This window comes from Gobio gobio, assembly GCF_949357685.1.
Source record: "Gobio gobio genome assembly, chromosome: 24".
Taxonomy (NCBI): domain Eukaryota; kingdom Metazoa; phylum Chordata; class Actinopteri; order Cypriniformes; family Gobionidae; genus Gobio; species Gobio gobio.
This window is the reverse complement of record NC_137120.1, coordinates 17,522,665-17,666,843: the sequence shown is the minus strand read 5'-3', so window position 1 is coordinate 17,666,843 and position 144,179 is coordinate 17,522,665. Positions and strand designations below refer to the sequence as shown.

At 39.2% G+C, this 144,179-nt stretch overlaps 1 protein-coding gene and 1 long non-coding RNA gene across 2 annotated transcripts; both read right to left on the bottom strand.

Annotated features, from left to right (window-relative positions):
* Positions 1–33,662: 33,662 nt before the first annotated feature.
* On the bottom strand, positions 33,663–93,189 carry LOC307120984. Its single transcript, XR_013815904.1, has 4 exons — positions 92,926–93,189; positions 66,810–67,030; positions 38,926–39,016; positions 33,663–34,878 (listed from the first exon to the last, which is right to left on the bottom strand). It is a non-coding gene; the product is annotated as an uncharacterized lncRNA (long non-coding RNA).
* Positions 61,880–63,928, bottom strand: sox2 (SRY-box transcription factor 2). Its single transcript, XM_079807468.1, has one exon. The coding sequence runs from the start codon at positions 63,667–63,669 to the stop codon at positions 62,722–62,724; it is 948 nt and encodes a 315-aa protein (XP_079663594.1). The 5' UTR covers positions 63,670–63,928; the 3' UTR covers positions 61,880–62,721.
* Positions 93,190–144,179: the final 50,990 nt, after the last annotated feature.

Sequence of the window (144,179 nt, the reverse complement as noted above, 5' to 3'; positions counted from 1 at the left end):
CTCTTTATATTACACATGCATAATTACATGCAACTAACCCTAAACCAAACCCTATTCTTATAGTAAATGCACAAAGAATATTACTCATTACTTAAATGTAATTACACTCAAGTCTTGAATACACACCAAGGAGGATAACTATAACAAATATAGCTGCAAGCAGCAATTATCAGGGCCAAGCACAAAGAACACGATAAGGCATGCCAACATGGCTGGGACCATCAGACCAACTGCAACATGAGCAATTAAATAAATTTTAGATGATTTTAGGCAAAATGGCAGAAAAATCATAAATACAGTCATTAGAAATTATTTAATGGTTTATCACTTTTGACCAATAAGTAGTGAGGTGACCAAACTGATGTGGTGTGGTCAGAGTGAGGTGACAATGACAAAAGTCTGATGTCAAAATACCAAAGCATTGCAGAGATACAGCCTCAGAGTCAGTTTGACATTCTGCCTCAACTTTGTTGATGTGGTATAAGAAAACGGTTTCATCTATCAGCACGAAACCCATAACTTTTTGTTGGCACAGTCTGAAGATGATACGATTCCATTTTGGTGAAAATCGGACAAAGACCAGTTTTATTAAAATAGGCTGATTTAATCAAAAGTTATTAGCATTTTTTTGAAATTTCATTATAACTTTTCCCAAAAACTTTTTGAGTACCTTCAAGGCATGGTGCCAAAGACACATACTGTATCAAGTTTTGTAACGATACATCAATGCGTTCATAAAATATAGTTGCCTGGATGCCAGCCGAACTTAGCCTCGCCCACAACATTTTTCCTCGGGCAGTTCGGTCTGGACTTGATCGGTAGAGAAGTAATTATGCCCGAACAGAGACTGTTTGGACCAATGAAATTGTCAGGGCGGGCTTTAGACGATGATGGACAGATGATAAACAGTGACGTAATCATCCACGTCATCAAAGGCGATTGGGTTGAATTTGTTCTAATCCTAAACGGAGAACTTGTTCGTATATGCATTCACCTTTACTATTTCTCTCAGAAATGAGGATGGTGTTGGTAAGTACTCTGTGTATCCTTAAATTCTTTATTTACAACACCGGCAAAGATCTACTTATTCCAGCGTGCGTGCAGACATGGTTGCCAAGTTTTACAACAAAACCCGCCCAATTGCTAACGTTCCTCAAAACTAGCCAAAAACAAGCCCAATAGCTTTCCAGGGGGGTTCTCCGGGAAAAAAAAGGCATTTGGGGGGTAAAATATGTGTTATTTTGGCAGGGCTGCCTGCTAAAATTCGCATTCCTGGGTCTGTATATCACATAAATGGGGTCGCTTCAACCCGTGGACTTGGCAACACTGTGTGCAGTTGAGTTCTGTTGACATTTGACAATTTGACATTTGACATTTGACATTTGACAACGACAACATTTGGGGGAACATAACTCAAACAAGAAACAAGGACAAGGAGTGGAGCTGCGGCCATCTCCTGAAGAGCAGTTTCCTCCATCTCTGGGCGGCCTTCCCACGGCCGGCTCCATGCCGACGCCTCCATGCCGACGCCTGGGTTGAGGCTGCTGCTGGGCTTTGGCGGGAGCGGAGGTGGCGCCGCCGGGCGGACGTCCTCGGCGATGAGCAGCCGGAGGTGCTGCGACCAGCGGCGGGGTGGAGGCAGCAGCAGGCCGCTGGGGCAGGATGTGTTTGATCGCCTCCATCTGCTTCTGGGCGGCCGAAAACTGCTGGGCAAAACTCTCGACCGCGTCGCTGAACAACCCGGCCGTGGAGATGGGGGAGTCCAGGAACCGATATTTATCAGTCTCCCTCATGACGGCCAGGTTGAGCCAGAGATGACGCTCCTGGACCACCAGAGTGGACATTGCCTGACCGAGGGAACGGCGGTGACTTTGTCCATGAATGCTTGGGCTTTGTGCACCTGAAGCAGTGACATGGCATGCAAGGCAGCCGCGGCCTGTCCACAGGACCAGTAAGCCTTCACTGTCAGACCGGAAGAGAACTTACAGGCCTTGGACGGGAGACGCGGGTCACCACGCCAGTTGGAAGCGGTGGCCGGACACAGCTGCATCGCGACAGCCCGCTCAACTGGTAGAATTCCCATGTAACCCTTGGCCTGCCCGCCGTCGAGGGTAGAGAGGAGGGAGGAGCCACCAGGTCAGTTCCGAGCACTGAACGGCGTCGACCACGACCTGGTAAGCTCCTCATGCACCTCCAGGAAGAAAGGCACCGCGGCGGGACGCTGAGAACCAGCGCGACCAATCATCCAACCTAGAAGGTTCGGAACGTGGTGGAGGGTTCCACTCAAGCCCGACCTTTTCGGCAGCCCGGGAAAGCATAGCCGTCAACTCCGGGTCCGATTCGACCGTTGCCACTCTCCCAGAGGGAGGCAGTACAGCCGAACCTTCATCCCCAGAGGACTGGAACTCCCCCTCCGATGCAGCGATCGACATCTGGTCGTCCGCTGGAGCCCCGAAAGTCACCGCTGGATGCCCATGGGAGGGGCCAGCGGTTTCCTCTGGAAGCTCTACCGGTTGCGGCGATTGTGAGGGATCAGGCTCAGCGGGTTTGCCCTGAACGTAATCCTCAGATCACCCCGGTCATCCGTCGAATTAGGTCTATTCTGTGGGGCAGGAATAGCACTAGATCGAGGTATGGGGAGGGGGACTCCGCCTTCCCGAAGGTAGGTGAGTCTAGATCTAAGCGCCGAGATAGTCATGTGGGAACACAAACTATCTACAAACGCTGCCTCAGCGTGCAGGATGCCCAGACACGTGATGCAGCGATTGTGACCGTCAGCAGGCGACAGGGAACGACCGCATCCAGAAACGCACGGGTGGAATGACATCTTGAAAAAGACGCAGTGTCACAACCGTGTTGCTCTTTTGTGAGGAAACGCTCTTTTTGTGCTGAAGCACACAGGGTATGACAGCGACAGAATACAGGGGGAAGTGCAGCCTGTATCTATACTCAGTGTTTTGTAAACGGAACGCTCTCACCGAACCAACAGAAAATAATAAAACAGAAATTCTGTGCTGTGAGAACAGCAGTTTTTGCTGCATGCAGCGGTGAGCATGCGGTCGCGCTGTAATGTGCCGTCACGCCAACACACAAGCGTCCTCGTGAGTCTCTCTCTCTCTTTGCTGAAAAGGTGAAGATATATTTGCATATATATATTAGTCGTCTTGCTCTCCGTACAAATGCCTATTCGGCTCCGAAGTGAATGACAACAGTGCGCTGCTCTCGCTTCCGGTTTATACCCGCGGGGCGGATGCAAATCTCGCACGCCAATGGCCCATTGGCCTGTTCTCTATATCTCGAAGCTGATAGGGGCTCTCTGAAGTGATCCCAATTTGTCGGTGGCGTCCGACGTACATCGAACGTGACCGACTGAAAGGGAACTATATTTAGTTTTAAAAATCGTTCTTAATATGAAACAGTAGCAGCGTTCACACCACCACTATAACAATAATGGCACAGAGGAACAATATTGTTGGAATCCATTTCAGAAAAAAAAAATTCCAGCTGATGACCGATAAAAACATTTACAGCCAATCAGAATCCATCCTGCTGTAATGAGCTCGAGCATTTAAAGTGGCAGACACGCACATAGAATAAACAGTACTATATCATGCAATGGTGTGGACTCTAATAGAGTTTTCATTATCGTTATAGTTATTGTTCTTAGTGTGAACGGACCTTTACTCTTACGTCAATGCTTGTTTCAAAAGTCAACATTTTCAACATTATGCCAAAAATGCTGTTGATAGAATTAAAGTGTGTCCCTCCCTGTATGGTGATTTGGAAGCATGCAATTTTCAGAAGTGTGTCACACTTCTGAAAATGGCATGCTTCCGAATCACCATTTTGACTCCCTTTAGTAATCAATAATTTTGGATTCATTATTTAATTTTTAATACGGTTCTGTCCAAGTATTGCATGCAACCTAACCAACTAGAGAATTAGTAGTCCCTTGCTTCACTTCATCTCCGAGACTGTCATCTTTTGCTCTCTGAAGTCTTAAAATACTCCACATGAAGTTCATAGATGTTGTCACAAAGTTAATGTGCCACAGCTGTGTAATTATAGCACACGTCATTTAAGAGGCTTGTATTATAATGCTTATTATTTAAGATGATAGCCGTTGATAAATAAACCCCTCGCTAAATATAAAGTTTGTGAATCATGAAACATGTAAATATTCCACTGAAATCCGTTTAAAGTAATCCACACCATGGCAAATGAAAAGATCCATTATAAAATCATCAGCTTTAGGATTTTTTTGCTTACGCTGTAATTTAAGTGTGTGTCAGCGTGCGCGAGTTGTGTGTTATTTATGCTAATTTGCATGCCTTTTTATATTTTAGTAGAACTGACATCATTAATAAAGCAGTAATCCAGAGGGGGAAAAAATAAACAGATCGCAACTCCATTAAGAGTCTAAATTTGTGTAATATGCCGGATGATCTATCTGATGACGGATGAAACGGATCCAAAATATGGTGGAGAATGCGGGAAAAGTGAAGGGGAATGCTGGATAATTCCGTTAAGAAAGATATAATTACTTTTAGTAAGTGAAGTTGGAGGAGATGGCTTGCATTTCAGTCTTGCAGTGTGTGTGTGTGTGTGTGTGTGTGTGTGTGTGTGTGTGTGTGTGTGTGTGTGTGTGTGTGTGTGTGTGTGTGTGTGTGTGTGTGTGTGTGTGTGTGTGTGTATGCTGAGAGGCCTCGGCCCAGGCCTTGTTTGAGGAAAGATTATCTTGACAAATTGGATAAACATCTTCTGCATGACAGGACGCTGACGGAAGATCGGCTCTATGCGTGCACACCTGGTGATAGTTTGCTTAGTGAGCGAGCGTGGTGTGCAGCGGCGAACTCCTGCTCAGCCTGCCATGGGGTTTGTTTATCCGAAACAGGTAACAACAGGCATGAGAGGCCTAGAGCTTTCCAAAACACCCCACGCAAGTTCTCAGGTGGTTTGGTCAGTACTTCCATGATGTTTGTGTGACAGTCAGGGTTCAATGAGCATCCAAAAGAGAAAAGGTCTGAACAAGGTTGGAAAATGGAATGTACTGTAAAAAAAGGAACTACATACAGTATTTTCCAGCTAACAGGATACTAAGAAATGTAAACTACTTAAAAACGACATCAAATCCCCAGTTAGACCACTGTTGTCTGAACAAGGAATTTTAAATTGAACAACATTGCTGAAATGTTAAGGGTGTGTGAGTTCCCATCATGAAAAAAGTATGTGGCTACTGTTATAGAATTATTATCTTACTGTTATCTTGAGATTTGTGTCAATTGTTATGTACAACCTTCTAAAACTACATCCTAGATATGCCTGCTTTTGTAAGGTGAATGCTCCTTTAGAAACATAGAAAATAGCATAGTTCACTTCACATATTAAAGGATTAATATTAATTCAAGGAATAATATTAGTTCACCCAAAAATGAAAATTATCCCATGATTTACTCACCCTCAAGCTTTCCTATGTGTATATGACATTCTACTTTCAGATGAACACAATCAGAGGTATATTAAAAAAAATCCTGGCTCTTTATAATAGGAGTGAATGGGGGACGAGATTTTGAAGCCCAAAAAAGTGCATCTATCCATCAAAAAAGTAGGCTTCTCCATAGGTTAATAAAGGCCTTCTGAAGCGAAGTAAGAATAATTTCCATATTTATAACTTTATAAACACTAATCACAAGTTTCCGGGAACGGCCATACGCAAGTCCAGTTCCGGTGGAAGAGTGACCTCTGACCCGATGCATAACGAGTGACCTCTGACCTGACGCATTACGTATTGACGAGGATAGAGCAAAACAAAACACCGGTCACAACTTAGAGTCTAAAACTAGGAACACACCAAACCGACGCAGACCAACTAGTGGCAACTAAAGCAGACTGCTGAGTTGGCTCACGTTGGCTCACGTCGGCAGCGTCTGGGTCCAAAGTTGCCCTGACACACCAAGCAGACGCTCGACATCCAACGGCCAAGTAGCAAGTTCGTTCTGCGCCTGCGTAAGAGTAAATAGCTTTCCGTACTATCTGGTGGCAGTAGTCTGTTTTTGTTATTCAAAGCTGGAAACCGGAAGAGCTACCCTGTACACCCTATAAAAACAAAGCGCACCTCATAATCTCGCTCACCACAGACGATCACTTCTGTTTGTTTTTTTCTCGGCACTGGTTCGCTACAGAACAGCCAATCAGAACTATCAGATGGCCCGACTGACCAACAAGCGCCGACTCCGATTCAACATGTGGAATCGGCTGAAAAATAGCCGACGAGGACCAACGTCAGCCGGCGGTGTGGAACACGCCGAGAAAACTTAGTTGACCGATGCACGAAAACTGCCCGACGGCCGACCGTCCAACCTTAAAACGAGAGTTTTTAACTCTTTCCCAGCCAAACACGGAATTTTCTGTGTTTCCATGTTTTCACTGTTAGATGCTAGGGGTCGCTATTATGTATCTTCTGAATGAGTACAGAATCTCAAGATGAAAATACAGGTGAAGAAGACGCAATAAAACAAGTGATCGTATGTAGGCAGATGCATATGTAAAATAACGTGATCATCAACATTAAACATCATATAAATCAAAACTGCCTAATGTTACTGAATTAAATGTCGACCCAGGACGAGGTATAGGACTGTGCAAGCATTAGGTGTGTTGATGGACTCGATCTACTACTCCATCTGTGTTTGATCATCGTTCTGAATTTGATCTGGATAAAGTCTTTGACAAAAACGTGATTTTCTCGGCTTTTTGTTCAAAATGTCTCTTTTTTTAAATGTAACGTACCCATATTAAAGTGTTGATAAAAAAGGAATGCATGAAGCTAGAATAAAAGTGTTTTTTTTTTTTGTTTTTTTTTAAAGCAGAGGGTCTATTCTTTCTTTTGATAAATTGCAACAAAATATTTACAAATTTAAAAAAAAAATGATCAAAAACCCTGGCGGTGGCTGGCAACTTTTTTTAAAAGAAGCTGGCGGGGTAAGAGTTAAAGAGAAATGTGGGAGGAGCTTGAGTTTGAGGTGTAGACTCTCACCTGAGCTTACGCTACTCCCACATCCTACGTCATGTGTCAGGTCAGAGGTCACTCTCTCACCGGAATTGGACTCACGTACGGCCGTTACCGGAAGCCAGTGATTATAGTTAATAAAGTTATAAATATGGATATTTTTCTTTGTTTCAGAAGGCCTTTATTAACCCTGGGAGCCATATGGAGTACTTTTATAATGGATGGATGCACTATTTCGGCCTTCAAAACCTCGTCCCCCATTCACTCCCATTTTAAAGTTTGAATATGATTAATGTAACTCTGATTGTGTTTGGCTGAATGAAGAATGTCATACACTTGACTTGAGGGTGAGTAAAATATGGGGCAATTTAAATTTTCGGGTGAACTAAACCTTTAAATGTCCTATAAAACTGCATACAGTGTATATAGTTTTATAATTTGATTATAATTTTGGTATTGATATTTGGTACAGAATTTTGTTCAACTAAATTTTCAGTTAGTAACACAAATGAATTTATAACTAAGGCAGCATTGTATTGATATTTAGTATATTAATCATTTTGGAAGCATTTTTGTGTCTGTGTGTATATATACATGTATTCATATATTGACAAAACATTTTCTCAACAATTCCTTTTTACATTACACTTGCTTACTATTCTGTGCAGTGTGTACTATATATGCTGTCAAGTAAAAATATCATGTGAATCTTTTTTTTAATGCAATTTTATATAAAAGTGTCATAAACATTAACAAGTCAAAGAAGAGATTCTACCTCTGGGTGGCTTGTCACACTTGAAAATGCACTGCATTGTGGGTTATAGTGTGCTCTGGCTGTATACTGCACATTTTGGCAAATGTATTTTGGGATTTCCATACAGAAAATGTGCATAGTATGAATAATATGCACTGAAGAAAAAGTCTGGGTAGTTAGCGTGCTATTCCATACAGGCCGAGAGTGGGCGGCATATGAAGTCAAACATGATAGGTGAGAGGTGAACGTTTCCCTCCTCTCCCTCCATATGTCCTCTCTCTCTCTCTCTCTCTCTCTCTCTCTCTCTCTCTCGCTTTACCTGGCCAGTTTCCACGCTTATCCATCAGCACAGGTGAACCGGGTGAGCATGAAACACTATCATGGGACTGATTGTGTTGAAAATCCAGCCACTTACTCAGACTCAGACAGGGACTCACGTCCAGAACTGAACAGAACACCTTTTCACCTCCAGCTCATTGGGAAAAAACAACAACAAAAGAAGATGATCTCGTGGGAAGAGTACATAATGGCTATATAATAAGCTAGAGAAAAGTAAACTCCACTCTCCGTCCAATGTAGTAAACACTCATTTCATCACTCGGAAAGTTGCGTAAAAACAATCGATCAATCATATTATAAATCTAGATAAAGAAAATGATCAAGCTTTTTTTTGTTGTTCAGTCAGTGACTGAATTATAGGCGTGCCGTCTGAGGCTTAAACTAGCCTAACCGCAATCATAATAACATCATAACAAACATACCACATAAAAAATATGCTTCTTGTGAGATCTGCCCGGATATGTTGAACTGATTGCTTCTGTTCACATACTATTATTGTCTATTCTCTATTCTGTCAGGAAAGCAATGCCTTTATTTAACGATAAATGTATCAAACATTAAATGTGTCAAAAGTATCTGTAAAGACATTTATAAAAGAACAGCAATTGTACAAAATAAATGCTGTTCTTCTGAATTTTCTATTCATCAAAGAATCATGAACAAAATGTATCGCATTTCAAAATATGAAGCAGCACAACTGTTTTCAACATTGATAATAATCATTAATGTTTCTTGAGCATCAAATCATCATAATTATTTCTGAAGGATCATGTGACACTGAAGACTGGAGTAATGATGCTGAAAATTCAGCTTTGAAATAATATTTTAACATTCACATAAAAAAACATTTATTTTAAATTGTAATAATATTTCACAATATTACTGTTTTTACTGTATTTTTAACATAACACATACAGCCATGGTGACCATAAGAGACTACGAGTCTTACGACCTTGCTATGCTTTATATTGCTTTTGCCATATTGTATTGAATTTCCATGCTCTCTGTTATATATGCCATTAAAACATATTCTAACTGATCTCAAATTATGATATTAGTGCATTTATGGAAGAAGCATGTATACTTGAGTGTCATTAATGACCATTAGTATAAGTTAACTATAGTATAAACATTTACAGCTTAAATAACACATCATAACTAAATAATTTATACAAGAGCATTAATAATATGTTTTAATTGTTTCTGGTATGATGGACCTTTGTAAGTGTATCAATGTAAACATGTTTTTTGTTTGTTTTTACAAACTGAGCAATGACTTTTGTATTGTATTTCATTCTATAATGATGAAGAACAGCAAAAGGTTGTAATAAACTGTCCTAAAGCTCACACCGAATGTGTTACCATATCTTGATGCCTGAGACAGGTGGATGGACCTTTCTATTCTGTCCTGGGGGAACTGTCTGTGTGTGATTGATCATGTCCAGTGTCACACCTAAGATCACCTCTCCTTCTTTGTAGTTGAGAAATCACTGGAAGGAGATTCCATTACCAGCATTCACTCATCCACCCACTCTCAAACAATGAGCCCTGTACAGTGAGCTTCACATGGACATCTTCATTACTTGAGCAATGTGCATCATGGCCTTCATGAGAAGGTTCATTTATTTAATACCACTCGAGAGGTTTCATTTTGACAGCTCTGCAATTTTTTGTCACTTTTACACTGGATTTAGAGATTTATTATCTCATAGTTTTATTTCTAGAGTCTCTAAAGGGAGTAATTTGATCATACTTAACGGATTTAGAGTTGATGATTCTTAATTAACTATGTAATGTGTACAGCCAATCCATTGGCATAGCTTTAAGGCTTAAGCACTTTCTTCAGCAGTATGAGGTTAAAGGGACTGTTCACCCAAAAATGAAAATTCTGTCATCATTTCACCCTCATGTCATTCCAAACCTGGATGACTTTCTTAATTCTGAAACATGAAAGAAGGTATTTTGAAGAATGTTATAGCTATTTTTGTCCATACAATGAAAGTCAATGGGACCGAAAACAAACATTGGTCCCCGATGACTTTCATTAGAACAACATGAAGGCGAGTACATTTTTGGGTGAACTGTCTATTACTACAGTTACCCTAAACTAAGGTTTTGTTTGATGATTCGTCTTGCCATCCATGCCAGTTGGCACTGGTTCGTATCCTGCCCGGAGTGGTGCGAGTAGTACAGGTTAGATTGGTGCCATGACCTGGATTATAGTGAGGTTTAGGCGAGTAAAAGAGCAACAAAGCCAGCTCGTAAGAGTTGTGCAGGTAAACCTCATTCTCCTGCCCTAAAGAGGAAAACCAGCAACTGACGCTAGAGGCTGTGATCTTTAACGTCCTCATTAGTGTATCCTTCTCCCATGCCGGTTGACACTGGTTCAAATTGGCTCTGGGCAGTATGAGTAGGACCAGTTATATTGGTGCCGTGACCCATATGGTAGTGAGTTTAAGAAGGGGTGAGCGTAACAGAAACCAGTTAGAAAGAGCTGTGCAGGTAAACCTCACTCTCCTGCCCCCATTATCTAATGATGATAAAAGCTATGTCCTTGTTAGCACACTCACAGTGATTCAAATTCCTCTTGGATCAGTGTGAGTAGGACCAGTTGCATTGGTGCTTTGACCCAGATGGTAGTGAGGTTTTAAATGTAACGAAGGCCAGCTAATAAGATCTGTACAGGTAAACCTCACACTCCTGCCCTCAAGAGGCACAGTAGTGACAGATTTTAGAGGCGAATTCCTTGTTGTGGCACCCACCTGCCATACTGTTTGACGCTGGTTTGAATCCTGTTGTGAGTGGTGTGAGTGGGACCAGTTACATAGGGGGGGTGAGTGTAGTGAAGGCCAGCTAGTAAATCTCAGGTAGTTGTCAGGTAAATCTCACTCCCCTGACCTCAAGAGGTGCACTGACACTAGAGGCTGTGGTATTTAGCATCTTTTCTCAGCGCACCCGCCTGCCATGCCAGTTGACAGTGGTTTGAAACCTACTTGGAGTCGTGTGAGTATGACGAGTTACATTGGTGCCGTGACCCGGTTGGTAGTGAGGTTCAGGGTGGTGAGTATAATAGGGGCCAGCTAGTAAAAGTTGTGAGGTAAACCTCACTCCCCTGTCCTCAAGATGTGCACTTGTTAGCGTACCCACCAGCCATGCCAGTTGACAGTGGTTTGAGTGCCGCTTGGAGTCTTGTGAGTAGGACCAGTTGCATTGGTGCCGTGACCCGGTTGGTAGTGAGGTTCAGGGTGGTGAGTATAATAGTGGCCAGCTAGTAAAAGTTGTGAGGTAAACCTCACTCCCCTGTCCTCAAGATGTGCACTTGTTAGCGCACCCACCAGCCATGCCAGTTGACAGTGGTTCGAGTGTCGCTTGGAGTCTTGTGAGTAGGACCAGTTACATTGGTGCCATGACCCGGTTGGTAGGGAGGTTTAGGAGGGGGGAGGGTAAGTATAATAGAGACCAACAAGTAAGATAATCCTAACTCCCCTGTCCTCAAGAGGTGGACTGATGCTAGAGGCTGTGGTCTTTAGCAGCCTTGTTAGTGCACCTGCCTGCCATAGTAGGCAACTTCTGGTAGGCAAGGTAGTGGGAACTTCACTCACTTGGCCTCAGAGGCGCATTAACAATTAATGTTGGAGGATACAGGCTTTCTCGTCCTTTGTCATGATGCTTCCTATGCCGGTTGACCGTGTTTCGAATCTTGCTTAGAGGGGTTCAGGTAGGACCAGTTACACTGGAATTTGTGGATGCTAAAAAATAAAAAACAATTACGTGGTACTTGTACCGTTTGGAAATGTAACATGACTATATAATATTTTTTCATACCTTGTTATTCTATGAAGAATGTTGGAGTAGCATGACAATACCATAGTACATGCAGTATACACTGTCAGGTTTTACAAACAGGTTTTGGCACATGCTTGTCTGTTTTCCTAAATAGTTTGACACTATTCCAATACCCAACCCAGTCCGTCTCATTTCAGGGTAACACACCACTCCACCACACAACAAACAATGCAGGCCGACTGGGCTTTACTAAAAATAATCCCCAAGCAAATTGTGCTCTTTTTCACATGTGAGAATGTGTGAGAGAACCCACTAATCAAGTCACAAAGCAGCTAGAATACAAGTGTGGAGGAAACACAAGGCAGGCCGCATAAAAGCCCTTTGTACGATGCCCTGTTTCTCTTCTTCTCTCCGAGTGTATCATAGCTGACATTTCTACTCTCATTAGAGAGATGCCATGAATGGGAGCTCAAGGATGGCATGGGTGAATGGCAGGTAAGGGTGGCTGGTTTATCTCACAAGAACTCATAGCCACATTCTTCTCTAATGGACCTAAAAGTTCTGCTTTGGGGTGAGCCGACCCAGTTTGACTGTTATGGTGCTCAAGTCAATGCACGGCTTAAAACTTGTTAAACTGGGTTGGCTTGACCCGAAGCAGAACAGGTCCAGATAAACCATGCTGGGAACATAGTATGTGTCGCTTTAGAAGACTTAAGTATACCAGTCAAATGTGTGGATTCATTTCAAACTATCTTTATGACCTTTTTGAAGCGTGAAAGTTTTGGACCTCATTAATATTTTTATGAAAATTTTAAACATTATTAAAAATATCTTACTTTGTGTTCCACAGAAGAGAATATGCCATGTGAGTTTGACATTAGGGAAAAAAATGAATAATTGATGACATTTTTGCCTGAATAAGCAATAACCTATTCACATCAAATGGATGCTAAAGTTATCTGTTATCCTTCAAATTCATTTCAATGGCAGTTGCTTGGCTGGCACATGATTCATGATTTATATGTTGCTTGGAAAAAAGTATATTTTGTCAGATGACATGACAAATGTAATCTGCTAAATAGCCAAAAAGAGTCAATGTGAACCGACACTTTAGGTAGTCATTTGTAGAATAAAGTGCATTCATGTTTTATTTTTATTTTTTTTACAGCGTCTTTAATTTGAAGACATTTGCCATCTTCCTAAGGCCTAGTGCACTTTCAAACTTACAGAACCCACTATTATGGGTGATACATTTTATGACTTACCCTAACATTACACCTGCTGTCCTTCTTGGCACCAAGTCAATCAAATTATCAAATTAAAGGGGGTGCCCATTACAGGACCAAAAAGAATCAACTTTTTCCAGTATATTTATTGTTGTTCCAAGAATATAATCCCAAGAGATTTTTGTATTGACTGGGATGAGATTTGCAGATGCTGGTTGTGTGGCCATATGCTCACCGAATCACTCCCATGACTCTCTTTGAGATCTTGGCTTGATCACACTAAAGTCAGTCCTTATGTTTCCAAAATGTGTGGCTTTTTTCCCCCTTCTGCATTTCCAAAAATAGCTTTGACTCCAACTGGGAAATTAAACAGAAATATGGAACAAACCCAGTCCTAGCAGACATTTAAGTTATGACCAGTGCAGTGTGACCTTGTTCAAGGTGTATAAATTATATTTTTTATAGTTTTGGTATAGCTTACTTGCATACATTGTTTGGACTGTACAATCTGAAACATGAAAACTCTAAAGAAAAGACCATTTGTGAATTCCTAATGCTGGTTTATGATGGCTGGTCAGAAAGAAAGAAAAAAAAATTAAAAAATACGGTTTAAACGGTTAAAGGGGTTCTGAACTGCATTGTTTTATTGCTTTAATGTTAGTATGATTTTTACGTAAAAAATGTAGATAATAATTTAGAAATAAAGGAATTTTTCCTATGCCTGATTTTAGCCTCTGACTGTAACGCTCTGTTTGAAGGGCTGTTGTGAGTCTTCAGTGTAATCGCCCTCTGCTTTGATTAGCTGCTGTGAGACTTTAGTGTTTAGTGGCATTATATTCAGATCTATGGCATTGTATTTAGATCTATAGCATTATATTCAGATCGTGCCATGAAAGGTTGCAGTGATGAGCATTGTGAATGCTGTACTCGTCATTGCAACTCGATTTCTGCACACTAACGGATGCTTTCATCAAAACTAACAGTGCACACACAATATAAATAAGAGATTTGTTGATTATAACAGGAGTTTTGGCGTGAGTCCAGTATTTCAGTCATTGATAAACTCATGCTGTTTGATTGAAAGCTCCAGTGATTGTAAGGGAATGTTCTTTGATCGCTTTCAATACAGGGTTCATGGAATTTGTAGAATATCATGGCATTTTAAAAGGTCCATTCCAGACATTGAAAGTCAGGGAATTTTATATAGAATATCAGGGATTTTTTGTTTGTCGCTTTAAATTCTAGTGTCCATTTATCAAAATGCTATACCATATTTAATTATCGCATTATTTCACACGTTTTGCATATTGGTATGGGTTATTTTTCAGCGCCATTTTTTTCCCTTCCCGCTGGTCAATTGGCAATCACTTAAGTCAATGCTGTCACCTGTATCTGTTAACTAAGGCAAACATGCCAGGAAAATGTACATTTCAAGAGCTTTGGCTACAAAATGACCAATTCAAAGACTGGGGGCCCTATCTTGCACCCAGCGCAATTGACTTTGTACACCGACGCATGTGTCATTCCTATTTTGCACCCGCGCAAAGCGCGCTTTTCCCTCCACAGAAGCACGTCGCTAAACTAGTGAATGAACTTGCGCTACCTGGGCGGTTCAGCGCAAAAAAGGAGGCGTGTTCCGGCGCAAACAATCCCTTGTGCTATTTTGCTGTTCCATTAAACAATTGCGCCACTGACCAGAAAAAACCTAGTCTAAAGTCAGTGGCGCGTTGCGCGTTGTTCATTATGCTATTTTAAGGGCGCATGCTTGACCATAATGTATAGCGTGGCCAACGCGCATACACTTTGCTCATGTAATCTACACAGATGCAACAGTTATTTTTGCAAATCATAAATTGTTACACTAAAAAATATTAACACATGAGATGACGGAAATCATTGTGGTGTGCCACGAAGATGTGAAAAAATAGGCATAAATCTAGCTTACAAATTATTCAGGCTAATTGTAGTCTAATAATTAAGGAGACCTGTTTGCCCAATAGTGGCAACTTCTGGCAAGACATATATGTATATAAGGACATCTAACAAATTGGTTTGTCCGTCAAGAACCAGGAAAAAAAATCAGTGAGGGTGGACGCAGCGATGTCCTCTGCTGGCGTCAGGTCCTGAGTAGAGGCAGATCCACCTCCCGTTACACGGCGTGCCCGATTGATGCTGGCAAGCTTGGACTTTCCCCGTCTTCTGATGTCATTGTAGCGCTTGCGGCACTGGTGCGACGTCCTGGGGATGCCAGCTGATGAAACAATTGTGGCTATTTCCTCCCACGCCTGTTTAACCGACGCTATTTTGGGTGGGTTTCTTCCATCCCCATACAACACAACTTCTCTGTCTTTCACTGCTCTTACAAGAACATCAGTCTCCTCGGCTGTGAACCGCTCCTGGCGTGCGCCTGGTAAATACACCATAATAATAGCAATCCATAATGGAACTTGCGCACCTGCTTTTACAGGGAATGTTGGATGACGCTCTGATTGGTTTATTCACGTTACGCCCAAACCACACCTATGAATAATGAAGCTACTTCAGACCAACCCATTTTAGATTTGCGCCGGGCGCAAGAGCCATTTATCCCGCCGGGAAAATAGCAACAGCGCCGAGACCCGCCCACAAAGTTACTTGCGCTTCACGCTTTGACACTTGCGTTTCAGATCGTTAAAATAGGGCCCTGGGTGTTAAAAGTAGACGACAGAGAAGTTAAATGTAAAGTTTGTAAAACTACTACCGAGCTATCAATGGAGAGAGAACACTTGCGCAGCCACGCAAACAGTAAGAAGCATGCTACCCGTATGAAGCCGACAGGAGCATCATCTTCGGCCCAAGTGCCCATCACTACTCTACTGCAGCCTCCCCATATAGCTTCAAGAGAACAGCAGTCAGCTAAGGAAGCCGCTCCTACCTCCAGCAGTGACACAGTGTAGCATGTCTCGGCAGTTCAACCAAAAATGAAAATTATCTCATAATTTACTCACCCTCAAGCCATTCTGTGTGTATATGACATTCTTCTTTCAGACGAATACAATCAGAGTTATATAAAAAAAATGTCATGTGAATGGCAGTGAATGGCAGCCCAAAGTTTGAAGTGCAAAAAAGTGTATCCATCCATTCTAAAAATACTCCACACGGCTCCAGGGGGTTAATAAAGGCCTTCTGAAGCGAACCGATGGGTTTTTGTAAGAAAAAGATCTATATTTAACACGTTATAAAGTAATATATCTAGCTTCCGGCGGACCGCCTTCTGTATTCAACTTAGACAAAAAAGGGTAACGCCTCTCAAGATTCAAACGCATGCGCTTCGTCTAACGCCATCGGCGTGCCAGTTACGCTTTTTCGTAAGTTGAATACGGAGCCATGTGGAATGTGTGTTTAACTTAGTTTTGTACTAAAAACGTCTGTGAACAAGTAAATAAGCTGTCTGTGGTTGGCTCAGTGTTCAGCACAACAGTGGCCTGTTTTTCCGTTCATTATAGGTCATGGAAATTCAGGTAAAGTCAGTAAAAGTCAGGGAATTTGACATTTGGCTTAGAGTGGGAACCCTGTCTGTAGGCTATATCATTTAATCACAGTTTAAATAACAGATTATTTTCTTCCTACTAAGAGAAACAATGTGAAGTTGAGTGTTTAGTCACTGGTTTGATTTACTGACACATAGACAAAGAACCTCTGAATGTACATGAATCATTACATATAAGAAATCACTGATCACAGATCAGGCATTAGAATTAACATGGTTACTTGCATGTTGTGGCATTACTGTCAAGTTTATATCGTAAAAGTCTGTTTGCAAAGCCTGCGCCAAAATTGTGTCTGATTTACCAAAGAATCCACAGTGAAATGTACCGAATACAAATAAATAATGCTCAACTGAGACATTCACATTGTTGAAAATAAATAAGCACATTCCTAGCATTAGGATCCTTTGGAAGGTAATGTTATTTTAGGTGCAGTGATCCTGTATTGCTCTTCTCTCCTCGTCATCTCACTAACAAGCCAGTGGGCGGGGCCAAAGTTGTGAAAGGACTAACAAGGAAGTTTTTATTTCTGAAACTTACAGGATATTCTTCTAGTATGATGACCTCTTATGTGCCAAAAGATCAAGGAAAACTTGATTTCTCAGTTCATGACCCATTTAATGCATTAATATAAATGAATACTCACAGTGTTATGTGAGAAAAGGATGTGATTTAATATGTTCTTTATCCCATTACTGTATGTAGCTATTTGTTCAAGTAACTTCAACTAAAGTAGCTGGAAAAGGGACATTTATTATTTTGAAAACTAGCGAGATACGGAAAATGTACTTGAAGATGCAGTGCTCACTCCGAGTCACCCAAACATACAAAATCATCTAAAAAAGCACAAGAAAAAAAAAAAAGATATGTTGCAATAAAGAAAATGACAATTGCACATTTTACCCCTTAGATAGTCTCCACCACTGTTTTCAGGGCCACAAGCGGAGTTTCTGGATGACTTGTTGCTGTTGTCCATTCGGAGTTCAAATTACTGGATCAGAGTCCAGACATCCTCCATTCATAGAGTTTGTATGGCCACGCCAGAAGGCAAGTAGTTCTCTGCAGTCCAGATATCATCTAGCGACTACAAAGATTCCAGTGACATGCTACTCTCTGAGCGACCGATCCAACCGCCTCCAGGGAGGACGACACAATGCTAATATTGAGAGAATGATACCTTGACCTACCAACACCGCTTTCACCACACATCATTTCTCTCTTTTTTTATTTGAAAAATTATTTCATGGGTTATACATTTATAATGACAAACAAACAATCAAAACTGTCCGTGTCCCGCACCAGAACCTAAAAGAGACATTCATTTGTGTCAAACGCAAAAGCATCACTGTTTCCAAACAACAAATCAAATCTCCGCTGGCAGTGATATGCCTCCGTCTTTACAGTTTACTGCTGTGAGAGTTTTCATAGCACGAACAATTCCTCAGTCAAGAGCAGACAGTCATCTTGTGTGGGCTCTTATGAAGTCTGCACTGTTCACATCGTCCTACCCCATGGTGTCCATAAGAATATGCCCAGTCATCACGCCAATGAAAGGACGCATGAATCGGTTCATAGCAGCCCCTTCGAGCCGGTCAAATGGCACTGTCACCCATTTTAAGGAGCCACTGCTGCGAGATGATGTGTTTGTTTGTCCTGCAATCAACAAAATGATCATATGATCAGTTTTCTTCAGTCAATCAATCAGTTTCACTCATGCTTTTGTCTTTGCCTTCGGTTTTTCTAGCAAACCTTAACCTGCACAATTGCTTCTGTATATGACCAGCTGCTTTAGAAATGAATTGTATTATAACATGAAATTATATATCATATATACTGAGAGTTCTACCAGTTCGAACTAACTAAATAAGTAAAATTTACTTAATTTTGTATTTAGCAAGTTTTTGCACACAGATTTTTGGAATTAAGTACAAATAACAAAGAAAATAAGTAATTTTAACGTTTTTTGAGTAATTTCTACTTAGTTGAAGTTTACTTTGCAATACTTTTTACTCAAACACTGAATTAAACCTGTGTGTGCTTTACTTAGAAACATCTAAGTGAATAATACAGTAGATATTGTGTAGACACCAGAAGTAACGCAGTCCCCATCCGAACAGAGAGACCTACACAATACACAATAACGGTAACATTCAATGGATCATTTTTGAGTATGAATGTCATTTTGAGTAGAAAATGAACTCTAGATGTCACAAAACAGCAAGTTACTAAACCTAAACAAAAAAAGCAATGATAAATACAGCTGGAAAACAGCAACAAATCAACCTTATTAATTATTCATGCCCCAGTGCATGATGGGAACACCAGTATCAAAAAAGTTTAGTAGTTTTACGTAATTTTATAATGATGATATTTACAGTACTGGTCAAAAGTTTGGAAACATTACTATTTTTTAATGCTTTTAAAAGAAGTCTCTTCTGCTCATCAAGCCTGCATTTATTTGATCAAAAATACAGAAAAAACAGTAATACTGTGAAATATTAAAACAATTTAAAATAATAGTTTTCAAATGCACTTTATAATTTATTGCTGTGATGCAAAGCTGGATTTTGTCACATGATCCTTCAGAAATAATTTTAATATGAAGATTTATTATCAATGTTGGAAACAGTTGCGCTGCTTAATATTTTTTTTATAACTTGCAATGTATTTTTCAGGATTATTTGATGAATAAAAAGTTAAAAAGAAGAGTTTAAAAAGAAAACCACTTTTTTTATCAATTTAACACATCCTTGCTAAATAAAAGTATATGATTCTTTCAAGAAAGAAAAAAAATTAACTGACCCCAAAATTTTGAACGGTATAGTGTATTACAAAATATTTCTATTATGAATAAATGCTGTAACTCTTTATTCATCAAAGAATCCAGAAAAAAGTATGCTATAAAAAACAAATTAAGCAACTCTACTGTGATAATAAATCATCAAATTAGAATGATTTCTGAGGGATCATGTGACACTTGAATAATAAAATATATTAAAATAGAAAACCTAAATTTCAAAAAAAAAAAAAAATTGAATACATATACAGTATATTATAAAAATATATATTTTTGTAAATATTTGCTTTAATACAGTTTACAATAATTTAATAGAGCTATTTTTACAATATAAAACTACAATATTTTTCTCACTCAATATAAAATGATACATGAAAATATATATTTAATTAACATGCATGGGTCTGTTCCCAAAACTCTAGCATTAGAGTTAAAAGTGATCCGAACTTGTGGAACGAACCACTATTAATGATATATAATACAATGCATTTCTCATTGCTGTTAGTCAGGTTGAAGTTCCTTTCAGCAAACACCTCATTCTTCTGAGATTCAAGTGCTTCACAAATCCAGAGAAACAAAACATGAACAAATCATTACTTGGTGATAGTAGTAAACAGTTGCTGCAAATATTCACATGCTTTGGGAACCTAATAATACGCTATGGATCACACTTCAAGTGTGAAAATATCCCAATCTTAAGATATAAAGTCTCCTGAGTTTGAAAGTGAAGTTTATATTGATACAAGGTGCTTTCTATCAAACCATCTGTGGGAGAGATAATTGAACTCTTGTTGATGCTTTACAGAATGAAAGTGTTTCAGGGGATCCTTCAAGCTCTCTCGTCTGGTTCACATTGAAAGAGACAAGATGAACAGCCGGGTCCATCCCCTTCCCCCATTGCAGGCCAAGAGCTCTGGGACTCCATCTACAGAGGAGGCGCCTATCAGTTCCCTTCTAATTTGTATAATGTCGGGTCACGGATAAAATTGAGTCTTACATGGGGGATTGAAGTTTTAATTCAGGCTCTGCGCTTTGGGGCTTCGGCGCAGCCTTTTCCACCCACTCAACACCCAATCAATTAATGGAGGAAGAGACTTCCCGTCTCCTGAAGTCTGCCCGTCACAACGGAGAATGTGTAACATCAACTTGCAGCTGTTGTTTGCTTGTGTTTAAATATGAATGATATACCCGTGAAACGCTCTCAAACAAATACTGGCAGTCACATCACAGATGTATGCTAAGTAGGATTACCAGCACGAATATCATTTTGCATAACTGTCCGTCATCCACACAACACGTTTCTGTGGTATCTGTGGCCCGAGGCTACGGGATCAGATGTTTTTCGACATGCCGCAGTTGCATTGCGCATCTGTCAGGTGTACTAGCGCGCTAACCACCTCTGACTATCCCCCACATGCGCCTCGGGTGACTGACGTTAAATGAAGTCAGCAACTTTGAGCTGTGCCTGAGGGAGAAGGAGAAATAACAGCAACATACGGACAACATAAAGCCGTCCTGATGGGTGGCCCGTGGCAGATATGTCAGAGCAAACGCGCTAAAACGCTCTTCTCTGAGCGCGAGGTGGCTTTGACTTGAGTAAATGCACCCTCAGAAATGATGATTCACTCCCAGACGTATTGCTATCTTCCACTGCACAGGAGATGACAGCATAGACTCAATGCCTCTACCTACATTTTTGCAAAAACGTACCTATACACACAATTCTACTGCAGTTCCCAACTAAAATGAACACCAAATTTTATTCCTTGTTACAAATGATAAATTCAGTGATAGATTCTTGATTAATAAACACGTTTACCATAGTTCATGATTTGTAAACCAATGCATTTTGACGTTTGCATCACATAACCAGCTCTTTCTGTCGGGGTAAACTTGCTCTGAAGCTCACCTGGTACAGCAGTGCACTTACGATGCAAAACGCTCGAGTCCCGTAGCACAGCGCTCTAAGATTTGTAAAAAAAAAACAAACAAGCTAAAATGACACGGTTGCTTCGGCAAATGTGTTTTTATCGCACGTTTTCTTTTGTTAACACTGTCTGTAAAGTATAGGGTGGAGTTTCAGAATTAAATATATATATATATATATATATATATATATATATATATATATATATATATATATATATATATATATATATATATATATATAATTGTTTTTTTTGTTTTTTTTTTGCTGAATTAAATATTGATGAATCATTATTAAAGCTACAGTTTTCTCTTTTACCTTTGTTCTGAACCTCACTCAATGGAAGTGATCGCGCACTGAAGGCGGTTGGACATAGTGGTGTGTTAGAGGTAAAAAAATATATAAATATTGTTCGGTTTCTCTCACAAACCGATCGTTTCGTGTCTTAAGACATCAATGTGTCGTCACCAGCCGCAGGGTTTAATATGGATTTGTACGTGCATGTATTTTTTACTCTCATAGTTCTCATACTCTCATGTATTTCCATTCACATGCATTATACGACTGACAGACTGCAACGGTTGGAGTTAAAAATCTTGATTTGTGTTCTACTGAAGAAACAAAGTCACCTATAACTTGGATGCCCTGGGGGTAAGCAGATAAATATCAAATTTAAATTTTTGTGTGAACTATCCCTTTAATGACAGACATCATTAGTGGCTGCTGTCACTTTCAGATCTGCCGCTGCCGAACATGACGCAGATCTGACGTGCTGTCACGCACATCTCATTTCCTCACAACTCTTTAAGTTCATTTGCAAAGTTTTTTAACTAATTTAAAGGGATAGTTCACCCAAAAATGAAAATTCTTTTATCATTTACTCACCCTCAAGTTGCTCCAAACCTGTATGAGTTTCTTTGTTCTGCGGAACACAAAAGAAGATATTTTGAAGAACGTTTGTAACCAAGCAGATAGAGCAACCATTGACTACCATGGTAGGGGAAAAAATATTATGGTAGTCAATGGCTGCTCTATCTGCTTGGTTACAAACGTTATACATCACAAAACTAGCATTTGGGCAAAGATCTGTGTGGTATTGTTCTTTCCAGCGTGAAAGAGATTCTGGCGCGGTGTCTGTACGAGCGATACTGGTGCGTATCTTTCTGTGCGTTGTGTGTGTGTCATAGTCAGGACATTCACAGACAGCACGTTCTCTTCTGTCTTGTGTGTGTGTGTGTGTGTGTCACATAGTCCAGACATTCACAGACAGCACGTTCTCTTTTGTCGTGTCGCACTTGAATGGTTTAAAAGTATTTGCATGAATAAGAGCGTGATCATATAATGTAAGGTTAGCCAAAGGAGGACAAAAAAAAATAGATGCTGCGTTAATTACGTTAATTAATTTTAACGTGTTAAACTGAAAATAAATCACATAAATTTCAACAGCACTAATATTTTAATCATTTCAATTGTAATATTTTAAAAAGGAATCTGAAATAATAAACTAAGTGCACTATAGTGTTGTCAAAAATATATTTTTTCCCGATGCATATTGATACTGAAATATCTGAAACGCTTCCAGTTCTCATTTCCCACAGAATACCAGCTGCTCTTTCTCTCTCTCTCTCATCTCTCCGACAGCAAGTTACACACAAACCCGCCTCCCCTCACTTGCTTAATTTGCTCTGGATGAATATTGTTGGTTTTTAGGGCTTGAATTTCGGCAAAGGATTGCATGTATTGCGCATAATTGTAATCATGCATGCAGATTTTGTGCTCACACCCACATAAAGCCTCCTCTCAGTACTAAATTTAGTTATTTTTCTCTGCTTATTGCACTTAAACAGTCAAGTACACAAAATAATGTCAAAATGCCAGTCTTGGCGAGTATTCACAGTCAGTTCTGTTTTAAGTGAACGTAAACAGTTGAGAAAGAAAATGCATGTGTAACAGTATAACGGATCCGCGCATCAGCTCTTAAAGTGACAGCAGCCTAATAAACCTGCTGACCAATTATGAAATAATATTAAATATGGCAGTTTTTCCCCATGGTATCAATGTCAAAAATGTGGCCAGTGAAAATGCTTAGTGGCTAGTAACTTTGGAAAACCACTAGCCATAGTTGTTGATGAGCAGTTTCGGATGAATCTCAATGTGCTTTTAGCGGCACTCATTGGGCAATTCCTTGTTGAATTGTCAAGATACAACAAACAATGTAATTAACGCTGCCAGATGTACATTCATCTGCTTCAGATAAAACCAAGTGTGCTTTTAGCGCCACTCACTGGACATTTAATTTTGAAAGTGCGGCAAAAAAAGACCAAACGCAATGTAATTTCATTTTGTAGAAATATCTCCAGTGGCACGTTTTTCAAAAAGCTTGAGTTGGGAAATGAGAGCAGCCACACATCTCTTTCTGGTAATGCCGTGTCTTTGTTTGGCAAGACCTGCAGCGGTCAGAAGTGACCAGGAACTGGAAGGCAGTGTGTGTTTTGTGTGCGTGTGTGTTGGGAGGGGTGTTTGGCTGGCTTGTAACTGTGTTTGACCCCTCGCCGGGCCATGGCTAATGCAAGTGTGGGCTAGTGAATGGACCGAGGTCAGCGCCCAGTGACACATGACCTGCCACGGTTAATTCCAGTCGAACAATGGATCCGGCCCTGCCGGGAGATCATCCCATTACACCTCCATGCCAAATTAATTGTTTGTTTTCATGGGCCGCTCTCGGGCTGACCCCACGGTCAACTCACTTTAATAACATTCTGTTTTAACCTGGGAAAACATAGAGTGCAATCTAGTCCCAACACGGATGGAACTCAGGTTTGTCAGGGCCTTCTCCACTCTGGCGCAAATGGACGCTCGGCGCTTGCTCAAAAACCAGTCGATTACGTGAGGTAATATCCTTTTTCACTAATAGTACTTGAGAAGTGACCGCAAACGCCGGAATGTGCCCAAATATAAATGCAGGTAGTGGTAAAAGGAAGCGGTGGAAGCTGATGGAGAGCAGCGTGTCACAGCACTTTGTGTTTAAATAAAGAGAACACTGAATGCAGAGAGCAGAGCGCTGGCCTGGGAGCTTCGAGAGTGAGAGAGACAGTAATGTGACAGAGTTTCAGCACCGCAGGCCTGATACACTGATACTGCACTAGAGTTCTACTGTTACACCTTCCCTAACTCTGCTTTATTCCAATGGGACGCCCTTCACTAAGATTAATTATGGATCATATACTAATATACAAGGCAGAGCTGTAACACATTTAGGCATATACACTTCCCTTCCATTATTTAGAATAGTTCTCGATCAGTCTGGGTTTTAATGACTTATGTTTTGGATCAGGCCTATTAGGGAGTGCGGGATTGGGGAGTAACGAAATACATATAACCAGTGTTGGGGAAAGTTACTTTGAAAAGTAATGCATTACAATATTGCGTTACTCCATTAAAAAGTAACTAATTGCGTTACTTAGCTACTTTTAAGAAAAGTAATGTGTTGTGTTACTTTTTCTCTCCTGAGCACACAGTAGAGGGTGCAGCTCAAACAAAACAAAGGTCAGCAACAAGTTAATTGGGCAATAAAGTGAGATAAAATGCATATTAAAAAGATATGTTTTATTTAATATATTTAATTATTAAATTAAATACCTTACTTCCAATTTTTCTCAGCATGGGGACTGAGAGCCGTCAGTCAATAAATGTGAAAACAAAGTAACGTGCGGTACTTATTTGAAAAATTAACTCTGATATCTTGTAAATTTAAAAGTAATGAGTTACTTTAGTTACTTGAAAAAAGTAATCTGATTACGTAACTTGAGTTACTTGTAATGCGTTACAATACAACTGTATTTTATTACATTTTAAATGGGTGGTAATCAATTTACAGTTACATTTATTTCATTTAAACATTAAAGGGATAATTCACCCAAAAATAAAAATTATGTCATCATTTACTCACCCTCAAGTTGTTCCTAACCTGTATGAGTTTATTTGTTCTGCTGAACACTAAAGAAGATATTTAGAAGAATGTTTGTAACAAAGCAGATAGAGCAACCATTGACTACCATAATATCCCCCCCCCCCCCCCCCCTACTATGGTAGTCAATGGTTGCTCTATTTGCTAAAAGGCATCTGGGATCATAAAAATTGCATGTTTCTTTTATTTAGTTCTGTCCTGGATAAGCTATTTCAAATAATATATGTTTACATACTCCACAAGACAAAATGGCAGATAAAATAAAAAATTTAAATACCCTTGAATCTGAACTGTCTGTCATTACCTGATGATCCACGACTGTTTTTATGTTTCATGTTAAGCTATTTGTTTAGGTAATTGTGACTTTTTTTTCTCGCAATTGCGAGATTCTATCTCACAATTCTGACTTCTTTCTGATTTCCAGAAAAAAAAGCAGGGGAGTGAAAACTTGTGAACAGGATGCTGTGTACATTTTGCTTATTTTGTTTAAAGATCATATTTATTCATTTAGCACTTCTCTTCAGAAGCTAATAACTACATGTTTCACAGAAGCCAAAATAAATACACTTTGCCCTGTACATCCAATTAAAAAGGTTTACACACTCCAGATCTTAATGCATTGTGTTGCCTTCTTGAGCATCAATGTTGATGCATCTTGAGCAAGACAAATGAGCATCAATTGTCTGCAGTTCCCTTTCAGTGGGTCACGTTCGACGTACGTCGGAACTGATGACGAATTGTGATCTGTTTTCAGAGACCGACCTACTTCGAGTAATTAAAAACGAGCCAATAAACATTGGCATGCGATCACGCATTCCACGCACCGCCCCGCGTTGCGGGTATAAATAAGGAAGTGGAAGTGCCGCATACTGCTTTCAACTTCGGAGCCGAGCATTTCAGCATTTCCTGGTGTTCCTACGAAGAGTTTTCTGAACGAGCGAGAAGAAAAGGTCTTACCTGTTCCGGTTCCAGTGTCGGTGTGACGGTGCCTTGCAGCGGTGGTCGCGAGCTCCGGAGAAGACAAACGCGAAGTCGGCAGGCAAGCGCAAGGGCAAGCGGCCCTGACACGGGGAGCCCAGCGAGAAGAGGAGCTGCTCCAGGGGAGGTGGTGTCCGCACCCCTCCTCCCCCCGGAGGAGGACCGGGGGGAGAATGTCAAGACTGGTACCGTAAACATCCTGCCGCTGGCCCCCGGGCCTTGCCACTCCTTTCCTTCCCTCTCACCCCTCGCCAGGGGGCAGCAGAGTGGGCACCGAGGACGCCCCCGGGTCTTCTCACCCACTCTCTGCCCCACCTGGAGTATTCAGACAACACTCCGGGCCGCCTCCGGGCCTCCCGAGTCGGGTCTGAATACTCCACCTCGCTGCCTCACCCCGGGTACGTCTGTGGTGCCGTTGGTCCCGCTAGTTCGGTCTCTGGGGGCCTGGCTAGGTCTCCCCAGGCCGTCTCGCTGGCTCATCCGTACCATCAGACTCGGCTATGCGATTCAATTCACACGCCGGCCTCCCAAGTACAGGGGCATCCTCTTCACCTCCGTGCGGAGCAGCGATGCCCATGTCTTGCGGTCCGAGATCGATGTCCTGCTGGCAAAGGGCGCAGTCGAGCCGGTTCCTCCTGCTGATATGAGGTCGGGGTTCTACAGCCCCTACTTCATTGTACCCAAGAAAGGGGGTGGGTTAAGACCAATCTTGGACCTGCGCATTCTGAATCGGGCCCTGCACAAGCTTCCGTTCAAAATGTTAACGCAGAAACGCATTTTCCAATGCATCCGTCCCCAAGATTGGTTCGCAGCGATAGACCTGAAGGACGCGTACTTTCATGTCTCTATCCTTCCTCGACACAGACCGTTCCTGCGCTTTGCGTTCGAGGGGAGGGCATATCAGTACAAAGTCTTGCCCTTCGGGCTGTCCCTGTCGCCTCGTGTCTTCACGAAGGTCGTCGAGGCAGCCATTGTTCCGCTCAGAGAACGCGGCGTTCGCTTACTCAACTATCTCGACGACTGGCTCATACTCGCCCAGTCTCGGGAGCAGTTGTGCGAACACAGGGACATGGTGCTCAGTCACCTCAGCCTGTTGGGACTTTGGGTCAACCGAGAGAAGAGCAAACTCTGCCCCGCGCAGAGGATCTCTTATCTCGGTATGGAGCTGGATTCGGTCAGCCGGACAGCGCGCCTCACTCCAGAGCGCGTCCGGTCAGTGTTGAACTGCTTGAATACGTTCAAAGGCAGGACAGCGGTCCCACTGAAATTCTTTCAGAGGCTCCTGGGGCATATGGCATCTGCAGCCGCGGTAACGCCGCTCGGATTACTTCATATGAGACCGCTTCAACGCTGGTTGCACGACCGAGTCCCGAGATGGGCGTGGCAGAGCGGTCAGTACCGGGTCTTAGTTACTCCTTACTGTCGCCAAACTTTCAGTCCGTGGTCAGACCCCTTGTTTCTCCGGGCCGGAGTGTCCCTAGAACAGGTGTCGAGGCATGCTGTGGTCTTCACGGATGCCTCATCCACGGGCTGGGGGGCCACGTACAACGGGCAAGCAGTTTCGGGTCTGTGGACGGGGCCCCAACTGCGTTGGCATATCAATTGCCTAGAGTTACTGGCGGTACGTCTTGCCCTGGCCCGGTTCAAGAAACCGCTTCGGGGCAAGCACGTACTGGTCCGTTCGGACAGCACTGCGGCCGTTGCGTACATCAACCGTCAGGGTGGTCTACGCTCCCGTTGCATGCTCCGGCTCGCCCGCCATCTCCTCCTGTGGAGTCAGAAGTTTGTGAGGTGACTTCGTGCCATTCACATCCCAGGTGCGCTGAACCAGACAGCTGACGAGCTCTCTCGCCAGTCGACACCTCCGGGCGAATGGCGACTCCACCCCCGGAGCGTCCAGCTGATATGGGACCACTTCGGAGTTGCACAGGTAGACCTGTTCGCTTCTCCGGACTCGACCCATTGCCAGTGGTACTACTCCCTGACCGGAGGTACCTTAGGCATAGATGCACTGGCGCACAGCTGGCCCCGGGACCTGCGCAAGTATGCGTTCCCCCCAGTGAGCCTTCTCGCACAGACACTGTGCAAGGTCAGGGAGGACGAGGAGCAGGTCTTGTTAGTTGCGCCCTACTGGCCCAACCGGACCTGGTTCCCAGAACTCACACTCCTCGCGACAGCCCCTCCCTGGCCGATCCCCCTGAGGAAGGACCTGCTTTCTCAGGGGCGGGGCACTCTATGGCACCCGCGTCCAGACCTCTGGAATCTCCATGTCTGGTCCCTGGACGGGACGCGGAGGTTCTAGGTGGCCTACCACAAGCAGTGGTAGACACCATCGCTTCAGCTAGAGCCCCCTCTACGAGGCGCCTCTACTCTCTGAAGTGGAACCTGTTCGTCGAGTGGTGCTCTTCCCGCCGGGAAGACCCCCGAAAGTGTTCGATTAACGTTGTGCTTTCCTTCCTGCAGGATTGGTTGGATCGAAGGCTGTCTCCCTCCACCCTCAAAGTGTACGTCGCAGCAATAGCGGCGTATCATGATGCAGTAGATGGTAAATCCTTAGGTAAGCACGACTTAATCGTCAGGTTCCTCAGAGGTGCGAGGAGACTAAATCCTCCTCGTTCTACCTCGATACCCTCTTGGGACTTAGCCCTGGTGCTCAGAGCACTTCAGGGTCCCCCATTTGAGCCTTTGCAGTCTGTTGAGATAAAAATCCTGTCCATGAAGACAGTTCTCCTGATTGCATTGGCTTCAATCAAGAGGGTAGGGGACCTGCATGCACTTTCGGTCGACGAATCGTGCCTAGAATTCGGGCCGGCCAACTCTCACGTTGTCCTGAGACCCCGGCCTGGATACGTGCCCAAGGTTCCTACCACTCCCTTTCGGGACCAGGTGGTGAACCTGCAAGCGCTGCCTTCGGAGGAGGCAGACCCAGCCCTAGCTTTGTTATGTCCCGTCCGCGCTCTTCGCGCTTACGTTGACCGGACTCAGAGCTTCAGATCCTCACAGCAGCTCTTCATCTGTTACGGAGGCCATCAGAAGGGAAAGGCTGTCTCCAAGCAGAGGTTGGCCCACTGGATAGTGGATGCCATTGTCTTGGCCTACCAGTCCCAAGACGTACCTTGCCCGTTCGGGTTGTGAGCACACTCAACAAGGAGTGTTGCTTCTTCCTGGGCGTTGGCTCAAGGCGCCTCGCTGACAGATATATGTAGAGCTGCGGGCTGGGCGACACCTAACACGTTCGCTAGATTTTATAGCCTCCGTGTAGAGCCGGTATCTTCCCGCATTCTCGCTCCCAGTGGCCAGCAGCGCTAAGTGCCCGTTCTAAGTGTCGGCTTGCATACGGCACTCCCGCCCTCTGGGCCGGATACGTGCGTCTATTTGCTCCAGTCGTGTTCCCCAAAATTCGTCTAACCCTGTGAGTTCCTCCGTCACCCCTTCGGTGTCAGACGTGGCGGCCGTCTGATGCCAGGCCTGCACCCGTATGCTTGTGGAACGTGTGTGTAGGCTGGGTTCCATATGTTGCGGTCCCCTCTAGGCTACCCCATATGTGTATTTTCCACGGTACCAGCTACCCTACTCGGCTAGCCCCGTGTCTTTCCCTCGACAGAGCTTCCTCTGTCGTCTCTAGTTGTGTTCTTCCCCCCCTGGAACCAGGTTGGGTCCACTCTAGAGACTGCCATTTGTTGCACTACCCTGTTAGGTTAGTCCTTATGTGTATTCCACCTCTCCTTCCATTGAAGGACGTGGTCCGCAGCGTATCATCTTCCGAGACGGGCACGCTTTCCCAGCGTTATCCAATAGTCACGCTGAGTGGGTCTTGCAGGAACAGCAGTGACTGTCCTTCCCTGCCCGGAGCCCTGACTCCCACTCTAACATAGGAGTGGTCCAGCGAGCTCAGGCAGGACGCTGGAAGGGCCAGCCTCCTGGCGTGTTGGTAGGGATCCCAATTCGTCGGTCAGTTCCGACGTACGTCGAACGTGACCGACTGAAAGGGAACGTCTCGGTTACGTATGTAACCCTCGTTCCCTGAAGGAGGGAACGGAGACGTACGTCCCGTCGCCAGGTGCTGAGCTTCAGCTGAAGGCCCGAGCCACTTATCTCGGCTCCTCAGTTGAAAACGGTATGCGGCACTTCCACTTCCTTATTTATACCCGCAACGCGGGGCGGTGCGTGGAATGCGTGATCGCATGCCAATGTTTATTGGCTCGTTTTTAATTACTCGAAGTAGGTCGGTCTCTGAAAACAGATCCCAATTCGTCGGTCAGTTCAGACGTACGTCTCCGTTCCCTCCTTCAGGGAACGAGGGTTACATACGTAACCGAGACGTTTTTTTTCTTCAAGAAATATTGTGGGAAAACTGATGTTGTTTAAAATAATATGCAGAGGAAAACCAAGTCCTGTGTTTGGTGGCCCCTTTGTGTTACACACCTTATTATTATTCCAAAGTATTCTAAAGTATTTAGATTAAGTTACAAAACTTGTGCAATCTAACTAAATGCATTACAAATTACTTTTCAAAGCATGTATTTTGTAATCTGTAGTCAAATACATTTTAAAAGTAACCTTCCCAACCCTGACATGCTGGGTGTGATTGCTCTGTTAATGCGGTTCATTTGAAGAAGTGTGAACGCTGCCACCCGAACCCTGTTGCGCACCAAACAACTCACTTCCAAACGAACTCTAGTGTGGTTCCAATGATAACATAACGCAGACCAAAGTCGCGATGTTGCCCATCACGGTTCAGTACAGGCGTCAGAACCGCATCTCCTTATAGCAGATCTTCGTTTGTGTTTGTGTGTGTGACGGAGGGATTCCTGCCGCTGTTTTGACTCCTTTACACATTTTATAAGCTCTTCGCGGGTTCTCAGATGGTCAAAATATCATGTAATCTCAATGTTTTAGTAGTGGAAACTTGACTAGCTTTATCTAGGTAATTCAATAAATGCCACCATGCTAAGTGGTTACACAATGTTTTGGTAGCTTTAGCATTGCATAAAACATTTAACATATATCTGTACTCAAACTAAGCTCATGCTCCACTCGTCACACGATGGAAACCCTAAAAAAACAACGACAACAACATAACAGAAACTCTTCTGATCTAGCATAACAAAAAATTAAAAACTACTAAATCTCCCAATTAACGTTAATCTTGCACAAAAAAACATAATATAACATAATTTTAGCATTTAATCTCCCTTTTGAGTGTCATGGTAAAGCATGCTGGGAAAGTAGAAATCCCAGCCCAGTAAATTTAAGTTAGTCTAAATTGAAAGAACAAGTTCATAACTCAAAACAATGAAACAATTCAGATTACTTAAAATGTGTCAGTTTTGTGAACTGAAAAGAAAAATAAAGTTTTAAATACTCATAAAAGTCAATTTGATTGAACTCATTTGTTTAATTTGAGTTGGCTCTACTCAAACCAGTGCATTATTTCGAGCGTTAGGGTTTACAGCGAGCACATTTAGCCCAGCACACAGCATTTGTTTGGATATTCGGTTGTGAAATATACGCCATAAAAGCTGACCAATCAGGTTGTGAATGTATCCCAATGCATTTAGATTCGTTATGTTTAGGTTTGGTGGTAAAATGCCAATAGAGACAGAGTGACGCGCGTCATAATCTGAAGACCACGCCCACCGGGGGGACAATCGAACGCTCTACATTGACTTTGCATTGCGTGAAGCGGCATCCTTGTCATTACGAACTTATAACAAAAAACAGAACAATGTCTAAAAGCGGATATGTGACAAAGTGTACAGCAAACAAGCTAAACAAAACCCACAACCAAAAACCCAGAAGTGTTTATCAGCTGTTGACCCAAAAAACGAGCGTTTAAGGACAAAAAAGTGGATACAGGCCATTGAGAAAGAGCGTGACATGTTATATTACACTGAGAAGTACACACACTGGAGGGGAACGTAATCAGCGACAGGAAATATAATCTATAAACCTGACATTTGGATATTTTACTTAACAGTGACAAAATGTTTACTGCACACATACGCATACTGAGTGTCAGGATCCCAAAATGTACCCATTCTTCCTGCTGAAGCGTCACGTTTTACTGACTTTATCCACTTTTGTTTCCTTAAACTCTCGTTTTTTTGGGTCGACAGCTTAACACACTTATTTCTGTGTTTTTTAGCTTGTCTGCTGTACACTTTGTCACATATCAGCTTTTAGACATTGTTCTGTTTTTTGTTGTAAGTCCGAAATGACAAGGATGCAGCCTCACGCAATGCAAAGTCAATGGAGAGCGTTGGAAAAAACGACAACATTTTCTCATTAATATTTGAAAACTTTTGTCCATCAAGTAAAAGTCACATGCAACCAACATATAGAAACCAAATTATATTGACAATAATAACGGATGACAGGTTAGTTTAGTTCAGATTGTAAATTCCCCGCAAAACAGAATGACATTTAGCAATTATGATATTTACACAAAAAACAAAACACAAAAACAACAAAAAAATAAAAAAAATAAATGTATACATACATGTATTCAAAATATAACACTTTTTACTTAATGGCGTTTTAGAGTAATTACATTTAAACTTTTCTTTAAAATTGTATAAACATTTTCCAAAACTATGTAAAAACCAACTTATATATTGTACAATACATTTTTTTAATATTGTTTCTTTTTCTTTATCATGCTCACTCTTATAAGTGTTTGACCCTTTTACCGTTTATACACTCTTGAATATTTGAATTACAACTGTCAAGTGATAAATTGATCTGTTGAAGTTTAATGATGTAGTCGTGTAGTTAACAATCAATCTACTCTCAAAAAAAAAAATGCTGGGTTATTTTAACCCATGTTTGGGTCAAATATGGACAAACCCTGAAACCCTGATTAAATTTTAAACCCAACGGTTGGGTTTGTCCATATTTGACCCAAACATGAGTTGAAACAACCCAGCATTTTTTAGAGTGTAGAAAATAAATATGTAAGGATGGTTTTATTTTTTTGTTAATAAAATAAAAACATATAAAAAATAAATATTTTTTGTTTTTGAATAAGTATGAAGTGCATTACATTTCTCTCTATAAAAAAATAAAAAATAAAATAAAGATATAATTGAAGTATCAGACAAAGAACAAGACTTTGTGGCATCAAAGACACTTCCCACAGATTCCCATTGGCTGCTCCTGTCACATCCTAAAACATGTACTAAATGCCTTTTGAGTATTTTACGATTGTAAGAGACTAAGAGACTAAATTGCCATTGAATAAAAACTACTGCAGCCTATATGAACTGTTCTTGTCATATATTGTATATATATCATTTGTGGGGTAGACTAGTGTGGGTGCTGGTGGATATTGAGCAGACATAAGTCGTCCGGTCAGAGACGAAGTACACTTTATTGGCTTGATGAATTGTCGTACAAGTAGCAGATGGATGGCAGAATGATACAGAGTAGTTTGGACTGTATTATGAGTAGTATGAGTGGTTCTAAACAACAGAAATAACAATGCTCAATTAGTAATGCAAATAATAACAAGAAGGAAATCACTTTGTCACTTAAATATCATTTAAAATGAAAAACCTTCAATAGGTTGGACAAACCCAGCACTGTGTCAAAAGTAACCCAGCAATGGGTCACTGTATAAAACCCAACAAGCTGGATAAAAATAACCCAGCATGTATTCCATCCAATATTTACCCAGTGCCGTAATCTGCAAAAACCCAGTGTTTGGGTAGTTTCTGCGTTACCCAGATCCTGGGTCAGATGTAACAACCCAGTGTTTGGGTAGTTTTTGTGCTACCCAGATCCTGGGTCAGATGTAACAACCCAGTTTGGGATGTTTTGTGTAACCTTGATCCTAGGTTAGACGTAACAACCCAGTTTTTGGGTATTGTTTGTGTTACCCAGCTCCTGGTCAGACGTAACAACCCAGTGTTTGGGTAGTTTTTGTGTTACTCAGCTCCTGGGTCAGACGTAACAACCCAGTGTTTGGGTAGTTTTTGTGTTGAGCAAATCCCGGATTTTTTATATATTTAACAAGCTTATATGTAGGCGATATGTATTAAAAACTATATGAAATATGCTATACTGTAAAATATGATAAAGGAATTCTCACGCAAACCAGGTTGTGTGGAGTATTAAAAGTATATACATTTAGAGGATTTAAGTTAATCCGTAAACATTAGTTCTTGTATGAAGTAAAAAAATAAGCTAGTATTAAACAAATCAACCTATTATACTGGGTTAAATAAACAACTCAATTTCCTGAGTAAAATAAACCCTAACATGTGTTCTGACCTATTTTCAACCCATTGTTTTTTATAGTGTAGGTGCAAAGTTACTTACAGTCATCAAAATAAAGTGTAACTACATATTTTTTATTATAAACATGGATTTGAGTTTCTTTTGGTAGAATGAGTCAGATAGAACAAAATGACACAAGTGAATTCTATACATATCCAGCCTGGATCCGACGTATGCATTTACTGAGAGGTCAAAGTTGATGTGGCAGGTTTGCTGACACTGCCGTCCCAAAGCGTGCAGATCTGGCCCTCAGATCAGGAGAATTCAGCCCACAGGTTTGGTCAGAACCTGCAAAACCCCAAACAAATAGTCTGATTAGGAATTTGAGCAGCTCTGAGAGTGATGGAGCTGCTATCTCCACCTATCACTCCAGTTATTTGGCTTTAAAAGACTATAGTTTAGACTGCAAACACTAGATTCAATCTTCCTGATGGAAGGGGGAAGGTCAGTTGACCATAGTGACGGATGTTGTGAGTGTAAATATTCAGAGTAAATAAGCACAAACGATCACAAACAATTATCAATTATTTAGAAATATAATGTAAAGCCACTCTGCATTTACTAAAGGAAAACAATTCAACAAGGAGTCTATCTTTGCTCTCAAAAGAGTCTCTCCGGAGTATGTTTAGTAAATTATGGACCCTGGAATTTTCTCATAATTGGCCATTTTATCATTTTGTTACAGGGAGCTTATTCTGAAGGGGGTTCCCAATATGATTTATGAAATACAATTAAGCGTGAATTCTTTCAGCGGCTCATTGCTGGGCTGCGCCACTGTGAGTATCTGCCGCACTACACCGAAATAATATGTAAATACCGTTAAGTACTTGGAAAAACAGTGAAACCGAAGAGGGAAAATTGTCAGTGTGCTGTGGATTTATTCCCCCTCCCAATAAATATTCCAGGGGCTTCCCTCCCATCATCTCTATTTTTAAAGCGGTCTCCAACTGATACAGAAACTCATTTCATAGAGCGTGTTCAAAGAGATATGCCTACTGCGGAGATTGAGCGCTCCGCACGAGCCACTTCCTCTTTGTCAAACAAAAGACACTAATGACGTTGATCTCTTTCCAGGCCAAATTGCTTAGTTAAGATTATCACATTTTTGGTTGGTCAGAAAAGGACTGTTAATTTAAATGTAGTCTATAAACAGCATGTTAATATTGCACACAAATAATCAGTACAAAAAGAATTTAATAATTTCACTGGAATTAAATGACACTTTTTATTCAAGTATGAGTGGATTTTGCTAAATCCCTGCTCACACTTTTTGAACGTGTACATGTGCTACAGACATGAATGAAACCTCAAATCCTGTGTGACTTGTGTTCGTTTTCATCTGGCCCTGATAAAATAGAATTCCATATCTAGAGATTTTGTGGTGAATTCTTTTGACCACTCACATTTTCTTCAAATAGTGTTTTTTTTAATGATGATGTCATTTTTTTTCTTATCCATTTTCATTTTAAATTCGGTTAAAGTTTTAGTAATTTTGTTGTGATTTTGTAATTTTTATTAGTCATTGTTTTTTTTATATATATCTTTGTAGTTTATTTTTTATAAATTTGTGTTTTAGTTTTAGTTCATTTAAATGAAAATGAGGAATTTTGCCTTGACACTATTCTTACTATTAACTAACTAACTGACTTTTGCCTCAATAAACCCCTATTACTGCTTAATAATAGTTAGTAAGGTAGTGATTAAGTTTAGGTATTGGGTAGGATTAAGGGATGTAGAATATGGTCATGTAGAATAAAGTATTAATATGTGCTTTATAAGTACTAATAAACAGACAATATCCTAGTCACTGTAAAAAGTGATCAGTTGACTTAACTTAAAAAAAGTGAGGAAACCCGTTGCATTAAAATTATTGGGTAAAAAAACCAAACGTAATTGACAAAATTAAGTTATGTGAACTTGACAATTCCACATAACTTATTTTGTTCAAGTTAATTTACTTAATCATTTTAAGGCAATGTGTTTCCTCACTTTTTTTAAGTAGTAACTATAGTAATATGCATGCTAATAAGCAACTGCAATAAAAAAAGATATGATCAATAAGTTACAACAACATATGTCTTTGCATTGCAACTCATCAAAATAAGTTAAGCACTTTTCAACTTTTTTATGAGCTATAAGATTCAAATCATTGTTTAAAGTCAGTTTAATGTCATTTAAGTTGAATTGACTTAAACATCCAAGTTGATTGCAACTTTTTTATAGTGGGAATTGGACCCTAAACGAAAGTGTTGCCTAGTTATTTTGAGTTAAAGTTTATTTACTTCAAGTAACAATTTTTTATGGTTTTAATTTTAGTTAACTATAATAATAGTGATCCGAATCTTTCTCATTGTTAGATGATTAAAAAAATGGCTCCATTTTGCAGGTCCCACTGAATTTCTATTAATTAAAATATATTGACAAACATTGTTTCACATTATTATTTAGCCTTTGAGCGCAACATACACACTCTCGGAAGTCTATAGTGACGAAGTATCGTACATGTTCAACAGCCGCAGTTTTGTTCACTTTTCTCTCTCTCTTCTTCCTCTAGAAATATGGAGGCAACGCCTTGAGGCTTTCCAGTCCCCATTGTGAGGACTGCCAGTTCTGTTTGGGCTCATTGTTCTCGTCTAATCAGCCGTGGCAAATGTGGAGCCCTCCAGCTCATTACGTATTCGCACTCTGAAGTGACCATGGGAAGTTTTTCGGAGGCCCAGCCCCGGCATGGGCTGATGAATTACCTGCCTAGACGACACCTAGTGAATCCGCGCAGTTGCCGTGGCAGTGCTTTCTGATGGGACCGTCGACTCATCGCTCATCCCGGTGGTCAAACAACACCCCCCCTCCCCAACACCCCCTTCCCCTACTCCAACAAGCTTGAGTTTCACTATTGCGTCTCGTCTTTCAGCACCTCTGCCCCCTTCCACACACTCTACGCTCTGTTTATAAACGCCTGCTAACGATGGCCGCCCTGACGAGCTCATTCAAGGGCTGTTGGCAGTAGCGTCCGACATTTATGCTTCCTGAACCAAGACAAAATGTGATATTGAAACTAAAGGATACAATATTCCTTAGACTTTCCTACCAAATAAAAGTTATTCTTGTGTGAAAGCTCATCTACTACTGTTGGTTGGGAGCTCAAAATGGCTCACAAGTAAAGGGGAAGTGCTATATGCAAATAATAAATTGCAACTAACCACATAATTGGTTAGGGTTAGGATAAATAAATGAAAACACTTCCCATATATTTTTTTGTTTGTTGATGCACATCTGTCAGGTTATTAGGTCAGTTAAGTTAATAGATCAATGACGTACAGTTTTAAAGCTCAATAAAATGTGTTATATATAATTTTGGTTCCATCTGACCAAATTTATGGTAACACTTTAGTTTAGGGTTTAATTCTCGCCATTAACTAGTTTCTTATTAGCATGCATCTTACTATGATATTGACTGTTTATTAGTACTTATAAAGCACATATTTATGCCTTATGCTGCATGACCTTATTCTACATCCCTTAATCTTACACAATATCTAAACTTAACAACTACCTTACTAACTATTGATAAGCATTAGGAGTTTATTTGAGCCAAAAGTCATGGTTAAAGTGTTACCAAATGTGTAATATTTTCAAGAAAATTTATAATTTTATAACTCTAAAATGTCATGTGGTGTAACCATCTAGTAAAAGATAATAACATATTTTCCTTACACCTTGTGTACGTATTTTTTTCAAGGTATTTTTTTTTAACAGATAACTTTTTCATATGAAGAATGTAGGGTAACAATTTAGTATAGGGAACACATTTTCACTACTAACTACGACTTTTGCCTCAATAAACCCCTAATTACTGCTTATTATTAGTTAGTAAGGTCGATTAAGGGATGTAAAAGATGGTCATCAAAGTAAGACATTGATATGTGCTTTATAAATACTAATAAACAGCATTTTGACAAAAAAAACTAAAAAAATTGCTTAGGCAGAACCCTTAAAATTACAACTTTGTACCTTTTTTAATCCCTAAAGGTTCATATTATTATCTTAGAGTACTATCCTTAAGGTGGTACTATGGACCTTTTAGGAGCAGATAAGATACAAAGATGCCCCCTTAAGAATCTAGAAATAAGTTAATGTTTGTATGATAAACAATGTTGGAACTGTGTGGATCTTGAAGCAAAACCATTTAAGTTATTCTCTAGTTTTGAAAAAAAAAAAAAAAACTGTATATGTATGGCAGGTTCTGGGACCACTGTGACCTTATTTTAGTGAGTAGTAGGGTGCTATTGCTGCCAGTTGTATGGGTTAACATGACAATAATTTGAGCTGACTCACCCATCCCGTTCTCTAATCCCCTGGATATACTGCACTCATACAGGTGTCCACACAATCCAATTATCACCGCCATGCTTGAGTAGAAAAAATACTAGAAAAAAAAGAAGAGAGAAAAAGAGAAAAATCACGTCAAACATCTACTGTCATTCTTAACTTTGCCAAGTATGCATGTACAGTGGTATTACTGACTGTAGAGGTGTGTCTATTATTGTGCATTTAAATGCTTGTCGAAATTTATGAATGGGTAGTCTGATAATCAAGTAGTTTTTCTGTCCTATGCTTTGAGTCAACCAACTTCCTTTCGAACACCACGCTTGTGGCACACTTTTGTGTGCAGGTGAAACTGATATCAACTTCCCTTTCGTTTTATTGCCTCATTTCCATTACTGATATGTGACACTCAACAAAACACCAAAACAATGCAGGGAGCCACAATAGCAGGTGCATTCATGAAATCTGTGATTTGAGCCAAGGAAAATCTCATCTCCCCATCTCCCAACTTGTAGAGCACGTCTGAAAGCGACAGTGTCCCCCCACTGGTTTGGTAACTAAAATAATGGCAGTGGGCTGATTTTCAAGCATGTAATGTGCTTTCTTTCTCCTCCTGCTGTTGTTGAAGGAGGGGGCGTGTGTTTCCTTTCCTGTAGGATCCCACTGTTTGCCCCCCTATAGGGACAAAGACCCTTAGATAGAGGCTATGCCTTTTGGTACACTCCCCCTTCAAGGACCATGTTGGGGACTGCGGGAGGAAGTGTGAAAGAGCTTCCTGAGCCAGCATCCAGCATGTGGGCCAAAGTCGACTGGAAGACCCTCTCGACAGATGGAGCCAATCCCACTTCCCCCTTGGATTCCATAATCCAACTTTCTCTTACAACATTTCCCTCCAACTCCTTGTATTCCTCGATGGATCTTTGGTTAGATTCCGGAGTGAAGCCACTCTCTCTTGTTGACTTTTATTCTGACCTTCTGAAGTTAGTCATTTGTCATTAGAGCCTTGTGTGTTTGAATTGTGCTTAACTCAATATCTCTCCCATTCTTTGAGGCTTCTTATACTCATATCCCTGTTTAGTCCAAAGTAAACCAAAGTATCATTAATTATTGGAAAACAATGGGATGTATGGCTCCAATCACAATGGTCCTTGGAGAAACATAACAACTGTATAAGCAAATATGAGTCTTAATTGGTCTTTGCTAAACCGCCATGAGCTCAGTTAATGACAGCAAATATCCTTTTGGGAGTTCTGTTTGAGTCCCCACAAAATTGGTATAACTCTGTAAATAAAACCCACGTCTCTCCGGCTGAGGTTTAGCTGCTTAGTTACAGCAAGTAAAGTAGCTAAAAATTTTATATTTTAAGTTGCAATGACTTGTTTGTAGGGGTGTAACGATACCCTCATTTCACGATTCGATACATATCACGATACTGAAATCACGATACGATATTATTGGATACTCCAAGACAGGTTGCAGATTTTACAGGAGGACATTGTTCCCACACAGCAAAATAGCGTCGGCCCAGATCCGGCCCACATCTGGTACGAGTGGAGTCCACGCGTGGACCGGATCTGGGCCGACACTATGTTGCTGTCTGGGTTCCTCAGCTATATTTACCATTGCACAGGGTCAGTTTAAAAGGTTAGAAAAATGAACGTTATAAAACAGCAAACAGTGGTAGGGAAAGAAAGGAAATAGTTCACAAGGACTTGCCACATTCCAAGAAGTTAGTACATGCCCCCCTTAGACAGTTACTGACAGGAAGTTGAGAAGGACACACAATAGCCCAACATGATCCAGCAAAGACACCCCAAACCGACAGGGTTCCTTCTGCTGTCACCCTAAAAATGCATTCAAATGTCAGCATACTTGAGGACGTGTTTCTCTTGAAGCACCTCTGGAATTCACTTCACTTTACAGGAAAAAAAAAATGGGTTAGAGGACCTGTCGGCTTCTGTTCATGGATTCCACAGTACATCTGGTTCCATACATTCTCTCTAGAAGAGAATGTAAGAATTCAGTGATGAGGAAGCCATTGTAATGGTAGGACTCTAAGTACTTTAGTACAAACTATTTTGATATGTTATGAGTAAACTAAGCAACTCTGACAAACACAGACTTTGTATAAAATATACATTTTCCATGTTTAAATCTGTCTGGTAAAATTTCTTTTTTTTTTGTCATTTTGTTGCTGTATTGGGTAAACATTACAAAAATATATAAATTCACAGTAAGCACACTCTAAAAAGTAATTATGTTACAACAACTTAAATAAATGCATGGTGGCATGTTAAAAATTCTAATGTATTGTTTTAATTAAACCATTTAAGTTGCAAGCATTATTTTGTAGAGTGCTGTTGATATAATAATGTTGATCATTACATCAACTCAATATCGTCTGTAATTTAAACTCAAATTTCTGCATTAATTGGCTTTTTTTTAAATGGTTGTAGTAACAATGAAATTGTCTTGATAACTTCGGAAATTAGGCAGTGGATTTCTAGTTCCCAGCATGCTTTGCATAGGACTGAATAAATGTTGAAAGTAAGTGTTAATGTATTTGTTTTTAGTGAAGGGATAAACCTGTTATTGTTTAATGCTGTTATGTTTGACATTTAAAAGAGCTTTTGAGGTTACCATTGTGCTACATGAATGTAAACACTACATTGACTCTATAAGCAATGATTGTGCTAATGCCAATGACAAGTAATATCTTACTAGTTCTTTAAGTCAAGTCAAGTCAAGTCAACTTTATTTATATAGCGCTTTTAACAATTTAGATTGTTTCAAAGCAGCTTTACAGTGTTAAACAGGAAAATAATGCAGCATAATTTTATTCAGCTGTATAGCCATTCTGGAAAAAACGCTGATGTCATCAGTTCATTTAAATTATTATACAGTGACAGTGTGGGCTTTAGATCAAAAATTCGATCAGTAATTTAGTTTAAATGGTTAATTTAGTTTATTATTTAGATTTATTTCGATGTTTAGTTGAAAAATTAAGTGTCCCCAACTGAGTACGCCAAGCCAGAGGCAACAGTGGCAAGGAAACCAAAACCCCATTAGGTGACCTAATGGAGAAAAATAAACCTTCAACTAAATATACATGTTACATAAGTTATGTTAGTATATGCTATGATAGCTGTTGATTTGAACTTAAATAGAATAATTGGTTCAAGGGCTACAACTCTGGTAGTTGGTAATTGGTAATTTGGTAATTTTTTTTAGTAATCAACTTAAAAAATTGTGTTTATGATACAAATGATTAAGTTCCTCTAACTCAGTGTAGCTTGATGGTTGATCATAAATTCACTCAAAGTTATCATAACTCCAAAAATTGATGCAAACTGTTGCGTTATTTATTTTTATTTTTGAGGCAGCACATTATTTTTTATGCAGTAAAAACTGTCAATTTAAAGTGTAATTTATTCCTGTGATCAAAGCTAAATTTCCACCATCATTACTCCAGTCTTCAGTGTCACATGATCTTTCAGAAATCATTAAAATTTCTTTATTTTTATGGAATGTTTCTATTATTGACATTATTTAACAATTACATGATCATTTAGGCAATTTAAAAATAATCAGCATACATTGAAGGCAAAAAAAAAAAAAAAAATTTCATGGTGTATACATTTTTACAATAAAGCCATTACTGATAATGAATTAATAATAAATAAATAATATTTAACATATTGATATAAAAATTTTATTATTTTAGCATTTCAGTAATGAGTTTTGGGTGGAAATGTGCTTAATTGTCATGAAAGTGCAACTACATAAATAAATACTTTGAGGGAAAACTAATTTTGTGGACATGTTCCTTGACAGGTTTGTTAATTTTACCCTATATGTTTTATGATCAACTATTGCTGCAAGTAATGATATTAGGACAACAGTTAAGTATCACAACAACCCTTGAATTGTTTGTTTTCCAGTTTACATAACTGGAACTAGTCTAAAAAAGAAGCTATATCAGTTTTTGCTGTCCCTCTTGAACACCCTATTTTGTCAAAAGGAAACCCTTGTTCCCCCAAGACAAACCTCTATTGGAATCTCTGTTGAATCACAGAGCGCCTCATAGACAGTTTCGCCTTTTGACAAAGTTTGGGGCCGCAGAGAAAGAGCCGCCTTGTGTGAGGCTTCACAGTACAGCTGGCCTCCTTTCCTCCAGTAGTTTATTAGACACGGGCCCTTAATGAATGGGAGTCGCTGTTACAGTAAGTGACAATTACTCGACTTATCTTGCTCGCCACCAGCGATCTCACATATCCACGGCCGTCATAATTCCTGCCATCATAAAGAGGGCTTGTTGGTCACTGGCAGCATCCACAATAGCCGTCCTTCAGAGTCAGTTCATGCCATCCCTGACTGTGTTTTCTGGTTTTATTGGGGTACAGTAGCATGAGGCTTCCTTGTGAATGGGCGAAACTTACTGAGGGATGCAAATAAACAGGTCCGAGTAGGGTTAAGCCCTTTACAACTGACATGAGCGGAAACTGCAAAGCCCTGGCGTGTCTAGAGCGGACATCTCTTGTTTCTAATTGCTTAGAAAAAACAAAAGGAATGAAACGCAACCGGTAAACATTGCGACAGCATGAGTCAATCAGGTCTGGGTAGGTCTCTAGGTCTACAAGGTTATCAAAGCCTGCCGTTTTGATATTGTGATACTTCTATGTAGGGCTTGACATTAACACCCAGGTTGAATTGTATATATACATTTTTCAATTCTAGTCCTTTGAAAAGGTCTGAATGAATATTGTTAGTGTTACAGGGCTTGAAGTTCGCTTTGGGATTGAGTGTATTGCGCATCATTTTACTCATTCCTGCAGATTTTGTGCTCAAAAACCCAAAGTGCGCACATATAAAGCCGCCACTCAGTTCTTTTTTGCTGCTTATTGTGCTTAAACAGTCAAATATTCACAAAATAATGTCAAAATGCCGGTCTTTGGCGAATATTCACGTGAACAGTTGAGAAAGAAAACAGTGACAGCAGCCGAACATACCTGATGCCAAATTTTGAGATCATATTAAAAATACCTATATGGCAGTTTTCCCCCACTGGTTAGGGTTAGGATTAACCTAACCTATCGATGTCAAAATTGTGGCCAGTGAAAATGCTGAGTGGCTAGTAACTTTGGAAAACCACTAGCCACAGTGGCTGATGAGCAAAAAAGTTAATGTTAAGCCCTGATACTATGAGTCGTAATATAATTGTCCCTCTGCATTAACTCTTTACCCGCCATTGGCGGAATTTTCTGGCTTTCTGTATTTTCACGGTTACATGGTAGAAGGCTCTATCTTCTGAGTACAGAATCTCCAGATCAAAACACAGGGGGAAAAAAAGCAGAAACAAGTGATAAGAGCATAGCCTATGCACTTTGTAGTCTTTGGGAAAAAACACATGATTTTCTCAGCTTTTTGTTCAAAATGTTGCTTTTTTTATGAAACATCCACATTCAAGTGTTGATTAAAAAAAGATTGCATGAAGCTAGAATAAAACGTTTTGTTTGTTTGTTTGTTTGTTTGTTTGTTTGTTTGTTTAGAACAGGGTTCCTCAAACTCTGTCCTGGAGGGCCACTGTCCTGCAGAGTTTAGCTCCAACTCTGATCAAACACACCTTCCTGTGATTTTCTAGTGATCCTAAATATCTTGATTAGCTTACTCAGGTGTGTTTGATCATGGTTGGAGCTAAACTCTGCAGGACAGTGGCCCTCCAGGACCGAGTTTGAGGAACCCTGGTTTAGAAGCAGAGGTTCTACCGAAAGACTCAGGAGGTGAGAAAAACATTTGGATAAGATTTATTTACAGATTGCATACAATGAGTATCGAATATATGAAATTATAAAGTTCTTTGGCGTAGGCCCCGTCCATATATAGTCTGAATCCAGAGGGTTGCAGATGCTTGCAGTTCCTGCCTGAAGATGAAGGCAGGTGCAGAGCCTACACCCTGATGTATGGACAGGGACCGACCTGATGGTGGTTGGGAGGATGAGGGTGAATGCCGGCGTCAGTATGTGCGAACGTAGTAATGGGTGGGAACATAACTTATATACTACAGAAGACAAATAACGATTGGCTAGATAGATAATTAGTGAATGACGTGAAGTTCCAAGTAGAACTACGCTAGAGCTCCCATTTCTGTTCTTTCATTGATTTATACCAAAGACTTTATATATAGGAAGACGTGCACTCCGAATACTTATAAAGAATCAGAGCATTTTCAAACAATATCAAGGCTAGGACATGTTTTAGTCCAGATTAAAATAAAAAAATGTTTGAGTTTGAAAATAAACAGCCTATTAAGTCTTTAATTATTTGGTGCTGTGATGAACCAAAGCGAATCAAAGACTTTATATATAGGAAGACGGTTCACTCCGATAACTTATGAATGTGAGAAAGTGTAACGGCCAATATGGTGAATAAGCCCCGCCTTCTATATTAAAGAGCCAATCGTTGGTTAGTAAAGTCTTTGCGTCACTTCAGCTGCTGTTAGAAGCTCGGTTGCTATAGAAACAGGCAGTGTTCTGAGACAGGTGCATGCGCATTAGCTTTGTCCAGGCTGAAAAATGCAGTTTTTTGTCATTATTCGAGTATTTGGAAACTAAATTTATGAGACAGTTATTGTCAGATTTCATTGGTGATTTCAAATATGAAATTTAATCGTAAGCTAGGCAAATAGAATTTGATGTTTTCCCATTCAAAGAGATGGAGTTGTATTTGCATGCCTGAGAAGCATTTCAAAGATGGCCGCAGAGGGAAATGACTTGTCCTAAAGAGACTTTGTTTATACTATGGGGCTGTTGAATGCTTGAATCGGATTGGTTGGCGAGCATTCTACGGTGTGCAATTATTTTCAGGGAAAAGCACGGTAGTTCCAGCAGGTCTTGACCCCATTACAGTTGCATATCACTTCGCCAAATGATTTCAGTTATTTCACAGGTCTTAACAGCCAACAACAGCAAAAGAACCAAAACCTGACGACTCAGCAAATACATATAGTAAACAATAGGATAAAGACTACAAATCATTTCCATGTTTTTGCCACCAAATTATGTTTCATTATGTTTGCAAAGCACTTACTCTCTTTCCCCCACTCAAACGAACACACACAGTATGGACACACACTCGCTACACTGACGACTACACCAGCAAACTACATGACATTTCTCACTAGAGAGGTAATAACGGCGCTGTTCTTGAAGTAGATAAACTTACAGTTTCACTATTAGTCGAGGAACTGGAGCCGACACACAGAATCAGATAATTCATTCACGCTTAATCTCTCTCTCTCTCTCTCAAATAACTGCATTAATAACTGCATTAGTCTACTATAAGTGGCTCAAGCCTCCATTACTAGCTCTAAAATTTGTTTTACAAGAGCTTTTTAAGGACAAAAACCTGACAAATGTCTTGAAATACATCATCTGAACAATGTGTTGAGGTGTGGTAACTGTAGTATAAGTGGAGTAATTGACTCCGGGCCATTGAATTATTAGAAAATAATGCACACTCCGTTTCACATCGTGGCCGCATTACCACCTCAGGTGTTTAGATATTCATTCAACAAAGTTTTCTGGGGGTCATGAAAGTTTTGTGAAAATTATCAAAAATGCAGACTTAAAAAAAAAAAAAACACTGCTGGGGAAAGAATTTAAATGCTTGATACATTGTAAAGGTGATCCCCTTTGTTATTCAAATCTGCATTTAAATAAAAAAACGTATTCTGACGTTATTTATAAACCCAATCTCGTATTCTGTTATTATGCAAGTATGCAAGTTCATGACTATGTCAAGCTTCAGTAATGACATAAACATCATAAAAGCAGTTTATTATCCAAACATACACTGTGTATAAATTGTATATACAACAATTTGTCTAGATAGAAACTGAGATTTCAGAGCTTTTGGCAAATTAGTTTATTCAGTTCCTCAAACAAAGGTATCGTTTGACTTGCACAGAGTGCAATTTTCATTTAGAAATTGCTAGTAAATTGCACAAATGATAACAAAGAAATGGCAAGAATTAAACATGCAAAATGTGATGTAGAACTTAAATAAAAAAAACTTTTTTTTGGAAAAGCTGCGTCTTCGAATATTCTCTTTCTGTGTTTCATTGAAATAATAAAAGCATTGCACAGGTTTGGGTGAGCAAATTTCTTTTTTGGCTTAATTTTTCCTGAAAAAGCAAACCCTTAATGGATTTGAGGAACCGTTCCTCTAAATCTGTCTCTGGTCTGCTGGCATATTAACCGTAATTTCGCTTTCTCACCATTAGAAATCTTCATTCAGTGTGTAATCCTGATTTGCAAGTAAAAACACGAGAGGCTTTGGTGTGTCAGAACGGTAGTATTAGACAAACAAAGGTGTGTGTCACGTTTGAATGCGCAAATTCTGTTAACGTTTCAACCTGCGGATGAGAAATTAATAAAAGGCACGCATACCCGTCTGCGATGACATAACATCTGTTTGTTGTTTTTGTTTTGTTTTTACATTATATTTTGAGAGGAATAAAATAGTGTATACCCAAAACTATTTTCTGACACCTTTTTACATGTCGTGAATTTGCTACATCTTTCTCCCAAATTTCATATCTTTACTTTCGGATATATGACAAAAAAGCTTTGTAGTTAAATAAATAAAAAAATACCTAAATGTACTGGTTTTATTTGTCTAAAACTATTACTTAATATTCCTGAATCAACTAAACTACATTAGGTTACAGTAACAAAAGTTATTTTAAGTCTCACATATGAAATAATAGTCCAACAATCACATATAGTATTATATATAGAGAATATATCAGTTTTATTCAGAGGCCTTTATAACAAATGCATATAAATATAAATATCTGCCAATAATATGCCTTATAATATGACATTTAAATGCTTAGTTTTATGATCAAAGCACTGTAGTTTTAAAACATATAATTCAATGATGCACAAATCAATCAAAAGCCCGAAACTCACATTTGAACATGATTTTTTAGAAAATGATTTATGGATAATCAAGTAAACCTAAGATGATTCAGTCCAGTAAATGATCTTGACATATTACTAACCACATATAACTTACATTTACTTGAAAAAAAAGAAGAATGTTCTTAATTTAGGCTTTAGAAAATCAAAATATAATACAGTAGGTTTAATAGGGTTTAATATTTGCACTTTTCATATATTACAGTCTACCATTAAAAAAATTGTCGATTTCTTATAATTTTGCTATTATATTACATTTTGTATATATATATAAATAGTGAGTGAGTGTGTGTGTGGTGGTGTGTGAGAAAGTGAGTGTGAGCGTGTGTGTATGAGTGAGTGAACGTGCATGTGTGTGTGAGTTTATTATATTATATTATATTATGTTATAAATATATATAATATTAGTTGTGTTTGATTGTATTTGAGAGTGAGTGAGTTTGTGTGTGTGCGTGAGCATATGTGTTTGAGTGAGTAAGTGAGTGTGCCTGTGTGTGTTTGCATGTGTGTGAGTGTGTGTTTGTTAGTGAGTTTGTGAGTGTGTGTGTATTTGTGCTAGTGTGTGTGTGTGTGTGTGTGTGTGTGTGTGTGTGTGTGTGCATGTGCTCTGGTATGTTTGTCCCTGTGAAAAGAGGGCCTGTGTTCAGCCTAGCCTGGGCCCCTGTAATGCTGCAAACACCACGGATTTGGACTTCTCTTTTGTTGTCCTGTGTGCTGACATCACACACTGCTGATGGGCTAAAATCCCTCTTTCTCCAGCACCAGCACTTTCGAAACAAAACTGCCATGGCACTGATGAGTAATGCCAACTTGCCAAAAATACCTCATTAATCATCACACACACACACACACACACACGCACACACGCACGCACGCACACAAACATCTATCTATCTATCTATCTATCTATCTATCTATCTATCTATCTATCTATCTATCTATCTATCTATCTATCTATCTATCTATCTATCTATCTATCTATCTATCTATCTATCTATCTATCATTGTCTCACACAACAGTTTTCATGTCGACTTGACTTACTTTTAGAGTTTCAGAAAATTCCTCCTCCATTCATCGGAACTCAGATCAGTCATTATGGCTGTAAAGATGGTATTAATGTTTGTAACATCAATAACCATTGAGATGTGAAAACGGAAGGGCACATTTCAATTTACTCACAACCTTGGAGAAAAGTTTACATAGAAACACGTTCACCCTGGAAATGTGCCGTCGAAGGCTGTGTAGCGAAACGTGGGTTTCACTCTATAGGCACGGCTAATGAATCTAAAAATGTGGCAAAGGTGACATTATTGTGAGATAAACAAGCCCACATACTCTCACACCCAGCAAACATTCTGTCACTCATTCAGCCGCGAGTGAGTCTGACGCTGTAATAACAGCTTGAACTCCTAACAGGAGTAAAGACAGCGCGCGAGACGTTCTGCACCCGAGCTATGAGTATATCACGGTTCACTTCTATCATAACCACACCAACAATCACACACTCTTGGCTTTCTCTCAGTATTATCTCCTCCAAATGCAGAAAGGCCTTCCCAAGACTTCCAAACGTTTCTGAGCAGTGTTTCCCATTTTTGTCCTCCGTGATGTGACAAGAGTGGGATGATACCAGCTCTTAGACCCATCGTCGGAGCTGCACTCAAATGCAATCAAATACAATCAGCAACAATCTGGCATGAGCTCGCCACACTAACTCTCTCGCTGAGTGCCCGGCAGACAGCCTCAGTCTGTTAAACGTGACAGATGGAATCGGCCCCCGAGAGAAGAGCCCCGGCTCTGATCTGGCTGGTGAGGCGGTCCTTTGATCACACCATCTCCCCTGTGACCGGCCCAAATCATTTCAAATCACACAACAGGTTGACTCAGATTTTCAGGGCCACATGTAGTTTGGCCTTGTTGAAAGTGAGTAGACATGAATCCTCCATCACGACATGAGGACGAACGGAGATCATATATGTTATGTTATGGCATGTCGTGTCATGTGATGTCATGTTATATTATGTTATTTCGTTATGTTATGTTATACTGTTTTATATGGTAACATAACATAGCATAACATTTACTTAGTTATGTTATGTTATGTTATATGTTATAATAACATATAACATAACATAACGTAACAAAACATCATATAACATAACATATAACAACATAACATAACACATAACATAGCATATTACTTAGTTGTTATATGTTATGTTATGTTATATGTTTCGTTATGTGTTATGTTATATGTTAACACATCATATAACATAACATAACATAACGTATAACAACACAACATTTAACACAACATGACATAAGATAGAATCACATAGCATAACGTATAACAAGTTGTTATACGTTATGCTATGTGATTCTATCTTATGTCATGTTGTGTTAAATGTTGTGTTGTTATTAACAACACAACATTTAACACAACATGACATAAGATAGAATCACATAGCATAACATAACATATAACAAAACATAATAAAACATAACAACATAACATACATAATAAAAACATAACGTATAACAACACAACATATAACATAGCATGACATAACATATAACACAACAACATAACTTAGCATAGCATAACATGACATATAACAACATAATAAAACATATATCATATAACATAACATAACAACATAACATACATAACATAACATAAAATATAACAACATAACATATAACATATACCATATAACGTATAACAGAATAACATATAACATAACATAACACATAGCATAACATATAACATAACCTATAACAACATAGCATAACGTATAACATAATAATATATAACATTACACATAACATAACCTATAACAACATAACATAACGTATAACATAATAACATAACACATAACATAACACATAACATAACGTATAACATAATAACATATAACATAACATAAGATAACATCATAACATAACATTACAACATATATTAACATAACATATAACATAACATAAAAACATAGCATAACATAACATAACATAACATAACATAACATAACATAACATAACATAACATAACATAACATAACATAACATAACAACATATACCAACATAACATTTAATATATAACATAACATATAACATAACATAATATAAAATAACATAACAGCATAGCATAGCATAACATATAATAACAGCATAACATAACATTAACATATAACATATAAAAAATTATTAATCATTAAATCATTTAAGTTCTTTACGTTACATTTTCTGTCATTACACACATTTTAAGGAATATTTTGGAACATAATTTAAGCTTAATCTACATAATGTTGATTACCACTAATGTAGACTGATCCTTTGCTTTCTTAAAAAAAGGCAAAAGGTAAAAAATGTGAGTTACAGGGAAGCACTTACAGTGGAAGTCCAAAATTTTGGAAGATTTACAGAAATGTGAAGCTTATAATTTTCTAAACTTTCTGTTAAAACTTGTGCATGAGTTGGGTTGTAAAGTCACATTTTGTGCTCATTTTTATGGTTTTAGGCCTTATGTTTTCATTCAAAGTTGTAAAACTGGATATAAAGCTTCACATAAAAGATTAGTAGTGTTTTTTTGCACAAAAATCATGTAATACATCTTATTATTCAAGTCCAAATAAATGTTGTGTCATTTGTTGTTCACAAACTCTTTTTATCCACATTTCACAACAACTCACATCAGGAAAGACATGATGATCAGCTTGTTGTGCTTTTCAGACTTGAACACTGAAGTTTACCGACATCTGTCCCTGAGTCAATGAAGTTTGTAAGGCTGTACACATGTTCACCAGCTCTTCTCCCAACCATTCCAACTTTTAATAAGGTTTTAATGGCCACTCCTAAAACGCTGAAGTGATGCTCGGGGTCTTTCTCCACCCGCCCCCTCTCGCTCGCTCTTTACTCTCAGAGCTGCAAATCTGTCAGGCCCAGCTAAATTCTCACCCAGGTTGTCAACCGTGCTTCTCCAAGACAGGGTCACAGGGTTAAAATCGATTTCACAGGCCACCTGGAGAGCCTAGTCCGCAAACTGACTCAAAAAATTTATATCAGTCTTAGAATTGCCTACCACCCAGGGTTAGGTTGAGCTAGCGCTCCCCCAAAAAGTCCCAGGCTCAACAGAAGTTGGCACAGGCAGAGGCTGGGGTTGTTGACCCTGCAAGCTGACCTCTTCAAACTTCAACTGAATTGTTCTGGCAGTTTCCACGGTGACAGGCCACTCCAAGCTTATCCTGCTTAGGCTGAAAAGGGGCGCAAACTTTACTATAATCTGCCGAGCGATGATACAAAAGTTGAGAAAAGAGACTCAAAACATCAAAGGTGATGTAAAACATCGTATTAACAAGAAACAAAGTATGAAATACAATATTTGTCAAACCTCGATAATTTGGTACATTTGGTGAATCGGTCACCAAAAATTGGACCATTCAGATCATATTTCAGCACTTTATTCTTTTCCCACTCAAACCCCATCTTGAGAATGTTTACTTTTGCCAAGATTTAATCAGGAATTATTGAGAACCGACATGAGATTTAGAAAAGTGTTCATTTCCTGTTGGATGAAAGTCGAATCTTAACCCATGCATAAGCGTTCGTTAATGTCTCGCCTCTACACAATTATTGATCACGCATCCTAGAGTTCACGTGTCATTTCAAATATTTAGGTGACCAAATATTGATGTGATATGATATAGTAAAACCGTACAGCACAAGCTGTCGTTACGCATTAATCTTTTGCGTTATGAACTTCAGGTGCAATTTCAAAAGCTGATAATCTGCTTCATGTCATATTCAGAAAGCAATAAAACATAAATGACACATAATCAATACAAAAAGCTCTGCTATCTAGATTTACATGCATATAGTTACATACGAATTCCTTTCAAATATTGCTTAATTGTATTTCTTTAGACAGAATTGTAATAATACAATGGGAAAAAAAAGTGTTAACATGGTGTAATTATACATGTAAGCATTAAATTATACTAATAAGCAAGCTATGTCATTATGTCTTGAAAACCTTGCAATTACACATTGTTATTGTTATTGATAAAGTATTTAATTATATATACATGAACTGTGTGTAACATGCAAGTTCTACCAATAAATCAATAGGAAATAAAGTGGTGATTCAGGCTTTGTTAGGGACACAATTGCCCAGAGGGAACCCAGCACTTGGGTTGTTGGCAGATAATGCCATAACTGCCCACCAACTGTTGCGTGTTTTAATGGGACTCGCTGTGTTTCTTATGTTAATTGGGCGGGTTGAGCGCAAAGACAGTGAAATCTCATCCTGCGACTAGATTGGCTTTTCAGAGGGAGATGTCATTTGGCTGAGCTCTGATCTCCTCGATAGGGAGATAGGCACCTGATTCAAATGGTTTGCCTGTTCCCTGTAGTCACTCGATCGGCGTGTGAACTCTCTTATTTACAATCAAATGCCCTGACCGGGCAGCGCACACTTCAGCGGCTCCCGTATCGCTCCGTATAAGCAACAACACCCTCTTTTAACTCGCATTACGCGTTCGATCACACCACCTCATTGGTCAGATTTTTTATTAGGATTCGCATTGCCATTTTAAACGTGCATTAACGAGTCTACAATCGCGTTAATTCTGGTAGTGGTCCGATGCTTTATTAAACATATGTAGGCGTGCATTAGCTTATGACTTGATTTTCATTCCATTAAAAAAAAAAATCTAAAGATGAATAGGTGGTGTAACTCTCCCGAGACTGCACAAAAGAGAGAGAAAAAAGTCTTATTAAGAGAATAGAAAAAAAGGGTTACACTTTATTTTAAGGTGTCGTTGTTACAGTGTAGGCTAATAACACATTTCAGTACTGAGTAATAGGCTATTACTTAACTACATGTACTTACTATAGGGTTAAGATTAGGGTTTGGTTTATGGTTAGTTGCATGTAATTATGCATAATTTACTGTTATTATGTTAGTAAGCACATGTAATATGTGACAATGACACTAAAATAAAGTGTTACCCAAAAAAATATGTGAATAAATGTATAAAGGGGGAAGCTAAATTGATAACACTTTATTTTACAGTGTCTTTGTTACATATGTTACATTTATTTACTATATTAATAACAGTAAATTATGCATAACCAAACCCAATCCTGCCCTAACCCTATAGTAAGTACATGTAGTTATTTAATATTACTCAGTACTTAAATATGTAATTACACTGTAACAATGATAGTGTAACCCTTTACTTTAAGGTGATGTAGTTACATGTACTTACTATAGTAATAAGAGTAAATTGTGCATAATTACAAGTAACTAACCCTTACCATAACTCTATAGTAAGTAGGCTACATGTAATTAATTAATATTACTCAATACTTATTTGTGTAATGTTACTACGTCCCCTTAAAATAACGGGTTACACTTTATTTGAAGATATCATTGTCACACTGTTATATGTTTAAGTAGCCTACTGAGTAATATTAATTAACTGCATGTACTTTGCAAGGGTTTGGTTGAGATTTAGTTGCATGTAATCATGCCTAATTTACTGTTATAGCTATAGTAACTACATGTAACATATGTAACAATGACACTGTAAAATAAAGTGTTACCAAATAAAGTGTAACCGGGACATTTTGTTTGGTTATTTAAGTGCTGGTTACACCACTTGACACTCTTCGCGTGTATTCGTTTTATGACGTTTGACATGAACGAAGTCTGCTGCCCTAAAAATAATAAATATGCATAATTTCGAACTGTCCTTTGTTTGCTCCAAACGTGTGTCCTATTTAAAGCATTGCATTCCGTCACTTACAGGGAACGCTCGAGTAGCTCTTTGAGACTGAATGAAAGATAGAGAGAAAAAAAACCTTTACATTCCAGCGGGGTTTCTGACGAGAGCACAGGGGCCATTCAAAGATTTTAGACCCACTAACCATACTTGAGAATTAATTAGACTCATGCAAGATAGGCATGGGGTGACCTAAAATGGGAAGCGTCGATTTTTTTTTTTTTTTAAGCAATGTAGGCCTACTCTAGCATTGTAGTAGGCCATGTCATATTAATACAAAAACTAACAAAGGTAAAATTAGGAATGCACTTATGCACTTTTCGATTCGACAAGTAATTGTAGCTCATTGTTTCTGCCTTAAACTAATGGTTTTTTGTTAGCTAATTGTGTGATTTGTATATGTGCATTTCTGAAATTCATAACTTCGACAGTCATCTCTGATAACAGTTGTAAAGTAGACGCATGCATTTTCTGAAAAGCTGCTTTGAAACGTTATGCATTGTGAAAAGCGCTATACAAATAGGCCTAAATGTGAATAGGAATTGAAGTAAACGGCTGGATCGAAATCAAACAGCTAATTTTATCAGTCCTGAAATAGTCCATGTTTCAACCAATGAAATCCTTAAATAAGGTGTTCTTGATAGAGGCTTAATTATGAATTCGAATCGAATATCCATTCGATTCGATTTAACGGTTCAGATTAAAAGTGAAAGTCTTGAGGATTCCGCGGCATGCAGATACCTTTAGGGCAGGAAGAGCCGAACATTTTGAGAAAATTAGTTGTCAACAAGCCCACGCGTTCCATTCAGATGACACGGGGGTGACCAGAGAAACATAATGGGCCGGCTGAGGGGCCCATTCAATGTCCAGACAAACCCTTTCTTCTGAAAGCACACATACGTCTAGTTGATCCAAAACTGAGAGTCTGAGAATATTCCCAAAACCATTTCCTTTCCTTGTCCAATCGCTTATTTCATCAATCCACATTAGATCTTCAGCTTGTGACTAACTTTGCCAACAAATAACAGATTTAAATAGAGTAATTGCCGATTAATATTTTTTTTTTAAGTAGGACGACCCAAATGCTTTTTGTGTCATTAATCAACATATATGCTATACAAGTGAAGCTTGAAATTGGCGGAATGAGGAGAACAATGCTCTGCTGTTTCTGAGGGTCAGCTAATGACAACCTCCCAACAGCCCCCAAACCTAATGCTGGGAAACCAGGAAAAAAAACTAATTTCACATGCTGAAGATCATCCATGCAAAAACTGCGTCATAGATACATGCATTCACCTGATGACGTTTCCTAGGAAATGAGAACGAGTGGATTTTGCATAATGCTGTCTTTAACGAAAAACTTTACGAAAGGCAGCGCTTTAATTCGCAGCTCGATAGTTTACATTACAATGTTTTGTTTCCGCTAAATAATTATTCCGGACATTATTTTTCTGAGCTTTGAAAATCTTTCTAAAAACCTTCCAACCAAAAGTAATTTGATTGTGTAAATTAGGCTACACCTGTTGCATAATTATCGAATTTGCCGCTACGAACAATAATAATAATAAAAAACCGTTCTAAATCGAACGATCGAAAATCGCTAGTTTTACAGCCACAAGCCACGCGCAAATGAGTCAAAATTGGTAGACGATTAATATTTTATTCCAATATATTTTTAACAAACAGCTTAAGGCAATGCAAGTATATTTATATAACACATTTCATACACAGTGGCAATTCAAAGTGCTTTACACATAAATGTAGTAATTAAAATATTCCATATTGCTTTTATTAGCTTAATATTAGTGCAGTGCCCCATCCCCCGTCTCTGAGACTCAGTGGTGCATTAAAAGGATCCGCATTGCTGTGACTGATCTGCTGTATAAAAGCAGAGATTGTTCCTTGCGTGGGATGAAATACTCGCACCTCAGCTTTGCATATGGTCAAACTTGTTGCCTCGCATAATGATACAGGACAGAAACAGATGGACTGATGTTATTTGTTGCACACTGACACATGTGATCTGCTTGAATATATTGATATACACTGTTCGATCCGTTATCAGCATAAAAAAAACGCGCGTAAGAATTGTTGAATTTGAATGTTTGAAACTACATTCGAAGATCAGCAAAATAACAAACCAGAACAACTGTCCAAATGCATGATTTCATCGATACACTGACCATATTAAAACGTAATGATAATAAAACCCACACTGTGTGGCTGGGATTATTCTGCATAGCCTAGATCTCCACTGACAGACCCAATCCAGCGTTATTAATAAAGAGATGATGATTAACATTGCAATTACAATTATCCACTGCCATTAATCTCAAATTTGTAACAATCGTTTTTGTTTAATGTTTAAGACGGCACCCGAATCATTTTTCATGTTTGACAAATGCACCAAAGCAAAGCTGCTGATGTATAAACACGCACCAGACACTACAAACTATTAAATGAACATATAATTGCATGCAAACAATAAAAAAGGTGTGCAGTTTACTAGTATCCTTGTACAGTATGTTATGGGATAAACATGGTTCTCGGGGAAAAGCAGGTTAAAGTCTTATTACATTCGGATCTTACTGAAAAAGTAACGTTGCACAACAAAGACTCAGACAGTTGGAAAAACAAAAGGACTGGCATGCGTGAATATGATGACAAGCAGTTGTCGGAAGTTGAAGTTGAGTGCCAAAGTCTTCAGCAGGATCGTGGGTAAAATTATGACAGACTGCATGGTGATATTAAACAACAGGTTTGTTTGCAATGCCTATTCCTAAACAGGCATTTACACGCGCACGCAAACAAATGATCGCTACTTCGATTGAACATAGCAACACAAACAAGCAATGTGGAAAAAAAGCAAAAGTCTGCTTTCATACTGGTCATACACGCACTTGGATTCCCGAGAACAAATGAAATGCATAAAATTAGACAAAAAATGTTTCGCCAGGCTCGGTTCGGCTCGGGCCGCGGCGCGGCGCGAGACTGATGTGGTGCTGGCTGACAGTGTGTGGTCTCATTGAGAGAGTCCCATCCCCCTGTTTCCCTGCACCTGCACTGGATCATTCACCCAATGAGAGACATCTCTGACAGTTCTCAATTCAGCTCAGTCCCCCCTCCATCACTGCCCCCCCTCCCGCAAAAACGGCCACAAGAAACAACTTATTACTTTCTCTAAATAGTTTGCGCCTTTCTCCACCCATTTACTCTCAGCGCCCACAGACACCAAATTACAAAGACACATACGCTATAGATGTTTACAAGTTAAGACATTTAGCCTATGCATATGATGCATTCCATTATATTCTTTGAATAATAACCTACAATAACCTGTTCAAAAGTATTTGCTACTGCAACATAATAATAACAGGCCTAATAATACCAAATAACAACAATGTTTTTTATGAGTAGCCGACATTTTAATACAATCAACAAAAAAATTATACAATTGTAGCCTATTTACTAGTAGGCTATTATTATAATACTATTATTACACTCTAAAAAAAATACTGGGTTGTTTTAACCCAAATTTAGGTAAAATATGGACAAACCCAAATGTTGGGTTAAAAATGTAATTGAAAAATGTAACCCAACGGCTGGGTTTGTCCACATTTGATCTGCTGTAATTCACTTTTTTAGAGTGTCTAATAATATCAACAACAAATAGCTCATATTAATATTATAGCCACAATATATTTTATATGAATTAGTATAAGTAGGTTTATTCTTTGGCTGTTCCCATTGGTCAATCGGTCACATTATATAGGCTATGTAATCCGCCATTCAACTATTTGCATATATAATAATGAAATTGGCATTGTCAAGACTTGTTTTGCAGAGAAAAACATCATTAAATTTGAAGGGATGAGTTAGTTTGGTGCTCTTTTAGGCCTAAATCCTTAAGTATTTTAAAATAAATAGTCCGTGTTACTGTCATTTTAGCTCAAATCCAGACTTCAACCATAAGCACAGACTGAACCGATGGGTTAAACACGAGAGTTTTGAGTTTTGCGCTTACCACCTGTTGCTCTAAAGATATCCAACCCATTCTCACTCCCAAGGCGTCAAAATCCGAAGCATGGTCAAGTGCTTTCAGCGTCACGATAAAGACGCCAAAGTCACCCCTAGGCGTCACTATATTGACGCGCTGAGTGCTCCATTGATTTCAGTTGTTTACCCAATGCGTCAGATCAAGACGCATTTTATTCTTTGCATTTGTAAAAGTATACATGATTTTATTAATAGTTTATTCATATTTAAAGGTTACTTTTATATTTTGGAGCAGCTAACCCAACTCCTACCCTAAACCTACCCACTCCTAAACAATATAGAAACAAATAACAGGCAAATAGAAGTACAGTCACATCTATTTATTGCAAAAACTGACTAAAAACAGTATAAAAGTATTAACTCATGTTGCATTCCAAGTCTTCTGAAGTCACACGATGTCTTCATGTAAAGAACAGAGTTGATCTTAATGTTTTAATCGCTGAGATGATGATCCCGCAGCTCCGTTAACGCACTCATTCATATCTCATTCAAATAATACACACGCCTCTTTAGTATGACGCATTCGGTCACAAGACACACGAGAACCAATGACATTTTACAATCAAAGCTGACGTAATGACGCAATTGGTCACGAGACATACTAGAGCCAATGCAATTTCACTATGAAAACTGACGTAACGGGCGGCAATATTTGAAATTTTATGTGTTCGTGATCTTCTGCGGATGGAGACGCTGATCGCTTTTGGGGATTTCCTTCACACAAATCAATCGCTTGGCCTCGGAATATTTGTATTTTTTGAATAAATTGTGCATGCAGTCGACTCTGCCTGTTATATCTGCGTTTTATACCACACAAACGGGTAGGTTTAGGGATGGAATGGGGTTGTGTTACATGTTAAAACGTGTCTAGATAGCGTAAATAAAATGATGCTGGCTGATTAAATTGAGAATCACAGTCCAACATGTCATAATGGCAAAATCATAACCCAATGTATGATCATCATGACGATAACTTTCCCATGCCCAACGCGTCTGTTTCTGACGCCAAAGGTTTCTCATTGAAATGAATGGAGCACTCGGCGCGTCATTATAGTGACGCCTAGGGGTGCCTTTAGCGTCTTTATTGTGACGCGGAAAGCACTTGACCATGCGTCGGAATTTGACGCCTTGGGAGTGAGAACGGGTTGAGATATCAGCTTCTCCACAACATCCCATAAACGAGCAATTTCAACGAAAATTACCTTCCACGACTTTCTAAGGAATTCTGGTATAGGCTAATATAACCAGGCAATAAAATCACATGCATGACAGCTAAAGCAACTCTTTTCATGCTGTTTCTCTTTAACAGAATTCATTAGAAGTCATCATTTATTCGTGTCATTGTCTCTTATATTATATAGCCGTTAAGGTACCACAGCAATATAATCCCCTCAAAAAACGCGCCTAAGTTCCCTAAACGCGCCAACATTCTCACAAAAAAAAAGAAGTGTTTTTCCATAAGTGTATGTGTCTAGCGTCAAACGTCAGTCATAAAAGTTATTTTATTCAGATTGTCACTCTTGGGGAAATGGTTGCTATTTTAGCGCCAGACTACGGTTCTTCAACAGTACATCACTTCCGGCGATCAATAGCTTTTTTTGTTTGTTTGTTTGTTTGTTTGTTTGTCTGTTAGGCAAGGCTACATAAGAGCCCTGTTTTTGAAGGTACATGTGTAAAGAACTTTAAATCTCAACGTTTCAGCAAAAACAGTTTCTTCTTTTTAGCAGTTCACTCACATCCAGACTTAAACTCCCAGTTTATCAAACCGATTCAGCCATTACAACCAATTCCTCAGCTTGTATAAATAATGGATTGAAGCAGTGCTCCCTGACCCTTTGAGAGTCCGGCAGGGACACGTTTGTCGGAATGAGCCCTCGTCAAATATTCATTTAGCGCTTAATGTGAGCCCTTCTCCCCCGGGACCCGCGGTAAGAGATGCCTCGGTGCCTTGGCAAGAAACAGTACTAATCTACCACAGACAGCAGCGAAATATCCGCACAACATGCACACACTTCATTCATCTCCATCATCTGATCTCGAGCATGATTCCAGACTGACACACAGCATACAGCTCTAAACTGTGTCGAACACTGTGTTTTAATACATGAACATTAATGTGAACGCGAAGGACAGACGCCTGATATTTCACTGGCATTTTCTTTTCATTATGGAAAACACCAAATCGAATTTCCAGTGTCCGACTATCAACGTGTTTTATGTATTGTTTAAAACTATCAATGTGCATCTAATGTAGGCCTACACGATAATATATTTTAAAAAGGCTTTGCAAAATTATATAACAGACTCTTAAAAATAAAGGTTCCAAAATATTCTTGAACATTCTTAAAAAGAACATTAAAAAATGTGCATTTGAAAGGTTTGGAGGTTCTTAATGGAACCATCAATGCCACAATAAAGAGCCTTTGTTTTTAGGAGTGTATTATAGAATTAACACATTCTAATGATGTAAAGGTTATTTATTTGTATTGTTTTATAATAAACAACATTATTGCTATTGAATAACAGAGAAGGAAAAAAAATTAATGGACTAAAAAAACTGCGCGCACAAAAAAATTATATATATATATATATATATATATATATATATATATATATATATATATATATATATATATATATATATATATATATATATATATATATATATATATATATATATGTGCAAACTTTATAAATTCTTGCACTCTTATAAAAATGTGAAATAAAGTTAAAGTGAGAGACTACCTTGACGTGCGTCTTCGTTTGATTTGGGCCGTTTTATCTCCCCGAGCAGAGCAGAGATTTACAGGCGACAAACTTAAACGCTGCGCTGTCGCTCACAGTCCTCGTTTCCACTAAAAACACAGAGACGGTGTTAACTTAATGCTCACTAAATTTAAATAGCATCTAACATTTCATTTGTTGAACACGCTGTCATATTTCTGCACATACTTACTTTCAAAGAGCTGCACCCATGTGTCAGTGTGTCATCTTATTAAGACCAATAATGCATGCGTTTGTACTGTGAATGCAAATTAAACCGCACAAGTGACAGTTAGTCTAGAATGTATAAATAGGATAATTCGATAAGAAAAGGAAGATTCGGCTTGTTAAATAAAATCAAAACCAGAAACAATTTCAAATATCCAAATTTCAAAAATTTATTCATTTCAAACTGCATATTGAAAAAAAAAACTCAGATTGTAACTGTTATAATGATGTTATTAGTTAAAGTATATACATGGAGCGTTGGCAACTGCGTACAGGCCACATTTTACAACTACGAAAAATGAAAGTTTTAAAATAAAAACTTAAAATATCACAGAAAATGTACAGAAATTTTACAAACCATGAGAAAAATAAAGAACACAAACTTCATATACCTAACAGATGAAGAGTGGGAGACCGAAAAGAATCAAATCAAATCAAACCAAAAGGTCTAACCTGCGAGAGTGCCTCTGTTTGTAACTTAATAATTATAATAATTCTTATAATGGTTTATTACTATGTACCTTCAATGAGATCCCGTTCTTTCATTTTTGGAGCATATACTGAAGCAGTAAACATCAGTTATTGTGCCATCATTTTCTTTTGTTTTCTTTTTCATTTTTTTGTTGCACAATTGCCTTTTTATAAAAACGTAACTTCCTGCTGTTTACAAACATTACATCTGGTTGTTGTTATTATGTTTCTTTGATAAATACTGTACAAAAAAGTCGATTGCAATAATAAAACATTTGCTTCACTCTCCCCTCCCCGTTTCTACTTTCCAAATCGCATACACCTTCTGGAATTGAAAAAGCAAAGAAAAGCAAAGGGAAAAAAAGGAAAAAGAACAACAGAACGACAAACTGTGTGGAGTTCCTACCGTTCCTTTTTAAATAGAAAGCAAAAGTTTTGTGTTCTTTCCTTGAGCTCTATACAACTTTTCCCTCCCCAAAAAAAGTGTTCTGTACAAAAATAGTCCAGCAGTGTAGAAAAGTTCGTTTACATGTGCGATAGGGGGATCGTGCCGTTAATCGTTGTGCCGGGCACAGGTGCGCTCTGGTAGTGTTGGGACATGTGCAGTCTGCTCTGCGCGCTCTGCTCCTGGACTTCCGCCCCGGGCAGGTACATACTGATCATGTCCCGCAGATCCCCCGTTTGACACTGTCCGGCCCGGGAGTGAGAGGACGACGTGACCACCGGCGGACTCGAACTGGACTCGGACTTGACCACCGAGCCCATGGAGCCCAGCGTCATCCCCGGCGTGCTTTGCTGCGAGTAGGACATGCTGTAGGTGGGCGATCCGTTCATGTAGGTCTGCGAGTTGGTCATGGAGTTGTACTGGAGCGCGCTCATGTCGTAGCGGTGCATGGGCTGCATCTGCGCCGTGTTGTGCGCGTTCAGCCCCGGGTGCTGCGGGTAACCCAGCTGCTCCTGCATCATGCCGTAGCCTCCGTTGGTCCAGCCGTTCATGTGGGCATAACTGTCCATCCTCTGGTTGACCCCGGCGCCCAAGCCGGCCCCTACACCCACACCGGCGCCCATGGCGTTGCCGCCCGGGGCCAGGAGCCCGCCCGGCAGCGTGTACTTGTCCTTCTTCATGAGGGTTTTGGTTTTCCTCCGGGGTCTGTATTTGTAATCCGGGTGTTCCTTCATGTGGAGAGCCCGAAGGCGCTTGGCTTCATCGATGAACGGCCGCTTCTCGCTCTCGGACAGAAGCTTCCACTCGGCCCCGAGTCGCTTGCTTATTTCCGAATTGTGCATTTTGGGGTTCTCCTGTGCCATTTTCCTCCTCTGGCCCCGCGACCACACCATGAAGGCGTTCATGGGTCTCTTGACCCGGTCCGGACTGTTTTTCTGGTTGTTTCCTGAGGAGTTGGTGTTCCCCGTGCCCCCCGTGTTGGGCTGAGGCGCCGGGGGCTTCAACTCGGTCTCCATCATGTTGTACATTTAAAACGCTTTTCTGAAAGTCTTCCCCACCAGCAGTGAAAAACAAAACAAAAACACACACACACACCAAAAGTCCAAAGTGGAGGCTGCTGGAGTTACCTGAGCAGTTCTGGTAACTTTGCTGAGGAAGTAAGCGCTATTAGGTCCTGTTGGTTCCACAAACTTCTTTTCTCAGTCTTGAAGAATCGACACAAACTCGGTTTCCCTCCTCGCCAGAGCCCTTGTCAACTCCTGATACTTTTTGAACAAGTTAATAGACAACCATTCATAGAGCGACTGTCAGCGAATATAAATGGGTTTGTCGCTGACCAATCAGAGCGCGTCTGCTCCCTCAGCCACGACTGTGTGTCTCTCGGATTTGCATAAAGGGGCGGGGTTACGCGCGGTCAGCAGTGCAGCGCTGAGCCACAGGCAGCACTTCTCCACCAATGAACACTGCGCGCGTGTGTGTGTGTGTGTGTGTGAGCAGGAACTAAAGTGAGAATATTTCACACAAATGACTTTCTAATCAAAGTATATTACAAGGACGCATGATCTTAAGATCCTAAAACTAAACATTGCAATGCAATTCTGCTTTTTCTGTAAAAAGTGTTTGGGTTCGTCGCTTTGTTTGGAATATATAGCCTACCTACACAAATTCACGTCTAATTTAACAGTTTAGCTGGACTGTTTAAATAATTAAACATTTTAAAAAGATTGTTTTAGCCCAGTGGAAGTTTAAACATTATATGAAGTCTTATAAGATTACAAACTTTTGCTTGACTATTGCTTAAAACACTCAAATGCTAAGAAGTAAATATGTTATATGCTATTATAGTTATTATTAATTTGCGCGGTTGTATTTGTATTATTAGCATGCGTTAACACATTTCATAAACAACATCACTGGCTTTTTTAAGTGGATTTTTACAATTATTTCTACTCGTTTCTTGAAGCAATACACCTAAAATGTATCAACAATTCTGTATTTACAAAGTAGGCTTCAACTGGCTCCAGTTGAATGTGAATTAGAAAATGGAGAGCCGTCAATCATCTCAAAAAGGCAGTTTTGTCTGGGCTGTTGTCATTACATCACCCCGAACAAAAGCACTACAAAAGCTGACAACACTGGCCATCTGAGTTCTGAGGATTTGTGTTATTATAGGGGAGAGGGTTTATTCAGCAGAACTTCCTTGAAAATAACATCAAATAACAGGATAATCGTGCTCTCTGATTAAACCCAAGTGTTAAACGAATAATATCTCAAACACAAGCACTAGTTCTGATAAACAGATCTGTTCTTCAAGAGTTAAAGTCGATCATTCTTCTGCAGGAGTTGACTATAGGCGACGCGACAACACGAAAGAAGTGGAACTAATATACAAACAGGCTTAATGTCGGGAAAAACACGCCGGATGATTTTTTTTTCTACAATGCACGAAAGCAGATCTTATTATGCTTCAACAGCGTCCTCTTGTGGTTATATTAATATGAGAACTTAGACACCTTATTTCCCACAACCACATTTACGCAGATTGTTTCATAAATGTGTTTTATAAAAAAAAAATACACACTGCGCGCAATAATTTGCAGCAAATAGGCTACAAAAGCGCCGTAATTAGAAAGAGCAAGTAGCCTACAAAAGAAAATATAAAGCTATACCTTATTTGAAGGATTACTTTTGAGGGGTAGATGCATGCATAAATAAACAAATAGTCATTTTGAACTTGTGTTGAGAAGGTGAGAATCTGAACACGATGCATTGCAGCATGCGCTATTCTAATGCAACTCTATGCGCGCGCGCGCTCTCGCTCTCTCTCGCGATCTGCATTTGAGTGCCTTAATCTGCTTATGGAAATGTGTAGAACAGCGGGGAATCTCTAACATCCCAGAGTGGCTCCTGCTTTGGCTAAATTGTTAATTGTCACAGTTCTTCACAATAGTTGTGAAAAGGCAAGTCTCTTAATGTTAACTAAAATATATTATAATTGACTGGATTTAACATGTTTTTTTAAAAGTTTTTTTACAAATACAAATGAATAAATATTAAAAAGCAAAGTAATTAGAAAACAGGCTATGCAAAATACCAATATTTTTAGAAAATCGAATTTCTTTCATGTTTTTTTTATCTTCATTTTTGGGGTCTAAAATGAATATATATATATATATATATATATATATATATATATATATATATATATATATATATATATATATATATATATATATATATATATATATATATATATATATATATATATATATATAAACGACCAATGTTTCAGTTCTTTATGTTTGCGTTCAATATCTCACAACAATTTCATTCCGTCTTAATAAATATAGGTATGTGTACACATAAACAAACACAACAATTACACAAAACATTCTTTGAAAGGGAGAGTTAGAATTATTCGAGCATTAAGTCTTAAATTAGGAGTAAGAGAGAGAGAGAGAGAGAGAGAGAGAGAGAGAGAGAGAGAGAGAGAGAGAGAGAGAGAGAGAGAGAGAGAGAGAGAGAGAGAGAGAGAGAGAGAGAGAGAGAGATTGTGTGTGTGTGTGTGTGTGTGTGTGTGTGTGTGTGTGTTTCTCCACTAGGGGCCGCGCTGACTGCAGATCAAAATATGACAAAAAACACACTACTTTATATAGGCTACTTCCATTAATATGATGACGGCTATATAGGTGCTTTTAATATTTCAGAAATAACGGGACCGAAATCAGAAACTTAAAACATTAATTATCTCCACATAAATAAAAGAGCTTATTTGAAATGTAGGCTATCCGTTTGGCCGATGATAACAAATAGTTACATTCATCTTTAGAATCTATATATTTTTTTGGAAAATCTCAAGACACATTTTTTTTTTTGCAGATACAAACAATTGTGTGTGTTAATTGTGCTTTATTATAACAGATATTTTAAATATTGAAAAGCCATGGAAGACGTGGAAAATAAAACGTTTCAGCCGTCAAAGCCGCGAACAGTCAACAAGTAGACAGCTGTGTGTATATAACAAATATAGCTTGAATAAATAATGCAGCGTATATTAAAAGTCAACATTTTAAAATAATAAACACATGTAACAGCCGTTAAAATCGCTAATTAATATCCTGTCCCAGCAGACAGATACGCACAGAAGCATAACACCAGAGTTACTTACAGAGTTACTCAGTTTGACTGACACATCCAAAGTCCCGCATGCCTCCCGGGCGGATCCTCAGACAAGCGCCCGGCGAGCAGACGCTTTACCCCGGGCGCGCTCTCCTCCAGTGCCCGCTCTCATGATCCACCAGCGTCCACTCGCTACGCGTGCCCGCTCAGAGTAATCTCTGCGCGGCTGCACTCGCCCGCGTCAGTCGCTCTACTACAGCTCCACACCATCTGAAAAGGGGCCGATTGAAAAAGAAGAAGAATGCATCAAGAACAACAAAAGTCACTTATAGCAAGTCTACAAAACCCCCCTCCAAAACATAATGAGAAGGAGAAAGCTTTAATTTTTTTTTTCACTGGGTATTCAGAGATAATTTCAAGCCATTGTTTCTGGCACAGATGGCTCTTTTTAATACAATAACACTGCGAGCTCCACCAACAATAAAAATCTAAAGCCTTCTCCTGAATAACAGTTTTTGTTCGCTCTTGTAAAGGGCCAACAAAAGCAGTCGTGAGGTAATGGGCTGGCTTTTTTCAAACGCAAAGAATGGCTATTTGATAAAGATTTTACTTCAGAAAAATACACTGCCATGTCATGTATAGCCCGGGAACTGCTTCCATAAATGTATCACAACAACAGCAACAAGAAACGACCATAAAATACATTTAAATAACAAATGTATAACAATAACAATATATTTCCTCTTCATAATAAATCAAGGTATTTCATGTAAACGTTCTAATTGTAAAAACAATGACAATTTTATGGATTTACATAATCCTAATTCCTGTTTATCTAGAAAATCAATTGTGCACTGTGACAAATTCCACAACAGGGGTCATGCATTCTCAGTTTTCAGTTTGCATGTATTTGCAATTAAATGCACTGATGGATTTCTGAAATATCCAACAACAGAAGCTCAGATTGAAGAAAGATGCTTTGAAGCAATGATCCCGGCCACTTTCGGTGTCGGTGTCACACTTTGGCTCAGGTCGGGTCAGCGCTCTTTATCGGTTTTGACAGGGCGCTGGGGTAGAAAGGAACAAGGGCAAGACAAAAGGCCTCCACGGGAAAAGTTGTTAGTTGGTGGCTGTGTGTTTGTCTACCTTTCTATAGGAATTATGGGCCGCCTCGTCCTCCCTATACCTCCGTACTGACAGTAATCCACTGCACTGACTGTGGAGGCTTTGTCTGCTCATACAACACGGTTCAGTGTTAATCTCTACGGTGCTCCTACAAAAGAAAAGCAATAATGACTTCAATCAAAATACTACCCTGACTAATGAGCTTGCAAAGGTGTAGGGAAAGAGAACACATCATGTGTAGGCCGGAATAATAACAATCAAAACAAAAATAACAGTAATAGTCGATCTATCTTTTTGTCAAAAGGTAAATAATTGTGCAAATAAAATCCCCCTCTTCTTTTTAATTGGATTAACTGCCTTATTAAACCGATCTTGTGGCTAGGATCAAAGTCAGATGACAGGCTGAGGTCTTCAACAACCATTAAACAAATGGCGGAAATGAGTCAAAACTTACGAATCTCAGTCTGTCTGTTCACTTCTGCATTGCAGTCGTAGAATACTAATGCGTTTCAGATGGAGTCGGTCTGATATATGAATGAATGGCCGTTCATTTCCATATGCATGAGTGTGTTCTCACTGCTATTTTGTCCGCATTATGGTTACACAAGCTGAGCTTAATGGGAGGATGACACTTTAGACCCCTGTGCTCTTCCTTTTGGGCCCCGCTGAATCTGTAATCAAGGGGAAGCGTTTCAGGGTTCGAGACCTGTCAGTCACAGCCCGGGTGAACCTCCGTGTGAACTTCTTCAAGGGCTGAATGAACAGAGCTCCAGTGGGACTAGACCACCAGACACTCCCCATGTGTTATTAATGGACCATCATAACATTTATGTTATTAAATTAGCTCCGTGTTGTGGCCGTGTTACACAAATTGCTTAATCGGAAAAGAAAACTGGAGTAGATTGCGTTATTCACATATGGAACATTTGCTGAGGCGTAAAACGAATCAAATAAATTCATTTCCCAGCAAGCAATTTTGCATTTAAAAGACGTCTAATAGGCGTCCAAACAAAGACGTAAAACGAGGCAAAATGTGGGCTGTCTAACCAAAGAAAATGAAACCAAAAAATGATTTTCATGATTTGTTATCACAACCTTTTATCATTTGTCAAATCAACTTAGATAATTAATGTGGTTCAGACAACATAATATTTTGAGTTTCTGTTTATTAAACCAAGACAACCACTTACTTACTTTTTAAGTTAAACCACTTTTTTTTTTTTACAGTGTTGTAATCACTGTTGATAGAATATCATACACATTGTTTTGGCAAAAACAACATGTAACCAAACTCAAGGTTATTTTGGCTAGAAGTGGGTTACTCATAGCCGGACTATATCGGAGCTATCGGAACCATGACGGAGAAATGACGGATATTGCTTGCCTGGGTTGTGTGTGGTCTATGAATACAAACAGATATTTAAACAAAAGGTTGCATTTAACCCCAAAATCACAAGAAATGGTAGATGAATTTATACCTGTAAAACACTGTACAACCTACACTGTAAAAACCCCCCCAAAAAACAAGATTATTGGATTCAATTCAATGTTACTTGCCATTTTTTTGTAATTGTTTGTGAAATTTAGCAATTTCTGAGTGAAAAGTTTTTTTCAGTGTATAATATGTAGCAATTTTGTTAATTTATTTTAAAACTACAGCAATATACTTAAAAAATACAGCAACCACGTATACATATTAAATTATATATCATTTGAATTATATATCATTGTTTTATTTTCAGTACAAAAAAAATGGAAATGAAAATGCAAAGATTTGTTTTAACTCATGCAAATCACATTTGAAAAGGGTCCTACAATGATTTGTAAGCAAAATATAACTATAATAAGTAAATATATATAATTTGAATGCACTTTAAGTTGCTATGGCCTGCAAAATGCACAAATTTTGAAATATATCCTGGACCCAAATTGGTATGGTGTTTAATATTTCATTTTTAAATTGATCATAATTCACTCGAGGCAATACTGAATATAATGCCAAGACATGCTTGTTAGTCCTATGACATGATGGACACTCTTCCAGATTAGTAATGTGGAACTCATCATGCTTAACTAAAGGCCTGTGATGTTTTGCGTGGGATGTTTTTACATTCATATGGCAGAAAATATATGCCATTCGCTGAGATTATCACTCCTCCGTGTGTGATCTAGCCGCTTCATAGACTAAACATCCTAAAAACAGTTTAACAGCGGGAGAACACAGGATCAAAAGCATCACAAGCACTTCCTTAAGTTAAAGGCACGAGCCAGACAAGTGATGAAAGCCTTGAGATTCATATATATACGGTCAGGAGGAAATGCAGGCGCCGTTATCTGTAGAATAACATCATGTGGATATGTCCAGGCTACCAGTGTAGAGAGATGCTTTTGAGCTGTAACTTTATTTGATTATATATGTATGTGCTCTAAATGGAGGAAAAAAACACCTTTATTAAGGAAGATCTCAAAGGTCAGCTGCGCAACACGACTGAATAGCAGGTCTGTGTGCATATTAATTTGTCCAGGTATTCTGAGCTGTCTCAGGACCTCAAGGTCTTCCTGCTTTTGAAATGTTTAATTAAATGACTTTGCCTCATCATCAGGAACATGAATCGAAAGAGAGAAAACAGTTTGCCTAACCTCCAGAACAACACAAAAGTCATTATTTCAAATCACCACCTACAGCAAATAAGGTGCAAAGAACATATGGCTTATATTTACCCATCTTGTCTCGCTCCAGTTGAATTCAATTAAAAGGTGTCTGACTTGGAAATACAGAGTGCCCTGACACTAAGCTGACACACTCTGGTGCCTTATAATACACTGGATTCGCCAACCAGTCTGATTTCTGAATAGCCGTTCATTGTCTTAACACAACAAATGCAGCACTATCATCAAGGTGTGAACAACTAACCCAGTGGAAACCAATGGAACTTGCCGCAATGATGCTACAATACTCTGGATGGCTGCCAGGGCATCGCTATGTGATTGCTAGGGCACTCTCAGGATGTTTTGGATGGTTGCTAGTTGGTCTAAGTCAAAAAAGCCACATCAAGGTGTGAACAACTAACCCAATTGAAACCAATGGAACTTGCTGCAATGATGCTATATGATTGACAAGGCATTGCTTTTTCATTGCTTGGGTGTTCTCGATGGATGCTAGGGCATTTCCCAGGGCATTGCTATCTGGTTGTCAATGCTTGCTACACTGATGGGTCAGACGTAACAATCCAGTGTTTGGTTAGTTTTTGTGTTACCCAGATCCTGGGTCAGATGTAACAATCCAGTGTATGGGTAGTTTTTGTGTTAACCAAATCCTGGGTCAGACGTAACAATCCAGTGTTTGCGTAGTTTTTGTGTTACCCAGATCCTGGGTTAGACGTAACAATCCAGTTTTTTGGGTAGTTTTTGTGTTATCCAGCTCCTAGGTCAGACGTAACAACCCAGTGTTTGGGTAGTTTTTGTGTTACCCAGCTCCTGGGTCAGACGTAACAACCCAGTGTTTGGGTAGTTTTTGTGTTACCCAGATCCTGGGTCAGACATAAAAACCCAGTGTTTGGGTAGTGTTTGTGTTACCCAGCTCCTGGGTCAGACATAACAACCCAGTGTTTGGGTAGTTTTTGTGTTACCCAGCTCCTTGGTCAGACGTAACAACCCAGTTTGTTGGGTAGTTTTTGTGTTATCCAGCTCCTAGGTCAGACGTAACAACCCAGTGTTTGGGTAGTTTTTGTGTTACCCAGCTCCTTGGTCAGACGTAACAACCCAGTGTTTGGGTAGTTTTTGTGTTATCCAGCTCCTGGGTCAGACGTAACAATCCAATGTTTGGGTAGTTTTTGTGTTACCCAGATCCTGGGTCAGACATAACCACCCAGTGTTTAGGTTGTTTTTGTGTTACCCAGCTCCTGGGTCAGACGTAACAACCCAGTGTTTGGGTAGTTTTTGTGTTACCCAGATACTGGGTCAGACGTAACAATCCAGTGTTTGGGTAGTTTTTATGTTCCCCAGATCCTGGGTCAGACATTACAACCCAGTGTTTGGGTAGTTTTTGTGTTACCCAGCTCCTTGGTCAGATGTAACAACCCAGTGTTTGGGTAGTTTTTGTGTTACCCAGCTCCTTGGTCAGATGTAACAACCCAGTGTTTGGGTAGTTTTTGTGTTATCCAGCTCCTGGGTCAGACGTAACAACCCAGTGTTTAGGTAGTTTTTGTGTTACCCAGCTCCTGGGTCAGATGTAACAACCTAATTTGCCAGGTAAAATTTACCCAACATGTGTTCTGTCCTATATTTAGCAAGTCCTTTGGGTTCTTTTTAACCCAGTGTTTTTTAGAGTGTAGACTGTAGAGTGTAGGGACTTTTCGGGGTGTTCTGGGTGTTGATTATATACTAGCCTACATCAAAAAGCCTACCCTTAAATACAGATCCCTCCTTTTCTAAAGCCACATAAAAAAGGTATCATTTATGTCCGTAGCACAAATTGCGGGACAAGTTACTTGTCAAAGTTTTATACTTAGAGGGTAGGGGATATTCAAAAAGTTAGGGGGTTGTTCATAATCCCTAATCCTAAATATGAGCAATAGTAGTAGCATCCTTGCTAGCCTAAAGCACCAACCCAGAAAGCAATATAGTGTTGGCCTAGATCCGGCCCACATCTGGAATGCGTTGAATCCACATGTACCAGCTGTGGCCCGGATCTGGGCCGACACTATGTTGCTGTCTGGGAATAATTACTTACTAAGCAGAAGTAAGAAATACATTTCAAAACAAAACATATTGGCGGACGCTTCTGAAAGAGTCTCTAGGAGTCCATAGACACCAACACAAGAGAAAGGTGCTATCAAAAAGCCAGATACGGGCTCCGTAGCACAGAGAAATGTTACAGAAACAGAGCTCCAGCAACCCTCATAATGAACGGATAGATAACAGAACACTTGCTCACTGTAACGGCAATAATAGATCCGTATAAATTGCACGGGGTTGCTGATGCATTGACACAGTGCTTACTAGACAGATACTCCAACAGCAGACATACCGATGGGTTTTGTTTACCGGCCAATTTGAATTCAAATAAAGCTTTGCTTTCGCTGACTGCACATCATTATCCATGAGACTATAATCCCACCAGCAAATCCTACAGCTTCCAGAGCCAGACCTTTTGTTTGGGATTACTGGAAGCTTAGCCTATAACAAAGAGAAATGAGGCATTTCCCTCATCCTCCGTAATTAAGTGTGAAGAGTTGTTTCAAATCCAGACGAGAAACTGGACACACCACAGGATGATACCTCTTAGACTCCAGTGACATGGGCAGCGGCAGGTGTCCCTCGCATTTACATTTATGAGCATCATAAGATATAGGCTTACAAAAAAAATCATAAACGCCGAGGACACCTTGGCTTCTCTTAGTCCTTGATCATGTCTTTTGTTTGCCCCATTTCTTTGAACAGAAATATTTTCATTTAATAAAAAGATTTCAATCTTAATAATTCAACCAATGGTCTATTGATACCTAAGCAGTTTGGCTACATAAGTTTCTTGATTATTCTTTTGAAGATTAAAAAGTTTGTGTTGCACATAATGGTTTCTTCAGATTTAGAGAATTGCCATTTTGCTTTATAATTGCACCATATAACTAAAGACTCAAACGTTCTTTATGGAACTTTAGTTTGGAACCTTCATGGTCTTTTTTTTCAGCTTTTAAATTTAAACCAACGTTCCACTGAAACCATAACCTTACTAAAACTGCCTTCTCCAACAAACTTCCCCTCAGACCAAAACTGAACTGGAGAGTTTCCACACATCATAATGGACTTGAGGACGTGTGATTCACTCAATCTCTGGCCTCGTTGAAGTGTTTGAATGGGCCGCTCGTTCCCAGAAGAGGAAACACACAGTGTTCCAGCGCTGGCAGGTTGTGTGGAGATATCTGTATGGCCACTGGCTCTGGACCACCATCTGAGATGAGCAGAGACTGGGTTTGATGGCTGTCCAGTGCACTGGATCAATACAGCTATCTTGTCGACTTTTCCAGTGAAGGGAAATCCAGCAAAAATAAAGGCCGGCCTTTTGTGAATAGAAGGAGATCAATGTGGTGTCTCACCCCCACCAGATCTCAGACAAAAAGACACAATGGACGGTTTTTGGAGATGCTATTAGGCTGTTCTAAATTACATTGAAAACACATTTTTGGTGGTGTGGTTGGATGAGACAACATCATCATCTGAACCATTTCAGGCTTTCAGTCAACATATATATATTCGCCTTTCAGTGATTAGTTCTTAAAAGAACCATAAAGAACCTTTGTGGAATGGAAAGATTCCTTGGTCGTTAAAGGAACCATCAACCTTTATCTTAAAGTGCGCATATGAAAAGTATTTTACATATATATTTGTACACTATAAAAAGTGATCAGTTGACTTAAATAAATGAGGAAACCCATTGTCTTAAAAATTTTAAGTAAATAAACTTCATGTATAAATGTAAAGTTCACATAACTTAATTTTTACGCATGAAGTGTATTACTAATTTTAAGGCAACAGGTTTCCTCACTTTTTTAAGTTAATTCAACTGATCACTTTTTACAGTGCATAGAACATGGAAAAAGATGAAAGAAAAATGACAAATGAGATTTTAGATGTTCAGAAACCATCTCAACAATATTGAAACTGTACTCTGACATGTTGTCTGAGATATGGTTTTCACATAAATATTTCTAATTTCTGAGACAAAGTTAAAACCTCATGAGCCATAAATAGCACCATATTAGAAATAAAAAGTTCTGTGGCAAATATTTGGCAAACTTGAGTATGTTTGAGGAATTATAAAGATATATTCCTGAACTAAAGGAGACATGTGCGATTACTGGGGCTTTTTTCTCCGGTACAAAAAAAGCAGGAGGCTTAAGAGTCTAGGAGAAACAATTGAAATGTTCTATATATATTTTATATATAACTTTAAAAAGTGAGTAAACCCATTGCCGTAGTGTTTAAATAAACGTAATTGAAAAAAAAAATAGTTGGAATTACCATGTTCACATAACTTAATTTTTTCAATTATGTGTGACGTTTATTCATTAATCATGTTAAGTCGATGGGTTTTCTCACTTTTTTAAAGTCAACTGATCACTGGAAAGATGAAAGATATTTAAAGATCTCAATAATATCGCAAACTGTACTCAGATATGTCAAAATTCCAAACTCTGATATAAAATGCCAGATTTTTCAATTAACTCTTAAACATTTCTCATCAAATCTTAAAACCTCATGAGCCACAAATAGCACCCTAATAGAAATAAAAAAGTACCTTGGCAAATCTTTGGAAAACATATTATAAAGATATACAGTATTCCTATAAACTAAAGGACATATGTGAGATAACTGGGGTCTTTTTTGTCAGGTGAAAAATACCAGGAGGCTTAAGAGTAGGAGAAACAATTGAGATGTTTAATAGAAACTGTAGTTTTTCTTTCCTACATGTTTGTTAACAGTTTTCTCTTTTGTTGCTTTATTCCTAAGGAATGTTAGGAAAAAACATCTAAGAACGACACTAAGAACTAAGAACCCCATTAAGTCTTAAAGGCAAAGAAAGAGCAACGTCCGAGCAATAAATGTCCCTCTGGGGAGGTGTGTATTTAGAGACAGACACTAAGCTCACATGAAGGCTATAATTATTATCATAAAATAAAATGGCTTCAAAGCTTAACCAGTTTTTAGGACACATTCAAGATATAATTTTCAAAACTCCAAATAGTCTTCCTTGATGAACTCAAGTTCCTAATTAGATTTTTGAAAGTTTCATACAGTGGAAAAAAAACACAATTAACTCCAAGCATCGAGTGCCTCCCACGAGTAATATTCGCCCATGTACACACACTTAATGACAGAACTGCAGGGAGGTCTCGTGCTCAGATGGACCGGCCGTGACTCCACGTGCATTTCTCCATCCTGGGCTTTTCTTTCCCACTTGTTTATACTGTAGTTGTAGAATTTCACAACTAGCCCATAAATGCCGGCGGCTCACGGGAAGATAAATCACAAGCGTTTGTCTGTGTGTGAAAAGCAAAGAAAATGTGAGTTATGGTGGTGTAGGAACGTCCATTCACACACAGCGAGACGTTGGGGCCACTGTGGGAAAAGGCCTACGTTACGACGCTCTCCTTTAAATGGCATCATAAAGCACACACGCACGTTTACACTCGCTGACAAGTGCACGCAACAGTTTGCAGCATCTGTGTGTGTGTGTGTGTAAGCTGTTCCATCACCTCCCACTGTTAACATCTGCTCCGTTTAACGCTGCCATGTAACTCTGCCACACTGATACATGTTAATAGAATCAAATGAATCACGCTGCCAGTTCTTATCACGTTACATGCTCTGCTCATGCGCTGATAGATGGCATTAATACAGCTCTAGCAGAGAGAGAGAGAGAGAGAGCGCTGACATCAGAAGAACTAGTTTTATTAGAAACAAGATTAACGTTTTTCTCTTTAAGACACAATCAAAGCTTTCGTCAAAAGGGAATTGTTTGGCAAATTCCCATTTTTATTGATGTGATTTGAACATAATCTGCTTCTATCATGTAATAGACTCGGGGGAAATTGTTTTAGATGCATCAACAAATGTTTCTCCTGGACAAAATAGACACAATTGAGACAATATAAAGTTTTAACAAATGTTTTTCAGTAAGAAAAATCACAAATGAGATCTTAAAATGAGTCTTTTCCAGAGTTTCAGAGATCTCAATGATGTCTCAAACTGTGCTGCGATCAAAACTCAAAGATCTCAATAAGAGCCTAAACATTTATCCTTTAATTCTACCAAATCCACAAGCTATTTTCTAAAAATAAGGGTTCCAAAAAGTAATTCTGCCAATGATGCTAAGGTTCCACAAAGAACCTTCCATTGAACTGACCTTAAAAAAGAAAAAAACATTTTTATGTAAAGCATCAAAGTTAAAGGTTCTAATGGAGACAATAAAGAATCTTTATTTTTAAGAACGCATGTCTTTTGTTATCGCTCAGTCTGAGACAAAGATGCAACTTAAATGACAAACAACTGAGAACTTAGTCAATCCTCCTGAGAGCAATAAAATGTGACCCTGGACCACAAAACCAGACATAGAGGTCAATTTTGAAATTGAGATTTATACATGACCTGAAAGCTAAATAAAAAGCTTTCCATTGATGTATGGTTTGTTAGGATAGGACAATATTTGGCCGAGATACAACTATTTGAAAATCTGGAATCTGAGGGTGCAAAAAAATTAAAATATTGAGAAAATCGCCCAAAAAAGTTGTCCAAGAAAAGTTGTCCAAATGAAATCCTTGGCAATGCATATTACTACTTATGATAAATTTTTTATATATTTACAGTAGGAAATTTACAAAATATCTTCATGGAACATCTTTACTTAATATCCTAATGATTTTTTGGCATAAAAGAAATATTCCCCATGCTCCAAATCAAATTTTACCCCATGCAATGTATTTTTGGCTATTGCCACTAATATACCCGTGCGATTATGACTGGTTTTGTGGTCCAGGGTCACAAATGTCCTGGTTGGTATGTTTGGCAAGAGAGTGCCGTTTGAGACATTGTTGGGTCTATTTCTCAGGAGAAAAAGACTCCATTTGATCTCTAATGAATCGCATTGCCGTCTCGAAGTTAAAGAGACTTGCGAGACAAATATCATGAATAAACACGGCTTTGATGTAAAAAATGCTATTTTGCCAAGCCACAGCTTCTTCAAAAACAGAACTATTTGTCTCGCCAAAACTCAGTCACCGAAGAGTTGTTGTTGTCCTCGAGATGAGGAGATCTCAAGAACGAGATCGTCCATCGGCAGGAACAATGACAGCGTCTGACCCAGTATTGATGCAGCGGCATTTGGATCCCGTCCTGTCATAAGGAGCACACGACCACCCCAATCCCTCATTGATGTTTGTGCAAAATCAATAAAAATGATCTCGGGAGTCCATACGCCATTTGGCAGCTCCATTTTGTGATGTCTTCTTAAAGAATATAGGAGACATACTGTACAATAGGCCAGTCGAGCGCATGTAATTTGTCAAGCTAATCTGCTGCAGTCTTACATTGATTTTTTTTCCCCCTTTCTTTTCGGACTCCTTAGCCTCTGGTCATTACAGCACAAAAACTTACTTAATCATACAGTGTGTTAATGTACGGGTCACAATAACGTCCATTTTCTTGCCCTCTGGTAATTTCTTTGCTTTCTCCGCCTTTGCTGGAGAATCTTTTTATGGGTCAGCGTCCCTAATGTTGGGAAGATGGTCAGGAACGGACGAGTTTGGAGTTTGTCTGCTAACATATATGTCATCTATTTTAATAAAAATAAAAATAAATGGATTTAAAATGCACATATTTTGGCTGTATTATGAGGTACCACATAAAGATGTTTTATGAATTACACCACAGCAAAGGGACAGTTTATTGTTTGTGTGTAAATCATTGTAAATCCATTCTTACATTTGCGAAATTTGCGAGTCCCAATGATGGACAAAATGGTTGGTTCCCTAAATTCAAAAATGGATGAGCCTATTCAACATAATACCAAAATAGCAATAAAGTGACCATAACTGTAATAATTGGCCGAATTTAAAGGAATATTCTGGTATACCTTTTCTCTACACAGGCAAACATTTAGGTTACAGTGAGACGCTTACAATGGGAGAAAGTCTTGGTGTAATGCTTTATTATAAAACATGACCAGCAGTGCATTAAATGCATGGCGATAATGCGAGAGGACCTAAACCTGTGTGCAAAACACGGCATTACACTTCTCTCTGCATGCGTACTCTAGCGTGCCGTTTCCATAATGGCACAAACAGATGGGGAATTGTTACTATCTGGCATCTTTTTAAATAATCTAGGTATATCCATTGCACTTGGATGTTGCAGGCTTTTGAATCTGTGTTTGTCCTGTTTGCCAAACCTATCATTTACACCAGGGCTCTTAAAGGAAGAAAAGCCCCCCTCTTATGGCATATGTGTCACCCTCTCTCTTTAAGGCTTTACCCCTTGTGCGCTTATCTGCTCCAGTCAAATGTATTTCTTATCGGGAGGGGAAAAAAAGTCAGTGAAGCTGCCTGACAATACGGCGTTATCAAATTTCCTCAGCCCAGTCGGTGTGTCATTCAGTCAGTCAGATGGTCTCGGGTTTGATTGATGGATGGGCTTCGTGACAAATAAAACCTGGATCAACAGCTTTGCACCTCTCTCCTCATCGGAGACCCACGCGAAACATTCCGGAGTAACAAAGGCGGGATTACGGATGCATTAGCTCGCCATCGACCACAGGCCTTCTAGTGCTGTCAATACTTTGCACATAATAACCTGAAGCGACGATAAGGAAACAAAAGGAGGGGAGATAGGAGCGGCGAAAAGGAAAAATAAATCAATGGGCGAGTGGGGGAAAGTTTTTCAAAGACACACATGCACCGTCAGAGCGGAGGGAAGAATTTTCCGCCGCCGCCGCCGGATAATGGCCTCTGACACGAGGACAATGAGCCCTGAGGGTCCATCGGCGGTCAGTCGAGCGGCCGCGATGGGCTCCGATAAGGGCTCGGGACGAGCGTCCACTCGTGCCTCATTCAATTACGCCATTAATCTCTGCATTAACTTGAGTGACTTTTGTGCCCGGGCTTCGATGCGTCTCGGACGCCTTCCAGATATATCCTTTCATATGGATTAAATTATATCCCTTTATGCTCTACACCAACAGCACGGTGTACAGCTCACTCCAAATCTTATTCGGAAAGACGTTTACACAGCGTCGCCCGCACTGCCGCAGTCTCGCCCCGCGTGGCGTATCTGTAATGGCACTTCAAAGTACTTCTCAAATCGGCGAAGGCTTCAGCAAATGACTGACTGAGAGGGGCCCAAGGTAATTGTTTCACCAATCCTAATTAATTAATTTCCTCCACCCTGTTTGCGTCGGCGTTCACACGGTTAGGGGCTGCCTCGGCAGGTAATAATAAATAAATAACTGGAGGCAGGCTCTGGAAAATTAATGAGAAAAGAGAAAAGAGGCCCTACATGTTCTGTCTGCTGAGGACCGGCACACAAAGACACAATAAACCGCCGAACAAACAGTTCCTTGAAAAAAATCGCCCAGAAACAGTGAGCAAATTCAATTACAGAAGTAATTAGAAGATATAGGGCGAGACTGCCTTTTGGGACTGTGCCAGGAAACATGAATTAATAAGACAGAATAGGAGGAGGCCGTTGTAGTAATTAAGAGGCAATCACCTATGTCAATGAATACCTAAAAACAGGATGGAAAACTATTAATTCAGTGATCAAAAATATTTTCGAGATGATTAATACAGCAAATTCATTTAAAAAGACTAATTTCTGGAAAGATAGCAAGACAATTGCACATGATGTGCTCTTTCTGGCATTTATATTGCTAATTAAATTTTGATCATTTGCCGAGGTATTTTAGCACAGCATAGTCTCAGGCACTTGCAGATACATAGAAATGCATGAGGCGAAGAATTCGCTCTCATTTCATAAAAACAATAGTGTTTACATTTTGGGTCTGAGCAAAAATATACATTATATACAGTCAAACCAAAATGTATTCAGACACCTTGAACATTTTCTCACAACATCACAGTTTATTCACTTTAGTTTAGAAAATGGTAATAAAATATGACAAGAACTGTGTCGGAACCAATTCATCTTGATAATGTCAGATAACTTTGATGGAAAGGTATGTAATGGATTACAATCAACCAATCAGCTGTTAAATTTAAGTACACAATTAGATAATACCAATTTAGGTCAACCAATGACCAAGCAGTGCTTCATTTTGTTCAGTCTGTGGTGTAAAAGTCACATTATCAATTAGAGAAAAAACACTTAAGCAAAACATGGTCAGGTCAAAGTGTCTGAATAATTTTGGTCCCAAATTTTTATTTGGGAGACCAATTTTACTGGTTGTCACTGTATGAAGAATTGTTGGGTATAATATGTCACAGTTTACTTTATTTTGCTATCCTCACGTACATAAATGAACTATAGTGTCCTGCAGTAAAACATTATATCTGGTGTCTGAATATTTTTTTTGGTTTGACTGTATATATATTTGTCCTTAATATAGGGGTAAACTGACAAAAATGTTTGCAAAACACCAGCATTAAAAATAAAAATGTTACTTGAAAATTAAGCTAGTTGCCATACACAATATTTATCATTTTCATTTAGTTTAACTTGATGCACTAAAATGACTAAAACTTTAAGTAAAATTCAAATGGAAAAAGAAAATAAAAACTAGAAGTTCCATAGGTTCTTCAAAAAGGTTCTATTTAGAACCTAGGGTTCACCCCAAAAAAGGTTCTATATAAGTTGTTGTATAATACTTTCATGTTTAACGGGTTTGACAGAAACCTCTAAAGTTCTATTATAGAACCTTTTCTTCCAAAGGTGTGGAACCCTCAATGCCAATAAAGAACCTTTCTTTTCAAGAGTGTACAGCATGAAACAAATCACAGAAAAGAGGCCACAAAGAATTATATATTAGCTTAAGCCATGCATTAAAAACGAATGCATTTCAAAACATCATCAGAAACGAATACGACTCCAAGCCAGATGGTCTAATTTCCAGAGGAGATATTAAAGAAAATGTAATTTAGTCATATTCAAATTCCTCCATCTAAAGGACAAAATAGATGCTAAATATGAGGGCTGCTTTAATTTTACCTAAAAAGATCTTTGGGACGGATCAGTCATTCTTTCTGTAAAATGGCAGATTTCCCCGCGCGACATTAACATATTCATATGTGTTAGCGGTTAAAGCCATTTTTGCAGATACGCGAGGCAAATTCCACTTAATATTATCAGAAGCGAGAATCTGACGGCATAAAAGACCAATTGCCTGAGGGGAAGGGATAACACTAATATGCTTTCAAATTTCAGCGCAATACCAGCCGCATATTTACACCACGAGGTATATCATTTACTCCAGCGAGTCGGATGGACACGAAGGGCTATGCGGTTTATCGTCCGCTCCCCAACTTCAATTATCGCTTAAATAGACTTAATATTGAAGATCAAAACGATGAGCGTCGACTTGACTGAAGTCCAGAAGAGGCCTAATGCTCGGCCAGTCACCAAAACAAATGGACTTAGCTGAGTGATTAGTGTTTAAGTATCAAACCCTCGCTTCATTTCCGCCCGGCGATACTAGACAAAGTTTATGAGCGTGATGTCAAACCCTTAAATGATTTATCCCGATTCAAGCCTTCGCTGCAATGCCTAATTTTCTATTCAAAGCTATTGGAGGCCCATTTGGATAAATGAGAGTGATTAAAACCAAGATTGCAACAACATAAGTTGTCGCTCAAGAACATTCGAGGGACATCTGGTGTCACAGAGACCTGAGACAGTTAACAGGGAGATGAGAAGTTTCCCTCTTCACAGCCTGGCATCCAATTGGCACACTGCGCTTTGGTTGAATGCCAGCGAGTCTGCCATCTGTGTCCTTTAACCCTAAAGATGACAGATGTGGAGGCAGAGTGATTTGAAATTCAGCTTCGTAAACAAGAAGTGGTGCGACTCACAAGCATTTCCTGTCATTCACAACCAGCCTAAATGAGCTCCATCAATTAGAAAAGTGCTCGAATTAAATCCCCTTTCTTTTCAATACAGAAGAAATTGTGGTAGAATTGAAACTTGAGGGTAACAAATGATGGGCGACCTTTGATTGGAATTTCACAGGAAATTACAAAACGGTAAGATTCACTCAGTTTAAAACACTATTATTTATTTTTTAACATAAACCATATTATTATTTTATAGAATGATATTTAATAAAAGCCACTATATGGGGGAACAAAATGGGGGAATCCTTGAGCTCTTGACTTGAGCTAGTGAGCACCAACCCAGATCCCCCTAGCAAACATATTTTGGGAACATTTTATAATAACTCACACTATGAATCATTAGTTAAGCATTAGTAAATAGTCAATTCATCATTTATAAAGCATTAATTGACATTAATAAGCAGTTTATAAATATAGCAAAAATATATATTTTTTATACTTTATTAATGATCAATTTAGATCAACTAATAATCTATTTAATTTCTAAATTCAGTATTACATTATTTACAAACCAGCTATTTAAGAGTTCTCAGTGGTTGACAGATACAAAAAATGAAACTCTACAACTGTACACTTGAGGCTTAGTTTCATTTTACTGCAGAGGTGTATTGGATTTTTTTTAAGTTCTATGACATTGCAGAGGTTTATTTTCTCATATTATACAGTGTACAGTTTAATTTTTTGCATTTTTAAAAACATATTTCAAATTTCTGTATCATTCTCTGTTGTGTTTGTTTCCTTTTTCTGTTTAGAAGAAACTGAGCCTTTCAATCTTCTTTGTAAAAGCTTTACGAGGCATAAATCGTCCTCACTTTAGATAAGCTCACAAAAAAAACTGACAACTACTAAATGTTTTATTACTACCTGAATGAATCATGAATTACAGTAGGAATGCATGTTAATAAAGCATTTATTAACACACTGAGTAACTATTATTATTATTATGTCTAAATTATAAGATGTATAAATGTACATTTTAAATAGTTTATTAATCATTTACACTTTCTAAATGATCTTATGAACCACTGACAACTTCTAATTAACTGGTTTGTAAATAATGTAATACTTAATTTAGAAATTATAAATGTATCATTAATACTACTACTATTACTATTACTACTGCTAATAATAATAATAATAATAATAATAATAATAATAATAATAATAATTTACCAATTTGTTACCTTGAATTAAGTTTATGTTAATAATAAAAACTAAGGTAACATTTCATTTTAAGGTGGCATGTTAGAGTATATATTTAAATTAACTACATGCACTACAGGGTTAGGGTTTGGTTGAGGGTTAGTTGCATGTAATTATGCGTAATTTACTGTTATTACTATAGTAAGTTCATGTAACATATGTAGCAAGGACACTGTAAAATAAAGTATTACCTAAATGTATTATTATTATTATTATTATTATTATTATTGCCTGTATCACTAATAATAATAATGATACCACTACCACCACCACCACTACTACTACTACTACTACTACTACTACTACTATTAATAATAATAATAATCAACTAATTTGTTATCCTGAATTATTACAGTTGTTTGTTAATAAGAATGTAACGATACCCAGACTCAGAGAGAATAGATGAACATTAATAGTGATCTTTATTGAGTAGCAATGAAGGAGATCAATTGGGTGAGTGAATATAGTATGGGCACTGGAAAATGGTAACTTGAATAGACTGAATACAGTCTTTTTATTTTGCAGGATACTGGTGGACATTGGGACTGCAGGAGTGGAGTGATGGATAGCACACACCTCAGTTGCCAGTGACAGGTGAGATCCACAGTGGTTTGAGGAGTGGTCAGTGACGAGGGAGTGAGTGGCTGGAGGCAGGAATGACAGTACCCAACCCCCCCCTCCCCAGTCCGCTCCGGGCCGGAGACCCTGACGATGAGGCGACCGGCCTCTTCCATGAGTGGCTGGATGGTTAGGATGTGAAGCATGGAATGAGGTGAGTAGAGTGGGGTCTAGAATATCCTCTCTGGGTACCAAGGAACGCTCCTCTAGCCTGTAACCTTCCCAGTCAACCAGGTACCCCAAGCGGTCTCCATGGCGCTGGGAGTCCAGTATCTCACGGACTGCATTGATGGGAACATCCTTGATGATCATCAGAAGGGGGGATCCTCCAAAGGCACCAGGTTCTGTGGAAGGGGGAGACAGGTGTGTGCTAGCAGTGATATGTGAAATGTGGGGTGGATCTTGTAATGTGCAGGCAATTGAAGTTCATAAGTGACAGGGTTGAGATCATTGATGATGGTAAAGCGGCCAATGTACCTGGAACTCAGCTTCCTACATGGCAGGCGACTAGAAATCTCTAGTAGAGAGCCATACCTTTTGTCCGAGCTCATAGATAGGAGCTTCGATCCGCCAGGCATTGGTATGACCCTTCTGGCGTCAAACTGCTCATGGTGATGAACTGTGTGGCAGACTCTCTCACTCTCCTGGAACCAGTAGTCAACCGCTGGAACATCAGAAGGTTCCCTGGACCATAGAAACAGAGGGGTCTGGAAGCCGAGTACACATTGAAATGGTGTTAGACCAGTAGCATATTACACGAGGGAGTTCTGAGCGTACTGGTCCCAGGTGATGGGCTCCCTCTAGCCAATAGCGCCATTCTTCTAGCGCTAGCTTTATGGCCAACAGCTCACGATTACCAATGTCGTAATTATTTTCTGCCAGGGAATATTTTCTTGGAATAGAAGGTAGGATGGAGCTTAGGTGGTGTACCCTGCTGCTGAGATAGCACCGCAAAGGGTTTATCTGGGTCAGGACGAATGAGGAGCGGGTGCGCTGGTAAAGGCCTTCTTCAGCAGTTGCATGGCTTCTGTGGCTGCTGGAGCCGAGGACAGAGACTTGGGCCTGCCTTGGGCCTTCAGGGGATTGTGAAATCGGAAATTGTGGATGAAAAGTTGACAAATCCAAGGAAGAACTGTAACTCTTTCATGAGGATGGATGGAACTGAAACTTCTCCACTTTGAGGAGAAGGTGGCATTTTTGAAGGCATTGGAGGACCTCCGAAATGTGCTGGTGATGTTCAGCCAAGCTCCAGGTGTACACTAGGATGTCATCATTGTAGACTAGCACGGACCAGTGGAGGTAATCTCAGAGCACCTCATGCATGGAATCCTGGAATAAGTAGCCATACGGCATGACACAATATTCATAGTGGCCTGTAGGGGTTACAAAAGTGGTCTTCCATTCATCTCCCTCACATATACAGATGAGGTTGTAGGCACTTTGGAGGTCCAACTTGGTAAAGATGGTAGCACCTCTAAGGTGTTCCAGGGCCACTGGGACGAGGGGAAGTGGGTAACGGGATTTTGCTGTGATCTTGTTCAATGCCTGGTAATCAATGCAAGGCCTCAAGCCTTCTTCCTCTTGGCCATGAATAAGAAACTCAAAGCAGCAGGTGAGGTAGAAGGACAGATGTTTCCTTGCTGGAGAGCCTCTTGAATTTACTCCTCCATGGCTATCTGTTCAGGGATTGAGCGTGGGTATATTTTACCACGGGGCACTGGCTCACCCGGCATGAGGTCAATGGTTCCGTCCATGACAAATAAAGTTCATGATTGTTATTATGGTTTTATATTTTTATTATTATTATTAGTAGTAGTTACAGTAGCATAAGTATTATTAATACTACTGCTACTGCTACAACTACAACTACTACTAATAATAATTTACCAATTTGTTACCCTTAATTATTACAGTTGTTGTTAATAATAATGTCATTATTATTATTATTATTAATCTAAATTAGATCTAATATAATAATAATAACCATCATAAGAACGGGCAACATTAATAATAATAACAATAATAATAATAATAAAAGACGTCACAACTTTAAGAATTAGTTTCTAGCAACAAGTATTTATTCTTGTTATTGTTATTATTATTATTATTATTGTTATTATGTCACAACTGTAAGAATTGGTTTAGTACAGTCAATATTTTATTATGATTATTATTTTTATCATGAAACTTTTTCAAACGATGTATCGGCAAAATTATGTATTTCCATGGCAAAATATGATGAATAATGAGGATCTTAGATAATTATCTTGGAGAATTAAATCCAGCTTTATTGCACTGTTGCATTTGTTGTGTCCAAACCTAGCCAAAGTGGGCCCTCTTTTGAGTCCTGCATTGATATTGACTCTATAGTCTTTGGACATGGTTTCGCTTTGCACACTCATTTTCGTTACAGTTCTGAGCACCTCGGCACAAAGCTCGAGAAGGCCTTTGCCTTCTGATTACAGTCTCATCTACTGTTCGCTAGCACCTCAAAGCCCTGCCAGGTAAAATTGCTGTCTCCCCCTTGGCCCCCCTTTTATAACATCAAGCTCTGTATACCCGCCCGGCTGCACCTCTTGCTGGCTCATTCTTTACCCAAATGACAGTGTTTTTGGCCCAGTAATGGCTCTCATTTTCTCAGCACCCAGCGGTAGCCTCACTTTTCATCAGGCTGGATCACTACAGCAGGTCTTCCTCTCAGTCGAGCACTAAAGAGTGCGACACCCCTACAAACAAATACATCATCTACATCATCTCCCCCCTTAAATAAATACCAGCAGAGACAGAGACTCAACTGCTAAACTGACAACACTGGGACTCGTTTGTTACTTAGACGTCACTGAAACGGAAATGCTACCAACAAAGTCTGAAGCTTTGTATTGTTATTGTATCTTGTATCCTTTGTAAGTATACATAAATAAATTAATAAAATCCAGGCCTAGGTGGGTTCTGAAAATGTATGTATTTATTCATTTATTTATCTATTTTTGTAGTTTCTTTTTGAATTTTGAATGTATACATGCACTCTTAGAAGAATACATTTTAGGGATCATTTTATGGGTTTAGTTTTATTTAATTCAGTTTGTTTGAACTCATCTTTAATCTTAATTCAATTGTATGAATTAAACAGCTCCTAAACACTTTATCACTGTAAAAAATAAAATAAAATAACCCATTAAACATGAAAGTATTATACAATAATAATAATAAAACATTTCTCCTTTTATAGAACCTTTTGTCTTTAAGGATTCTTTAAAATTGAGTCAAGAACCATAGCGTTCTATATGGAGCCCCACTGAACCTTTTTATAATTTTCTGCACACAGATATATCACATACCAATAATGATATAAACCGCATTAAATAATCATATATCATTAAAATAGAATATCTGATCAAATTAGTAAAACACAAAACTTGGGAAATTCTTTAAGAGAAATTCTTCTCTTTCCATCTCATTTAATTTCTTGTGTCACACACTTCATAACAGTCCCATTTACTTGTTTTGACTCTGGGAAAAGCTCGACCCGCTGGATATTTCCCAGAATGCCGACTTGACATGAATCAAATCCATACATCTTGATTTGGGTGACAGTCACGGCCTTTGTGATTTGAAAAGCTCAGTGGTTTCTTTTCGCTTTTGTGGCAGCTAAATTAAACAACTGTTGTTGACCCTCATTATTTGGGAACACACAGCTAGTGTGCTGCGGTCTTACCCTGGGGACTCACCATCCTGACCGGCCTCCCCAGAGAAAACGCGGAGGAATCCCTCTAATCTCTCTCACACACACACACTCGCACCTCTCACCTACATTTGACATGCAAACAAATGTGTATCAATTACCACTGCACAATAAAATCATTCCATTTCAGTAACTATCAACTTTGTTTCCACTTACAAAAATATTGGTGACACAGGATATCATCAAAACAGAAAAGATTGCAATACTTATGTTTAATTTTTATTTATCAGTTATTGATTATATGCATACTGATTAATAACTAATATATCAGTGTCAAGTGGAAAAGCTATATCCCAGAAAGGTTTTGGAATATCATGCTCTCAGATAAGACATGTTAGATCATTGTTTTAAAGAAAATCTTAAATTAGCGTTTATTACATTGTAATTACAATGTAAGTACTATGTAATAACTAATGAATGACGAGTATTACATATATAATTATTATCAGCAACTTCAAACTAGTTTTTTGTTAGTGTTATAATTATGAATAATTACATTTAGATAAGTTACACTGTATTTTAAGGTGTCTTTGTTACAGTGTAATTATATATTTAAGTACTCAGTAATATTGATTAACTACATGTACTTACTATAGGGTTATGGTAGGATTAGGGTTGCATGTAATTATGCATAATTTACTGTTATTACTACAGTAAATACATGTAACATATGTAACAAGGACACTGTAAAATACAGTGTTACCCAACTAAATTAATGAAAACTACAAATAGCGAATATTTATTTCAATGTGAAGTAAAAAAAAAAAAAAAAAAAAAAACCTAGATCCTAGTACTCAACTTTCTCTTAACAGAGATGTATGATAATTGTGTTTAAAAAAAATCAGTAAAACTTTATGGTAACACTTTATTTTACAACGTCATTGTTACATATGTTATATGTAGTTACTATATTAATAACAGTAAATTATGCATAATTACATGCAACTAACCCTCAAACAAACCCTAATCCTATCCTAACCCTATAGTAAGTAGGCTACATGTAGTTAATTAATATTACTCAGAACTTAAATGTATAATTACACTGTAACAAAGACACCTTAACATAAAGTGTAACCCACTTTATTTTACAGTGTCCTTGTTACATGTTACAAGAAGTTACTACAGTAATAGCTATAAATTATGCATAATTGTACGCAACTAATCCTAAACCAAACTCGTAAGTACATGTAGCAAATTCATATTTCTCAGTACATAAATGTATAATTACACTGTAACACGGACACCTTAAAATAAGTGTAATCGAAAAATATTATGTATTTTATGGTGTCTTTGTTACAATTACAGTGTGATTATGCATTAAAGTACTGAGAAATATTAATTTACTACATTTGGTTTAGGGTTAGTCGTATGTAATTATGCATAATTTACTACTATTACTATGGGAACTACATGTAACATGTAACAATGACACTGTAAAATAAAGTGTTACAACCAGAAATTCAAACCTGTTTATTACATTGTAATTACATAAGCAAGTGCATAATACCAACTGAACAACAAGGTAAATATGTTCTTGCAAATACAACAAGATGTATTAATGTTATGAATGTAATTATATTTTAATTGTGTAACAAAATAAAAAATATGGTCATGTAAAAAAAGTAAAACTCTAAAGGGTCAAATGACAAAAACAATCCATCCCAGCATTCAACATTTGGAGTGTTGAGCTCTCAGATTCTGATCCAACATTCCCTGAATAAAGGTATTGTTGTTCAATTAACTGCTTATATGATTTCCCCTCTAATCCTATTTCTATCCTATGTTCATCAGGGACCGTCTGAAGTGCTGGACGTGGCTGTGTTCCTGTGGCGCTCTCTGATATGCAGCGTTTGGCTGTGACAGGGAAGCTCAGATCAGGTCTTAGCGCTGTATTGTGTTTAGTTGAAGCAGATCTGCTCTATTATATCAACAGCAGTGCCTTCCCAGCATTCACAGCAGAGCACTGAACGCAGGCCAAACAGGGTAACAGTACAGAAATGCATTTGTCAAATGTATATTTTTTACTTGTAATAATTAACGTGTGTATGTAGATTATATACAGATTACATACTATAAAATCATTAATTGCAATACCATTAATAGTATTAAGGTGCTTTTTTTGACCAGCTCTCTGCCATAAACTGTGAAATGGTAATGGGAAGTCAAGCAGATGTCAGAGAAGAGGCGCATATGTTTCTGACACCCATCCACAGAGCATCAAGGACACGTTGATATTAAGTCGAGTGGACATATGTTCACATCCCAACAAGTGGGACACAAAGCCAAACAGCTAATTTAGTGGTTTCAGTTCAACAGTGTTCAAAAGAACGGACAGGGTGAGTTGAAAACAAAAGTGGCTGTGAGTTTAGGCCAGAAGAGTAGCATGCCAGCGCAGGAAGACACGGATGGACACACGGTGTTAAACCCCCCCCCCCCCCCCCCCCGGCCTGACTGCTTTTGTGAGCGGCACGGCAAAGAGGAAATGATGTGTGCATACAAAGCAGACATTAATAATAAATATGAATAATAATCCGCTGTATACTGACAAAAGCCCATTTAAGTCTAAAAAACCCAACACATTTAAAAAAAAAAGCATGCTATGATTTGTGTTGTTATATTTTGAAATATCTTAAAAACAGTCTGCTCACAGCCAAAGCAAAACATAAATGGAAAAACATAATTTTTCACTTTCTTGGAAAAATGGCTGAACGTGATATTTTAAAAAAGTGTTTGATTTCACTCGCTTTAAAAGAATTAATATGTTTTCCGAAGCCCTGTAATCAAGTCAAAACAACCATTTTTGAAGTTGCCTTAAACATAAATGTAATTCCTGTGATCAAAGTGACTGAATTACACAATTAAGCTGATCAGAAACCTCAATGAGATTAAGACGCATTAAATGACAGACAAAAGTAAACAGAGAGCAGCTTAATATTACATTACAGCAACCTGTTTAATTTATGTTGTGAATTATATGTTGAAAGTAAACATTGCAATTATGCTTTGATTTGCTTTGAAAGTGTCAGTTTGCAAACCATTTGGCTGTCCTAATCATCAATCACTTTAATACTGCCAAAATATAATCAGATTGTTTACAGCACTATTGACATTATTTCCGGCATTATTTATTTTTAAATAAACTGTGTCCCAAGCACAATGTACTCAAAACCACACTCAAATATTACATTACATGTAATGGGTGTCTCTGACCATCCAGCAGCTTGGAGATGGATTTTTTCCACTTGTGAGCTTACGGCCACATGTGCTCTTAGTCTGACTTAATGTCTACCCTTAAAACCAGGCATCCAAACAGAACGCGATGAAGCTTTATAGACCGCAACGCTCACGAAAACATAAAAGACGGTGCATTTACTGTCCGCCAGGCTTACCATCACTGTACTACATTAACATCTCTTCCCTTTTCAGAGATGTTGCTTCCTTGCACAGCCGACAACTTGCTCTTTTGTTGCCTTCACTCACTTAGAGTGCATGTAATGGCAGAAATGGATAATGAAGAGGCAGGGGAGGCGAAAACACACACGCACAAAAGGAGATCTCAGAAAAGGAACCCCGCCATGCGCTACTCTGCCGCTCGGAGCCGTGGGGCAGGAGGCAGCATCTTTAGGGTGTACCCAAGCAGCACTAAACTCCAGTGTCCGTGGGCAATCAAGGCCATTTTTTACAGCCGCTGGGGTCCTGCATCCCTGCCTTTACACTACAGTGGAAACCCTTTGTACTAATTGCTAGATTGTACCTGATTTTCTAGTTCAGTTCCAGCCTATAATTGACTGACAATGATGGGTATGGGGGAACTTCAGACATGAGCGCACAGCGCAGGAGATCAGACATGCGGACGAGCAGGTAGCGAAGGGAAAGAAAGAGGGCAGTAGTGGGGTAGAAAAAAGGGGTGGTCAATACTCTCATGTACTTCAACCCTTGCAATAAGTTGTGCTTCCAGAGTGGCTCGAAGCCAACAAATCCTGTATCACAGCAATCTAGATCTTCTCTTGTACAACTATAGTGTCTTGTAGTTCAACAAGTTGAGCAGGGTGCTAGCAGTGCCAAAATAATGAGTTTGAATCCTTGGGAGGGCATATACTGGAAAAGGTGTGGCTTGAATGTTGAATAGTTTTGGATAAAATAACCTGGCACCAATGCATACAATGCTCCAAACCCCAAGAACTGCAGTGAAAAAACACTGTTGCATTCAAAAAGGTTAGTCGATTCTACCCAAGTCAAACAATAAAAATGAAACCATGATGAGTTGCGTCACAAAGGTCAGTGTGCAGAATCATCTTAGGATGCTAACACATCCCTAAACCCAAAACAGCCCGCCCCCATCAGGCGAATTTCTCTTGCGCTGCATTGATTAACCCGAAAGGCACGACGGAAAGCACACAAAAGCCAGCCAAGAGTAACAAAGTACATACGTAGCATTCTTTCTAATTAACGCGTGTCTTTTGGCAAGAGACACACTGTGCCTGGTCTGTGACCCGAGGCACCTGCAAATCAAGAAGGTATAAAGGTACCAGCATGGATGTGTGTGTTTACAGGTGTTCACACCTCACACACCACTGCGGATTCACAGAGACTCTCTAAGAGCCATTAGCGAGGATCACGCGTCCCTAATCCCGACTAGACTGACTGCCTCTCAGGTGGCAAAGTTATACGTGATCTGTCTCCAAATCAAAACAACCAGCATGCTCCTTTTGGCAGCTTTTCACACGCCGCCCTACATGCACCGGCTGACACACACACACCACGTAAATATTCGCAGTCCCACTTGAGCAAAAAGTTTCTGAACAAGGCCAAACATATGCCATAAAAAGACTGGTATTAATTCCTCAGAGTCAGCTTACCTTGCCTTTTAGCTTTCCCCTGCCTGCCTTTTAGTGCAGGCCCAAGATCCATATATATCCACCTGCTCGCAGAGCCGAGACCCAGCGTGTCTTCTCTCTGACTGTGTCTGTCTCTGTGTAAGGGGAGCTAGGAATGCACTGGCTATAGACTTTTGTCCAAGCTGTAGGTCTTTTTTAGTGAAGCAAGATTAGTTCATACAAAACTCAACAATACAGCACTGAAACCCATTGTTGATATTCAACATTTTTCACATAGCGGAACAGAATAGACAATACGGTAGCTAGGAAACCACGGGCTGGATCACAAGCTGATGATATCTCACGCTTTTCCGTGGCCTGTAATCCTGTTCATTCAGCTTGCAGCCGATGCTAGATGTAAACCAAAATCAATATCAGTGGAAGTGGATGAGAAGAGTGTTGTTGAGGGGATGGAGGGGGGTAGGTTTGCCATGGGCAGGATGTCTTTGCATTGTAGCAGACTGCACAATAAACACGATTTTCTTTGAAGGGAGGGATTCAAATAGACACCACAAATCCAACTTACTCCTGAATAGACATCGGAAACTTCAGCACTTTTCCCCCTTTCACAATCCAACTGTAATTGAACACAACTATACGAACATCCCCAAGAGACAATTCAAAGTTAAAAACACACAAGGATAATTGATATTGAATTTAGAAATGTCAAGTAACACTGCTGTAAACATCATCAGAGAAATTAATGATCCATACATTTAAGGCTAAAGGTGGTCAACTTACCTTGGTAATATTCCCATGGTTTAAAGGTCTCTTCAATAATATACAAAATCTTACCAGGTCTGTACCTGTGATCCTGATCCGCTCTCTCATCCCATCCAGCTGCCATATTTCCCCCCACACTCTGAGTCCTCTAGGTAGCCAAAGAGGGGGAATTGTTCAAGCCCTTCCTTTTCATCACTTCGGCAATTGACCAATTGACAACTGATTGATGGTTATCCTTTCATACCTACAAAGGCAGAAATTACCATCACTAAAGCGACGTACTGTAAAAGCCTCAAGAGTAAATTACATGTTGCTAAAATTCCCCTTCACTCAGCCCTATACAATGGCAAGCAAACAAAAAAAAGTTTCCTTTTTGCCAGTTCTGTGGCACTGTAGATTTGGCCTTCCCTGCCAAGTGCAGAAAGAACTTGACAGCTTCTTTAAATGGTGCGGCACAAAAGCTCTTGAATGAGGGATGGTACCCGGGCAGGACTGCCATTCTGCACAACCACGACCATTATTTGCATTGAAAACAGAGAGGCTTGAGAAGAACAGATAAGACATATCTGAATATGAGCTGGGACACTCCAACTAACCTCTTCTAGTCGAGCTCCTTAATGAATTGTAATTCATTCCAAATAAACAGTGTGTGGAAGCAAGAGGGGGAACTGGCCATTGGCGTACGTCTACCCCAATGGTTTTTATGCTAAATGCTAATTGGACAATTGCTGTTCTTTGTGAATAGATTCAAGGACTCAAGGATTCGAGGTTCACGCAAGCACCCTACTGCCATCCATATGAATCTTCACCCTCAAAAATCACCAAAAATCACACAAAAAGCTCAGATGAGGCCTTCCTTCCAAACGTGGCGAGCATTTTTTATTCCCCCTTTTTCCTAAGCCTGCCTCCCTGAAAGGCCTGAGAAAGTAAGAATGAAATGGGAGGGGAAGTCTAGGGCCTGTGTGTCTGCCCAGAGAACTCAGCTGCCAACAAGAGATATGGGAACAATCCAAAAAGAAAACCCTTTTCAAGGCCTTTGAATCGCAGCAGATGGGACCCAACCAAGAAGGCATCAACTTTGGGGAAAGAGTAGCCTATTCACTAACGGCAATGGAAGAGGGGCTTCTATACTCGCCGTCCAACATTTAAGCGCATTACTGAAACAGAGGAGCTAATGTGGCCAACATATTTAAAGCCTCTCAAAGTGACCTGCACGTCCTGATGGACAGCAGAACAGGCTTCGGCTCAAAGCAAAGACTTTCTCAAGTCTCAGAGAACTACCCCATCTCTTCATGCCCTTTAAACCCAATGAAAGCTACAATTTTGGCGGTAAAAAAATACACTTTGGCATTGTCCTAGAGGCTACAAGAGCTGAGATCCTGGGAATACCCAATAAATTAAGGGCACAGTCCATAATTTCAGAGAAACTACTTATTTTATCATTACTGGAATGATATAGGCATGGAAACATTAAATGTGATGATATTCACCTAATGTGCTCTTCCTCCAAAACATGTTTGATTTGTTTTATCTTTCGCGCTGAAGGATGAGATGTTTTTCCAATGTTTTATTAATGGATCCCAGTGGGGAACACTCAAATGGATATCAACAACTGGATAAGAGCAGAGGAGACGCCAGCGGTGTTGACACAAACCCCATGCTGGCTCCCACCTCTCGTGTGCCAATCTGTGCACTTTAATTGTTCATTCGCTCAGTGAATACATAAATAGGTCTCCGGATCTGGTCATGGTAATGAAGCTATTTTTAGACTCAAATTGGTGCTTCACATTTCCATGGAAATCTTCCTCCATCTTTTTTTTTTCAGTTCAGACATAATGCACTCTAGTCTACAAACACACATTTATATTGTTGTAATGGGTGTGAAACCACATTATGATTTAATCTGGTATAGTATAATAAAGTGAGAATCATGAAACCTGACTGTGATGTTAAGGTTGTACTGATTTAAAAGCAATTTTTGCACATATGGTCTGGCTCAAGACCGTCCATCAACAGGCTGATGAATCGAAGGTCAAGTCCAGTCCCTGACCTTGGGTCAGTTATAAGCTGTTTGCAAACACAAAGATACAATCTATTCCTTCCTTTTCACATTCACTAAATACTGTTAAACTAAACTTCATGACCATGACCACAGAATTTGTCATCGGTACAGAATTAAATTTGTTGCAGTTTAACCTCAATTCATTGGGTCATGGAAAAGGATCAGGAATACATTAAGAAAAAGAATTCCATATGAATATATTCCTTGAATAACCAATGGTGATGAAATTCCACTTTGCACATATTAATAGTTTTATAACATATATTTATTTATTAGGCACTAGATTATAGGAAAAAATATTATGTTTATAATATACACTACCGTACTGTAAGATTTTATTAACATTTTTTAAAGATGCTCCAAGGCTGCATTTTTTTCCCAATGAAAAACACAGTAAAACATGAAAATCATGAAATATTCTTTCATCTTTGCAATTTACTCCAGTCTTCAGTCACATGAAGAAAATCATTCTAATGTGCTGATTTGCTGCTCAATAAACATTTCTTATCATTATCAGTGTTGAAAACAGTTTTGCTAGTTTATACAATAATTACAATTTACAAATATTAAATGCATTTCACACCTAACAAACGCAACAACATACACTATTTTGCCAACATTTTTTGGATGCCTGCCTTTACATGCACATGAAAAGCACACACCACAACCCCCCCTCCAACAAACTTTACACTTGGCACAATGCAGTCAGGCAAGTAACGTTCTCCTGGCAACCACCAAACCCAGATTCGTCCATCGTATTGCCAGACAGAGAAGCGTGATTGGTCATTCCAGAGAACACGTCTCCACTGCGCTAGAGTACAGTGGTGAAGTGCTTTACACCACTGCATCCCACGCTTTGCATTGCACTTGGGGATGTAAGGCTTGGATGCAGCTGCTCGTCCATGGAAACCCATTCCATGAAGCTCTCTACGCACTGTTCTTGAGCTAATCTGAAGGCCACACAAAGTTTGGAGGTCTGTAGCTATTGACACCATGAAAATGATTGGAACATCTGAATTCAATTATTTGGAGGGGTGTCCCAAAACTTTTGCCAATATAGTGTGTCAGATGTACGGTATAGCATAGCTTCTCATACATTGATTGTCCTTCATGTCACATTCATGTAGGTCAGTTTGCTAGAACTTTGTGACAAGTTAACAAGGATTTGATTCACACATATTAGCAAAAGGTATGATTTAAATGCACTAAGTTGCTAAATGCATACATTTATGTAGCAGATGAAATACTAATGAAAATGTCATTTCTGAATATTAAAAACGTAAATAAACTATATAATTATGTTCTAATAGTTACATAAACTGCACTTACATTAACAAAATTTAGCTCCCTACCCAAATCAGTACTACTTTGGATATTACGTATGTTCCCTCATAACTCTTAAAAAGACAGTCCAATCTGTGTATATGTGTACAATAAAAAAGGACAGGTTAGTCTCTGTGAGCTCCGCAGGTCTGGGACCGGGGGATGTGATTATCTGTGTGCGAACGAGGGCCCTGCTGCTCCAGAGGAAAGCTTCTTACAGTTGAGAGGCACACTTTGACGCCTCCCTTTAAGCCTCTAGTCCAAACAAGCCGCTCGACAAGGTGAGGCAGGAGTCCTGCTTTTGTTTCACCCAGCGGGAATCTGAACATCATTCATCACTTACGTCAAGACTTCCAACACAAAAACATTGTGTGATTAGCATGTCGAGATCATTGTCCCTGATAACATGTGGTCAGACAGCCAGTAGATGCTCCGGCTGATCAATTAATCAAACTTTATCTAAACAGATGACAATCATAATATTTGTAGTCATGGAAATAATTACCAATTTTGAATTATTATACAGGTTAGCATGCACTTGACTGCAAGTGACAAATTGAAGTAATATATTGAACCTAGAGCCATTCAAATTTTACATTTAAAACAGTAAAGCGATTTATCAATTAAAGACATCTTACACAACTGTCTTTGCTGGTGTAACTGGTGTTCACAGACAGAAAATTATATACACACACTACCATTAAAAAGTTTTGGGTCTGTATGATTTCTTTATGTTTTTGAAAGACTCCTCTGCTAAAGTCTACATTTCTTTGATCAAAAATACAGTAGTAATAAAAATAAATAATAATAATATTTTTACAATTTAAAGTTTTCTATTTTTATTTGTATTATTATTATTTTAAAATGTAATTAATTCCTGCGGAAACAAATAATTTTCAGCATTTTAATTGTGCTGCTCTAGAAACATTTCTTATCATTATCTATGTTGAAAATAGTTGTGCCACTTAATATTTTTTGTGGTAACAGAATTCTTTGGTGAATAGAGAGTTCAAAATAATTGATTTGAATTCATTAATGTCACTTTTAATCAATTTAATGAATCCTTGCTGAATAAAATAGAAATTTTCTTTAACATACCTTACCGGGCCTATTTATAAATATATATAAATATAGATAGATAGATAGATAGATAGATAGATAGATAGATAGATAGATAGATGGATAGATGGATAGATGGATAGATGGATAGATGGATAGATAGATAGATAGATAGATAGATAGATAGATAGATAGATAGATAGATAGATAGATAGATAGATAGATAGATAGATAGATGGATAGATGGATAGATGGATAGATAGATAGATAGATAGATAGATAGATAGATAGATAGATAGATAGACAGATAGTAGACAGACAGACAGACAGACAGACAGACAGACAGACAGACAGATAGATAGATAGATAGATAGATAGATGGATGGATGGATGGATGGATGGATGGATGGATGGATGGATGGATGGATGGATGGATGGATGGATGGATGGATGGATGGATGGATGGATGGATGGATGGATGGATGGATGGATGGATGGATGGATGGATGGATGGATGGATGGATAGATAGATAGATAGATAGATAGATAGATAGATAGATAGATAGATAGATAGATAGATAGATAGATAGATAGATAGATAGATAGATAGATAGATAGATGGATAGATCTAAATGAACAAATGTCAGATTTGCAGATGACACTTTCGTTGCATATATTTTACAGTAAGTCTGATTTGAGTGTCCCTTGACTTTCAGAGCCACTGCATTTATGTTGATCGTCAGCCGGCATTCCAAATCAGTTACAGGAAAACGTTCAATAAATAACCTATTTTCAGAATCATTGGCAACGCAAGTCATACATGCGAGAAACACTACATTATTGTTTATCTACATCAGCAACAACTGTAAAGTCATTATAAGTGAGTGAAGAGTCACGGGCTGAAAGAGAAACACTAGTAGAGGTGTCTTCTCCCCTGCTGAAGAGTAAACAGAGACTCCTGCTGTTAAACAGTAGCTGTGCCATGTCGCTCCGCAAGTGTCTCTTCACACCCTAGTGAGTGAACAGCAACATAAAACCTTCCCTGGGGAGGTGTGAGATCTCTCGCTGGCCTCAGCAGGGGAGGATCTACCCCGCGGGCTCTTCCACCTCGGGTCGGACTCCTGGTGTTCGGCCCTGCAGCTGGAGGAAGGTGTTACTTTAATGAGGTGCTAATACTCAGGCCCTGGAGGCTGCTGGACGCTGTTTTCACGGGGCAAGTGCATGACCCGGTGGTCACACTAAGTACACAACTATTAGCTGGATTGACGTGAAACTTCAAAATGCTGACATTTTGACTTTTGAAATCTAACATTTTTACTTTGAGATTTCATGAAGAATATTGCTAAGTTTAAAGTCATGCGAGAGGATCAGGGTTATTTTTGTTATCTAAAACTAAGACTATTTAAAACATTTTTGATCATTGAAATAAAGCTGAAATAAAATGTAAATATTAGATAAAAAAAACTAAATAAATGAAAGCTGCCTTGAAAGAAATGTTATATATTTGGTATGCAAAAAAGTGATTAGAGTATTTGAACTTTTTTGACATGGCAAATTAGGTTGTAAAATGTCATGAGGTGCGACTCATCAAAAATATATTGAGATTTATTAATTAAAAAATATTTTAATACCGGTATTTAATATTTTGTATGGCAAAAAGTAATACATTATAGTTTTGACATTTTGGAAATGGCAAATTAGGCTGTGAAATGTCATGTGGTGCGAATCACTAAACACATAATGATAATTATTCATTTAAATATATTTTAATATTTAATATTTTGTCCGCCTAAAAGTTATAAATGCTAGTATTTGACCTTTTTTGACATGGAAAATTAGGCTGTAAAATGTAATGTGGTGCAACTCACCAAAAACATGATATTTATTAATAAAAAATATTTTAATACCTGTATTTAATATTTTGTCTGCTAAAAAGTTATAGTAAATTATAGTATTTGACATTTTTGACATGGCAAATTAGGCTGTAAAATGTAATGTGGTGCGATGATGATGATATTTATTACTTAAAAAAATATTTTAATACTGGTATTTAATATTTTCTCGTCAAAAATGGTGAATGCTATGATTTATGACTTTTTGGCAATGGCAGATTAGGCTGTAAAATGTCATGCAGTGTGACTCACTAATAAACACATAATGATATTTATGAATTTAAAAATAATTTAATATTTAATAATCTGTCTGCCCAAAAGTCCTAATTTATAGTATTTGACTTTTTTTTGACATGGCAAATTGGACTGTAAAATGTCATGTGGTGCAACTCACCAAAAACAAAGATATTTATGAATAAAAAATATTTTTACCTTAAAAAAAATAGATTCAAAAACCTTTTTGAAAGTAATAAAGATGTGGTGTAAGGAAAATATGTTGTTACTTATTACTTTAAGTAACAGGTGGATTGAGGTAATCTCCGTGAAAATCTCTACAACTAACAAAGCACTATTTCCTCTCCACAATTCCTTTTTTTTTTAGTACACCATTGTTGTGTTATTATCAGCAGAGCACAAACCAGTAATAAAGTTAAGATGCTTAGCCAATCCCATATTAGCTTTGGGCTTTTTTTCTATGGATCCTAATTAGTACAAATTGTTGCAGTGCTAAGTCACCGCAGAAGCCGCCAAAGACTTCCTAATCTCCCTCGGAGTGAGAATCTGTCAAGCCATTAGCTGAATTACCCCCAAAGCTACGAGTTTAAAACAAAAGAGGGTTTTGCTGCAGGGTGGAGAGTAGCAGTTGTACGTAGATCTGCATGACAGTTCGGCCCACATTAGCACAGCAAAAAGGTCCGTTACAGCCATTGTTGGGTCATGCTGTGAGAAAAGCCTTTGTGCAGGGCCATCTGAAAAGCATTGTGGAGCGGTTGGCACCTTGGCTCAATATTCCACGGCATTGCTGCATCACAAAGAGAGGTGTGTGTTCTACCTTTGGGGGCTGAAGAATTTAGCACATTTAAAGAGCTTGTTTCCTAACAATGGCACTCCTCGCGACATCAACACGAACGCGACTCCTTGAAAGTCAGACTGTGCTTTGGACACAAAGGCCCTAATATCTAAGGAATAACTAACAAGGTTTGACAAAAGAACTAAGGTCGTGATTGGTGTTAGCTGACCACAATATGGACGACAGCATTTTGGAATCTTTCAAACAATGATATAAAGAATTCAACGTCAACTACAGCTGCTATTGTGAATGCGCTTTCACCGTAGTAATGACAGCTATTTCATTTCACACATTGCTTGAGTAAACATAGTGTGCGTCAATGTGATACGATGCTCCTTTTCTGTCTGAATCTATAATTATTTATAGATATTTTGTGGGACATGAAATGAGGTATCAGGGCGGTACAACTGTCCTAATTTTATAATGAAGAAAATAATTAAATACCATAAAATATAGTGTAACCAACTAAATTCTTGAAATGTAAACATTATTTATCCACCAAATCAGTCATGTGGTGCAACCAACTTGCAGAAATGTACAGGAAATTATGTCATAGTTGCAGACCCTCAGGACTGTGTCAAATCTTTCAAAATATTAGATCATTTGACATATTTATGACAAGGTTAGGTCAGGTTGTAAAGTGTCATATGGTGCGACTCCCAAAAACGTGAAATTCATGATGCTTAAAAAAACAACAAAAAATTTTTTTTTGGGGGGGGGGGCTTCTTTAATATTGAAGATACTTCGAAAATATAGTTGATGGTTATGACATATGCCATTTTTAGAGACATTAAATTTACATTTTTCTTGAAAATAGTATACAAGTTTTTTTTTTTTTAAAGACATATGAAACCGACATGAATACAAAGTACATTTCTAAAAGCTCGACACATGTGTAACTGTAGGTTAAATGTCATTTAATAATTAATTTTACTGTACTTAAATATGGTTAAAGACGCCCAAAAACAATGAAAAAGCTTTATGAAAAGAGCTTTTTGAATGTTGAAGATACTTTAAAACTATACCTGATGTACACTTTAGCATACTTCTAAAAAAAAGAGTACTCAAAAGAATACACAGAATGAAATGTTTTTGGACACTTAATTGCTTGTCAGTTGCAATTAAATGAAAATGCATTTAGAATTTAATTAGAATTTACAGTTTTTGACCCACTTAAGTAGGTCTTAAGTACATCTTTATATGCCATTTAATAATTACTTTTACTGTACTGAAATATGGTTAAAGACTCCCAAAAACTTGAAATTCATAATATTTAAAAAACAAAAGAAAAGAAAAAGCTTCTGAAAAGAGCTTTTTGAATGTTGAAGATATTGAAAATATACTTGATGTACACTTTAGCATACTTCTAAAACGAGTACTTATAGAAATAATAAAAGAATGTTTTCGGACACTTAATTGTTTGGCATTTGCAAGTAAATGAAAATGCGTTATAATTAGAGTTAACAGCATATTAAATAAGTAATAAGCATATTAATAAATAATAATTAGTGGGACTTTAGAATGCTTTTTGACCCACTTAAGTAGGACTTAAAGGGATTGTTCACCCAAAAATGAAAATTAATTTATCTCGCCCCATTGACTATCATAGTGGCAAAAAAAAAAAAAGTGTGGTAGTCAATGGGCGGGGGGCGGGGGTGAAGGCGAAATCTGCTTGGTTGCAAACATTCTTCCAAATACCTTCCTTTGTGTTCAGGAGAACAAATACATTTATACAGGTTTGGAGCAACTTGATGGTGAGTAAATGATGACAGAATTTCATTTTTGGGTGAACTATCCCTTTAAGTACATCTTTACATGTCATTTCATAATGACTTTTACTGTACAGAAATATGGTTAAAGTAACTGCAGAATGTACTGACACGCATTTATGGTGAACTGAAATGTACTATAATGTAATATCTATTGAAACATGTATGTAATGTATTCAAAAATACAATCTAAAAATGGGTTGTTTCAACCCAAATTTGGGTCAAACCCAGCCATTGGGATTAAATCAATAATCCAACAGTTGGGTTTGTCCATATTTGATTCAAATTTGCATTGAAACAACTCTTTTTTAGAGTTTAGTTGTAATTACACATTTGTAATTATGAAGCTGCAGTTTAGTGCATTTAAAAATACACTCAGCTAAAGGATTATTAGGAACACCTGTTCAATTTCTCATTAATGCAATCATCTAATCAACCAATCACATGGCAGTTGCTTCAATGCATTTAGGGGTGTGGTCCTGGTCAAGACAATCTCCTGAATTCCAAACTGACTGTCAGAATGGGAAAGAAAGGTGATTTAAGCAATTTTGAGCGTGGCATGGTTGTTGGTGCCAGACGGGCTGGTCTGAGTATTTCACAATCTGCTCAGTTACTGGAATTTTCACGCACAACCATTACTAGGGTTTACAAAGAATGGTGTGAAAAGGGAAAAACATCCAGTATGTGGCAGTCCTGTGGGCGAAAATGCCTTGTTGATGCTAGAGGTCAGAGGAGAATGGGCCGACTGATTCAAGCTGATAGAAGAGCAACTTTGACTGAAATAACCTCTCGTTACAACTGAGGTATGCAGCAAAGCATTTGTGAAGCCACAACACGCACAACCTTGAGGCGGATGGGCTACAACAGCAGAAGACTCCACCGGGTACCACTCATCTCCACTACAATTAGGAAAAAGAGGCTACAATTTGCACAAGCTCACCAAAATTGGACAGTTGAAGACTGGAAAAATGTTGCCTGGTCTGATGAGTCTAGATTTCTGTTGAGACAGAATTGGTAGTGTCAGAATTTGGCGAAAAACAGAATGAGAACATGGATCCATCATGCCTTGTTACCACTGTGCAGGCTTGTGGTGGTGGTGTAATGGTGTGGGGGATGTTTTCTTGGCACACTTTAGGCCCCTTAGTGCCAATTGGGCATTATTTAAATGCCACGGCCTACCTGAGCATTGTTTCTGACCATGTCCATCCCTTTATGACCACCATGTACCCATCCTCTGATGGCTACTTCCAGCAGGATAATGCACCATGTCACAAAGCTCGAATCATTTCAAATTGGTTTCTTGAACATGACAATGAGTTCACTGTACTAAAATGGCCCCCACAGTCACCAGATCTCAACCCAATAGAGCATCTTTGGGATGTGGTGGAACGGGAGCTTCGTGCCCTGGATGTGCATCCCACAAATCTCCATCAACTGCAAGATGCTATCCTATCAATAAGGGCCAACATTTCTAAAGAATGCTTTCAGCACCTTGTTGAATCAATGCCACGTAGAATAAAGGCAGTTCTGAAGGCGAAAGGGGGTCAAACACAGTATTAGTATGGTGTTCCTAATAATCCTTTAGGTGAGTGTATATATTAACTTTCTAACTATTCTAACACTCTACAGTAAAAAAATATAATCAAGTACTTTACATGTGCTTTAGTATGTTAGTCAACACATCAATATGAGTGTACTTCTTTAAAGCACAAAAAACTTACGGCAAAAGAATAATCCCTGATGCGATGTATAGAAGCATCACAAGCTTTGGCGCCCCTAGTGGATAGGGCAACAAACTCAAGCCCCTCTTCTCACTCTTCTCTTTAAAAAAAATTATTTTAGACTCTAATTCATGACCGGTGTTTTGTTTTGCTCTATCCTCTGCATTTCTGCGTTCGTCAATACGCATGCGTCAAGGGTTCAAGGGTCAATGGTTACTCTTTTGCCGTAAATCGATGTGTACGGCAATCTGCCGGAAGTTCGTTACTTTAGTATATAAAGTTTTAAATATGGATATATTTATACTTCACTTCAAAAGTCCTTTATTAACCCCCCGGAGCCGCGTGGAGCAGTTATATGATGGATAGATGCACTTATATGGACTTCATAAAGAGACAACAATTCACTTCCATTATAAAGCTTGGAATGTCATATACATCTATGACTTGAGGGTGAGTAAATCATGGGCTAATTTTCATTTCTGGGTGAACTAACACTTTAAGAATTATAGTAAAAAAGTGCAAAAAGTAAATTGTAAAAAAAAGGTTTAGATTTGATTTTATAAAAACAGGCTTGTTTTCCACAAGGGTTGTTTTGCCATAATTACAATTACTCATATACCATGATTATGTAATATTTTGCTTATACCGCCCACCCCTACTTCAAAGGATGACCTCCCAACTTCCTGCGCTCTGTCACCTGCTGAAGATCTGGCATGTAGGAAATACTCCAGCTAACACACTTCCAACAAAATACTTAAAAAATAAAGTATCAAAGAGTTCTACAATAAAACAAAGACTTATATTTTGACTACTTCCCAACTAAACACACTTCCATGGCAGAGTTCAGATGCCCCTTGTGACAGGTCATGGATGTACAATGCGCCTGATTATGGCTGACAGATCTGATCAAAGACAAACGCTCATCGTAGCACAATCAAGTGAAAACAGGCCAGGAATCTAAACTAGAACCACAGCTGGGCACAGAAGAGTCCCTCCGCATGGCCCCTATGACAGCCACATCCCAGCTGTTACAAAATCAAGCTCAAATCCCAATATTGCCACAAAGAGCGAATGAGCCATTGCTAAACATGAGGGCACTGATGAGAGGAAGGCCCTTTAAAGAATGTGGCATTTCACGGGGTATATGCTGGAAAAATACAACTTTTTCAGAATTATTTGTTCATGTTTTTCACAGTATATTACAGTGTAAACTAGGGCCGCACAATTTGGGGAAAATATCTAATTGCGATTATTCTGGTCAAAATTGCGATTTGCAATTTAAAATGTCATTTTTTTAACAAATGAAAAGTGTATATGTATATATATATATAGATATAATATTTTGTGATTATATATTCATATGACTAATAATTATTATTATGATTATTGCTAAATAAAACTATTTAACAAAATAAGAAATATTACTATTACAATAACATTTTAATTATAAAAAAATAGTATTTAAGAATAAATATAATAATATAATAATACTAATAATATTTATATTTCACAGAAAACTTTTTTTACAAAAAACTGCAGGGTTACACTAGAAAGGTCTAAGTATTTATTAAAATGTATTATTATTATTATAAAAATATCTGTTTTTTATCTGCGATATCAATTTCTCATACTGGAGGCCAGAGGGCGCCCTCTAGCAGAAACGCCACATTTGCCTCAGAGAATGTGAAGCTATCACTGCATGTAGCTAAATAAAAAGAAGATAGAAACGCTTTGACTGATTAAACATGAAGACAATAAACACACAACTGCAACAATATACAGTGTATTTCAGTTCTTCAAGCCTTCTCTGGTATTTTCATAAAAATAAAGTATGTTAATAATGCAGTGCTAATCGACATAGCCTTTATCACTGTATAAAATACTATGAAATAATAGTGTCTGCCTCATTCTGTGAGGGAAGCCACATTCAGCTTACATGTTTATGAACACTTCGCATTACTAGTTTGTGAAGATGTTTGACGCTTGTTGTTTATTCAAACGCACGTTATAAGCGACTCAAACTCGCAGTCTTTAAGACGGAGCAGCGTTTAATACAGATCACAGAGCCGCTCTTCACTAAAACACTGGACATATATTTATTTACTTAAAATCGCAGCCTTTAAGCTTTCATAATCGCACATAAGCCAAATCGCGATTGCGGTTCGATTTCAAATAAGCCCTAGTGTAAACTGAAAAACAAATTAGCACTTATCCATAAAACAGCCATGGAAATCATAGGAATAAAACAATATGAGCCCATACAGACTTTATATGAAAAGGCAGTGACGAGGAAGAACAATAAGTATAAGTACTGATTCCGAACAACCACTTTTTAGCGTTGCCATCAGAAAAGAGACCAATGTGTAAAACTAATAGACTGAAGCTTTCATTTGCTGCTGCCTCGATAAAAATGCTGAACCAAGAACAACGCACCTTTAGCACATTAGTACTTAACTTATTTACACACACACAAATAGCGTTTATCCTTATCCTTAAACTAATGTTTACACAACATGGATGTACTACAAACGGAAAAGATTTTCCTTTGCGCTGTCAAAAAAATCCCTTTTCACACAGATCTGCGAAAACGACTAAAACGCTGTATTGCTCATGTCAGGCCAGTAGATGGCGATGTCACTGTAACGAAACACTTCACTTACATAGACTGAACACATGATAAACGTGACTTCAACGTTTCCAGAGATTCATGTTTTTGTAGTAAACACAGCGACGATAACGGTATTATTTTCAAAATCTTGCACTCTGAATCCTGTTTTCAAAAGTTTGTGTTTTCAGGTTTTCAGGTGTAAATGAACTTATACGTTTTTAGTTGCAAATGGTGTCGTGTAAACGGGTGTTGTGCAGTTTCATCTCATAGCTGTTGCTATTTGCTGTGTTTTGGCACATCAGATATTGACCAATCAGCTTCAAGCAGCACAACGACCCACATTTCCTTCGAAAAAGCACACTCATGCTCTCACTAAATTCACAGCTAGCGTGCCAAGTCACCGCTCTCTACTGGCGACTGGAGACAACACCAACCAGAGATGCTGTTCCATGTCAAATAAGGCTCAATAATCAATTAAAGCATTGATCATCCCTAATGAAAGATCAATTGCATTAGCTTCCCAGTCAAGGGCTTCCACAAACAGGAGACAAACACAATCTTTGTATATGCTGTCACAATGAAGGTTATCTCTGCGGGCAATGGCAACCCAGGTGACAGCTATTTCCCATGATGCTGCAAAAGCAGTCAAGCTGTCCATCTAGCTGTCAGCTGACCGCTGGTTCCCATGGTTCCCCCTGCTGCCACTCAACAGCACTGAAAGCCTCTATTATCTGCCGGAGCTGGAAAGGAACTGCTCGGGCTTTGATAAGCTATCACCGGTCCCAGGTGAGAGCCGGCTAACAGCACATCAGGACAAAACAACGCCTGGCAATGAAATAGGCCGTCTTTATCAGCCAGCGGTGCTCAAAGCGACTCTGGTTTCATCTTGCAGGTGCTCTTAACACATTTATATATGCGGCTAATCTGAAGAGATCATTTATTGTAAATCCCCCAAAAAATCTCTTTGGGGTTTTTGCCAATCTTATTTCAGATTATTCAGACACATGTCCGCTTGACTTTTTAGTCAAATTTATTTCTAAACAGACCTAGCAATGCCCCAATTCAACACCAAATTTATTTTCAAACACACACACACACACACACAGGGGGGTTTTTGTGAAATGTGGGGACATTCCATAGGCGTAATGGTTTTTATACCGTACAAACCGTATTTTCTATCCCCTTACACTGCCCCTGCCCCTAAACCTACCCATCACAGGAGACTGCGCAGTTTACTTTCTGTGAATAAAACCTCATCCTGTATGATTTATAAGCATTTTGAAAAGTGAGGACATGGGGAACGTCCTCATATTTCACCCTCTTTTTGTAATACCTGTGTCATACCCATGTCATTATACACATTTGTGTCCTGATATTTCACAAAAACATGCCCACACACACACACACACACACCACACGCACACACACACGCACACACACAAGCACATACAGACTCTGTCTCTCACATATACACTCACACACAAACAAACACACACACACACACACACACACACACACTTATTCACACTCACATAAAGACAAACCCACACACACAAACACACTCTCTCAAACACACACACACACACACACACACACACACACACACACACATATAGACACAGACAAACACGCGCACACAATCACACAGATTCAAACACAAACAAAAAAACACACACACACAGACCACACACTCACAAGCACACACAGCCACACCACAGACAAACACACACACACACACACAGTCACACCACAGACAAACACACACACAAACACACACACACACACACACACTCACTCACTCACACACTCACAGACAAACACACACACAGACAAACACACACACACACACACACACACACACACACACACACATACTCACACATGCACACACACACACACTCTGTCTCTCTCTCTCTCTCTCTCTCTCACACACACACACACACACACACACGCACACACACACACACACGCACGCACACACACACACACACACACACACACACACACACACACTCACACACAATCACACACAATCACACACTCACTCACATACAGACACACAAACAAACACACACTCTCTCTCACACTCACACACACACAGACACACACAGACACACACTACACACACAGAAAAAAAAAACACACACACACACACACACACACAATCATAAACACACACACACACACTCTCTCTCTCTCTCTCTCTCTCTCAAACACACACACATACATACATACACACAGACAAACACGCACACACACACACACACACACACACACACACACGCAGACTCAAACACAAACAAAAACACACACACACACACACACACACACACACACACACACCACACTCAAAAACACAGTCAGACCACAGACAAACACACACACTCACAGACAAACACACACACAGACAAACACACACACACACACACACACACTCTCTCTCTCTCTCTCACACTAACACACATACATAGACACAGACAAACACGCGCACGCACACACGCAGATTCAAACACAAACAAAAAACACACACAGACCACACACACACACACACACACACTCTCTCTCTCTCTCTCTCTCTCTCTCTCTCTCTCTCTCTCTCTCAAACACACACACACACACACACACACACACACACACACACACAGACAAACACCCACACACAGACACACACACACTCACACACACACTCTCACACATTCATTTTTTAATTAATACTTTTATTCAGCAATAATAAATTAAACTGATCAAAAGTGACAGTAAAAACATTTATAATGTTATAAAATGTCTTTATAATGATATTATAATGTAAAAAAAAAAAAAAAAAAAATGGTGTAAAATGTCTATGCATAAAAGAATCCTGGAAAAAAAGCATGACATTTTGCACAAAAATATTCAACATTATTTTCAACTTTATAGGGAAAGTTTGTTGAGCATACTAGAATGATTTCTAAACTGGACTAAAGGCTGCTGAACCTTTGCCATAACAGGAATACATTACTTATTAATTAAATGTATTCATATTTTGATATAGCATATATGTTAAATGTGTGTGTGGCTATTGCACGTCTCAGTGTCTATCTGAAATAAATAAATACATACGAATACGTTCTGAATACAAATGAGTATGATTCCTCTAACCCTGAGCTGCTTCTGACGGGTGTGATTGACCGTCATTCACGTACACGTGGCCGCCAGAAAAATACATTTTCATTTGATTTGAATTAGTTGTATTCACGGCCCTCAATCCCATAAAATAAGTGTAACTACCACCACCTTGTGTACAAACATCTCCCTGCAGAGTGCGCGAGGATCAGCCGGGATGGAAACATGACACCTAACAGCGTCACCGGACCGGCTAGGCGAGTTTACTTCATTCAGCCCTCGACATCAGGTTTTCATGTCAAAGCGAGCACTGCTTTTCTGACACAATAATAAATTGAAGGTTGGCTGGGTTACACCGTTTCATTACCCGGGGTGCCTCGACGCAGCAAAAATGTCAGATTGTCTCAGTTCCGCCAAGTATTCGAATAATTGTCATTCAGATTTTCTAATTCATTGGTATTGTTGCTGTTTTTGATCATTACAGAGTTGATCCAGTCATCCAGAACCGCGAAAGATAACCGCTTGAGTAGCGGTTAAACATAAAAATAAAAAAAACCTCTTTCGAACGAGTGACGAGGGGGAAGCGAGTAATTCCGCGCGGCGAACCACAAAAGAACAGCCGTCAAATAATTGATTTCATTTCCCTGTTTTTCCTCCCGTGTGAAATTTCCTCTCCCTATCATCTAATCTCATATCTTCACCACAGTCTGAATTACACTTTTTCCACTCTGGTAAGGCGGTGAACGGTTGTTTGTTCTGCTAATTAACTTTATTACCCTGATAGCTCCCTACAGCCTTTGACGAAAACAATTACCATTCTTTATTTTTTTTTCCTCCTCGCTGGCAGAAAGACTATTAATTAGAAACGGGCCCTGGTCTCTGCCATGTTCCCAAGCCCTCAAGCAGGATAGCATTACATTGTCAGTAGTAATTTAGCTCTCATCTGTCTCTGCTAATTATTGTCACATTCATCAAATTCATCAAGGAAAGTGCTCTCAGAAGGATTGCATATTTGCAGTTAATATAGCATAAACTGGTATTACCCATCACCACATTTGTGATGATGAGAGGGACACAACTTATTCAGCCCTAATTAGAGCAAGCTGGGTAATTAATTATACATTCCGCCTTATTACTTCTGAGTCCCAGATATTGTTTGTGGAAAAACTGGAGAGGGAGAGAGAGGAGATAGCGGGAGAAGCCAAGAGGCACGGCGAGGTGGGGGGCGGTCGGGATTGGGGAGGGGACGTGTTTTGTCACGTGCGCGTCGCCGTAATTCCCACCTGACAAACGTCCGAAAATCAGGGGGAAATTGCAACTTGTCAGCCGCCGAATAACCCGCGTGATAACTGATTAATGAGCAGCACCTGTGACAGGTGCACGCTGGGAGACGTGCGGCGGCAAAAACAGATTTAATGTTGCTTCGTTGGATATTTAAAATGTTCACTGCAGTAAAAAAGTGGGACGACTAGCCCCGGACACATCAAGCCCTTGTAAGTGTGGTTCGGTGACTGCGAGTGACACTGAGGTGCGTGCGTGTGTGTGTGGAAGATCCACTGCCAAACCCCCGCGGGCCCTACAGGGACCTGGCATTGTCCTTCTTCCAAATCCCATCTGCACCTTTCCTGTGAGCGCTTCTCACCGTGCTACAATTACACATGACACATTTAATCACATCACACAGTGTCGTCCTGGGACCGTCTCTCATGGATCTGTGTTTACTCTTGAGGTCAAACCTGACCTGCTGACGGCTACTCTATCTGTCCTGAAAGGACGGAGGCTTTTTATCACAGCTTTCAGGGAAGGTAACGGCATGGGGAGAGGTATTGACCATCCCGATATCAGATAACCAGATGAGGAAATACTGTATATAATACACTATACAGTATCCGCACAAATGACAATGGATATGTAAGCTATAGGGCAAACAGCGCAGGTCTCCTCTGACTGCAGTTTAGTAAATGCTGAACGAATACAGTCATCACAACCTGTAAAAGTGCAGTAATTGTTGAAACAACATAAACAGTTTAGAATAACAACAAAAGAGCAACACCTACAAAAACTTATACTTTTTTCTCCCCCTTAATGTTTGTTCGATTTCTATTTTTAAAAATATAGACTTACAATTAATAGAGCAACAAGTTCAAGTATATACAATAGCAGTATAATATTATAGTCTATGCTAGTGTTTAATTCCATTCTACTCTTTTGAATTCTATTCTATTATGTAGGATTTGTTTTCTGTTATATTCTGTTTCTGTTATACTCCATTTAATTGCATTTGATCTGTTCTGTAGTGCTTTATTCGATTACCAAGCTATCACTATTCTATTCTATTCTATTCTATTCATATCTGTTTTATTCTAGTATATTCTATTCTATTATGGGCTTTTCTGCTCCTCTGGACTTATTTTGATGTCTCGCTTCATTCTATTCTATTCATATCTGTTTATTCTAGTATTCTATTATGGGCTTTTCTGCTCTTCTGAGCTTATTTTGATGTCACGCTTCATTCTATTTTATTTTATTCTATTCATGTATCTGTTTTATTCTATCATATATAACTATATTCTATTATGGGCTTTTCTGCTCCTCTGGGCGTATTGTGATGTCACGCTTCATTCCATTCTATTCATGCATCTGTTTTATTATATCATATATTCTATTCTATTATGGGCTTCTCTGTTCTTCTGGGCTTATTTTGATGTCATGCTTCATTCTATTCTATTCTATTCTATTCATGTATCTATTTTATTATATCATATATTATAATCTATTATGGGCTTTTCTGCTCCTCTGGGCGTATTGTGATGTCACGCTTCATTCCATTCTATTCTATTCTATTCATGTATCTGTTTTATTATATCATATATTATATTCTATTATGGGCTTTTCTGCTCTTCTTAGCTTATTGTGATGTCACGCTTCATTCTATTCTATTCCATTCTATTTTATTCTATTCTATTCTATTCTATTCATGTATCTGTTTTATCATATTATATATTATATTCTATTATGGGCTTTTCTGCTCTTCTGGGCTTATTTTGATGTCATGCTTCATTCTATTCTATTCTATTCTATTCATGTATCTGTTTTATTCTATCATATATTATTATATTATATTATGGGCTTTTCTGCTCTCCTGGGCTTATTTTGATGTCTCGCTTCATTCTATTCTATTCTATTCTATTCTATTCTATTCTATTCTATTCTATTCTGCTGTGTTTTATTATATTCTATACTACTGTGCTTCTGCTCAACTCCTTTGATAATGTTCTGTTCTACTATAATTATTCTATTTACTTCTTCAGGTCCAATTTCTGTTCAATTGTGCTCTATTTTGCTGTGATGTTTTTTATTATTGTCTAATAGGTATTATTCGATTGTTGTTATCTAATATATTCTTTAATGTATTGTTCTATTCAGTTCCACCTCTGTTGCACTCTATTCTATTCTGTTGTTCTATTCTGTGCTGCACATTATTCTATTCTATTCTTTAGCATATTGTTATAATCAATTCCACTCTAGTCTGTTTCACTCTATTTTATTCTGTTGTGCTTTATTCTATGATGTGCTTTATTTCCTGTTGTGCATTATTCTATTCAATCCAGCTGTGTGTTATTCTATTCTGATGTGCTTTTGTCCTGTTCTCATTCGATACTTCTATATTCTGTTCTACTTATCACACACTCATCTATCCTATTGTCTTCTATTTCGCTGTGTTTTATTCTATGTTCTGCTGTGCGTTTACTTCTATATTTCGTTATACTTCTGTAACACTTCATTCTATTTTGTTCTTCTGGGCTAGTTTCTATTCTATTGTGTTCTATTTAGCTGTGTTTCATTCTATTCTGCTCTCCTCTATTATATTGCGTTTTTTCATATTGTATTCTATTTTGCTGCATTATGCATTATTTTATCATTTTCTACAATGCATTCTCTTCTGTGTTAATCTATTATATTATTGAGTGTATTTTATCAAGTAAATTCCACTAGTCTGTTGTGCTCCATTGTATTCTGTTCTATTCTATTCTGCTGTCCTCTATTATGTTGCATTTTTTTCTTCATATTGTATTCTTTTCTATTCTATTTAAATAGTAAAGTCATTCTTCTGTGACTGGGAATTATTTGCGGTACACTCTAGTAACACATCACATGGTTTCTGTCAAAGCCGTGGAAAATTAATAACCGAGAGATGACATGTTGGAGGTAGAAGAAGAGAAAAGACTTCCACATGCCATAAGACTGTCAGATTAAGCGAACATGTGCCAGTCGATCCCGCTACACAGTGACCACCATCACCTCTGAGGCGAAACTATTAAGTCCAACATTCCCTCTGTAAGTGTTTATCTGAGGAGGGCGACTTACATGTCCTCCGGAGCAGATATTGAAACTGATTGGACAATGGCGGAATACCAGACAGGCGTACCACAAGGCCAACCCCAGCAAATAGGAAGAAAAAATCTTAATCTGCAACACAATGGCGTGCTCTTGAAACCCTATCATTTTCACTTCCTGTGAGTCGGCTGTCTGACTGTGAATGAAGTCAAAGGAGTGGATAGTGTTGAAAATTGGATCACAGCTAACATTCGTTCATTTTTATCAGCAGCTGCCAAAGGTCATCTGGCATAATAGCTGATGAATTTAAACCCCACGGATTTCATTTGCAATTTTCAATTTAGCAAGGCCTCCGAACCCTGCGGCGATAAGGGTTTCCACCTATCGTGGCCTGTCACAAACATCAAGGATCGTTGTGAACCCACAGGAAAAGAAGGAAGGAGTGTGGAAGATAAGGCCAGGGGGAAGACGGGAATCATATGGAAAAGTTGGGGGAAAATGGCATTTGTGACAAGCAATCACGGAGACCCACGGAGCGACAAATAAACTACTCTTTCAGTCATCTTACATCTTGTTTGAGTAGATCTTGTTTCGGTAGAAGCTACCAAGTGAACGGCAGCAGAGATGATCCATTAGCTCAAGATATATTTGTTGTGAGATCATAAAACCCTAAATACATTTGTTAACCCTCTGGTCCTCTTCGTTAAGGGGTCACGCTTGGCTTCTTCGCGGTCAAAAGTGACCGAAGCCTTAACATGTTGGCTTTTTTTTTCAATGTAATATATTTTTGTTCAATAATATTTTTTGCTTATTATTTAGAATTTTGAGGGTATTTTTTGCCATCCAATTTTTGAAGGTAGATTAGTGCCATCTGGTGGGTGTAAAAAAAGAAAAACTGATGTAATGCCATAGCAATATAATTTGTAGCCAGGGCGTCTAGCAACTCTCAGTTGGCTTGCGAGCTGGAAAAACCAAACTCTAGGCAGGCCAATCACATCGTGTATAGAGTCGGTGGGCGGGCTTAACATAATCATGGCAGAGTTGCAGCTGTTCCGCGTGCTACTTGAAAACAAAGAAGCTGGCGAGCAGCGGTCTTTCGACTAGCTCCACTACAACTAGCTCCACTTCACCTTCTTCATTGCTCTGGTTGGTTGTAGCGCTATCCTATTGCGTGCAGAGGGAATTTGAAAGACAACCGTTTATCCCGCCCCTCGGATTGAGCCCTGCAAATGGTGTGTTCCCAGACCGAACTTCTTAATGTGGGTCTGGCTTGTCAGGCTAGTAATGTCATGGTTTGACCACTCGATTCCTATATAGTTCTATATAAAGTGGCTTAAACACTCTAGTATTTTTTAGTTACGGATTTGGATTCATACATTCTTCAAAGACTACTTTTTGTCAAGGTTTAGATTTCTTTTATGTTGATTTGAAGTGTCCGTTTTTGCATGAATTTTACTATATTGAAACCTCAACAGAGAGGATAACATTTTGTTACACATGACATCAAAATTCTTTAAAAATGTAACAAAGGTATGTTCTATCACAGCGTAATAAATCTAGGTCTGATCTGACTTTAACCTCTTATTTTGGTCTTTTGGCTCAATTTTTGGCTGAATTATTGATTTTATTTCACACATTTGCAAAAACGTGCTCTGTTATAGTCACGCTAGTTCATATATATGTGTGTGTGTGTGGTTGTGTCAATGTTGCACTCTTGATATTTTACAGTGCCACCCTTTCATTGTTGTGCACTTTTTTCTGCATCACGGCTGATTTGAGGTTTGTATCAACAAAAGATTTTTTGTAATCTTGCATATTTCCAATTCATTTCCTATGTCTGTCATTTTTGACCACAAAGGAGCCAAATATGACAATTTTTTTCCGACCCTTTAACATATCAAAATCATCTCCATGATTTTTTTGTGTTCACATAGCTAATGCGACAAAGTGTTATCCCATTCCGATGAAGCCAAAAAATGTAAATTTCAAATGTAAAATTTTTCGGTTCCCGTTGGATTTCCCAAATTCTTTCTGCCTCAGTAACTCTTAATCGCCATTGCACGCCCATTCTTAATATGCCACGTCCTGGTATGATGCATTATCAAGAATTATTACCCGTTCAGGCAGCTTTGGAAGGGAACGGCTCCATCAAATTCAATTTAGTGCTGGTTAGGAACAGCTGACTGTCATAGAAATAAGGCAGCGATCTGACAGGAGGTTCGGATGAATGGGAAGAGGCTCTCGAAGACACTTGGCAAGCCTTCCCGTGCCAGAGAAGGAATGGAAATCACAGTGAACAGCTGTGACTAATACCATCTTGTAAGTGCTGGCCCCAAAGAAAACGTAGAGTGCTTCAGAACAATTCGCCGAGAGCAAGGGGGGAAAAAGGAGATTTTCCTCAAAAGCCAAATGACGGACTGTGTCTTAACGGTAGGAGGTGTACGATAATAGGCCTGATTGAGGCGTACCTCGAATTTAACGGCGTTGCGTGTCAGCAGCAAAACAAATGAAGGACAGTGGGGTAAAACGTGACGGGAAATAGAGTGTATCAAAGAGGAACTAGTCCTAATATATCTTCATTAGGCTCTGAAATGCACTTAGTGATGTTTTTGACCACGCAAGGCCATTAATGTGATACTCATCGGTTTCATTATTCATGAAATAAAACCAAAGGAAGGCGCTTGCGTATAAAGATATCAAGGCCTCGGAGTGGAGAAAAAGGGTCTGGGTAAAGATCATGCAAATCCATTTGTTTCTGATGGCTGGTTGAGTAAAAGACTACACTGTGTGCACGAAGGTGTGTGTGTGTGTGTGTATCCTCTGAGAATGCCTCGTCTTCCACAGCCAGGAACAATGCAGATGGATGCAGCGGGACTCTGGGACGCATGACAAGTGTCTTCATCCTGCATTAATTGCTCAAATTGAAGCAGTGCCACATCTCTCCAAACTAGACGTTGCTGTGAGTTCCCTTTGATATGATAATGGCATGCTTCTTAGCGAAGGGAAATGCAAATTGCAGGCGGTAATTTGGTGGCATGCACCTGCCGACACGGCACTCTCTCTCTCTCTCTCCCTCTCTGTCTCTCTCACCACGGCAGCGGCTTCATCCACGCACACAAAAGCGGCCCACTGGTGAAATTACACTCTCGCGGCCGGCGTTACCGACAGATGCTCCCCTCTGTAGCCATTGTGTGGCTGCTCTGATAGAAGCTGACAGTAGAGCACACATAGATTTAGCGGCATGCTAATAATCAGTCAACATTTCGCCTGGATAATTCTTGCATTTAAATGCATCCCGAAATGAGGCACAATAACATTTAAGCTTGGCCGTCAAATCAAAAATTAGATTGCGAATGATAAAGACATCAGTGTTTTAAGCACTTGCGGTGCCATTTTCAAATTTGGCCTTTCGTTCAAGAAAAAATGGCCGCCCGGTTCAGCCACGATCAATCTAGATTTGTACAAGGTGAAGCAACTTAAATTCATTAATGTCAACAGCATTCACAAGCCATTTTAATACTTATAAGTAAAAAAAAAAGGGAAATTTTGTTATATACCATTTTCAAGAAAAACTTCCATTTATTGACTCTTAACATCAAACGTCAAGTAAAAGGTAATCACTTACACCTTAAATACATGTGAGTAATCATTATTTCCAAAAATATTTTTATTAATAATTCATAATATTTGAATTATACTGCAGAGTTTTACGGAAAGCTACAAATACTTTTAAAATATTTGTTTACTTGTCATGTAAACAACATCAGAGAACCGTGAACTTTTTATTATTATTTATTATCATTATGTTATACCATTTTCAAGATAAGATTCCAATTATTATTCTAAAAATGTGTAACCATCAAGCAAAAAGTAAAATGTATTATTTAATCATTATATATATATATATATATATATATATATATATATATATATATATATATATATATATATATACACTCACCTAAAGGATAATTAGGAACACCATACTAATACTGTGTTTGACCCCCTTTCGCCTTCAGAACTGCCTTAATTCTACGTGGCAATGATTCAACAAGGTGCTGAAAGCATTCTTTAGAAATGTTGGCCCATATTGATAGGATAGCATCTTGCAGTTGATGGAGATTTGTGGGAGGCACATCCAGGGCACGAAGCTCCCGTTCCACCACATCCCAAAGATGCTCTATTGGGTTGAGATCTGGTGACTGTGGGGGCCATTTTAGTACAGTGAACGTCTCGGTTACGTATGGTAACCCTCGTTCCCTGAAGGAGGGAACGGAGACGTACGTCGGACGTACCGACGAATTGGGATCACTTCTGGGAGCCCCTATCAGCTTCGAGCTGTCTAGAACCGGCCAATGAACAATTGGCGTGCGAGATTTGCATCTCGCGCTCCGCCCCGCGCCGCGGGTATAAACAGGAAGCGAGAGCGAATGCACGCTGTTTTTCACTGAGGAGCCACACGTAGTGGCTCGACCTGCAGTGATGGTACAGCAACTGTGGCGACGGGACGTACGTCTCCGTTCCCTCCTTCAGGGAACGAGGGTTACCATACGTAACCGAGACGTTCCCATTCAGTCGGTCACGTTCGACGTACGTCGGACGTACCGACGAATTGGGATCCCCTATGGAAAACGCCATAGTTACTACCACTTCCAGCGCCCAGCGATGAGCCCCACGGACCCCGATCTGATGCGGGCGGGTAGGTTCACGCAGGGAGAGTCAAAGCTGCTGTTCCGCAAGACCCATTCAGCTGACTGTATTGGATAACGCTGGGGAAGCGTGCCTGTGAAGGCAGCTGCGGAAGCCACATCATGCCCAGAGGGAGTTAACATGTGGAGAATACACGTATGGGCTGGCCGTGGACAGCACAACATACGGAAGTCCCAGGGGTGGCCCCGGCCAATTAGGAGGGAGACAACACGTACCTGGGAGGGAAAGACACGGGCTCGCCGTAGGGAGCCGTACCGTGGAAGAATACACATATGGGACCGCCGTGGGGGTCACTACATACGGAACCCAGCCTAACACAAGTTCCACCAATGCATACGAGTGTTAGACCTGGCGTCGAACGCTCCGCCACGTCCGACTGCCGCGGGTTGCGGAGGACTCAACAGGGTTCGCCGTTCCGGGGAACTCGACTGGAGCAGAATAAGCGCACGCATCCGTACCATAGGGGAGGGAATGGCGCAGCAAGCCGACACTAGAACGGGTACTTCGGTGTTACTGACTATGGGAAGTGAGCACACAGGAAGACACCGGCTCTACACGGAGGCTATAGAATCTAGCGAGAATCTAGGCTATAGAATCTAGCGAACGTGTTAGGTGTCGCCCAGCCCGCAGCTCTACAAATATCTGTAGAGTTAGAGTATAGAGTTAAGTCCCAAGAGGGTAAGGAGGGAGGACGAGGTGGATTTAATCTCCTCGCTCCCCTAAGGAACCTGACGATCAGATCGTGCTTACCTAGAGATTTTGCATCTACGAGCTCATGATTAGCGGCGATAGCGGCGACATAGACTTTGAGGGTGGAGGGAGACAGCCTTCGCTCCAACCCATCCTGTAGAAAGGTAAGCACAGATGCGACCGAACATCTTCGGGGGTCTTCTCGGCGAGAAGAGCACCAGTCAACGAACAGGTTCCACTTCAACGCATAGAGGCGCCTCGTAGAGGGGGCTCTAGCGGAAGTGATGGTGTCAACTACCGCTTGCGGTAGGTCACCTAGAACCTCCGCGTCCCGTCCAGGGACCAAACATGGAGTTTCCAGAGGTCCGGACGCGGGTGCCATAGGGTGCCCCGTCTCTGAGTCAGGAGGTCCTGTCTCAGAGGAATGGGCCAGGGAGGTGCTGTCGCAAGGAGCACTAGTTCCGGGAACCAAGTCCGGTTGGGCCAATACGGAGCGACCAACAGGACCTGCTCCTCGTCCTCCCTGACTTTGCACAGAGTCTGCGCAAGAAGGCTCACTGGGGGAAACGCATACTTGCGTTCTTCCCGGGGCCAGCTGTGGGCCAGGGCATCCGACCCGAGGGTCCCCTCGGTCAAGGAATAGAACCACTGACAGTGGGTCGTCTCTGTGGAGGCAAACAGGTCTACCTGTGCGGCCCCGAAACGACTCCAGATTAGCTGGACCGCCTGGGGATGGAGTCGCCATTCTCCCGGAAGTACCTGCTGACGTGACAGCTCGTCGGCCGCACGATTGAGCAGGCCCGGAATGTGAACGGCACGAAGCGACCTCAGATGCTTCTGACTCCATAAGAGGAGATGGCGGGCGAGTTGCGACATGCGACGGGAGCGTAGACCACCCTGTTTGTTGATGTACGCTACGGCCGCAGTGTTGTCCGTCCGGACCAGAACGTGCTTGCCTCTGAGCGGCATTTGAAGCGGCTGAGTGCAAGACGAACTGCTAACAACTCGAGGCAATTGATATGCCATTGCAGTTGAGGCCCCGTCCACAGACCCGAAACTGCAGAAAGGGCCGGTGTCGAGGGAGAATCGAGACATGAAAGTACGCGTCCTTCAGGTCGATCGCTGCAAACCAATCTCGGGGACGGATGCACCTGAAGATGCGCTTCTGCGTTAACATCGTGAACGGCAGCCTGTGAAGGGACCGGTTCAGGAATCGCAGGTCCAAGATCGGTCGTAACCCGCCGCCTTTCTTGGGTACAATGAAGTACGGGCTGTAGAACCCGGACCTCATATCGGCTTGAGGGACCGGCTCTATCGCGTCCTTCGCCAGTAGGACAGCGATCTCCGCCCTGAGCACGGGGGCGTTCGCCTCCACTACAGTCGTGAAGTGAACGCCCCTGAACTTGGGGGGACGCCGGGCGAACTGAATCGCATAGCCGAGTCTGATGGTACGGATGAGCCACCGAGACGGGCTGGGAAGTGCTAGCCAGGCTCCCAGACTCCGAGCAAGGGGGACCATCGGCACCACAGACGTACCTGCAGCGGGGCAGCGAGGCGGAACGCAGGGATCCGGCTCGGACGGCATGGGAGCGGCCCGAAGCGGGATCTGAGTGTGCTGTGCAACACTTACCTGCATCCGCGGAGGGGACGTGCGAGTGTGGGGAGGCCGCTTGTGTGCGTCCCGACAGCCGGCGTCCCCTGCTGGCGAAGGGAGAGGTACTTGAGGGTGGCGAGGCATGGAAGCGTCGACCACCACCAAGCGCGCTCTCTTGGCACCCAGAGATATTGGAAACTGCTCTTTTATTGATGTTTTGGGTGCCGCTGGCACTGGGACCAGCGGCGGAACAGACAAACAAAAGATTTTCCCCCGGCCCTCCTCCGGGGGAAGGAGTGGTGCTGCAGCCATCTCCCTCAGAGCAGTTTCCTCCATCTCTGGGCGGCCCGTCTCAGGGTCGCTTGCGACGACGCTTGCCACCTGGCTTGGCAGCGGCCTGAGCGGGCTGGACATCCTTCCCACGGCCGGCCCCACGCCGTCGGCTGGTGGAAGGCTGCTGCGGTGCCTTGGCGGGGGCGGAGGCGGCGGCGGGTGGACGTCCTCGGCGACGAGTAGTTAGAGGCGCTGCCGCCGGCGGCGGGGTGGAGGCAGCAGCGGGCCGCCGGGGCAGGATGTGCTTGATCGCCTCCGTCTGCTTCTGGGCGGCCGAGAACTGTTGGGCGAAGCTCTCGACCGTGTCGCCGAATAACCCAGCTGACGAGATGGGGGAGTCCAGGAACCGATATTTATCGGTCTCCCTCATGTCAGCCAGGTTAAGCCAGAGATGCCGCTCTTGGACCACAAGTGTGGACATCGCTTGACCGATGGCACGGGCGGTGACTTTCGTCGTCCGGAGCTCCCGGAGGAGCTCTGGGTCAGGCCTACCCTCGTGCATGTCAAGGAGTGCTTGGGCCTGGTGGACCTGAAGCAACGCCATGCCATGCAAGGCGGACGCAGCCTGCCCACAGGCCTTGTAAGCCTTCCCGGTCAGACCGGAAGAGAACTTACAGGCCCGGGACGGGAGACGTGGGTCACCGCGCCAGTTAGAGGCGGTCGCCGGACACAGTTGCATCGCGACGGCACGCTCCACTGGCGGGATCCCCACGTACCCCTTGGCTGGCCCGCCGTCGAGGGTAGTGAGGGGGGAGGAGTCACTCGGCCGGTTTCTGGCAAAAAAAGGTGCCGTCCACGACCTCGTGAGCTCCTCATGCACCTCCGGGAAGAAAGGTGTCGGGGTGGGACGCTGAGAACCAGCGTGACCCACCCCGAGGAACCAATCGTCCAACCTAGAGGGTTTGGGACACGGTGGAGGGTTCCACTCGAGCCCAACCCTTTCGGCGGCCCGGGCAAGCATAGCAGCCATCTCAGGGTCCGGGGCAGCCGTTGCCACTCTCCCAGAGGGAGGCAGTACAGCTGACCCTTCATCCTCCGAGGACTGAAACTCCCCCTCCGATGCAGCGATCGACATCTGTTCGTCCGCTGGAGCTCCAAAAGTCACCACTGGTCTCCCGTGGGAGGGTCCAGCGGGTTCTCTTGGAGGCTCTACCGGCTGCGGAGCTGAGGGTTTAGGGGCCTGCGGAGGGTCCCTCGGCGGGTTTGCCCTAAACGTAATCCTCAGATCACCCTGGCCATCCAAAGAAGCAGGTCCGCCCGGGTTAGGGGCAGCCCTGGTTCGTGGGATGGGTAAGGGGACTCCCCCAGCCCGGAGGTAGGAGAGTCTCGATCTTAGCTCCGAGATAGTCATGTTCCCGCAGTGGGAACATGAACTATCCACAAACGCCGCCTCAGCGTGCTGTGTGCCCAAACACGTGAGACAGCGATTGTGACCGTCAGCAGGGGACAGGGAACGACCGCATCCAGAAACGCACGGGTGGTAAGACATCCTGAAAAGGACGGCACGTCACCCGTGACTCTTTTTGTGAGGAAACGCTCTGTGCTGAAGCACTCAGGGGGAAACGCGACAGCGCACGGGATTGTGTGCAGCCCGTGCCTGTACTCAAGAGGAAAAACGCCCAACCAGACCAACAGATTTGCTGTTGCTGTTAAAACAGCAGTTTTTCTCTGCTTGCAGAGGCAGCCGATGAGTCAGCGCGGATCCCGCTGAAGTGTGCTGTTTCTCCAACACTCGTCTCCTCTGGATTCTCCGGTTAAATAAACTCTTGCTGATAGCAGCGATAAACTCAAGCGAAGCGTTGAGAGTCGTCTTCATCTGCCGTGTGGCTCCGAAGTGAATGACAGCGTGCATTCGCTCTCGCTTCCTGTTTATACCCGCGGCGCGGGGCGGAGCGCGAGATGCAAATCTCGCACGCCAATTGTTCATTGGCCGGTTCTAGATAGCTCGAAGCTGATAGGGGCTCCCAGAAGTGATCCCAATTCGTCGGTACGTCCGACGTACGTCGAACGTGACCGACTGAATGGGAACTCACTGTCATGTTCAAGAAACCAATTTGAAATGATTCGAGCTTTGTGACATGGTGCATTATCCTGCTGGAAGTAGCCATCAGAGGATGGGTACATGGTGGTCATAAAGAGATGGACATGGTCAGAAACAATGCTCAGGTAGGCCGTGTTTGACTATGTAATCCAGATTTTATTTTTTTTATGAGTCTTTTAGCTTTGTTATGCTATCTGAACAGTTCCTTCACCTTGACAATTTTGACCTGGACATTTCCCCCCAAAAAATCAATGTATCTTTTAATTGAGTTGTACACACAGGAACAATTACTGACTGTATGGAAGGGTAATTGAATTCAATCTCTCCTCTCAATAGCCTTGAATAATGCCTGTATCCATAGTGACAATGAGTAAGGTACAGTATATACCACAGGGTAAACCAAAGATAACAACGTAATGACCCAACCAATGGCTTAAGTAGCTGAGATTATCTGTTTGTCAAAACAATGGTAGACTGGGTAAGTATTTATGCAGTTATTTTCTCAAAATGCACACATTTCAGTTTTAATGTATCTGTCACTACATCACTGTTTTTCTAATGCTTCTTTATTTATTTATTTATTTATTTATTTATTTATTTATTTATTTATTTACTGTATTTAAGTAAAGTGAGTTTCCTCAATATGGCAAATAACAACTGAACCCAAGTGAAAGAGAAGTGCACTTAATTGTATTAAAAATCTGTACTTGCAAACAACATATTAATAAAATAAAAGCCACTGAAGTGCACTTAAAGAGAGTTCACTTTCATTACTATGTTTAACACACTTAAGTACACTTTTAAAAAGTGCACTTTGTAATAATGCCAAATTAATAGTTTTGCATTAAAGTTAATTAAGTATGTTTTTAAGTACACTTTTTTTTATGTGTTGACTAACATAATAAATGTAAAGTACATTTAGTTTTATTGTTATTTTAACATGTAGTGCGTTATTCGATATTACATACACTGATCAGGCATAACATTATGACGGTGGTGAAGTGAATAACACTGATTATCTTTTCATCACGGCGCCTGTTAATGGGTGGGATATATTGGGCAGCAAGTGAACATTTTGTGCTCAAAGTTGATGTGTTAGAAGCAGGAAAAATGGGCACGTGTAAGGATTTGAGCGAGTTTGACAAGGGCCAAATTGTGATGGACAGATGACTAGGTCAGAGCATCTCCAAAACTGCAGCTCTTGTGGGGTGTTCCTGGTCTGCAGTGGTCAATATCTATCAAAAATGGTCCAAGGAAGGAACAGTGGTGAACCGGTGACAGGGTCATGGGTGGCCAAGGCTCATTGATGTACGTGGGGAGCGAATGCTGGCCCGTGTGGTCTGATCAAACAGACGAGCTACTGTAGCTCAAACTGCTCAAGAAGTTCATGCTGGTTCTGATAGAAAGGTGTCAGAAGACAAAGTGCATCGCAGTTGGTTGCGTATGGGGCTGAATAGCCACAGACCAGTCAGGGTGCAACAGGATTGACACCATATTCTCATGTGTGAACGCAACAGTAAACCTCAGTTTTACAGTACATTCCACAGCACTACCTGCAGTATGAAGTGGCACAGTCTCAGCTGACCCGGTGTAACTCAAGACTTTGAGTCGAGTCTGGTTGATGAAGTAAGACTTTTGTGCTCTGATATCAATGCAGTGGTAACTCTCCTCCCATTTGGCGGAAGACATCACGAGGGGACGCCGTAAAAGGTCCCTCTGTCTGCCTCTGACTCACACCCGCCTGGGTGCTTAACAAAAGCCTTGCTTCACCAACGCCCGGCGGATCCGCTCACAACCTCAGCGGTCAGGAATGCTCTGGATCTGCGGAGCGTATGATGAGGAACGTGAAGGATGACAGGGCATTTGGGCCAGCCGCTCACTAACAACTCTTCTCAGCTTGAAGCTTCTGACATGTTTTTCCTTTTCTTTTTCTTTTTTGGCGCTGATGGCAGTGAGGTCACTATAAACTGAATTGGATGTGTTGATGGGAAGGAGACGAGTGGAACTTACTGGAAACAGTGAGTCAGGGGATGAGCTCTTGTGCATCAGCCTCTAGTGCCAACTCACTGACCTTACAACCGTACCCACATGACAGCAGTTTGAGCCTGCCTTTACTTACAGCCAGTGTTGGGGAAAGTTACTTTTAAAAGTAATGCATTAGAGTATTCCCTTAAAAAGTAACTACTTAGTTACTCTTTATGCAAAGTAATGCGTTACATTACTTTTGAGTTACTTTTTCTCACCTGGGCTGGGCTGGGATTGCTTGTTTGTTTTTTAATAACAAAAAAAAGAAAGCTCAATTTTTTGGCAAATGTTAAGGCCCTTTCACACCAAGTGTTTTTGCTAGCTCGATGCAGTTATCATTTTCACATTCTGCACCATGTTGTTTAAATAGCAAATGCACTGTCACCCATGGATGTGCTGTTCTGGAAATCAGTTGTGTTCAGGTGCATTGTTGGCGTGTTGCTAATTTCAGGAACAGAAAAACGCAGTATTTTTTGTGTTATTTAAAGGGTAATATGCATTAGTAATATGTGCCTATAGGCAGTGCACAACACGCATACACTCTGCTTATTACACACACAGGGATGCGCAGCAGCACACAAACATGCCAAATATTAAAAATAAAAGGATTTCTCTCTGGAGAAGCGTTCAGTCTTTCCGCTCGCACATTCCTCCATGTAAATAGCGAATCCACCATGGCGCAAGCACAACTGGCTTTTAAAGGGAATGGGAGATAAGACTGATTGGTTTATTGCACGTTACGCCCAAAGCACACCCATGACTCATTAAGAGACTAGGGATAACCATTTTGGACCATGAGCCGGGCGTGGCGACCATTTTTCCAGTCGTTAAACTAGCAAAAGTGGATTCGGACATGGACTAAGTGCACTTGCGCCATGAGCTTCAGACCATGAGCTCAGAACGTTAAATAGGGCCCTAGATGGAGCAAGTATGGACTTGCTATACTTCTAATAGATATGCTGCAGTAAGTATGTAAGACTAGCTTACAGCAAATCATTGAACCAGACTATTTAAATATTGAGCAAGCATCTCATTGGCTGCAGGATCAGCAGTGGCCAATCAGATTGTGCCATGCAGTAATGATGTGATTGTCTGCGCCCTCTAGAGTCTCATGACTGAACTAGATATTTTTACATTTACTGAAGACATTAGTGATGCTTGTGCGGCTAAACGTGTCACCATGATATAGGGCAGCAGTTTTTGAAACTGTTTTATGCTCACCAAGGCTGCATATATTTATTAAAAACACAGTAAACACATTCATATTGTTAAATAATTTCATCTTAATATATATATATATATATATATATATATATATAGCCTATATTAACATATGTGGCCCATTCTGGAAAAATTAGTCGCAATGAGCAAATTTTCAAAATTAGTTATTGTTCTTTTTACTTTCTCTATTAAAAATCCTTCAAAATGTTGGAATCAGACAAAAATGACTGAGCTACACCTGTTTGAAGTCAATAGAGTCAGCAAACATTTTTCACATTTTCACATTTTTCCCGTGCACATTCCCAATCATTTCTGATTATTATCAATTGTCGAAAACAGTTGTGCTGCTTAATATTTTTGAGGACTTTTTTTGGGGTTGATTAATATACATGCACCCAAAAGGCACTCTCAGACATGACCTTGATTGCAAAATTATGATTTGAAATATTGTGATGCATATACTTCTAGCGCTACTTATAGGCTACTTGTTTCTTAACTTGTTTGATTTTATCACCCACCTTTGTACTGGTGGATCCGAGGGCGAGGTATGCCTCATCGTATTTCCGAGTCTTTTTACCCCACCAGACGCGACGGCCGCAACCGTTGATGTCCACTGGATGTCGAACATTGCAAATCCATTTGTCCTTTGTGTCAGAGCTTTGGAGTTCATCATAAATTGAACGGGGAATCAGTTTACTGTCGGGGATTTGACGTGTCAAAGCAACAGATCGAGCCACTCGCGCCTGGTGTAGACTTGTTGTTTTGGTGTTTGTGAATTTAAAGCATAGGCTATTCATCATCTGCTTTACGTTAACCTTTCACTGGTACAAAATTGTCCATGCTTAGTAGAGAATCGTGCATCATTCATTAGTTCTCATGGCGATTCTTCAATCGTGCCATCTAGAGGTGTGTTTTTGTGGGACAACAACCGTTACAACTGATAACAGACAGGGCTGGACTGGTAATTGGGCATACCGGTTAGGCCGAAGCACTTTGGGCCGATACATTTATTTTTTGCCACGGACTGGCCCATCATGCAGGGACAGTGGCCCATTGGTTTGTCTTTTGAATTGACAGGTCAAAGCGAGAGAGACCTCCCCTCCTCCATATTAGGTGCTGTTTTTCTTTTTTGAGCACATGGGAAACTGCAAAAAGTGAATATCCACACAGTGCTGCTGCTGACGAATGTACGCTGCGTTTCTTGCTGCTCTATGAAGTGATGAACGGCACTTTGACCGAATTTTGTTTTATACAGTCGTGTGATATGGGAACAGTACAGGTTTTATTTGACCTTTCAGCTTACAGTGAAGAAATATGTTGTTTTGGCAGAAATATATTTATTAAAAATGTTACTATTATTGCTTAGGCGGCAGGCCTACATTAAATATTGCAGAATATAAATAACTTTTATAGAGGCTGTTTTCGTATTTTCTCCATTTGTTTACAATATTTTTATTACACATTCAGTAGTTTTTATTTTTTATTTATTTTAGAAACCATATACCCATGGTAATGAGGAGCATGGTTTTACCTGTGACTATCATGATCTTACAGTTAAATGAAACTACGGTTAAACTTTAAATAACGTTTCATTAGGGTAATTAAAGGATAATTCAACAAAACAGCTTTAAAGCCTGGATCCCACGAATTAAGGACAAAGCTTTTTTCTCTTTAAATGTTTTATGAACTTTTTAATAGTTATAATGAAATTTAATTAAATGTTATTTCAGTGAGAGCCTCGTGAAAGATTGATATCAGTGTCTTGCATAAATTAGGTATTAACTCTAAATATTATTGTTTTTAAAGGGGTAATTCAACCCAAAATGTGATCATTCACTCACCCTAATTACATTCAAAACCTGAATGAATTTCTTTCTGTGTAACATAAACATTTTCTTTTGTCCATACAATATTCAATGGTAGCCAAACCAAAATGGTTTGGTTGCCAACATTCTTTAAAATATCTTATTTTGTGTTTCACAGAAGAGAGTAAGTCAAACAGATTTGGAACAACTTGAGGCTGAGTAAATGATGACAGAATTTAAATTCACTTTAATGCATCCTAGCTCAAAATCAGTTCTTTACTGTCAAGTGCATTTTCTGGGTGACAAAAGTGCAATATTACATTTGTTAACTGCATTTGCAGTAAATTCAATAATATCCATCATTATTTGTCCCTGTCCTAGTTTTATTTATTTACTCGAATTTAAGGCCCTAACCCCAGCAAAAACATTCATGGGGGGAACTCATGGGCCGGATGGGCTGGGTTTGTCTAGGGCCGAATTTTAGCCCCAGTCCAGCCCTGATAACAGACCATTCAAGTGTTTACTGTGTCGTTGAGATAATGAAAATATGTCAAATTAATATTTTGTGTTAAATTATTTACTTATCTGTCAAGTAGCCGCATAATAAGCGGGATAATTACGCAGTGTAGTCTTTTAGCACCCTGCAGAGGTTTATTTTGAATAATAATTGCTGACTGTACACTATCCCTCAGCCTTGCCACACACCCCTTTTCATAACTCTGCGCACCCCAGTTTGGGAGCCACTGATATAGGGTATTGCGGGTGGTTGCAAGGCGATAGCTAAGTGTTTCCTAGGGCGGTTTCTGACTCGAAAGAGTCAAGACCCCACTCTTGAGGTAAGGCTTGGGTCAAGGGTCTGAAATGAATCAGGGCTTGAGACAAAAATGGCAGTGAAAGTGACACAAATGTGCAGATTTTTAAAAATGCCCCTGTATTGAATTACTTTTTTGTAACATTTTTTGTTATATATCATGATATTCTATTCTACTGTAGTTATGAATATAGAATTCAATTGATTATTTCAGTTGAAATAAATGGATAACATGTTTATCTTAGAAATAATATGCACTCATAAAAGTGGAAAAAAATGGATCAATGACATTAGATGTCAATAATATGTTTTTCATTTAGTTTAAAACCGCAAGTGTTATTTGTAGTCATGTTTGTTTCATATGGTTTTGAAAAATGTTCAATTGAATTATTCCAAAAATGTCATGTGGTGTAACCATCAAGTAAAAAGTAAGGCATTTTACAACCTAAACTAATAATTTTTAAATGATCTGACTTTGGTTGTACTGCATGTCTTTGAATTGGCTATACTATTATTTCTATTATTTATTACAAACCAATTCAAAGGCATAGAGTGCAAATTTTAAAAAACAATTATTAGTAACTTGCAAATAAGCTATTCTGTATTTATAATCAAATGCATGTAAAACCACTTGTAAAAACTAGCCAGTTATTCTGAACAGTTTAACCTTTTTGGGGTCACTGATTGAATCACATCCACTGTCACACACTATTAATAGTGGGCGGGATTAATGTGGGATTATGTCATAATGAGTCTGGTCTCAGGAATGACTCGGGCTAGAGTTGGTTCACCGCCACAACACATTTCTCAGACCAAAGCTAACAATGTCCGCCAGTGAGAACTCTAAAGAGCGGACCCTCTCAAAAGGGAGTCTGTATGAATATTAATGAGGGCTGAACTGTGTCATAGTTCACAGAAGTGCTTCAGAGAAACTCAGATTAGTATCTGGGCTGCCGGATACTGCCCTCTATGGCCTCATAAGAGAAATGTTTGTCTCGCAAGCCAGAGAGATCAACAAATGCGCTTCTGTTTTCAGCCAAGAATCATACTTCTGTGTAACTATGACCACCAGAACCCAAAATATATTGTTCACCCAGGCATCCCGACTGAACGCACAGCTGAGTGGGACGTGCCCCCAAACAAGTTATTATGAAAGACCTGCAAACTTTTTATGCATGTTGAAGAAATTCACTTTTACACAGTTAAAATGTGCAGTCCTTGTCCTTAGGGAAAACTGGCAGAAAATACTGATGACTCATCCTGCACTAAACAGATTATTGTCCAATCACATTATCTCTAGAATGAATATTCCTCCCCCTAATATCAATTGTGTATCCTACTGGCTATTCAATATGCCCTGACCAAACTTCCTATTTCAAGGAAATATGTCAACACTGCACTCGTCAAACATTTTCAGAGTTTTAGAGCAGTTAAGTATTTCATTTATAATATTCAAATTAGCAAATATCAAATTATTCAAATTGATATCCGAGAGCAATAGCCGATAATAATTTACATTTTAAATTATTAACCAATATTGGCTGATATTAGATAATGTACATTCAATCTAAAATGACACCAAATATTAAATAAAAACTTTTAAAAACAGAAACTAATTTAATTTATTTTATTTGTTTATTTTAAAACAGGTACATTTGCCGAAAACATTTCTTATAATACAATAAATGAATGCTTACAAAGAACCATTGGAATAAATTATATATATATTATGATATATTATATATATATATATATATATATATATATATATATATATATATATATATATATATATATATATATATATATATATATATATATATATATATACACGCACATAATATTTTATAGATATAAAAGTTTAATAGAAAATGTAAATTGTAAAATGTAAATAAAGAAACTAAACCTGTGCAATGTGCAATATTTTACATTTTATAGGCCAACTAGCAGTGCTATTTTAGTATTATATAGTATTTTGAAATATTTTTTGTTATTTTAGTAATTAGCATTTTAGTAGTTTTGTGTTATTTTCCTATTAATCTTTTATTTCAGTTTTTGTTTTAGTCATTTTAGTACTTTTACTTAAACATATTTAATTTCAGTAAGTTTTATCATTTTTATCTAATAAATTCTAATATTTATTTTATTTAAATCAAAAATGATTTTAATAGTTTTCTTTTATTCATTTTATTTATTCAAAACAACACTGCCATCTAGAATCTTGATATGAAATTTTACTGATCATATCATTAACATTAAAAAGTCACATTTATCAGCCGAAACTACCAATATTTTGTGCATTCCTATTTAATATTACCTCTGTCACCAGTGAATTAAATTATGAGGAAGGAATTAATTTAAGAAGTCTGCACAATGCTAATCACATGGAAGATTCTACTGTAACTCAATGCAACAAAAACCTCAAGCCACCTTAATATTTCCCTGCCATTTTGGCCAAATGATAATTATCGGATGTTATTCCCAATGTCTTATCAGAAGAGTGGCGTTATGGGAGGTTCTTGCATGAGCTATTTTTAAATCAGACAAAAATAATGGACCTGGATCAACAACAACAGGTTTAGTTTACAGCCCATTGAACAGTCACCAAGACGACAACAGAAGGCCTTATCCGTGCAAAAACCCCAACACTGCTAAATTCATATCTCAACCAAGTGCGTAAACATACGCCAAACTCCAGAGCCGGAGGTTCCAAGCCCTCATCCGACGGCACGTTTGGCGATCCTAGCAACAGTGACCGTTATTCTGGGGGCCGCGGTTTGACATTAACTGAAGTCATGATGGGACTGAGGGATGTGAGTTGGTAGCAGACTATCAAGGCTGGCATAGCGCCCGTCTCCTGCCCACATATGCGAGAGGGTCATTCCTGTCCCACTAGTCTGAATGAAAGGACTCCTTTCACTTGACTGCAATGGCTGGCATGCTGCCCCTTTCAGAGCCTGAGCTGACAGTCACTTTGGACCAAACAAATTGGTACATTCTCAGAATAATAATTAGTGCAGCCATGAACATACTATTGTTTCCCCTGCATAATGAAGGAACTGCCTTCTGAGCACGTGATGACTAGCTGTTACCTTCCCTTAACTGAAAGATGAACTGGGTTGGGGGGTGGCGGTTAGAAAAATAGAAAATCAGCTACAATAACAGGTCGAAAAAAAGAAAAAAAATAAGTATTCTTAGTATACTTGCCATGTACAACAACATTGTAATGAGTGCAACTGTGAAAAAAGATTGGATGCATATCCAATCAGATTAATTGTACCAAAATGTAATTAGTCAACGAGTTTAGTTGGTTCGACCGTGTAACAGTTTCAATGTTATTTTTGACAGCAAAAAAGTTTGTTATATTTTAGTCACCTGAGTTGTTTTAGTTTTAGTCTTGTTGGCTAAATATAAGATTTTAGACTAAAATCTAACAGTCAGTAAATAAGAAACAAAAATAAAAACAAATAAATACAATATAACAAAGAAATGATGTAAACAACACTTTAAGTTTGTCACTAACAGTAGTATTTAGGTAAGACATACCTCTAGAAATTGAATAAAGTAATCAAATTATTTACTCAGCCAGTATTATACTGCTAATTATCTTTACAGTAAATAACTGTGATTCCCTTTGCATCATGGGACTTTTCTGTGACGTCAAACACCACATACAGAGATTTACTGTATTTTAAAAAAATTGCTGTATATTACTGTATTTACCATAACGACCTCTTCAGACTGTTTATTCCAACGCTATCTCGCGACCAATTCATACGTATTTGTACGAGGTGGCTAATTCGCACAAATTCGTGCAACCTCACTCGTATGAATTGGTACGATTTGTCTATAATGCAGTGACGGGTAGGTTTAGCGGCGGGGTTAGGGGTAGGTCATTCGTACGAATTCATACGAATTGACCAACTCGTCAAATACGTACGATTTAGCAAAAAAAAACGTACCAATTCTTATGAGTGAGGTTGTACGAATTAGCCACCTCATACAAATTCGTACCAATTGCCGTGAGATCGGGTTGTTTATTCTGTGTTATATATTCAATGTTTAAAATAAAAAACAATTGATATTTTATAATAATTGTGTCTGTTTGAATTGTATGTCAGTCTGTACATAAGATAAAAATAAATGTATTCAACAATATATTGTTAATAATATATTATTTATGTTAAATATATCCAAATTATACAATTTATTTTATATTTAGTACAAATGAAATAATTACAGTATTGTACTGATTACCTGTTTTTTTACAGTAATTGCACTGTATTACATAATTACAGTACCATGTAGTTACTGTAAAACTGAAATACGGTTATAATACAGAAAATCTTAATTACAGTAACTTCCTGGCAACAGAGTTGTATGAACCCTTGAACCATTATTAAAGCTACTTAAGTTATTCAGTCAAGAGCAGTTTCTCTTTTCTTTTTTAAATTAACATAAAGGACTCAGCCAACAGCAGGTTTATAAGGCTATTGTCACTTTAAGAAATAATGCACGGCTCCAATGATACACATTGCTGTTTGCTTTCACTTGAGACATAACCGACTGTGTTTACCTGAATACTTGGCAAAACGGGTAAAAGCTGTTTAAAATAAGTAATATTGTTAGAACATGATAACTTTAGTGCAAAGCCCAAACTTTAGCTTCAAAGGATCATTTACGTGGCCGCGAGAAACGGCGATGTGAAATTAATTCAACAGTAATAATGTGTGCAAAGTTCAAGGGTCCATAAAAAATACATCTATATGATCCATATGAAATTAGCTTATACCATATTTCAACCCTTGCAGCAATGTTATTTTAGTATTATTCATATGCTACAATAGTATTTATTAGTATTTTTTACGTTTAAAGCAACATTTCAAATTTTAGAGTAATTTTTTATTAGGTTTTTTTTCTTTCTATTTAGCTTTATCTTTTATTCCAGATTAAGGTTTAGTAATCTTAGTACTTCATCTTAAATGTAATTATTTCATTAAGTGCAAAGGCAACATTAAAATGTTTGTAATTTTTAGTAATTTTGTTATGTGCTTTTGTCATTTTTATACGTTTTGTTATATATCATTTCTATTTAGCTTTTTTTTTAAGTTTAAGTTTTTCATCTAATATTTATATTTTATTGATGTTTTTTTATGTATTTTATTTTATTTCAATGAACGAACACACTTTTTAATAGTTTTAGTTACCAATAAAGACAAGGTAGAAAATACTATAATACTATACCATACAAAACCACAATTCATAAGCAATTCTATTTTCAGATCCTAATATATTATGAAAACTTAAAAAAAAATACACTTCATGTAATGTCTAAATTCATGGCCCACACAAAATCACATTTTCTACTACGAATCTTTGAGGGAAAATCTATCAAAATCTGCAAAAATATCTAGAGACTGCCCTTTTATTGTTAGGCTAAAGCATTGTCAGGGGAAGAGGGGAAGATTTTAGAAATTGAAGGCCAATCTGTGGATTTCTAAGCAGACCTACTTTTAAATTATGTTTATTTATTTCCTAATATTTGTGGCATATTCAGTCAGACAGCATGAGAATGTAATCAATTGTGTTTTACTCTAGAATGCTCTAGCACCTTCCATTGTTCTCCCATAAACTTCATATTTGGCATTCATGATGAAATATGGTGAGACTTTAATAGATTTAGATGGACAAAAAGACAACCATCATCGTGCTGAGCTAAATCACATTCATATTTTGTGTTTGCCTTAAAACATTTGACAACATCATATCTTTAGGCAAGGCAATTTTCAAAATTCTTAATACTCATGCTCGGTAAATATTCTCATAAGTCAAGTGAGCTCAACAAAATTAGCAGTAAACTGAAACAGATTTAAAATTTTCACACATACAGAGGAATTAAATGTGTTTGGCCTCCTAATGGATTACTGAAGACAACAGCTGTAAACGACACGTGTCTGCACTCATCCCTTCGAGAATGACAGACAACGATGTCGTTTCCATGGTAATGCGGTTCCCATTCTTTCTTTTATAAGACGCCTGGAGTTCTTGAACCCTGAGCACATTTCCCATCATGCTTTGTATTTCAAGACACACAAAAGGAAGTAAAATCAAATCAATCTCTCAAGAGCGTCCTTTAGAAATTTGATTTCTTCGAGTGTAAAAGTAACGGATAGGTTTTCACAAATATGCGATTGCTATGTGTATGGATTGTTAGGAAGACGTATTTGATTGACACCGACTTTTTAATCATAGCGTCATTTTATAATATGTGAATCATAACCTACATCATTTCAGTTGTCATTTTACTACAGGAACTACTGGCCAAAGCAGCAGGCAAATTGCATATGGGCTATTTTCAACACTCACATCCTCTCCTGCTCTCTTCATTATGAAATGACTTGTGCAGTGGTCTCTGGAGGGGAAGAAGCAGATGGGTCAATGAGATCTATATATCCACCATTACAGTGACATCTCGCTCAGTACACCACATCACTGCTCTATTCTTCAGCTCTATTCTTAACAGTGCACTGTGGGTAAATCTGAAGGTTCAAATGTGGACACGAATGGGAAAAGTTCACTGGGAGTCATCTGGTATAAAAGGAGGCAACATGGGTCATTTTGATCTGTCATGGGTGAAAGCTGTCAAGGACATATTTTCCTCAAAAATAAAATAAAATAAAATAGGAAATAGAAATTATAGTTTTTTTATTAAGCCCTTTTTTGGAGCAATAATTTATTTTCATTGTGACATGTTAATAACAATTGTAAAGTCAATGTAAATTCAAATACATTTTTACTATGATACAGTAAAAAATTGCATTACAGTAAAGACAATCATCTTTTGTAATATTGATGTTACTAAAAACATCTAAAACATCTGGATCCATTGCAACAATGAAAATGTCAGGGATAAATGTGCTTGATTGGCATTATTTGTATTATTATGTGTATCATTCCATTATTTTTACTATAATACAATAAAAATGTTGCATTACAGTAATAGCAATCATCATTTTTAATAATTAAAACCCTAAAAAAATGTAAAAGAGCTGTATGCTTTGCGCTAATGAAAATGTGAGGGAGAAATGTGCTTGATTGGCATTATCTATGTGTATTATTTCTTGATTTGTACTATAATACAGTAAAAATGTTACATTACAGTAATGACAATCATCTTTTGTAATAATTAAAACACTAAAAAAACAGTAAAAGACCTGTATGCTTTGCGCTAATGAAAACCTGAGGGAAAAATGTGTTCTATTGACATTATTCATATTATTATTTCTATTATTTTACTATAAACCAATTAAAAACTATTGCATTGCAGTAATGACAATAATCTATTGAAATAATTGAAAAGACGAAAAAAAAAAAAAAAACACATGGATGCACTGCAATAATGAAAATGTGAGGGATAAATGTGCTTGATTGGCATTATTTGTATTATTACGTGTATTATTCTATTAGTTTTACTATAATACAGTAAAAATGTTGCTTTACAGTAATAACAATCATCTTTTGGAATATTGACATTACTAAAAATGTGTAAACATGGAATGCATTGCAATAATGAAAATGTGAGGGAACGTGCTAATTTACATTCATATTATTATTTTTTACTATAATACAGTAAAAATATTGCATTACAGTAATGTCAATAATATTTTGGAATATTCACATTACTAAAAAAACATGTGTAAAACATCTGGATGAAGGTCAAATGGGCTTAATTACAATTTAAATTTAAAATTAATCTTAAAATGGTTTTTAGTAATAAATAATTCATAAATTAACAGTAATTATTGCATTTATCCAAAATATTGATTTATTTATTTGTTTTTAGGTAAAAAAAATATGTTTTTGTGAGATTTGTCCTCATATTAATTGAATTCAACTAGATTGTAATACATTCTTATCAGAAAGCATCAGCTGTATTTTCTGTGCATGTGAACAAGTTGTTAAACTCACAAAGGATTTTTTAAATGGACGCATTTCTGATAATCAGCTTATAACAAGTGAATGTTGCTTGAAAGAAGAACTAAAACACTGTGTTCAGGAAAGGAGAGCAGGGGGAGGTGTGGAGCAGTTATACTGCTTTTTACGAGCATCGACTAATTAGTGTCATTTGAGCACGGCCTTGTTCTAACCTTATGATTCCTTTTCTCTCTGCATCTATAGATTATGACACTTCATAATGGAAGCAAATACTGTCTCCCATGAGAGTGTCGCCTGCCCAACCTCCCATCACACTCTATCAAAGACAACCAAGAGGTCTCCGGCACCCACCTTTACAAAAAACACTGCTACAAAAAAGAAATTCAAGAGTTTATGGGGCAGAGATCAAAAATAAGTGATGCTCCACGGCGAGTTTTGAGGGGGGGGGAGAAATAATTTCACATTCTTTAATTTTCCGAGTAAAATGGACAGCCATTTCAGGTCGAATAATTGTTTGAACCAAGGATTTTATCATTAATCCAGAAGGGCTGGCGGATCCGGGGTCACGCTGGGGGTTGATTAGGTACGAGGAGCACAAAGCTCTCCTCAGTCGATGCCATTGAAAAGAAGCAAGTAATTTAGATTCAGAATTGGTCTAGGGGCTGTGAAGCTCTCTCCATTACCAACCATTTTCAATTTCAGCCTCACAATAAACATCAGGTTCGTGAAGAAAATTAGAGCATTTGGTAATGTACTAGAGGAGATAGGTGAGCCTCGACAAGCTGACACTACCTCCTAAAGCCTGTCTGAAAGAAAATCCTTGAGATCGCACTCATATTTGACTTGTATGGACACTGTGTGTCCCTTCACATTTTTTTCCTACTGAATAACAAGTTGTGAGAGGCCTTGCCTTTTCAATACGCCGAATATAAGCAAGACAAAGGTATAAAAATAGACCACATCGTACATGGTAAAACAAATTTTTTACAAGAAAATACCATTTCAGTTTTTCTACTTTGTAAGAAAACTGCTTGTCAATTTTACTAGCAATTTCGGAGTGAAAATTGTTTCTACACCATTTTTTCTTCCCATTGTGTATGTCTTAAAAGTTTGGATAAAACATTTTGTAAAGATGAAAATCATATAATTTAGTGTTTTTTAATCCCAATATTACAATTCAGAGGTGCGTCTTTTTATTTCTCTAATTGGAATATTTCAAACCAAATATATTTTTTTTAAGGGGAAAAAGGTTCTAAGTAAGAAGATCTAGCCTGACAAGCCAGACCCACATCAAGATGCTGGGTCTGGGAACACACCATTGGCAGGGCTCAATCTGAGGGGCGGGATAAACCGTTGTCTTTCAAATTCCCTCTGCACGCAATAGGATAGCACTACAACCAACCAGAGAAGAAGAAGGTGAAGCGGAGCAAGATGATAGATTCAACTTTCGCCATATTCGGTCAGCAAAACTCCGAACACATCTTCCTTTCTTAAGAATGACTTCAGTAACGTTCTTTGTTCTTTCCTCAAAGAAAAGCTTAACCCCAAGTCTTCCAGAGTCGCGGCAAAAAACGATTCGAAAGACCGCTACTCGCCAGCTTCTGTTTACAAGCAGCATGCGGAACCGCGGCAACTCTGCCATCATTATGTTAAGCCCGCCCACCAATTCTATACACGATGTGATTGGCCTGACCAGAGTTAGTTCCAGCTCGCAAGCCAACAGAGAGTTGCTAGACTACCCTGGCTGCAAATTTGATTTTCTGCTGCTAGGGAGCGTCTAGATTTCTAGGCTACAAAGTACAAAGTTCAGTAAGCATTAGAAATGGACATTTTTAAACAAAACCCATCATGTTTGATAAAGTTAAACGGGGGGTGAAACACTCAGTTTCAGTCAATCTTGTGTAAATCTTGAGTACCTATTAGAGTAGTATTGCATCCTTCATATCTCCGAAAAGTCTTTAGTTTTATCATATTTATAAAAGAAAGATACACTGTACAAAAAAAAAGGAGCGGCTGGAGGCGTATCGTGTAGGCGGAGCTAAACAGCCATGAGCGCGCGCAGCTATTGCTTTAAATGTTTTACAACATTTGTGGGCGTTTTCACACCTGAAAGTCCGCACCAAGGTCCGAACCGAAGTTCACGTTTTGATACATTTGATACTTTTGGTTAGTTTTGGTTTGGTTTCACATTGCAATCATGCGAGCGCACTAAAGAACTATATGTGACACACTTGCGTCCACTCCTCATCATCTATGTGGGCTGCATCTGGACATTGATTGGTTTGTAAACGGACGTGTGTCTGACGTCAGCGTCTTTGACAAGAGTGAATGAACGGACCACTGATATCAGTGGAATGGACGCATATCGTTGCCACTATTGAACAGTGCGCATTGCTTTATGTTCTTTTCGTCACGTTTAAAAGTGGACATTTCAAGCTTTATATACACATATTTCTCATGTTTGTGAGACAAGTAGCTGCTGAGTTTCGGTTTATTTGAGACGCGCTCAAGTTCATTTGCAAAGCATGTGATCCCGCGATTATTGTCTGCTAGGCCTATAGACTATTTGTTTTTTATTTATTAAATCCAGGTAATTATCTGATGAAACGTTGATTAAAAAAGGAGATACAATTTATACAAAACGAAATTCACATTAAAGAAAGGCTCATAAGCAAAATCATGCAAAATTTCGTTCAAAATCATTTCTGACCTTCTGTCTTGACATATTGCGCATCTTTTCACTTTTCATAATCAATGTAGCCTAGATTGAATTTAAAAATAACATTATAATATTTAAACATAAACAGGAACTTCCTGTAAATGGTCATAAAGTACGAACCATACAGAAAATGCTTTCACACTAGAAACGAACCGAACCTTTGTTCAGTTTGATCCGGACCGAGACTACCTCTTTTCGTCGGACCAAATTTCGTCTGTTTGGTCCGGACCGTGGTACGGGGGAGGTTTCACACCTATAATTTTGATTCGGACCAAACTGAAAAGTCCGAAAATCCGGACCAAACAAGGTAGGTGTGAAAACGCCCTGTGTGTGTTATGAGGACATAAACCAAGTTTATAAGGATTTAAAGTTAGCAGTAGCAAGTGGAACGGTTTTGCACGTCATGTTGTTTACTTGAGGTGCACTTACACGCCGATAGCTAACATATCAAAGACATTTGTAGCAGTTTTACTCACCGCCTTCTTCCAACGCACGACCGTGAACCTTAATCGATGGGACCACTCCATCTGTCAGCATTAGACGAGCTACAAATCCGGAGTTGAACCGGGCCTTGTTTATTAACCAATCTTCGCCGAAATGCAGGGAACAAACAAAAACACTTGCACAACTCTGGAAAAACAAACTCCCAATCAGGGCTCTGAACCGGTTCAAGGAACGAAAACGAAAACCGGAAACGAAAGAAATTTTAAGAGGAACAAAAACGAAAACGAAATCGAAATCAATTTGAATCGTTCTGAACAGAAACGTTAATTTGAAATGACCATTAACCGGTTAATAACGTTATTTTATCGTTCTCTTTAATATTTTAATTTGGCAGTGTCCAATCATGAATTGAGTAGTACAGCGTGCGGCGTTGACGTATCAAGCGTGAGTGAAATGCCCGCGCACCACGCACCAGTCATCTATGAATCTACCGATACGCAAGTCAGTATAGAGCGCGCATTTTCATGCCTCAAGTACATTTCTTTCACCGCTTAGGTCTACAATGAATGTGCAGGTATTGGAGGACATTCTTTTCGTATGTTTAAATAAGCAGTACGGACTTTAAGCTCAAATAGTCTGATTTAGGCTAGTTTGTGGATTCCGTTTAAGCCTATCCAAGTAGGTTACTAGCATCTATCAAACATTTTTCCTATAGTCTTTCAGATTGCCAATACAGGACTGGTCAATGTTTTCTATATAGACGGTTGATGCTTCGTATTAAATGGTATGTTATATTGTATTAAATGATCAATCTTTATTAGCTGACTGAATTTGATTATGTGATGCAAGGACGTGTTGCGCAGTGTTTGCTTTGAAATTACCAGTTGACGGTGCATTAGAGCAATGGTTATCCAGTTTATTTATTCTTTATTCATGCAATTTTTAAAACAAGTCGTGTTGAAAAAACAGTGATGTACAAAGAATGTTATCACTCTTCTGAAAAGAATTAGGCATAAGAGGGCCACTTTGCGCTCCATTAAAACAGGTCAATATTTGTCCCGCTGTTTATGCTTTGTAATTAATGCATGTATTTCTGTTGTGGTTTTAAAAATGTTATGAAATAAATATTCAAGTTTAATTACCATGCGTTATATTATTATTGAGTGAAAATAAGTCTATTTATACATATTTGTTTAAAGTATAGGCTAAATTAAAATAACGTTATTAACCGGTATTTTTTTCAATCAAACCGTTTTCGGAACAGTAATGTTTATTGAGGAACGCAAAAACGGAAACGCTATAATATCGATTCTGCTCGGAGTGAACCGATTGATATTTTTTTTCCATTTTTAAGCCCTGCTCCCAATGTCCCATTAACGCTGGGTTCTTTCGGAAGTTGAACAGGGTTGTCTTGCCCTGACAACCAAAAACACACTTGGTTGACATAGTTGATTTCGTGAAGTCCTGTGACCGGCTTACCTAAAGCTGAGCACAGCACGTTAATGGGTGTGCATTTGCTCTCTCGCTCTGGTCGCGCATTTCATCCTGAATTTTTCAGTTTGAGACGGTCATTAACGTTAAACTTAACTTAAATATAAATATTTACGAATATAAGACAACCCAAGAAAATCCCCCTCTTTCAAGATGATCCTTTTGAAAAAAGGCTTTTTGAAGACCAAATCTTGTATTTTATAAATACAATTTGGTAAGACTTTATGTATAATGCATTATAAAGGTTACAATTATTCGTGAGACCATATAATGCATTACAAAGAGCATTAAAAGGCTTACGTAATGCATTAAAATACTTTTGCAATGCATGGTACATAAAGGTTTTAAGTAAAGTGTTACCGTTTTTTTCAGCTTTTATTTGAAAATAATTTTCATATTGCATGTTGTAACGGGGTTTGTTGATATGGGAAGAAGGAGGCGGGAACCGGCGAACGTTCAAAAGACTTATCTAAAAATCCACAATATGAAAGGCAGCCTCCTCACGGACGACTGCAGCGCACATAATAAAACGTAAACCAAACAACATAAAGTCCAGGCCTGGACCTCTCTCGTCCTTCACTCTCGTGGCTCCTCCTTTTATGCTTCCGTCGCTCCTCCGTGAGAGATCCGAGACCAGACCGAAGTGATGCGCAGCTGGCGTTCATCATCAATCACACACCGGCCTCGTGCCGCTCTCTCACGGCTTTTGCACACCCTGCTTGTCACACATATTTTTCATATTTTATTTTTGTATTGTACCAACGATACTAACACACCATTTAAATAACACAAAAATACTGCGTCAATGGTGCAGTCGTTTTCAGTTCCTCAAAAAAGCAAAGTGCCAACAATGCACCTGAACACACCTGGTTTTCAGACCAGCGAACAGATGGGCACCAGTGCATTTGCTTTTTAAACAGTCGGGCTAAAATCTAGCAAAAAATACTCTGGGGTCGCATTGCGCCAGGTGTATGATAGTGTATCTATATTTCGATGACTAACAGCAGATGGAAGAAACCTGTTTGAATACAACCATTATTTTTGCAATTTGGTGATGTTAGTGCCACAGAAATTACACACTTCCGTTTTAATACAGTACAGCCTACTGAACTATGGTCTATCCTTACAAAAATGACAACATAAAAATGCCGTCTGCACTAACTATTCAACACAGCAGCATCCAGTACCCATCGGCTCCTTGAGATGGCTACTTAGGTTTCCCGAAGGTTGGGCTATTAGACTAGTCTCTCGGATCGGCCTTCCAAGGGTCTCCAAATAAACAGTAATAGGCTTGAAGATGCCTTTCTGGGAATTAAGTACATTATGCGAGCCATTCTATAAACAGGATCAAATCAGCAGGCGTATACTCGGAGGGAACTCATTTTCTCCGGCATTTTCCCTGCTTGAGGATCTGAAGGGAAAAGTGACAGAGAAAAAACTGGGCTTAAATGAATATTATCAGCATGAAAACAAAGTGACTACCTGAACAAAATCCATTTTACACTCGGCACTTCAATAGAGTTCATCCATCAAAAAGAAAGGCTGAGCTGCTCTGTGGAAAATAAGCCTCCACTTCTGGTGGAAATGTGAATAGTGGACCACACTCAAACACACACACACACACACACACACACACACACACACACACACACACACACACACACACACACACACACACACACACACACACACACACACTGAAGCTGAGATCAGACCCTGGGAATTACTTTCTTAATGAGAAGCTTACTGAT

Coding starts and splice junctions, on each gene's coding strand:
- sox2 (XM_079807468.1), bottom strand. CDS start 63,669: ATGTACAACATGATGGAGACCGAGTTGAAGCCCCCGGCGCCTCAGCCC.